Below are 142,012 nucleotides of genomic sequence, written 5' to 3' on the forward strand. Positions count from 1 at the left end.
ATCGCAGTAATCGAGGTTGACTTATTTATTTATTTATTTTATCTCCAAGCACCCTTCTATATTGATTTGTCATGAAAATTGCACACGTAAGTAACCCAATAAGTCTTTATGTATTTGTTTGAAGGCTGGATTAGGTGGTGCTCGTGATGCGACAAATATAATCTCTAGTTCGGATCTTGCAGCTTCTGTTATAACAACTATTAGTGAAGAACATTTAGCTGCACTAGGGGGATCCTTGGAAAGTATTGCAGTTGCAAAGTCAGGCATCATAAAACATGGCTGCCCAGTTAGGTGGTTCTCCTACGTTGATTATATCAATATATCTTCATTTAGGCATAGTTCACCTAACTATTTAGTTAAATTTGGTCATGTGCATCAGTGCATGCAAATCTGAGCTTGATAAGTTTAAAATATCAGGTGGTTCTAGGCGGGCCCTATCTTCCACACATCGAGCTCATTCTTCGCAATAAAGCATCTTCAATGTGTTCTCCAGTAATTTCTGCATCTGATTTTGGAAATAAAAGTATCATTAAGGGCTTTAGCAATGTCTCAGGCATTCCGTTCCAATTATCTGATATTATACTTGACATTGTGAAAGACTTTCAACTGGTATGCACCTAATTTTTACTTGTATTATAATACCCTTTTCCGTTATGATTGACACCAAAACACATGATCTTATTACTTATCAACCTTACGCAGATTCTTGTTAAATTGTGTAGTCTATTGAGCTCTGTGATGTAAAATTGCGTTTGCTGGGACTGCACCAACTTCAAAATGCTGCAACCGCCACATGTGCAGCACTCTGCCTTCGTCATCAAGGTTCTTCAACCGTAATCCCTGCTTTGTCCGACTGTACAGTACACCCATTCAATATCGCGAATAGAGATGGAAAAATGGTGGGTTGGGTAACAGGTTAAAACGGGTTCACGTCAAAACCAGTAACCTTTAACTGCAGTTTAAGATGGGTTGGTTGGGTTTTGCGGCCAGTACACTTTGTCGATCCTTTCTTTTTAAAATTTTATATATAGTTATGTGTTAAATATGGCTGCAAAACTTGTATCCTTGAAATGATACCTTTGTGGTTATTTTGTTAGTAAATTCCACTTGTGTTACAGGATGGAGAATATCAGATGAATCCATTCGTACCGGTCTAGAAAGTACACAACTGCTGGGAAGAAGTCAATTTTTAACTTCAGTAGAAGCTGAGTCATTAGGACTACCTGGTGCTACAATACTGCTAGATGGAGGTTTAACCAATTTATGCTTTCACAGATTCATGCATATGTGTTCTTAATTGTTGACCAAAAACACTGAGTTTTCACTTAATCATTTTGGTATCTTGCATTTCAGCTCATACCAAAGAATCTGCCAAGGCTTTGGCTGACATGATTCAGCTAACGTATCCAGATGCAAAACTAGTTTTTGTGGTTGCTATGGCAAGTGACAAAGACCATCAAGCATTTGCAAGAGAATTACTTGCAGGTGCGCTTCTTTATTATTTACACAGCCTTTTTTACACGCATAGGTGAATAATGGTCACGTTGTGTTATCTTATATTAAAGATGTATCCAATTTGTTATAATAGTTTTTACGATCATAGTTAATTAATTAATTATTTACTCTTGAGTGTTGATCCTCCCATTCTGCTACATTTACTTGATCAATAACCCATGACACTGAGTCACTGAAGCTAAACCATAATAAAATCAAAGTTTTACCTAGCTTAAAGATCTTGACTATCTGCTAAATATTCAACCCCTCAATAATGATAAGAAGGGATTACATGTAATATTATACTGTAACTACTTTTAACCTTGATGCCGATGTGTTATTGCAGTGAAGCAAGTGAATGCTATATTCTTGACAGAAGTTAGCATTGCTGGAGACCAGTTCAGGACGGCTTCTTTGTCCTTGTTAAGAGACCGTTGGATCCAAGCTTCTAACGAGTTGGGTGTTACATTTTCTAAGTATGGAGTTGAAGAATATAACGAGTTGCTCAAAAAACAATCAGGTCAATCTGCTGACCAAACTACTTTACTTTTCAGTAGTCATCAAGTGTTGGAGTCGATGAGGATTGGGGGCAAAATACTTGAATCAAATGGCACTGACCGACCTGGTCTTATTGTGGTTACGGGATCGTTGCATGCTGTTTCTTCGGTGTTATGCGCCATCTAATCTTATGTTCGAAACTTGAAAAATTTATGTGTTCTTTTTGAAATTTGTTCCTTCTTACTGCATGCAAGTTCATGGACATTCTGTTTTTTTTTTTTCTTTTTCTTTTTAATCTGATTTTCATAAAAGTAGTTGATATAAATTGTCAGTTATAAAAAAATAGGTGACGGAGAGAATAGGTGGAAAGATATTAGTTGTTAAAGTTTAAAACAGTCGGGGATGGTGGTGGAACAGTGGTGAGTAGGGTGCGGTGAGGATGCGGGGTGGTGGCTGTTAATAATTTACGACTTTGGTTTCGTTTATAAGTTCTCAGCATTCAGTTAATAAACATGTTTAGAAGCTACAATATTTATTAGATAGATTTGTTTTAAGGGAGAATTTACTAGGTGTGCTATACCCTTTTGGTCAGGTTAGAGTAATTTCACACATAATAATTCATTTTCTACTACATAGGTGTATGCAAGATTGGGATGAGCATTTGGTACCAGTACCGAACCGTACCGGGTATATTCGGTACCGGTACCAATTTTCCATGTTTTTCAGTACCAGTACGATTCCGATACCGAACCAGTATATTCGGTACTGGTACTTTCAGTACCAGGTCGGTACCGAACGGGTACCAAGCACTACACTAGGTTACTAGGATGTGATTCAACAGAATCAAATGATTTTCCTTGTAAGACTAAAGGGTATGGGGGCCGGCTTAGGCCCGGCGCCGGTCCGTCCCATCCGTCTCCCACAAGCCGGACTCGCCGTGCCTCCTTCTCTCACATATACTACATACATCTATACTATATAATAAAAGAAACCATTTTTGTGACACTTGTCATTATATTAGGCCATGTTTTATAGATAACTATTATTTTAGTTTAATCTTTTATAATTAATTATATATAATCCTCCTACTAAATTTTAAGGGTTAACTTTGTACAATAGTAACCAAGTTTCAAGAGTATTCTAATTAGGTCACTCATAATTTTTTTTGTCCTAATTAGGTCATTCAAGTTTCATTTGATGTTTCAATCCTAGATATTTTACCTAAATAGAAGGTCATCCATCCTACATGGCATTTATATAGGTTTTTTTATTTAAATAAAATTTGTTGACATGACACTTAAATGCCAAGTGGATTAGAAAAAAAATGCGAAATAGGTTTAATTGTTTTTTAAAAAAATTGTAGAAAAGTTAAAAAAATGCGAAAAAAATTAAAAAATGTGATTTTTTTTTTCAAAAAATCTAAAAAGTTATAAATGAAGATAAACAACTAACGATAAAATTTCAACGATTTGTAATATTTGATCCTTTTGGGTTTTGATTTTGTTTTGATTTATTATATTTCTGTTTTTTATTCCATGTCATCATGTTTTTTTAAGTTAAATAAATGTCATGTAGGATTATGACCTGCTATTCAGTTAAAATCTCTAGCATTAGAACATCAAAATAAAGTAGAATGATCTAATTGGAACAATAAATTTTATCAGTGACCTAATTGGAACACTCCTAAAACTTCATTACTATTCTGTGGCATATTCCCTTAGTTGAATCTCCTTCTCATTTATAATATTATTTATTTAACTAATAGAGTAAATTACGATTTTGGCCCATGTGGTTATATCACTTTTACTCTTTTAGCCCAAAAAGAATTTTTAACATCTGAACCCCCAACGTTTTTTTTCTAATCTTTTTGGCCCCTAACGTCTTTTTCTAACCCTTTTGCCCCTAACATTTAATTGATGGGTTAGTGTTAGGGGCCAAAAGGGTTAGAAAAAAAGACGTTGAAGGCTCAGATGTTAAAAAATTAATTTTTTTGGGCTAAAATGGTAAAAGTCATATAACCACAGGGGCCATAATCGTAATTTACTCTAACTAATATTATTTATCATTTATACATTTACAGAGTTTTAAATAATGGGTTAAATTTATTGAGACTTCGTTAACAAATTTTGCTACAACAAAATAATTTATTTATATCAATCTAAATTTTTATCTATACTATATTGTATAATAAGACATTAATGTGTGGCACATGTCGTTCATTGTAGTTATTATTTTATGATTTTCTCGCCTCACTTCCAAACTTATCTTATATTAATTAAATAAATAAATGAATGATGACCTAATATTAAATTTTATCATACTTTAAATTTCGAATACCATTTTTCTATTTTTCTAATAACCGAAATTGTAAATTGTTAATTTAAAACAGTTTAAATAAAACAAATTATTTATCACGAAAACCAAACTTTGTATTAATATATTAAATATTTTTATTTTCACTATACAAAATTACATTTACTAACTTTTTTTTTATTTGTTATATAAAATTACATTTATTTAACTCGTGTAATAAATGAGGTTTTTTACAGATGTATTATTTTATTATTTGGTAAACAATATTACATTTATTCAACCCGTGTAATACATGTGGTTTTAAAGATATAATTTTTTTATTTGGTATATAAAATTACATTAAATCAACCCGTACAATATGGTTCTTATATATATAACTTTTTATTATTTAATATATTAAATTATATTTATTCAACTCGTGCAATAAAGAAAGTGTTTAAAGATATAATGTTTTATTATTTAGTATATAAATTTATTTACTCAACCTGTGTAATACATGGGGTTATAACCTAGTATATATATAAAAGGGTTCATCCCCCACCCCTAGGTGCATCCCTTCAAGCCTCGCTTACGTGGCGATGACGTGGTGACCCATCCCCTTGGAGATGAGGCTCTCCATACCCTCCAGTCTAAAAAATCATATAGTGCTAAACTAAACTGAAAGATACACGTTAGTTGAGTGACTCAACGGGCATTCTTTACCTCTTTACTCAGGTAAAACGGGCAAGTCGGGTTGGTGGAGACTGTAACATAATAAATATATTTGTAATATACAGAAAATGTTTAATAAAACATGAATAATGTAAGGAAAAAAGTGAGAAAATTGTACCCAGCAACAACTTTATGAAGATTTAAAAGATCTAAAAACGAAAATGCATATACCAAGAGGTTAATCTTTGCCATATCACCGAAGAGATATGATATGAGGTGAGATTGTGTTTAACAATCTTATAATATATGGTGTTGGGTCGGAGTTAAGATTTAAGAAGTAGATTTAGCCATTTAGGTATGAGTAAAATATGATAATTGATAAGATTAAGGACGTTGCATAATCACATACAATTTTAAATCTTTAAAAAAAAAAAAAAAAAAAAAAAACCTTTGCAATATCTACTCAAAATAAATATAATAAAATTCAATATTCTTAGGTATATATATTCTTGAAATAATAGCATTAAAAAGTTATAGGATTTTGTTATTCTACCCATATTCTACATAAGATTAGGTATGGATGTTCTCACTATTTAATCTTAACCACCGATATTCTATATAGGAGGGATGTATCTAATACAAAGTTCTTATTTTTTGAGACATATCATAAAATATAAAATTTTATTATCTTTAATTTGAGTGTATAATATTGCTAATTTTTTTTTTGTGAGTTTTACTGTAAAATAGAAAATTTTATTATCTTTAATTTAAGTGTAAAATATTGCTAAACTTTTTTAGTTCTTTTAAAATGGCACGTGATTATATAACCTAGTAGGTAATTATATAACCATAGTATGTAATTACATATGGTCATTTATGTTCTTCACCTAAAATACACATGTCGCATTTTGATAGCTTCCTACACCTCTTACAAATAAAATCTTCGTATAATAACCGCCCCACATACATATACAAGCACACGCATGCACACTAGAGGGGTGCCCTCACATACATTGGTTGGTCTATATTAGTTTGAGTACAATCAAGATAAAAAAAATAATCAAAAGTATATTACAAAGTATGAACTATCTAACCGGTAGCAAAAGACTTGCTCGTTCACATATTACTTTAACATAGTCATTCACATTTCAATTTTGTTGTGAGCAGTACATGACTTAATGATTCATATAAATCCACTTTGCAGTTATAGTAGATATTACATATCTGATCACCCTTAACCTAAGCAAAAGAAATCTCTCTTTAATATCTCATTAAGTTTAAAATATACCATAGACCACAACAAACTTATAAAAGGATATGATGTGGTGTGCACCATGAACAAAACTAGACCACCTGCTATCTCTTATGTAATAATGAACGCTTTGTCAATTGCCAAGAAACGCTTTGGCGATTATTTGTAATCTGATCCTTTGGGGCATTAGCTCTGCCAGCACACATTTATCAGACTCACATTCATGTGTTTATATAATATGAGAACCATTATGAACAAAAAGAAGTATGTTTTGGTCTTTTGACCATGGAGGGAGACATTCATAATTCATGATATGAAAAAAACATAATAGACCTACACACCCTTTAAACCACTCGTGAATCTACACCACTGTCAATATGGGACTATAACCCTCAATCACTTGAGTTCGAAACGAGCCGAGCTTAGCCTAAAAACAAGTTCGTCTAGTAAACGAGCCTGAGCTGAGCTTATCGAGCTTGAGCCGGCTCGCGAGTCAAAACAAGCCCACTCTTTATTAATGTTTACCTCAACGCAATGTCATGCCTTCGGTCGAGTGTTCACGGGCTTCAGCCCTAGGTGAGTTTTCTCCCGTTCAGAAGCAAGTGTGTCCTGATGTAATGAATTTCGCCAGTAGCCTATTTGGAGGATTCGTCGACCGTTTAAAAAAGTATTTGAAGGCAAAATTATTATATTATTATTATTTTATTTATATGAAACAATGATCGCTTGCTCGTGGCAAAAGGTGTTGCAACTATTTACTTTTTTTTAAGTAAATTTCATTAAAACGCACCTCTGGTCCAAACGGCAAAAGGCCAAACAACATCTCCGACCCAAACAGGCAAAGGGCAGACAATTACAATATATACAATGAATACTTTACACCATTCCACCCAACTAATATATTTACAAGGAAATCTATTTTTAACCCAAGCAAAACCCCTCGACTTTGTCTCCCCTAAAATATCATGCGGACTTCGTATGATCTGCTTGAAAACCAATTCGTTTCTTCTTTTCCAAATACACCAACACGAAATAATCACCAAACCTTGAATTAAATTCTTTGCTTTCTTACCTAGATGCGTGAAATTATGTATCTTCATAATGTCTTTGAAATCGAAAGCATATATCTGGGGCAAGTTACACCTTGAAGGTTGATCACACCCTATTCGCCACAGATTTACTGTTGGCAATTGTTTCTTTCGCTTGGAGTTGCAACTATTTACTGTTGTTGATTGTTTCTTTCTGATACATATAAAATTAATGCATCCATAATCATTTGAGCACTATTTTTTTAAAAACCATTCAATTGTAGATATTTTTGAAAATATGATTTTGTTTTGTGGTGGTGTTTTTTATTTTTTTGTAGAGCACAGCACTATTTCTTCAAAACCATCCAATTGTAGATATTTTTGTAAATATGATTTTCTTTTGTGGTGGATTTTTTTTTTTTTTTTTTTTTTTTTTTTTTTTTTGTAGAGCACTATTTTTTCAAACACCATCCAATTGTAGATATTTTTGTAAATATGATTTTGTTTTGTGGTGTTTTTTTTTTTTTTTTTTTTTTGTAAATATTATTTAGAATGTTCTTGTACAAACAATATTCTAAATAAATTAACATATGCTCGCTCATTAACCTAATTAGCTAGAATCAAATAGCAAAAATCACCACCTTCATACAAAAACATGAAAGAGGGTCACACATGAAGTGACAAAGCCGCAACAAAATTCAAAGGTACATGTATTCTCTTCTTAGCACATCAAAATTAACCAAAACAATGGTTAAACATGGTCATTAACACGACCGCATTTATTATCATTGTTTGTCCTTGTCACCGATCAATATGTCTTTCCAAGCTTCATAAAACATCCATGTGATGCCGGATGATGGCATGACCTTCAAACAACTTGCACCCCATCCTCTATATAATCCCATCAAACCCTCTTCTCTAACAACTTCTGCTAATGCAGCCGCCATGTTCGGTGGGCACTTACCTTGCAGAGCCCCAACCATTAGCCGTTTTCTTGCCACCTCTAAAGGGAAACTTATTGTACTTGCAGTTAAACCTAACCACCAAACAAGTTAAAAGATGAGCAGCTCCTTCACTTTTCCATCTCGCAAAATCAATTCACTAAATAATTTAATGATTGGATTAAAAATAGGATAATCAAACCAAGTTGTTTGATTGTTTCACAAATTCTGATTAATTAAAGTAAAATGAGCAAATTGCACAAAAAAGTAGAAAACTGGTGACCTTAAAAAAAAAAAAAAAAAAAAAAAAAAAAAAAAACCACCACATAAAACATTAGCTATCCAAAATGGAAAATTTGCTAAAGATTGTTACCTTTCTGTGCAATGTGATTTTGACCCAAGAAAAGGACATTCTTTTGTATTATTCAAATGTAGATGATCACAACAGTTTGTTTTCAACCAACAACATAAATAAAATATTCCTGTATCCTGTACTACAATAATCTTGACTAGTTAATAGTAAGCATGAATAAACACACCTGAAAGAGCTCCGATCAGCAGCATCTCGGGACGACTTAAAGATTTCTTTTTTTGAGCAGTGCAGTAAGACTTTTTAATTGTATCGTACATGAAATAGTAACAAGTACTATATGGCAACATTCCCATCAACGTCGGAGAAAGACCGGAATAGAAAGAACCAATCCCGCCGTTTTTAAACATCTTCTGAACAGCAATACTCAAATTAGGATAAGTATCAGGACTGACAGTCAACCGATCCTGTAGAAAAACGAAACAAAACAAAATCAACATAACCCACAAAAATATCATCAATCTACAAGAGTTACGGGTTCAATTAGGGGTGAGCAGAAAACTGAAAAAGTGAACCGAAAAAACTGATTTAACCAACCCTAAGAAAACCAAACCGCACAAAAAACCGAACTGAACCGAATAACCCAAAAAATCATTTTTTAATGTTTTCATACATAGATTTAGGAATTATAAAACTTATTTCTTGAATGTTTAATATTTATAATAAGAACATTAACATGTTTATTTGTCTTTGAAATGATTTATCCATTGCCTATAAGAGACAACAAAATGTTACATAAAAAATAAATGATTTTTAATTATTTTAAGAAGAAAATGTCTTAAATAAAACTTTGGAGAAACATAAAAATAGATTATAATGTTAGGTTTATGAAAATAATATTAATCTAAAAGGTTAAATATATTAACATATAACCGAAACCAAATATCGAACGTTTTTAGAAAAAACAAAAACCATATTTTTGGTTTCGGTTTTGGCTTTGCCGGAAAACCAAACCGAACAGAACCGTGCGCACCCCTTAGTTTAGGCAATTACCTTAATAACTTCAAGAGGATGACATGCAAGGGTGCCAGCAATCCCTGCGGCTGCACCCCCAACGGCAACCGGTGAGAGCCATGAGAGAGAAAAAGTTAGTTTGACCGGACCGATTTGCACACTCGGACACTCTTCTTGACTCCATTTTTCTTTTGCTGATGTCATTACTCGTTTGACACATTCAAAAGTTCCAAGTTCAATTGCTTGTGTGGGAACAATTCGTATCATGTTGATTGCATTGCCGGCCCAAAGTCCTTGCCAACCCTGTTTTTCAATCACCTCTAGAAAACTACCGGATATCGTTTTTGACCCAACACCAACCACCATTCGAGTCCTGCGTAAATTAGCTTTAAATATTTAAAGTCAAAGCAAACATGGGACAAAATCAAGTCCTTTCGGAGATCCTTTATCTGTATCGAAATATCCATATAACTATAAATTTGTGAATTTCAGGAACCTTATGGTTTCTAGAGGAGCAAGAACAGCTTTCGTCATAGCTCCAGCCAAAGCACCACTAAGAAACTCTCCAGCTTCTCTTGTCTTTACAAATTTCTGAAACAAATTTCGCTTCAGTTTACACAAACAAAGAAGCAAAAAAACAATCAAATGGAAACTAGTATACATTATTCACTTTGTAACTCGTAATCTGAAAGCAATCAATATATATATATATATAAACACTTATGCATGATTGTATACACTAATACCAAGTTCAGTTATTCATCCAGCAACTTGAGCATAATTTAATTAATTAACACTTACAGCAATGGGTGGTCGAAAATCGGGAAGTTGAAACTCCATCGAAAAGGAATCATCTTTGGTCCGGTTTTGACCTAAAAAATTAAAGTGAAGATTCTTGTGTAATGGCACAGCGTCTATAATAGCTCCATATACATCATCCATTGCACAAACCAAACCAACTCTTTCTTTGCTGCTTGCTCCGTTAAACAAAATAACTTTTAGATTACATGACAAAAACCAAATATAACATACAGCAGAAAAAAAGGTTAGATTGAAGATTAACATCGACAAATTAACACCTGAGAGATTGGAGTGGTGGACGGCTGGAGCTGGAGGCTGGATTTTGTGAATGTGTGAGTGAATAGCTGAATACTGAATCGCCTGTAACCCTAATAAGTGTTTTACATTATAAAAACAGAGTTCTCAATAAAAAAAAAACATGGAGGAGGAATCGAAACCGGGACCGAAAGCTTAGAAAGAGGGCGCCTTACCAGCAGAACACCTCACACCTTCCAATATAATAAGTTGACTTCTCCTAGATATATAAATTTTGTTTATACAAGTGCACATGCTTTTTTTTCAAGAAATATTCCTTAATAGAATCATATACAAATAAGTATCTTTCTATAAACGGTAAGAATCAACAATTTAATAATACGTGTCTCAATTGAAAAATTGATTTAAGGGTATTTCAGACTTTTATACGCTTTTATTTATATCTAATTAAAAACAATGACTAACTCTTTTATAACTTTTTTTAAAAGTCACTTTTATAAATAAAAAAATATATATATATATCAATATAGTACTCATATTAAAAATAAAAAATTCTTGATTTGATGGTATAATTTTTCCCAGAAATAATCTATATTATATAATAAAAGAAACCAGTTAGTGAACACATGCCATTCATTTGAGCCATCTATTTTTTAATTTTCTCATCTCTATCTCCGACTTAATTATAACTAATATTAATTAATAGATAATTATAAAATAATTTTTAATATAACTTTAAACAATTCGTATAAGAGATAATATAGTCTCTTAAAAGAGTAAATTGTCATTTTAGTCCAAATAGTTTTTTTTCCTCCCCTGGGTCCCTGACTTTTCCATTTTCTTGTCATTTTGATCACATTGCCTAACTCAATCTAAAAATCTGTTTATAACCAGGGGTATTTTTGGCATAACTGTTGTGTAGTGATAACTAGGGTAGTTACAGCATAATTTATAAACCTCATAATAATTTAATACAAAAAATACCCATGATTATAACCTGGTTTTTTAGACTAAGTTAGGCAATGTGATCAAAATGGCAAGAAAAAGGAAAAGTCAGGGACACAGAGGAGAAAAAAAAATATTTGGACTAAAATGAATAATTTGGACAAAAACTCAGTGACTAAAACGACAATTTACTCCTTTTGAAATATATTTATTAGATTTCAAAATTATTTATCTTGAAATTAACAAAAGACGTACACTAAATATAAATTTATATAATGTAAAGAGTTAAATGTCATTTTACTCCCTGTGGTTTGGTCTATTTTGTCAGTTTAGTCCGAATGTTTATAATACACAAGGTTTATAAATATATAACAAGATATAACTTTTTTATTGATTGGTATATAAAGTTACATGTGCTCAACCGATACAATATATTATGTTCTTAACTTTTTAATTATTTAATATATAAAGTGAAACCACAAGGACTAAAATCGCAAATTTTAAACTAATGGACTGAAATAGTGATTTTTGACAAAACATAGAGACGAAAACAGTAATTAACTCTAATTTTTTATTATTTAATATATAAAATTACATTCATTCAACTCATGTAATAAACGAGATTTTTAAAGATATATTGTTTTTTTTGTTTGGTATATAAAATAACATTTATTCAACCCGTGTAATAAACGATGATATATAAAATTCCATTTATTCAACCCGTGTATTACACGGGGTTCTAACCTAGAAAAGTATATAAAAGTTATTTTAGTTCAAAGAACTTGGTGAAATTAGTATTTAATGGGAAATGGTTAAATGACTAAAATACCCCTAACTTGGTAGTATTAATTATCAATTATAGGAGTTTTATTTGTAATCAATACCAACCCTTGATTTAAACAATCAATGGCTCAGATCTATTCTTACAATTCTTACAGTTAGCACTGTTTGTACAATATCTCAACTCTATACTCGACCACTATTATATTTGCTAGACTCATTACAACCGATGTTGAGGAGAGAGAGGGAAGAACACATCCATGTGGACGAACATGAAGAGTCTTGAAAGGAAATAAATATCAAGACGGGTTATAGATAATTATGGTGAATTTTTTTCGTGTCTTGTATATTTAAATTCGAGTTAAATGGTTGGTTGGTCCCTGTGGTTTGCGAAAATTGTAGACTTGGTCCCAGTGGGTCACTAATTAAACGCGCGGTCCTAATAGTTGTAATTTTTGCACTTGGGTGGTCCTTGACACTAACCTAAATTAAATATCTCAGTTAAGTGTGTGTGAAATGTCTGTTTTACCCCGAAGATTAAAAAAATAGAAATAAGACACCCTTCTTCTTCCCCACTCCACCCTTTAAAACCACCCACCACCACCAACTCCCCAAACCACCATTACCCGGTCAGTCAGTCACACGCACACACCCTCCCTAGCCCATCACACACACCAATCACCCCACTCTCTCGGTTCCCTTTCTCTCTCGTGTTCACAGCAAGAAGCACGGTCGGTCACCGGTGAAACACCGGCGACGGCTGCCGGCGGCGGGTCCGCTTACAGGCGACACACAAACACACCTAGCCCTTCCTTCTCCGACAAACACCTGTATCACCTTTCTATTCATCTTCATCTTCTCGATTTACAACTGTTTGTTCTTCCTATGCATCTGAATCAACGATCTGTTCAACAGATCGTCACAGATTTCATACTTTACTCAAAAAGGTTGAATCGAATCATGTTGTTTTAGTATGTGATTGCAGACGACCTGTGTTCGGACTCGTGGATCTTGTTTTCTTTCTCAGTTATGAAGATGTGATTTACCGGAAACATCTTCGAAATCCGGTTGAATTCGGAATACACATCGGTTTCGTTAACGTGTTCGTGTGATGCATCTGGTTGCGTGTTGAGAGTGAAATTCAGGTTAGAATTTGTGTAATTTAGGTTAGGGTTTGTGTGAAACAAGGGGGATGGCAGGTGGTTGTTGGGGGTTTGTCGGAGGTGGGTGTGGTGCTACCGGAGAACGGAGATGCCGGAAAACCGGCCGGTCACCGGTGTGAGATCGAGAGAGAGCAAAGGGAAATGGGTATGATGATGGTGATGAAGATGATGCACAGGGTAATATAATTTTAGGTTTTTAATTGTTTATGGGTAATATAGTCATTTCACACATAGTTAACTTAGAAATTTAACTAATTTAGGGCTGGGGACCAAGAGAGTGCATTTTTTACAAGTTTTGGGACCAAGAGTGTAATTAGTGAACCACTAGAACCAAGAGTGAAATTTTTGAAAACCACAGGGACCAACCAAGCATTTAACTCTTTAAATTCGAGATAATTGTTGGTTTTATTAGATAGGTTTATCTAGGTAATATTTTATTATTTAAAATAGAATTTGACTCGGGTTAGGACTAAAACAAGTTTAGTATAAATAGTGTGCTTTTGTAGATAAATAATAAAAAGAGTCAAGCAGAGTTCGTTCAATTGTGTTTTTTTATGTTCAATCAAGGGTATGATTTCACACAAAATGCCTACATTGGAAAATGCGAGAGGGGAGCAGATTTCTGTTGGTGTTTGTGAAGTAGGATAGGAAGTTTTTACAAATAGCCAAGTACGGGCGAGGGTAGCGCTACATGAAAGAAACAAATAACATTTTGTGAAGGGATGGTCAATTGACAATAATGATGATGAGGAGATTTGCGAGGATGCTAGAAAACCACTTGTCATCAAGGTGTATCTATTGATTAAATAGTCTTTATAAGATTAAAGGGTATGGGGGCCGGCTTAGGCCTGGCCTGGCCTGGCCTGGCGTCGGTTCCCCATGTTAAAATAATGTATTGATCAAACGCATACATGTCTGGGCTTGTATATTCTCTGGGCTTGTTCTACACTGTATTGGGCTGAACATATGTTGGGCTAGTAGTTGGCCCAGTTGTGATTTCTAACGGATTTCATAGTTGTTGTGGTTGTTACAGGCAGTTCAATAGTTCAAGGGTGTTAAGTGTAATATTGTATATAAAAGGGAGTTGTGTGTTCAGATCCTTCTACACACTCAGATATTTTCTCTCACTTCTCTCACTTCTCTCTGGTTGGTTGAGGCGAAACTAGGGTTTCGTAGTTCTTGTACTTGTGCTGTTGAAGATCTGCTGCATATTGAAGATTTGTTACAGATCTTGATCTGTTGTTTGATTGTATCGTCAGATCCTGTGGATCATATTTCATTCTGGTTGTATTGTTTCATATAATCAACTGATTTTTCATCAGTTGATTACGTATTACTTGTATTGTTCATAGATCTTACATTTTGTAAGATCAAGGGAGGTTTGGGTGTTTTTCTAGGTTGGTTAAGTAATAAAAATTTTTGTCACCGTTTTGTCACTATTTCTGGTGTTGTGATTCTGTTTGTCTTGTTCTATTGACTGTTCATACCATTTTTACATGGTATCAGAGCTAATTGCTCCTGATCTGTTTCTTTTCGCTGTTTGTTACTGATTTGGTTGTTATTATTGTGTTTAGGTTTGCTATTGATATTCTCAACCTGTTGTGGTCTAGATCATCTTGATCTTGGGAGTATTTGTTCCGATCTGTGCTGAAACCCTAACTTAGGGTTTCCTGGTTCGTGTGGGGGCTTCATATTCTGCTGGATCTTCAAACTGCGTTGGTCTCTAAAACCCTTGAAGGTTTTAGGGCAAACTAACTAGTGGTTGTATTTGGTTTTCTGCATATCAGATCCTGTAGTTCTTGAAAACTACAGATCTGGTATTTGGTGGAAGATTGCACCCTCTGTAAGATCGTTCTGTTCTATCTTTTTCTTTCTGTTGTTGAATAGTTGAAGTCAGGGTAGTGAGGACCGGCACATATTTCTTGTTGTCTGTTCTTTGTGTTTGCTGATCTGTGTTCTTTTATTTGTTCATTGTTATTTGTGATAGTGTTTGTATTCTTGGTTTGCTTGTGCTTATCTTGATAGGGTGTACGGCTCCTGAGTAAAGGCTTGTCCAGGCACCTCTGAGTGACGAACCTGGAATCTGGTCTCTGACTCAGTTTCGCCTTAGATTGTGGTTGATCTGTTTGGTTCCTGTTTGTGGGTTGTCTGTGATCTTGTCTGTGTTTTTGGTTCTTGTTTGTTTGATTGTGTGTTCTTATTATGGGTGACGGACCTGGTCCTTCGGTTACTCTCATTAGTAAGCTAGACATAGGGTCACCTCTCTATTTGCATCCTAGTGATTCTAGTGCGTTGACTATTGTTAATCTAAAGCTTAAGGGTACTGAAAACTATACGGTTTGGGCTAGTGCAATGAAGCTGGCACTAGAAGCTAAAAATAAGTATGGTTTTATAGATGGTAAATGTGAAAAACCAAAGGATGATGATGTGTTGTCTGCCCAGTGGGATCGATGTAATTCAGTTGTGCTTACTTGGTTGTTGAATTCTATATCTGAGGAATTGTTTCTTGGTCAAGTTTTCTCTAAGCTAGCATCTGAGGTCTGGAATGATCTTAAAGAGTCATTTGATAAGGTAGATGGTTCTATTGTGTATGATTTGTATAAAAAGATCAATAATATTTCTCAAAATGGTAGTTCTGTGGCAGATTATTATAATAGGTTGACAACTATGTGGAAGCAGTTTGATGCAATGTTGCATCTGCCTTCATGTTCTTGTCAAGCTGCCAAGGACTACAATGATTTTTCAACTTTGATAAAATTAATGCAGTTTCCTATGGGTCTTGATGATGTTTATCAACCAGTAAGAACGAATCTTTTAACAAGAGAACCATTTCCTTCGGTTAAAGTGGCTTTTTCTATTATTTCTAGGGAAGAGTCACATAGGTTGTCTAGTGGTGGGTCTAAAACACAGAATGTTTCTTTTGTGTCTAAACCTAATCAAGCATTTGATCCTAAAAAAAGAAATAACAGAGGTCCTAATCCTAATTTGAAATGTACTCATTGCAATATGATAGGACATACTGTAGATAGGTGTTTTGAGATTGTTGGTTATCCTCCAGGGTTTAAAAGAAGAGGAAATAATAATCTGTCTAATAAAACCAACTCTAGTACTAATAATAATAATAGTAATAAATCAAATAATGTTGGTGGATCATCTGTTTCTACTGGTGTTCCTGCATTCCCTTTCACATCTGAACAGATTACGAAGCTGTTGAGTCTAGTTGGTGAAAAAAGTGGGTCAAGTGCTCAGAATGCTAATGTGGGAGGTGAGTGTTTTAATGTGTCTAATTTTGTGAGTTGTTCTAGTTCTGTCAGTTTTAGTAACAACTTTGTATGGATTGTTGACTCTGGTGCTAGTCAACATATGGTTAAATCAGATAAAAATATGTTAAATGTTGTTGATGTGTCTGAGTTTAATATTACGGTTGGTCATCCTAATGGAACTAGTGTGAAAGTCTTAAAAATTGGTGATCTAAAACTGACTGATGACATAGTATTGAGAGATGTTTTCTATGTTCCTGATTACTGTGTGAATCTTCTGTCTGTCTATAAGTTAGCTAAGGATAATCATGTTTCTGTTATCTTTAAAGAGAATAGTTGTATGTTACAGGATTCCAGTTCCAAGAAAATTCTGATGAATGGTAGTCAGGATAGTGGTCTGTACTTTGTTGGAAATTATGGTAATACTGTTAATGTTTGTCTGAATAGTTCTGTTAAGTCTTTTACATGGCATACTAGGTCAGGACACCCTTCAGATCAGGTCTTAGCTGTGTTAAAAAGAAGTTTAAATATTAATTCAAATGAACATGGTCCATGTGATGTGTGTCACAGGGCTAAACAAGTAAGAGTTCCATTTCCTTTGAGTGAACACAAGTCAAAGTTTGTTGGTGATTTAATACATTTAGACTTATGGGGTCCTTATAAAGTTGCAAGTTATGATGGTTTTAAATATTTTCTAACTGTTGTGGATGATTACTCTAGATCTGTATGGTGCTATTTCTTGTCAAATAAAACTGAGGTTTTTGATAATTTGAAAAACTTTTATGAACTTGTGATAACTCAATTTAAAAGGAGAATTAAAGTGTTTAGAAGTGATAATGGAACAGAATTTGTTAATAATCAAATGAATATGTTTTGTAAGTCTAAAGGCATTCTTCATCAAACGTCATGTTCCTATACTCCACAACAAAATGGAGTTGTGGAGAGAAAACATAGACATTTGTTAAACACAGCTAGGGCTTTGATGTTTCAGGGTGGTCTACCTTTAAGATACTGGTCTGATTGTGTGCTAACTGCTGTATATTTAATTAACAGGTTACCCTCTAGTGTGTTGAATGGTAGGAGTCCGTTTGAAATGATGTTTGGTTTTAGTCCCTCTTTGTCTCACTTAAGGAACTTCGGATGTTTGTGTTTTAGTACTATTTTAACTGAATCTGATAAGTTTGCATACCATGCAGACAAGTGTGTGTTTCTTGGTTATTCAAATTTTAAAAAAGGGTATAAGTTGTTAAGTTTGGATAATAAAAAAATATTCTTTTCTAGAGATGTAAAATTTTATGAGAATGTTTATCCATTCAAAGTTAAGTCTTTTGATAATCAAGAAACTGTTTGTGAAAAAAATTTAAACCATGTTAACTTTTTTGACGAATTTGCATCGGAAGTTCCTAATATGCCCGATGATGAAGAGGGTACAAATGGTGCAAATAATCCTGTTAGTGATGATCAGCAGCCATTGTCACCCTCTACATCAGCCCCTGATCCTAATGTTGATCATAGTCAACGGGTCGGACAGGAGAGCAGTAGTAGACAGGATGATAGTGGCGGGGCAGAGGACACTTTAGGCTTAAATGAAGACACCAACCTTTCTGAGGGTACATATAGTGTTAGGAAGTCATCCAGAGGTGTTGTATTTCCTAAAAAATTTAGTGATTATGTTGTTGAAGGGAGAGTCAAATATGGTATTGAAAAATCTGTTAACTACTCAAACTTATCTGTTGAAAATCTGTGTTTTGTGTCTAGTTTGAATAAGATGGTTGAACCATCTTCCTATTCAGAAGCCATTAAAGATCCTAGATGGATTGAGGCTATGAATAAGGAGATGGAAGCTTTGTATAAAAATGGAACTTGGGTTCTTGTTGACTTACCTAAGGATAGAAAACCTATAGGGTGTAGGTGGATTTATAAAATAAAGTACAAGGCTAATGGTGAGGTTGAACGGTTTAAAGCGAGACTTATGGCTAAGGGTTATAGCCAACGAGAAGGAGTGGATTTTGGAGAAACTTTTTCTCCGGTTGTAAAGATGGTTACTATTCGTTGTGTGTTAAGTCTAGCTGTTCAAAATAGTTGGCCTATTTTTCAACTTGACGTTAATAACACGTTTTTGTATGGTTCAATTTCAGAAGATGTTTATATGTCTTTACCTCCTGGATATTTTTCTGAAAATGAAACTAAAGTGTGTAAGCTTGTTAAGTCCTTGTATGGGCTTAAACAAGCACCTAGAAAGTGGAATGAAAAACTAACCCAAGTTTTAGTTACTATGGGTTTTGTGCGAAGTGTATGTGATCATTCTATGTTTACTCTGTCTAAAGATTCTGTGTTTATTGTTCTTTTGGTGTACGTTGATGATATAATTGTAACAGGAAATTCTGAATCTGAAGTGTTAAATGTGAAACAAACTCTAAGTGTAAACTTTCAAATTAAAGATTTAGGAATCTTGAAGTATTTTTTAGGTATAGAAGTGTTGTATTCTGATGATGGTTTGTGTTTAACCCAAAGGAAGTATTGTTTAGAGTTGTTAGATGAGTTTGGGTATTTGGGAGTTAAACCGGTTAACACACCAATTGAACAGAGTCATGTTTTAGCTGGTAAATTGGATAAAAATTTAGATCTTGTTAAAGATGTTACTGGGTTTCAAAAGTTAATTGGAAAGCTGATTTATTTGTCTATAACCCGACCTGATATTAGCTATGCTGTTCAGTTTCTAAGTCAGTTTATGCATGCTCCTAATTCTGGTCATTTGCAAATTGCATTACGTTTACTGAAGTACTTAAAGTTATCCCCAGGAAAAGGGGTTATGTTTAAAAAGGCAAGTGAGTTTAGTGTAAAGGGTTATGTTGATTCTGATTGGGCTAAGTGTTTAGCTACAAGGAAGTCTGTTACCGGGTTTTGTATATTTCTTGGAAACTGTTTAGTTTCCTGGAAAAGTAAAAAACAGAGTGTTGTGTCTCGATCCACAGCAGAGGCAGAGTATAGAGCTATGTGCTCTGCCACATGTGAAATAATGTGGATCTTGAACATTTTAAAGGAACTGAATGTTAGTTATGAATTGCCTGTTAAGTTATTTTGTGACAGCCAATCAGCTATTTCTATCGCCTTGAATCCAGTGTTTCATGAGCGAACTAAGCATTTTGAAATAGATCTTCATTTTTTGCGAGAAAAAATAGCTGATGGGATTGTTACACCTGAAAAAGTTGCCACTGATCTTCAGTTGGCTGACTTGTTTACGAAAGGTTTGAGTTGTGTTCAGCATGAATCATTGTGTTCTGATTTAAGGTTAGTTGACATGTTTGCTGTTTGAGTCAAGGGGGAGTGTTAAAATAATGTATTGATCAAACGCATACATGTCTGGGCTTGTATATTCTCCGGGCTTGTTCTACACTGTATTGGGCTGAACATATGTTGGGCTAGTAGTTGGCCCAGTTGTGATTTCTAACGGATTTCATAGTTGTTGTGGTTGTTACAGGCAGTTCAATAGTTCAAGGGTGTTAAGTGTAATATTGTATATAAAAGGGAGTTGTGTGTTCAGATCCTTCTACACACTCAGATATTTTCTCTCACTTCTCTCACTTCTCTCTGGTTGGTTGAGGCGAAACTAGGGTTTCGTAGTTCTTGTACTTGTGCTGTTGAAGATCTGCTGCATATTGAAGATTTGTTACAGATCTTGATCTGTTGTTTGATTGTATCGTCAGATCCTGTGGATCATATTTCATTCTGGTTGTATTGTTTCATATAATCAACTGATTTTTCATCAGTTGATTACGTATTACTTGTATTGTTCATAGATCTTACATTTTGTAAGATCAAGGGAGGTTTGGGTGTTTTTCTGGGTTGGTTAAGTAATAAAAATTTTTGTCACCGTTTTGTCACTATTTCTGGTGTTGTGATTCTGTTTGTCTTGTTCTATTGATTGTTCATACCATTTTTACACCCCACACCGCCCTCCTCAGGCCGGCTCGTCCCAACCGGCTCCCACACGACGATCTCGCCGTGCCTCCTTCTCTCACATATACCTATACATACATACATATATACATAAAGAGGCTCATCCCACACCCTCTTAGTCCATCCCCTTTAGGCCCATCCTCATTTCCGGTGACATGGCGGCCCATCCTCCGTCACCATAGTCTAACCATTTGTTCAGCTAAAAAAAACCAATGTTGACTAAAAAGTATAATATTGATTTTCGGACATGTTTTAATTTTTTTAGACACAATGTTATACAAAGACATCATACATAAAATTCAAAAGACCATGGAAGTTACAACACTAAGAATTTAAAACATTATGCCTAAAAGTATAAAATACCGTGCCTTAATTTCGTATTTACATTGTTTAGGCAAAATTGATTTTCTAACCTATCATTAGTGATGATAATACATTTTTTTCTTCCCTTTAAGGTATTTTGTTGTATATTTTCATATGTACCGTTCATTTTCGTATGTATCATTCACACTTTACCCTTTTTCACTTCACTTTACACCAATGAAATGTTTAACTTCTATTTAATTGAAATACATACATATAGCATGTTGTGTGTGTGTGCAAATTTCCTAATGTTTGATTCCCCCCCCCCCTCTCTCTCTCTCTCTCTCTTTCTCTCTCTCCTGGCTAACTCCTTAACACGTGAAGCTTTTAATGGCCTTAACACCCCCAAGAATGGTACGACGGGCATTAACAGATGTCAACTAGAATTAACGGCGTATACCAGACGACTTAGCAATAAACCTTTTAAACATGCACTTTACACATTACTTTTTACACTAAAACTATTGTGAGTGGGTGATCCCCACTCATTCCAAACCACACCTGTTCGCGGACCACCTCCTCCAATAAGGAGGTTTGTTTGAAGCTTGGTTTGTTGAGCGGAGCTTTGCAACGTAGAGATGCTTTTACCAACGGAAATCGGTTATATAAGTTAGATTTATTTTTATTTAAAATTTTGTAATTGTATTTAGAGTATAAAAATGATATGGAAGTGGAAATTCATTAGAAAAGTGGTGCTAAAGTGGTTGTTGAAATCACACCTCAGTCAGTCTACAAAACTAAAATAATAATTTCACAACACATAAGACAAGGCTGAAGCACCGTTGCAACTTGCTGAAACGAATCATGTTCTGATTGATATGACATGATTATCATATCGGAACATCCTAGAACCACCATCAATTCTTTTGTCCACATATGCCACTTCAGATATTATACCGACGCGAGTTTAAAATTTTCATCTTACGTCCAAAACACTTGATACATACCTAACTTTTAAATTCTTTTTACCTTATACCTAACTTTAAAAAAAAGTTACCTTTTTTTTCGACAAAATTGCAACAATTACAACTATGTCTTAGTAGAGATATATTAGTTGGCCAATTCAATTATGTCTCACTGTCTCAGTAGAGATATACCACTATGTCCCTAATGGGTCTGGTTGTAAAATAGTGTATTCATCAACCAATTGATTGTAGGTTCAAATGTTGATTTTAGTCGTTCAAATATATGATATAAATCACACCCTTATTTCTATAGAAACAAATATTTTATTGCATCTTATATATAACCTGGTAACAGTTAGATAAATAGTTTTTTTTTAAGTGGAAAGAAAAAGAAATTCATTTAAACCTAAAAAGGAAAGAAAATAATTTGAATGAGAATTATTGAGGTGTGGGGGCAGGCACGGAGAAATCATGGTCTGTCTAGGCATTGAAGCTTCTTTACATTCATATTCATTTCATATGCAGATTTGCTGTGACATCAGACAACAACATGCAGCACACAGTATATATGACCTCCACGTACTGTTACTTAACTTTTGAAATTTACTCTTACTTTCTTCCACTGAAACAAACACACGCACAGTACAAATTCATCACCATTCCAACCATTTATAATCAGATATCCAAATATATAGTAGAGAAAAGTTTGAATACAAAGGAGTTTTAACTAAAAAGCCTAAAAAAGAGTTTCCTTCATGTGTAATTTCGATAAATTTTCTTCATGCATAATTTCCATCCGTAATTTCCTCTCCTCCTTGTGTATTTTTGATGCGTTGTTTTGGTTTTGTTCATGCGTAATTTGGAGTCCCTCATGCGTAATTACCCTTTTTACACTTTGCACGTTAATTCGACTTTGTACATTAACCTACCCCATACAAAGTAATAACTTGTGACTGTCAAAACCTTCGTAAATGCTCTTAATATTTTCATCATCAAAATTACAACCGGATATTTTTGTGAGGGACCTGTGTTGCTACCATTTTTTTTTTGCACGATTGGATTGTTTTGTGACCAAAATTACAACACCCATATATATCAAACATTTTTGCGACCCGAATTGTTTTTTCGACCAAAATTGCAACCAAGATTTTTCAGCTACAGAAATTGTGACTGATGTAGTGCGGCTGAATTTTGGTCGCAAATCGGGTGCACCTTTACTACCCTTGAGGATTTAAGAAAAGCCCCCTTTTTCTGAATATTCAGTAATTTCCATTAAAATTTTGTCTTGAGATATATACAAATACGTAATCAAACCAGAAGTTATATAGATACTTAAAATTATACAGGTTGTCCAAATATTGACAAAAAGATATCCAGATATTGGTGTCCCACTGTCCCCAGTATGCAACCATTGTTTTTCTAGTTTTCATTCCACATAATAAAATCTCTCCAACCTAACACGTTAAATGTCACGTGCCCTTTGTGTTTATGAAGAGTAAACAAGATATAACAGGAATGTGCAAATTTATTTACACATGATAAGAGGACAACTTACTTAGGGGCTGTCTGGTTACATCTTAAGGCTATCTCTAAATCAATAAGTGGTAATTAAGAGTGTTTGGTTCACAAAAATAAACACCTTTTAATGATTCAGTTGACCTCTTAATAATTAAGTGATAAGATGATAATGTTAAATAGTTAAGTACTAAGTAATAGATTTACCCTTGCACTAATGAACTTTCTTCACCCTAAACCACCCGCCGCCACCACCACCCATGACAAACACAGCCAACTACCACCACCACCACCACATACTACCACCAACACCCATGACAAACACAGCCAACTACCACCACCACCACCACATACTACCACCAACACCCATGACAAACACTGCCAACCACCACCAACTACTACCACCAACACCCATGACAAACACTGCCAACCGCCACCACCACCTGCCTCCACAACCACCACCAGCACCACCTGTCACCGCCAACCACCACCACCACCCGCTACCATCCACCACCAACACCACCTACCATAACCCCCACCGCCCGCCACCACTGTTACCACCGACCACCATCGTCAACCATCACCACCACCCTTCCCCGCCAACCACCACCACGGTTACTATATATTTCTTTCAAAAAGATATATTAATGGATTGAAAAAAAAGTATATAACTTAGATGAGTGTATATCTGAAACAAGTTTATGATGCAAAATGAAATGATTAACCTAGCTTTTGAGTATAATAAAATTTGCTATGGAAAAAAATTACTTGATATAGAATGTACACACAAAGTCAATTTTTAGATGAATGATGGTATAGGAAACCTGAAATTTAATAAGAAGTCAACCCGCTAAAGCATCCAACGGTTAAAACATGATCCATTAAATGTCCGCATTTAAGTCTCAAGCAGTTAAGACAAAAAGAGAGAAATTTGTGATTCGATTCTCGTATCGATTATTGTTATAAAACATGTCAGTTAGTCATTCAATATCCCACAACTAACTGCAAGATTCGTCTTTTATTTTTGTTATTTTCTTGATCGTCATTCCTTCATTCTTTCGATCTCGATCCTCCCTACCTAAAGAAGTTGTTTTAACTGCATCATCATCCTTGTACCAACAAACTTGCTTGTTTTGTGTCAATATGGGTGGTGAATCATGTGTTTCTTTGACTGATTTCTTCGATAGTTACATGGAGGCAGAAGACACGAACTTAATTTCACCCCTAGGTGCTGAGGACATTTTCAGTACCCTTCAAGTTCTTGAGGATGAATTCACATCCATGGCCACCCCACAGTTTCATGCAAACAAGTCTAATTCCTCTTCTTCATGCATACAACAACAGCTTGTAGGGTCAGACATCAAGAGGAAGCGGCAGTCGGTGGAAGACGGTGGAGATGGACAGCAGAAGGTAGCACATATCTCGGTGGAACGGAACCGGAGGAAGCAGATGAACGAGCACCTAACTGTCCTCCGTTCCCTATTGCCTTGTTTCTATATCAAAAGGGTATATGTATATATATATGCTGTTTGAAAAAATAAATATTTTACAGTTGGATATCGATTCTTATAAATAACATGTTTTGTACGTGCAGGGTGATCAAGCATCAATAATAGGAGTAGTAGTCGACTATATCACTGAATTGCAACAAGTTGTTCAATCACTAGAGGCAAAGAAGCAAAGAAAAGTGTATGGAGATGTTTTGAGCCCAAGGCCTTCACCGCGCAGCCCCAGACCGGCCTTGCCAATTAGCCCAACAACCCCACAATCTGCAGTAAGCCCTTACAGACCCAGATTCCACCAACCTAATCCATCTTACTTGCAACCATCATCAGCAGCTTCACCTTCTACTTCTTCATCAAATTCTGACATTGTTTCAAAATCATCCATTGCCGACGTTGAGGTGAAATTTTCGGGCTCTAATCTTGTTCTAAAGACCGTCTCACCGCGCCTGCCAGGCCAAGCAACCAAAATAGTTTCGGTTCTTGAAGACCTCTCCTTTGAAATACTCCATGTTGGCATTAACATTGTTGATGAAACTATGGTCAATTCCTTCACCATTAAGGTCAGCCACCTTTTCCTTGAACCCTTGTTTGATCATCAAGAATTGCATGTCTATCTTGTTTGAATCTTGCCAAAAAGGCAGCAAGTATACTTCCCACTGCATCTTTAATTTCCACAACATTATTTTTTTACATCTAATTATCGGAAAAATACCACCTAACCTTCCACTTGTAAGTATTTGAACCCATACCACTTTTGTAGAGGCAAATACCATACCACTAAATCATGGATCACAACACAACATTTATTCACGGGAACATTTTAAAGTAAATTTTCCATCAATGAACACTTAAGTCTACTAAATTAAATAATCAAGTGTGTAATGTTTGCTTGGACCAATGAGCTAGTGGTATGGTGCTTGGCTCCCACAAAAGTGACGTCGATTCACATCCTTACAAGGTTAGATACAATTTTGGTGTATAAAATTGATGTTAAAAAAAGATTTGTTTGGACGTGCATTTAACCAAATTATTTTGATATTGAATTGCATATAAATCAGTTATTGTTGTATATGCATGATTCCTTTTTTTTATTTATTTAAAGTCCAGTTAGTTAAACTATAGATGTTATAAATTGTTCTAATACATACACTGACAATTATTACTTGGCTTTGCTTTATATATATGTGATAGATTGGAATTGAATGCCAGCTAAGTGTGGAAGACCTGGTTCAACATGTCCAACAGACATTCTGCTAGCTAGTTGTTGAAAACGGAAGCCTCGATCATATGCTTCCTTTTATTGCATTGGACATGATGTCAAAGCAACGACATATACCAGTTAAGAAACTAGTGAAAATAAAGGCAGTACTAGAGTCTAATGATTTATTATTACATGTTTATAAATCTAACTTCATTTCCTCTCTATAATTAGCAGCTGTAATAATTTTGATGCATTCTAAGTTTAATGGAGTTGTTAATTGTATATCAGACTTGATTAGTTTAACTCTTGTATCTGTCATAATTTGTCTTTATGCTCTATTCGTTATATACTTGACGACGGGGGTAGCCCAAGGTTAAATAAAATGACTAATATGCAAGAGCTTAAAAGGTTGAAAGGTTCATCGGATGAAAAGCTGCAAAGTGAGAAAAGCGAGGAGCAGTAATCAGTCACATCTAAGAACTCGCCTCACCAACTCACGCCCACAAACTCAGAGCAGGTCTGCACAAGTACACTCTATTAACCAGGAGTCCAAAGCCTTCAACCCCAAAAGGGGAAACCCTCCATTGCAAACAGGTTTCGCTAGTCTTGTATATGCCATTTCAGGAGATGTCTTCCCCTATAAGAAGACAACTCATTTTCACTCCTGGGACATTCCGAAACACAGAGATTCCTTAATCTCTGGTCATTCAAAGAGTACTTGATCACTTCCAAGTTACTCTTCATCACATTCACCACACACTCATTCTATTTGCTTTCTTTTCTGGATTCGAGCTTGCCTCGGAGAAGGAACTTCAAAGCAAATAACAATTACATACTAGTGAACCTCCTTCCACGTTTTGCAAACGTGGAGGGACCCCGCGACCTGCGTTAGGCAAAATTGAACCCTTCAGCCCTTTTGCCTAACCAACTTAGCTACCATCCTTGGTCCCGTGTTTGTTGCATCAACAAGTTGGCGCCCACCGTGGGGCTACGCCGCTGTTTCTTCTCAAAAAAAAGACCTAGTAGTGTAGCTCCTTTCACTCAAAACCACCATGTTAGAAAGTGGATCACCGGGAGAGGTGAACCAGATCCCTAACACCTCCACCCCGGGTAGTGGCCTAGCTCACACAACTATAACAACACCGTTTTCAACTCCGGGGAGTACACCCGAGTTCCTTACCTTCAACACACCAACCCCATCCAGATCTGGGGCTCCGTCTCCCAACGTTGGTGTGTCGGACACCCCGGCACGTGTTGAACTTACCCCCGAGGGGGTCGCTAATAACTTTCTCGAGTTAAGGTCACTTCTTAACCAGCATGTGAGTAGAGAAAGGGAAAAGGGGGTAAGGATTCGTCTAGATTACGATGAACCTGAGCCAACGTTGTCTCCTGGGCCACCCCTACCACCCTTTGTTACAAGAGGTGAGGCTGGTCCAAGCAACCCTTCAAACCCTCATCCTTATCTATCCACTATGACAAATCCAACTGTTCATCCCATTCTCTCTTCCCAACCATTTGCTAGTGGCACTCCTCTGGGACACGAGTTAACGCTTGACCAACTCCTACAGTCCCCAGTGACCAGCTGTCCTGCTTCTCTAGCTACCACATGGGAGCAAGCTCTGTCCGTGCTCCCTTTAGCACGGAGTGCTGTTACTAGCACCCCTCTCGGGGTAAACTGCTCAGTTGGTCCAGGAAGCCTTCAGGGTTTCAATCTCGTACCCAACATGATGTCTCAGATGATGGCCAACTTCCCATGGCAACACTTCATCAATCAAGTGCTAGCCACCCAGGGGAACCATGGCAATAGCAACAATGTAGGTACAAGACCTGAAGAAGACTTGGCTAAACCTTACAAGCCAAGTAACCTTTCCTGCTTCTCAAGGCAGATAGCTGATTATGATTTTCAGTCAAAGATCAAGATGCCAGCCCACATCAGAACGTATGATGGGACCGAAGATCCCGAAGATCATCTCCAGATCTTCACTGGTGCTGCTCGAATAGAAAAATGGTCAAATGCTGAATGTTGCCTAATGTCCATGCAGACTCTTGTTGGATCTGCCAGAATCTGGTTCAATGACCTACCTGCTCAAAGCATTAGAAGCTTTGACGATCTCAGCAGAGGTTTTCTGGCAAACTTCTCCCAACAAAGGCGATACGTTAAGGACGCAACAGTAATCTTCCAGATAAAACAACGCGACGATGAAAGCCTTCGGGCATTCATTGAACGGTACAAGAAAGAAGGGCTAACCTATGTAGGGGCTGACGAGAAAATGAGAGTGGCCGGTTTTATGAACGCCATAACCTCCAAATATCTCACACGAGATTTCAACAGATCTCTACCCAAAACCTTGGAGGAAGCCCTTAAAAGGGCCGAAGCTCACATTCGGGGAGAGGAAGCTGTGGATATCAAAGAACAAAGGAAAAGGGGGTCTGGCTGGCGAAGCAGTAGCCCAGCCAGAAAGAGAGGAAACTTTAACTCTTACGACAGACGCCCAAAGGGTTCAGACCCTCGAAGGGTTGAAGGACGAAACCCTTCAGGCAGAGATAAAGGCATGAGTTTCACTCCCTTCACCAAAACCCCTCAAGAAATCCTGGCAACGGAAGAAGTCAAGCAAAACTTTAGACCTCCCAGGCCTCTCCCCGAGAGTCGAAAAAATGAGAACTCCACGCAGTTCTGTGAGTTCCATGAAGAAAAGGGACATCACACCAATGATTGCTTCCAACTGAAAAAGAGAATTGAAGAGGCCGTTAAGTCAGGAGAGCTCGCTCATTTGGTAAAAGGGGTTCGAGACAAAATGGCTGAAGGCAAAGGAAAGGAAGTAAACCTGGTGTATTCTGATGAAAAGGTGCCTTACAAGAAGCGGCGGTTGGAAGATTGAGAGCTTCAGTATGTCTGCTTCCCCCCAACAAGGAAGGACCCACTTCCTGGTCCCCTTGTGGTTGAAGCCACCGTGGGCACATTACAAACATGCAAAGCATACATAGACACGGGAGCAGCCACTGAAATCATGTTTGAGAAATTTTTCAACCAATTAAGCGATGAGGAACGTTCAAGGCTTCAACCCTCTGGAACCTCCATAAAAGGTATCGCCGATATAACCTTGAAGCCTTTGGGGCAGATAACCCTTGATGTTTGTTTTAAGGAGGGATCAAAAGAAAGAACCCGATCACTGACCTTTGTGGTTATCAACATCCCTTCCCGCTATGACGTAATCATAGGGAGGCCTGGACAATGTGCATTTTACATGGCAGTGTCTGTCGTCCATGGCACAGTCAAATTTCCTACTGAAAGAGGGATAGCAACCCTTCAACCCACTCAGGAAGCTTACCTGATCGAGGATGAAAGCTCAAATGGTGAGAAAGACAAGCAAGGGTTAGTCATAAACCCTAAATACCCTGAGCAACGAGTAAGGGTCAACCCCAACCTTTCCCAAGAGACTCTTTCATACCTTGAAAAGCTGCTGAAGCATCACAGTGATGTGTTTGCCTGGTCTCCTGAAGATATGACTGGGATCCCCCGAAGCATTGCTGAACACGAGTTAAGAATACCACCGGATGTCAAGCCGGTGGTTCAAAAGAAAAGAAGCCTGGCACCCGAGAGAAGCCTGGCAGCTTGCCAGGAGGTTGAAAAGCTTGTATCAGCTGGTATCCTCCGAGAGGTCAAGTACCAATCATGGATTGCAAATCCTGTTATGGTCAGAAAACCCGACAACTCTTGGAGAATGTGTATAGATTTCAAAGATCTTAACAAGGCTTGTCCCAAAGATTGCTACCCGCTCCCGGAAATTGATCTCAAGGTTGATTCCCTCACGGGGTATCCGTTTAAATGTTTTCTTAATGCATACAAAGGTTATCACCAAATCCTCATGAAGAAAGAGGATGAAGAAAAAACAGCTTTCCACACAGACAAAGGCATTTTTTGTTACCAAAAGATGCCTTTTGGCCTCAAAAATGCAGGTTCCACCTATCAGCGCCTCGTCGATAAAGCCTTTGAAGACCAAATCGGTAGAAACATGGAGGCATATGTCGATAACTTGGTGATTAAGAGCAAAACGGAATACCAAATGCTTGATGATATCCAAGAAACTTTCAAAAACCTTAGAAAGATCAACATGAAGCTCAACCCGGAAAAATGCTCGTTTGGATTCGATGAAGGAAAATTCCTGGGTCACATCGTCGGAAAGCAAAGTATCAAGGCCAACCCTAATAAAGTAAAAGCATTCCTTGAAGCTAAACCACCGAGAACCAAGAAGGAGGTTGAAAGCTTAAATGGGAAGCTTGCAGCCTTGAAGCGTTTTACCTCAAAACTAGCCGAAAGGTCTCTACCGTTCTACAAAACGCTCAAGAACTGCTCAGATAAAAAAGATTTCAGATGGACCGATGAAGCTGAAGAAGCTTTCAACCAAATGAAGCAGCACTTAGCTTTGATGTGTGTAAAATGCAACATATAAATCACATCAATTAAGGCATAAAACTAACCCTTTTTAAGTGCTAATGTTGGAAAAAGAGTGTTTTTGTCTTCCTTTTGTATTTTCAGGATGAAATGAGCTCAAAATCACAAAAGAAGCAGAAAGACAACTAATTCTACCATAAATACAAGAAAAGGAACAAAAGTAGACTGCCCGGACCCTCAACGGCACCTCCCAAAGCAAAGGAGAAGAAACAGAGTCTGAACACGCCCCGTGTCCAGCGAACACGGGGGCGTGCCCAGGAAGCAGCAGAAAAGACAAACCAGTAGAAGCTTCCATTGCCCACCACGGGGCCGTGTCCAGCGGGCACGGGGGCGTGGTGAAAGTACAGCAGGCGCATTAATTGTAATTCGCAATTACAATTAATGAAGTGAGAGAATGTCAGACGGGCACGGGGCCGTGTCCAGCGGACACGGGGCCGTGTCCAGCCTTCTGTTCAGCCTATAAATAGAGGAGCTTGGCTTCATTCTCTCTCATCCCTTGGCACACCACCTCTCTCACACCTCATCCACCACCCACCACCACCATAACACCATCATCCATTGTCCATCGTAGAGTGTGTGAGTCGTCTCGGGATCCAAGATTGATCGTAAGAGTTCTTGACAATCAAGGCCATGTTTGCCTAAGTCTCTTACATCACTTGGTGAAGACAAGTGTTTAGTATAATACTTTTTATTTTTAATCTTTTGCACTTTTTATTTGGTTTTGTATTAATGACTTTAATAACTAGTTACTTATGTTGAAGGTGATCTTTCCTTATCGTTTGTCCGTGGTGTCTTGGCATTATTTTACTGTATATATAAAATAAAAGATTTTCACCATTCATATCTCCACGGTCTATATGGAGGTATGTTGGCTACCTGGTCGGGGGTTAAGGGAACGGTTTGGTAAGGGTCTTGCCCTTGTTCAGCGTTTAGAGGTCCTGCTTGGGACCTGGGTCAAATTTAGTAGGATCTCCTTCAATGCCCATAGGTATTGGATGGCGGGGATCCAAACTCTTTGACCCCCTCATAAGTTAACTACTATTAATACTATAACCCGGCTATTTAGGACTGTATCCCTGCTGACTCAGACTACTTAGCCGAGGGTAACGTCACCGCCAAAAGCGGGGCCTACCACAATTTGCATTAATAACTTAATTCATTATCTTTCAATAATCCGACCCTTTAGGATTGTATCCTTGCTGACTCAAACTACTGGGTTGAGGGTAACGTCACCTTCAAAAGAGGGGCCTACTACAATAACTAAGATAATCTCTTAAACAAGTGCAAAAGTGCAAAAATAATCAAAGGTTATACTAATACACATGTCGGATCCAAGTGATTCATCTTGTCTATCTGTTTTTATTTTATTTTTATTTTTCAGCATTTAGTTAGTTTTTATTTTCTTAGTTTAAAAACATTTCTCTAACCTTTTTGATTTGATTAGACGTTGAGGATAAACCGGTATTAAAAGCTCTTGTGTCCTTGGACGACCTCGGTATCTTACCAACACTATACTACGTCCACGATGGGTGCACTTGCCCATATGTGTGTTTAGTGTTAGTGAATATCGTGTTTTATAAATTTAAAACTTGGCTAAAAGTGTAAAAAGGGGCTTAAATACTCATCAAAATAATATTACACCTAACGCACATCAAGTTTTTGGCGCCGCTGCCGGGGACACAAGGATTTTAAGAAAGTTAGGAATCAGCGGCCTAATCATATTTTTATTTTTCTTTAATTTTTTAGGATTTTTTTTTAGTTTTTCAGCTTCTGCAGAGCTCAGCACGGGGCCGTGCCTGGTCGGACACGGGCCGTGCTCAGCATCATTACTGGCAGTTTTTGTTTTTCAAGTTACAGAAGGCTGACCACGGGGCCGTGCCGGTGCAACACGGGGCCGTGTCCAACTTCCAGTAACTGGGATCTGAAAAACAATCACTGTAATTCCGACCACGGGGCCGTGTTCGCTCAACACGGGGCCGTGGTGAACCTTCTGACCAACATTTTTTTCTGTTTTTATTGCAGGACTTGGAACCCGACACCAACCTCACATAGTGTATGAGCTCCAGTTCCAATAAAGACATAAAAGAACCATTAGAAGAACCCGAACGCTTTCTCAGAAAAAGGTTAAAAGCCAAAAATCAAGAGAAGGTTTCGGGTGATCCACCTTCAATGGCGGACCAACGCACCCTTATGGATTATCTACGGCCCACCGTAGGTAATCTAGGCGCCGCTATCAATGCTCCGAATGTCGAAGCCAATAACTTCGAGCTTCGACCGCATTTGATACAAATGCTCCAAAACTCCGCAACCTTCCACGGGCTTGCGGACGAGGATCCCCATCTACATATAACTAATTTCTTAGAAATATGTGATACCTTTCGGATCAATGGAGCATCAAACGACGCCATCCGCCTCCGTATGTTTCCATTCTCACTAAAAGACCGAGCGAAAGCTTGGCTCAACGCCCTCCCAGCTGGTTCGGTAAACACCTGGGATGAACTAGCCCAAAAATTTCTATATAAGTATTTCCCTCCTACTAAAACTGCTAAATTAATGGCTGAAATTAATACATACTCACAAGAGGACGGGGAATCCTTATATGAAACATGGGAAAGGTTCAAGGAGCTATTACGCAAGTGTCCCCATCACGGCCTCGCAATATGGCAACAAGTGTCCACTTTCTACAATGGATTGTTGCCACACACTAGGCAGACACTTGATTCTAGCTCCGGGGGACTTCTAGGTAACCGACGCCCACATGAAATATATAATCAGATTGAGGAAATTGCTCAAACCAATTTTCAATGGCATACCCCCCGGGGAAATAAATCTATCGCCCCGGGTGCCCATAAAGTCGACGAAAGCACTTCTTTACAAGCCCAAATCGAGGCCCTTTCTTCGAAAATAAAAAAATTAGAAATGACAAAAACAGTCTCGGTTATGGCTTGTGAAGAATGTGGTGGGTCACATGAAAATTGGAGTTGCATGAAAGAAACGGACGATCAACAAGAAATGGTAAACTACATTGATAATAGACCTAGGCCGTCGGGTCCTCCAACGGGAACTTACAACCAAGGATGGCGAAACCACCCAAACCTTGGTTGGAGGGAACCCGGCAATAGTAGTAACCAACAAACCCAACGAACAAACTTTCAGCAATCAAGAAATGAGTCACAAAATTTCACTCAACAACAAGGTGGACGAGAAAGGCTCGAAGATACTATATCTCGCCTTGTCTCTGACGCTGATAAGAAAAACTCGGAAAGATTTCTACAATTAGAGTCTAATTTTAGGAATCAACAAGCTAGCATTCAAAACATAGAAAAACAAATAAATCAAATAGCTCAAAACTTTTCCGAGAGACCGCAAGGCGCATTACCTAGCAATACCGAAACAAACCCAAAGGCGCAAGTTCACCTCATCACACTACGAAACCGCACCGTAGGGCCTGCAGAAGTACCGCCACCTACGGAAGAAACAATGCCAACACCTCTGCAGGAAAAGAACTCTCCTCCATCACCAGAGCCTACCAAGGCTCCTCGAGTTCCGTACCCCGGTAGGTTAATTCGTCAAAAGACCAATGAGCAATTCGCAAAATTCGAAAGTCTGTTAAAACAATTGCATGTCAATATTCCTTTTATCGAAGTCCTAACCCAAATGCCCAAATACTCTAAATTTATGAGGGACTTCCTTACACATAAAAAGAAAATTGAAAATTTGCAATTAGTTAATTTAGGCGAAGAATGCTCTGCCCTCGTACTCAATAAACTACCCCAAAAGAAAATCGATCCCGGAAGTTTCACGATTCCATGCTCAATAGGGGAATCGCCCGTTCGCAATGCCTTGGCCGACCTAGGGGCTAGCATTAACCTCATGCCCTCATCAATGTTCAAAAGGCTTGGCTTGGGAACCACGAGCCCTACAAAGATAAGCATACAACTCGCTGATCGATCCGTCAAGTTCCCACAAGGTGTCATCGAGAATGTCTTGGTAAGGGTAAGCAGATTCGTTTATCCAGTTGACTTTGTCATACTCGATATGGAGGAAGACACCGAGGTCCCCCTTATACTAGGGAGACCCTTCCTTGCCACAGCACAAGCGGTGGTAGACATGAATGACGGGACACTCACTTTGAGGTATGGGGATGATGAAGTGAAGTTCGGAGTTGGGAAAAGAATAGAGGACGACGACCCAGTAAACTACATGAAGGTTATTGATTCAAGCTTGGATGCTGCTCTCCGACGGTGTAACATGGGAAGCAAGGCATCCCACTCAGAAGATATATAGCCTCAAATCGGGTCTAGCCAAGGACCCTTATAAACGTGGCGCACCACGGAGGCATTCCGCGGAACTATCCTTAATTTAGTTTAATCTTTTAGTTTTTGCAGAATAAAACACACTCATGGTGGTAATGGATGAAAAAGGGAACGAGAAAAATAGAACCATGCACGAAGAACAGGGCAACCCGACAAAAATCTCCATCACAGAAGGCTCAACACGGGCCGTGCCCAACCAACACGGCCCCGTGCTGAGCCCCCTGCAGAAAATCACCCAGTTCAGGTAACTGGACACGGGCCGTGTTCAGCGGACACACCCCCGTGTCCAGGCTTCTGTTTCAATTCTGTAATTTTTGTTACTGGCACTTGACCACGGGGCCGTGCCCGGTCAACACGGGGCCGTGTCCAGGATGCCAGTAACATAAATCTTTGCTTTTTAACCCACTTTTACACATTCTAATCAACCAAAAACTTTATTTTTGGACACATTGAGGACAATGTGTAATTTAAGTGTGGGGGGGATGCTAAAACCTTGAAATTTTGCAAAATCCTAAACACAAGCCTTACACAAAACTCTATTGGAACCGCTAAACACCCCAAATTTTTTCAAAAACTTTTTCATTTTTTTATTTACTTGTCTTAGTTTAAGTTGGGAATAACAAGTTCTAAAAAGGTTATATTTTTACAAGTTTACAACCGATAGCGTTGTGATAAAAAGAACCAACATAAGAAAATTATGAAACGGCATGACAAGTTTAGTTAAAAATTCGATTATATATACTTGGTCACATTAAAAACCCATTCCCACAAAAGTGAGTTTTGAGCCTTTATTGAGCATAAAAATACACATATTTAGATTAAATGCTCATTTTTCGTTTCTTGTGTGAATAGCCGCTCGGTTCTTACAAATCTAGAACTTGCCACGACGATACATTCCCGGTCCTTACCAACTTAAACCCAAGTAAGTAAATGATGGAGGCATTAGGACTAACCATTTTTCTTTCAAAACCATTATTTTTCATTTTTTTTACCTACCCAAAATCCCCTTAGATAGCCCCTTTGAGCCTAAACCTTTCATTTCATTACCCCAAAACCCTTTTTACCCACCAAAAACCTTTTTATTTTTTTTTCACCATTTATTTTAGTAACAAGCTCGCTTTTTCGTAAACTCACCTTTTTATGTGACGATGAAAAAAAAAATGATGATGAAGTCAAAAACAAACAAAAGCTATAAAAGCTTGTTTGGAGAAATACTTCAAAATAAAAAAGTCACTAAAAACAAGGTACTTCACGAAAACCGACGCTTGTTACAATTTTCGCCCTTTTTACTAACCAACCACCCACCTTTAACCCAAGCCTAACCCTTCACCCCAAAAGTCCTCTTGATATTTACAAAGGTAAAAAGTTAAAAAGGAGGAGGATTGATTGCTTGGCAAGCCTATGGAAGGCGTAAGTTCCATGCCGCTCTCGAGTGATTCACTAAAAATATACACCTTCGGCCGAGTGTTGAGTGATCTCCCGTGAGGTATGTGAACTTGTATATAAATGGAATTTTAATAAGGCATGCTATGCCCAAATAAGTAATTCATCTTATGAAAAGTTCAAAATAAATCATAACGAATAGGATTGTAAATAAATAAAAATAAAACTTATAAAGACCTTGGATTCCCGACACTCTAGGACAAGCTAAAAACTTCTCTTCTACCTATTCCATTTGGGAGTGTAAGCCACATTTAAAGAGTTTTGCTTGAGGACAAGCAAAAGTTCAAGTGTGGGGGTATTTGATGTGTGTAAAATGCAACATATAAATCACATCAATTAAGGCATAAAACTAACCCTTTTTAAGTGCTAATGTTGGAAAAGGAGTGTTTTTGTCTTCCTTTTGTATTTTCAGGATGAAATGAGCTCAAAATCACAAAAGAAGCAGAAAGACAACTAATTCTACCATAAATACAAGAAAAGGAACAAAAGTAGACTGCCCGGACCCTCAACGGCACCTCCCAAAGCAAAGGAGAAGAAACAGAGTCTGAACACGCCCCGTGTCCAGCGAACACGGGGGCGTGCCCAGGAAGCAGCAGAAAAGACAAACCAGTAGAAGCTTCCATTGCCCACCACGGGGCCGTGTCCAGCGGGCACGGGGGCGTGGTGAAAGTACAGCAGGCGCATTAATTGTAATTCGCAATTACAATTAATGAAGTGAGAGAATGTCAGACGGGCACGGGGCCGTGTCCAGCGGACACGGGGCCGTGTCCAGCCTTCTGTTCGGCCTATAAATAGAGGAGCTTGGCTTCATTCTCTCTCATCCCTTGGCACACCACCTCTCTCACACCTCATCCACCACCCACCACCACCATAACACCATCATCCACCACCATCATCCATTGTCCATCGTAGAGTGTGTGAGTCGTCTCGGGATCCAAGATTGATCGTAAGAGTTCTTGACAATCAAGGCCATGTTTGCCTAAGTCTCTTACATCACTTGGTGAAGACAAGTGTTTAGTATAATACTTTTTATTTTTAATCTTTTGCACTTTTTATTTGGTTTTGTATTAATGACTTTAATAACTAGTTACTTATGTTGAAGGTGATCTTTCCTTATCGTTTGTCCGTGGTGTCTTGGCATTATTTTACTGTCTATATAAAATAAAAGATTTTCACCATTCATATCTCCACGGTCTATATGGAGGTATGTTGGCTACCTGGTCGGGGGTTAAGGGAACGGTTTGGTAAGGGTCTTGCCCTTGTTCAGCGTTTAGAGGTCCTGCTTGGGACCTGGGTCAAATTTAGTAGGATCTCCTTCAATGCCCATAGGTATTGGATGGCGGGGATCCAAACTCTTTGACCCCCTCATAAGTTAACTACTATTAATACTATAACCCGGCTATTTAGGACTGTATCCCTGCTGACTCAGACTACTTAGCCGAGGGTAACGTCACCGCCAAAAGCGGGGCCTACCACAATTTGCATTAATAACTTAATTCATTATCTTTCAATAATCCGACCCTTTAGGATTGTATCCTTGCTGACTCAAACTACTGGGTTGAGGGTAACGTCGCCTTCAAAAGAGGGGCCTACTACAATAACTAAGATAATCTCTTAAACAAGTGCAAAAGTGCAAAAATAATCAAAGGTTATACTAATACACATGTCGGATCCAAGTGATTCATCTTGTCTATCTGTTTTTATTTTATTTTTATTTTTCAGCATTTAGTTAGTTTTTATTTTCTTAGTTTAAAAACATTTCTCTAACCTTTTTGATTTGATTAGACGTTGAGGATAAACCGGTATTAAAAGCTCTTGTGTCCTTGGACGACCTCGGTATCTTACCAACACTATACTACGTCCACGATGGGTGCACTTGCCCATATGTGTGTTTAGTGTTAGTGAATATCGTGTTTTATAAATTTAAAACTTGGCTAAAAGTGTAAAAAGGGGCTTAAATACTCATCAAAATAATATTATACCTAACGCACATCAAGCTTCCCTACCAGATATTGCAGCACCAGAAACTGGGGAGCTTATATCGGTGTACCTTTCAGTTGCCGACGAAGCCATCAGTGCAGTTCTCACTATTGAAAGAGACAAGGCTCAGGTACCCGTTTATTTTTTCAGCAAAACTCTAAAACTAGCTGAAACCAAATATCCTCCCCTCGAAAAACTCGCTCTAGCCCTGGTTCAAACAACCAGAAGGCTTAGAAGATACTTCCAAGCACATCCTATACAAGTGGTCACTGACCAATCTGTCAAGAATGTGCTTGAAAAACCTGAGAACTCAGGAAGGCTAGCAAAATGGGCAGTGGAACTAGGTGAACATAACATCACCTACGTCCCACGAAAAGCCATTAAAGCTCAAGTCCTGGCTGACTTCCTAGTTGAAGTCCCAAACCAAACAATTGAAGAAGTAAACACCACAACCGCTGAACCCTCCAACCCTGAAGCCTGGAAATTATTCACTGATGAGGCTTCAAGCGTTGAAGGGTCAGGAGCTGGTTTAGTCCTAATCAACCCTGAGGGGCTAGAATTCACATATGCTCTCCATTTTAATTTTCAGACCACCAATAACGAGGCTGAATATGAAGCATTGATCGCTGGCCTACGACTGGCCAAAGAAATGAAAGTCAAAAAGCTTGAAGTGTTCACTGATTCACTACTAGTATCAAGCCAAGTTAATGACAGCTATGTCGCCAAGGAGCCCAACATGAGAAGGTACAAAGAAAAATCCAAGGAGTTAATGAACACCTTCCAGACATGCAACATCAAACAGATTCCAAGGTCCCAAAACAAAAAGGCCGATGCCTTGAGCAAATTGGCATCCCTCACGTTCGCCCACCTCACGAAAAAGGTGTTGGTTGAAGTGTTAAAGGCCCGGTCGATTGATGAATTGAAAGTGCAAGATGTAGTCACCGAGGAAGATCCAAATTGGATGACTCCTATCAAAAAATTCCTTCAAGACAATGAACTACCTAATGATCAAACAGAAGCCGAAAGGGTAAAGATCAAAGCAAGACAATATGTGTTGCAAGGAGAAACCCTCTATAAAAAAGGTTACCTTGCACCCTTGCTAAGATGTGTGGGCCCTGAACAAAGCAAGTATTTGGTTAAGGAAGTGCATGAAGGAATATGTGGAGCTCATTTTGGAGCTAGGTCGGTGGTTGCAAAGCTCATGAACCTTGGATACTTCTGGCCATCAATGCATCGTGACACCGTTGAGCAGCTGAAGAAATGTGATGCCTGTCAAATCCATTCCCCAATACCAAAAAGTCCCAAACATGACCTGGTTCCCATAACCTCGGCATGGCCATTCCATAAATGGGGAATGGACATTGTCGAGCCATTCCCTCCAAGCAAAGGGGGAGTAAAATTCCTATTGGTAGCAATTGACTACTTCAGCAAGTGGCCAGAGGTTAAACCCCTTGCCAAGATCACAGGAAAGCAAGTCATAGACTTTGTTTGGGAAAATATCATCGGCCGCTATGGGTTGCCAGGGGTAATTGTCACCGATAATGGGAAACAATTTGCCGAGAAACCCTTCAGCCTTTGGTGCAAGGAATACAGGATCAACCAAATCTTCAGCTCAGTGGCTTACCCGCAGTCAAACGGCCAGGTTGAAAGGACCCACAGAAGCATAGTGGAAGGCATCAAAACAAGATTGGGGAGGTATGAAAGTAATTGGCTTGAAGAATTGCCTAGCGTTTTATGGGCAATTAGAACAACAGAAAAAACAAGTCACAAGAAAACACCTTACAACTTGGTATTTGGATCCGAGGCCGTAATCCCCGCTGAAATAGGAGTTGTAACCCAACGAATTGTCAACATGGATCCCGAAGTAAACCAGCAAGAGACCATGTTGAACTTACAACTCCTAGAGGAGGCCCGAGATCAAGCGGCAATACAAGAAGCCAAATACAAGCAAAAGATGGAAGCCTACTACAACAAGAAGGTCAAGAACGAACGATTCAGGCCAGGGGATCTAGTCCTCAGAAACAACGAAGCTAGCAAAAAAGAAAATCAAGGGAAGTTAGGCCCAAAATGGGAAGGTCCATACACCATCCTCGAAGCACACAAGGGCGGATCCTATAAGCTGGGAGATTCAGAAGGCAAAAGGCTTCCAAGGCATTGGAACGGAAAAACCCTGAGAAAGTTCTATGTTTAGAAAAGTTTGGTTTGTATAAAACAAAAACCTTTTGTAAAAGCAGATACTGCTTGAATGAATGAAGTCATTTTATCAAACTTGTCTTTCTATCCTAATATCAGGTTGAGAACCTAGCAAAAAACTCCATGGCAAGGGCCATGTAAGGGGATGAGCTCCCAGGCCATATCGCTCAGTAGGTTCAAGGGTTGAATGGACCTATATAAGGGGTGAGTTCCTAGATCAATACAACTCCATGAGATTTATTAAGAAAAAACAATAATGTCTCATAGACAGGTTTGAACAGCCTACACCAATCGTTCCTTAAGTCTTAGAAACATAATCAACAAATAGACTTACGAAATCAAGCAAACTAAAAAGAAATAAGAAAAAGGATAGATACTACGTCTTGATGTTAATAAGCACTAAGGTAAAGTGTCTGCAGCACGGAACCCTTTAAAGTGTAAAAAACATAAAGACAAAGTAAACTCAACAAAGACAAGGCAAGAAAATAAAAATAACTGACAAAAATAAACAAACTTATCAATTAAACATGCAAACCAAACCAGAAGCTACCAAGGTTTCAAGCCAACAGAAAATAAGCTCGAAAGGTTAAAGGCTTCAACCCATTAACAACTGCACAAAAAGGCTTGAAGGGTTGAAAACCCACAAAACAAACCAAGCAAAATAAGTAAACAAACATAACACAAACAACATAGCAACCATCATACCATAATTAGGAAGGCCATAAAAGACCTTCAGAAGGAAGTCAAAGCAAGTTCTAGTAACTTGCAAATAAAACTAGTGTTCAAAAGGCCATACAGGCCCAACCAACCACAGGAACCTTAAGGGTTCCTAAAAACCTAATATTGTTTAAAACATTACAGACATAAAGTGTTTGCTAAGAAAGCTACGAATAAACATCAGGTAGCAGAAGGCTTGGAACCTTCAACCTTAGACTTCTTGGCTTTCTTAGTCTTCTTCGCCTTAGCACCCTCATCACCACCAACCGCAGAGGTCTCTAAACCAGCATCTTTTGAAGCATCAGGCAAACTTGAGAGGGTATCATCACTATCCCCAGAGTAAGACCTCTTCCTTGACAGGGAACCCAAAACCTCAGCACACACTTTCTCATTCAACCCCTCAGGCTTCAAATCCTGTAAAACAGATAAAGGCTTACCAAAACAGGAAGAAACTTCATGAATGTAGGGGTAGGTTAGCCTCTCCATCTGCTCAACAGAGGCTTTGAAGATATCAGAAGCCTCGGGGCGAAACATAGGTGATTTCTCTAAGGGTTGTCCAGACTCATGAAGCTTGTAACCAGCAGTAAGGCCTTGATGTTTCCCCAGGTTCAAAAGCTTAGTGTAAACATCACCAAGGGCAGAGTTAAACTCCTTGGAATGTAAAAGGTAAGTGACAACCTGCTGGAAACCATGCTCAATCAACCACTGATTGTCCGCAGTAACTTGGCCAACCGAAGCTTTCAACCCTTCTTTTTCTTCACGAAAAGCTTGTTGCTGAACAGCCAAGGCCTCTCGGTCAGCCTTTAGCTTCAGCAAGTTAGCCTCAAAGCTCTTCCTCAGATCACCCATCTCAATATCATGCATCTTTTTCAAATCACTAACCTCCTTCCGCCACGCTGCTTCCTTCTCTGCAAACCCAGCTATTTCCTTCTTCATTGATGCTAGGGAGGATTTCATCTTATCCTTCTTCTTGGAGAAGTCCTCATATTCCTGCATCCTTTGGCGAAAGCGAGTAATCCCTTGAGGAAGCATAGCAGCAAGGTTACAGGTGGTTAAAACCATGCGAGACAACATCAAGTCATCATCCATCTCAGCAATGGTTTTGTGCACAGAAGGAGGAGCAAGATGACTAAGAGCATCCTCACAAACAGCAGCATCCTTGAAGGTGTCATCATTCTTTACTAACCAAGCAGGCACATAAGTACCTTCAGGGTTCAACCCTTCAACGTCCCTGCTTGAAGATTCCTGAACAGGGGTAGAGACAACCTTCTTGCCTTGAACCTTCTTACCATGAACAACCAACTCCTTGTCCTTCTCAACACCCGCTTCAACTTGACCCTCCGAAACCTCAATATCATCACTCAAATCCACCGGCTCAGTAGAAGTGGATTGAGGACCAACTTTCAACAAACGACGAGAAGATCGGCGAGTTGAAGACTTGGGAGCATTAGACTTGGTAAAACCCTTAACGTTGGCAACACTAGCATAACCCGTGCCCTCAAACCTTTGCTCGGAAGTCCTAACCACAACATTCTCACCCGGAATAGACGGGGCATCCTCAAACACAACATCGGACGTGTCGTCACTCTTGATAAAGTCCAAAGCAGACATAACTGGTAAAAACAAACAAAAGAAAATAAGTCATAAGCAAAGTAAAATAAGAAAAGGCATAAGGGGGAAAATGCATACCAATGCCATTTCTCATTAACACCGGATCCCGATCGGCTTTTCCCCAAATATTACTAACCCCTAAAAGCACTAACAAATGTTCGGGAAAGGGACGAACCCTCGAAGGGCACCCCCGAATGGCTGAAAGAAAAGCATCGTTCAACTCAGATTCAGAAGGCTCCGGATCATTAAGAACAGCATCCGGATGCCTCCACACCATTTTGAAAGGAACGATAGATTCAGAAACCCAGAAAAAGCGATCCTTCCAGGACCCAAGCGTTGTAACCATGGATGAAATAAGACAAGTATCAACCTTTGATGTCTCAAAGGTGAACCAGTCACCATTTTTGGCTAAACGAAAAAACCTCCGAAAGAGCAACAAAGAGGGATCATACCCAAGAGCACGACACAACACTTCAAAATGCAAAACCCTAGCCATCCCCTTCGGATGAACTTGCCCAAAAGAAACGCGATAATACTCAAGCAAGTTCAAAACGAAAAACGAAAAAGGGTAACGAAGATTAGACCACTGAAAATGACGACAATACAAGGCAATCGAACCAGAGTTTGGTTTGTCAACAGGAACATCGCAAGCAGGGCAGTTAGGTTAAATTTTTTATCAATACCATATTCCAAACAAAACAAGTCTACTTCCTCTTGTGTCATTCGAGAGAATGACTTTGCTAAATCTTTAAGGGCACCCATTTTTGAAGAAAGTAAAAACGAAAATGGAAGAGAAAACTAACCTGAAGGAAGAAACTTGGAATGATTGTGAGTAAAATGAAAAAGTTTTACAAGTATAAAATAAATATGATTTTAAAACAGGGGTAATAAAGGTAAATAAATGGCTCCTGCAAAACCGCCGTCTGACACACATCAATCAAATCAACTGTCAATCGTTTAAAATTCAAAATTCAAAAAGTAACTGCCTCAAGCCTTTCAAGCCTCCAAGCAACGAACCCTTGAAACCTTTAAAAGATATGCATAAAAGTCAGAAGTCTTTGAGCATACTACCCCAAAAACCTCTGACTTGGGGGGCTGACGACGGGGGTAGCCCAAGGTTAAATAAAACGACTAATATGCAAGAGCTTAAAAGGTTGAAAGGTTCATCGGATGAAAAGCTGCAAAGTGAGAAAAGCGAGGAACAGTAATCAGTCACATCTGAGAACTCGCCTCACCAACTCACGCCCACAAACTCAGAGCAGGTCTGCACAAGTACACTCTATTAACCAGGGGTCCAAAGCCTTCAACCCCAAAAGGGGAAACCCTCCATTGCAAACAGGTTTCGCTAGTCTTGTATATGCCATTTCAGGAGATGTCTTCCCCTATAAGAAGACAACTCATTTTCACTCCTGGGACATTCCGAAACACAGAGATTCCTTAATCTCTGGTCATTCAAAGAGTACTTGATCACTTCCAAGTTACTCTTCATCACATTCACCACACACTCATTCTATTTGCTTTCTTTTCTGGATTCGAGCTTGCCTCAGAGAAGGAACTTCAAAGCAAATAACAATTACATACTAGTGAACCTCCTTCCACGTTTTGCAAATGTGGAGGGACCCCGCGACCTGCGTTAGGCAAAACTGAACCCTTCAGCCCTTTTGCCTAACCAACTTAGCTACCATCCTTGGTCCCGTGTTTGTTGCATCAACAATACTCAAGTTTCATAAAATTCTTGATGAATGGTGTTTATACAAATACACACTGGCAACGAAATTCCGGTTCTGCAAGGAGAAAACAAACAAACAAACATGGTTTCATATTTCTAAAAGGTCCTTGATAGCCTTTTGAATCTTGTGTGATTAACATTCAAATTAAAGTATTTTGTTGCGTAGGAATCATTAATTGAATATAACAGAAAGATAGTAACTATCAGACCATGTGTAGTGGTAACAATTTATAATGCCCTCACCATGGGGCATTATCTGACATGTGGCATCCTAGTGACACTTGGGCATTATAGCAAAAGTGGTGTAGTGGGCATAATGCCCTATAATGCCCCTACCAATCATTAAAAAAAAAAAAAAAACATAGTATTTTCTCATTGGCTAGTCAAACCCATTCAAACCTTCCACAATTGATATTAAGCGTTTTCATTAAAACGCCAAAGCATTTTTTTTCCTCTATAATGCCCTATAATGCCCTATGTAATGGTGAAGGGGGCGTTTTTTTGCCCTATAATGCCCCATAATGCCCCACTACAATGGTCTCATAGTGCAATAGTAATAATTTAACACATGACTTATTTCTCATTTACTACCATGGTGCAAAAGTCGCTAGGAGGTCGACCGGGGAGTTGAGAGTACTCGAGGAGTACTCGGACATGTTATATTATAAAGAAATTAGTTTTCGGATATTAAATATGTGTCAAAGAATATAAATTTACTAATATTTATAACAAAATATGTGAAAATGATATTCTGATAGACAAAGAAATTATGTTTTTTAAAGTCAAACTTGGCCCGAGTTGACCTACTAGATCCGATTCTGACCAAGATTGACCATGTTTGATCGTTTCCGAGTAATTAGGCGGAGTTGAAGAAAGTCGTCTCGGCAGGCTACCTTGTAGCACTTACTCGGGGAGTACTCGGCATTGGACACCTTGTTTTACAACCATGTTTACTACTAATCTCATTTGCCATTGATGCATAGTTGCTACTGATGATCGGTTGCGGCTGATGATTAGTTCCCACATATGGTCAGCTCCACCTCCTGACCATCATTTTCCATCCAACTATTCACCAATCATTCAAATCCGAAAAAATAATACACATGTGATCAATAAGACTTGCGTAGTTTACGTTTTGTTCATTTATTATTTGTTGATCAGTTCTGTTTAAACATAATGGGAAACATGAATAACATACCTGATGCAGCAGACAGGCTAGAAGAGAATCAAGATGGAGACGCAGCAATAGAGTTTGACATGATTGTCAGCTTGATATGGTTACTCCTTAGGGTGCAAAGGTATGATGGTGATGAAGAACCGAAAAAAGGTTATTCGGTTATGGAGAGAGGCGATGATGATGTTGTTGAGTAATCAAGATGTCTCTAACCTTGTAACCTCTATAATGATCTCCATATATATACACCCAAGAGGAAACCTAATTAGTTATAGTGTGAGCACGAGATTGCCAGAAGAAGGATCGAATCATTGCTCAATCAAAGAAAGTTCAACCTGAGTTAAAAAAGAAGGCGATGTCAGAAGCTCAAAAGGTTCATGCTTTAACTTCATAGGTTCGGGGACTACGTATTGACACTGAATTTGTGTCACATGTCCAGGAGAGGTACCAAGCACTTATAAGTTACATGGTAGATACTCAGGCAAGATATCAACAAGCCCGCCAGGACTACAATAACCTACTAGAGTGAAACACTCGTCTGCAACATGACCTGGATTTGAAAAACTCACGCTTCGGCGAGGCCGATAGTGCCGCTAATCAAGCGCTAGCCGAGGTGGAGGAACTGACTAGTCAAGAAACTACGCTACGAAATGATAGGAATTGGTTAGCATCTCGCGGTCTTGTTGCGGCGTTTGAATTCTTCAGGAGGTCACCTCACTATAGTGTCCTTCTGAATGGCTTCTCAGTGGTGGCATATGATACTGGACGATGTGATGGTATGCATGAAGCTTGCCTGGATTGTGATTGACAAGACCGCTTACCTGAAGATTTTCACGCGGCCAGTGCTGCCGCCTCCGCCTGAAGAACTGAAGCCCTCGCCTCTGTGACCAATGACGTTTTACCCAAATTCCAACAAGTGGCTCATGAGGCAGCGAATGAAAACTTGGACGCACTCAGCCATATTCTCGAACCCCTGCCCGCCGATAGTCTGGACGCCTAGTTTTCTCTTAGCATGTGTCGCCTTTCTATGGTGTGTATTTTGCAAACTCCGAGTCATTACGGCTACGGGGCATGATACCCACGATTATATACAACTGAAAAAGCAGATCAAGTATTATGTTAAATCGGGGAAGTTGGCTCACTTGGTCAAAGATATCAAATAGGGCCCTCCGCCCGTTAAGGATAAAGACAATAAAGCAGGAAGAGACGGCGTGGCATGAACATGGTTTATGTTGACAGTGGAAGAGGAATGAAACGTCGTACCGAGATATTAGAGTCTTCGTTGCTCGTTGACATGCGGATTGGACCACGACAACAAGACACTAATCTCACCACGGATCCTCTCATTATCACAGTTGTAGTTGGCGATTATAATATGAGAAGGATCTTGTTAGATACAGGAAGCTCGAAAGATATCATTTATGAACATTGCTACAATCACATGTAGGAGGAAGACTAAAGTTTGCTGAAGTCGATTCATGCTCCCATCTAGGGGTTCATCGTGGAAAGGGTGGACCCAATTGGCCAAATAACTTTCCCAGTAACTTTTGGAAAAGCGCCTTATGAAAGGACTATCGTGGTCCCCTTCCTAGTGGTCCGTGCAGATTCCCATCACAATGTTATTATTAGACGTTACACTTTGAGGAAATTAGACGCAGTGGTCTCGACAGCCTAGGGCTTCATGAAGTTCCCAATCCCAAGAGGGGTGGCGACGGAGCAAAAGGATAGAGTGGGTGAAGTATTGGATACAAAGAGATGCAGATAGGGTCCGACGGTAGTCATAGGACTAAAAAGATGGATCTTGAGTATCGAATATCCTGATCAGATGGTCACCATTGGTGATACCCTTTCACCGGAGACTAAAGACAACCTTAAAACATTGCTTAGCAGTAACATAGACATTTTTGCATTCGAGCACAGTGATATGACCGGGATTCCCCGGGACAGGGAGGAACATCGCTTGTCTACACTCTCAGGGGCCAAACCCATAGCCTAGAAGAAACGAAGCATGGCGTCAGACAGGAAATGGCCTGAACTACGATATGTAAAAGAGAACACCGTTAGGGCTCGTTACAGGTAGGGCTGCAAACAAACAAACGTTTGGCGAACAGTACGTGAACCGTTCGGCGAGAAGTTCGTTTGTGTTCGTTTCTTTATTAAACAAACGAACACGAACAAGAACTTCCGTTCGTTTAGTTAAATGAACAAACATGAACAGAGGTCGTGTTCGTTCGTTTATGTTCGTGAACGTGCCCGTTTGTGTTCGATAGTTTATTAGTGTTTTTAGTTTTTATATCTATTTAAATACTTCAAAATTCCGACAAATTAAATATCTAATAAGTGTCAGTGTATTATATATTCTGTTCATGAAACGATTGTTTGTGTTCGTTTGTTTCCATTTGTGTTGATGAACATTAGTTTGTGCTCATTTGTGTTCGTCAACGTTCGTTTTTGTTCGACCTAAAATTAACAAACAAACACAAACGAAGACGAACTAGTTCATTTCCTTAACAAACGAACACAAACATAAAATCGCGTTCGATAAGTGTTCGTGAACGGTTTGTGAACACATATATTTCTTAACAAACGAACACGAACAAGGTCTCGTTCGTGTTCGTTCGGTTCGTTTGCAGCCCTAGTTACAGGAATGGGTTATTCTTGTAACCACTCTCCAACGTGAGAATAAGTATAGGTTGACGGAAAGTATGTGAGGGAGAGAAAGGGAGTATTTTGTGAATGAATCCTTACCTTGAGTTTGTCTTCTATTTATAGTTTTTGGTGGTTTAGGGTTTCCCCTTTTCTCATAAAGTTAGTTATATAGGGATATTCCTTTTTTAAGAGATTTGACAGATACTTTACCTGAATAGAAATATTTCCAACATATTATTATATCTATGTTGTATTTGTTATATATTTGACCGACTCGAAATGACCAAACCGGGTCATTCATCTACACTGGCATGATCTATGTTTTGGTTGTTTCACTCCGTTTCCGAATTCTTTTCGGTAAAATCTAGACTTTGATTTTTTTTTTTTATTTCAGACTTAAAATATTGCTAACCAAGTTAATATTAAAATCCCACATACCTAGAAACTTAGTTACATTGTAAAATATACCAAGATATCAAACGAATAGATTTGCTACTATGGTTTTATTAAAACATATATGTTGGTATGATTTAAGCACGTAATTGGAGTGGTTAGTGTAGTGCCACGAAAGACGCAAGTTACAAGTAGTTAAACCGACGTGTCATTTCTTGACCACTCAAAAATCGCCATGACAACCCAACCCTGTTGCCACGTCAAGTGTTGCTTGTGGCCACCATCATTCATTTCCTCCTGTTGCTTGCTGCTTCAGTCAATTAGTATCTGGAAAATTCTACACGGCGCGATCATCCAATTTCGATCGATCTCTGTCTGTGAGGTGAGGTAGGTTTTCAAATCTTATGTTTGCTTGTAATAATATTATCGACTCATGAATTATTATTATATATGCAAGCAAGTTGGATTGGATTCACTCAACGAGGAGATGATTTTGTTTATGTTGAAAGAAATCTTCTATATATAATGTCCTTCGATGTTCCAGAATATCACTTCCATCCACGTACTTTGATCTTTGTTTTGTTTATTTTATATAGTTGTGTTTGGCCTTGAATCTGTATGTTTTGTTTTGTTTAATAAGATACCTCTTTCTTTGTTCACCACTTTCTCTTCACTGGCTCTAGAACCATCAACTAGATTCACTGTATTTGGTACAATTTCCCCATTGTGTCTAGGTTCAATTAAAGATATGAATCTTGTATCACAACTTCTTTTTTATCAGACAAGTGTGCAAACTCGTCAAGGATACGAATAAGGGTGCCAAAACTCAAGAAATCATCTCCGTCCGGAGGAGTTAAATTCTTTGCCAATTGATCATGCACATACCTTATTAAATTTACTTGGCATACAAAAGGTGGGATTCAAACTCATTTTGAGGAGGTCCCAACCACTTGGACAATCCCAATTTCTTTAAACCCTTTTCGCTTGTGTTCATTTCTCAAGTGATCAGCAGCACCCAAACTGATTTTGTATATCTGTATTCCAACTGTAACTAGACAAGTATAAATTTGTCACCAAGGGATTTGTCCAGTATGATATGGAGTTTGATTTATTTCATTTTCTGTTTAATATGAAGTCTCCTATTGGTTTTTTGCAGGAATAAAAGCTCTTCCATTGCTCAAGTTTCTGGTTAGATACTTCTTGGCATGGGAGTTGTGTCCGTATCTAGCACTGCTGCAAGGACCCCATTTGGATTAAGTGCAAGATTTTCAACTCATACGTCTCCAACTAAGAGAATAACAATATTCGCATTCAAAACCAACAACACAGCCTTGGTTAAATCTACAAACTTATCTGTTGTTGACTCATCAAAAGAAAACCCAAAGAGACTTAGACGGAGTAAACAACCTTCAGAAAGAGTTCATGCTTTATCAACTGCCTAAGCTCCTTATTGCTCATTAGATTTGGATTACCATGAAGCTGTAGCTGAACTGGATAACTTATACAAGCTCAGTCCCGCTACTACTGAGAACCATGATCATCGACTTAAAAGGGGGAGGAAAAGGATTTCTGATGAAGTCAAAAAGTTGATATTGTGAGGGGTCAACGTAAAAAGTTCCGCAGGTTGACCCTTGAAAACAGGATTCATCTGAAAAATAAGAAAGATGTCGCAGTTATTACTTCAAATCAGAAGAGAAAGCCTGTGAAGGAGAACGAAGATGAAAAGATTAACAGGCTGGTTAGCGACTACTCGACTTCTACAGATTTAGGTAGCTTAGATTGGAAAAAAATGAAGATCCCGCCAGTTCTTCCTTCTTCAGAACATACCCGGCTATTCAAGTTGTTACAAACTATGAAGGTGAAAATTTCATGTGTTCCCCAAATTTGTTTCTTTTATATTCAAGTTCTTAATAGTTTTGTTTTTATATTACAAGCTACCCTTAAAGTAAAAGAGGATTTGTGGGAAGTTTTAGAAAGAGAACCAACAGATGGTGAGTTGGCAGAGGCAACAAACATGAGCACATCACAATTAAGGAAACTAATTGCACATGGCCAAGCAGCCAGAAACAAATTGATTAAGGTGTGACAAGTTAGGTGTTTATCTCTTCAATTTGCCGTTTATGAAAAACCAAAAAGTCAATTTTTTTCTTTTTCCGACTTTCAGATTGCTTCACACGTATAATATGGCTTTGCTGATCAGAATAGATAATAACCAGTAGTTTTTTTCCTAAAAGAATATTGCAGCAGTAGTCGTAGGCATTATGAGTCTAACCAAGAAATTGTTATGATGATATGTATATGCAGCATAATCTTCGACTGGTGCTATTTGTCATGAACAAATACTTTCAGGAGTTTGCAAATGGGCGAAACTTCCAAGACTTATGCCAGGCTGGAGTAAAGGGTCTGATCACAGCCATTGATCGCTTTGAACCTGGAAGAAAGCTACAACTCTCAACATACGCTTTATTCTGGATTCGACACGCCATCATACGGTCCATGACCCTCTCAAGTTTCTTTAAAGTCCCATTTGGCCTTGAATCTGTATGTTTTCTTCCTACACCTGTAGTTCACAGCTTATGGCATTAAACTAATGATGCCAAAACAAAACCATTGACACATGAATGCAGGTTAGAATAGAAATACAAAAGGCGAAAAAGAAGCTATGGTTTGAGAATATGAGACCTCCAACTGAAGAAGAGATAGCAAAGAAAGCTGGAATTTCCCTTGAGAGATACCGTGAAGTGACAAAGGCGTCAAGACCCATTCTTTCTCTGAACAGAAAAAATCCAGTGACACAGGAAGAATTTATCAACACAATTGCAGATAATGATGATGATGGCAATGAGAGACGGCAGCCTGCTCTTCTGAGGCTTGCACTCGATGATGTGGTATTTATTGAACAAATTCAGCTGTTACACAATGAAGTATCAAATGAATGAATTGAAACTACTGTGCATGCAGCTTGATTCATTGAAACCAAAGGAGAGCTTGGTGATGAGACAAAGATATGGACTCACGCATTAGCTGTCCGCTCTCAGGTTGGGCAGTAAGGGTCGGAGAAGGGCAATCACTCATTCTTAAAACCAGCGTTCTTAAGGCCAAAGAGTCGGCGGAAAAGGGGGGAAAGCTCTCCGTTCCTGGTTCTCCTATAGTTGGATCCTCCGGAACCACAAGAATCCTTAGTTAGAATTAGAATGCGATTCCAACTCGGCGCCTTTTGAGTGAGATTTTGAGAAGAGTTGCTCTTTGGAGAGCACAGTACGATGAAAGTTGTAAGCTGTGTTCGGGGGGAGTTATTGTCTATCGTTGGCCTCTATGGTAGAATCAGTCGGGGGACCTGAGAGGCGGTGGTTTACCCTGCGGCGGATGTCAGCGGTTCGAGTCCGCTTATCTCCAACTCGTGAACTTAGCCGATACAAAGCTATATGATAGCGGTAAAGGGAATAGAACACTGGGAGAGATTGCAGGGAATTTGAATATATCAAGAGAAATGGTTAGGAAGCATGAAGTGAAGGCTCTCATGAAGCTCAAACATCCAACTCGAGTTGAGTATCTCCGCCACTATCTCTTGTGAACCAATCAATCAATCAGCTACATTTATCATGGATATATAAAAATTGTGTGTATAGGCGCTACCTATATCATAGCTAGTCATGAGCTAAATCGAAACATAATCAACGGCCTACAATATTATTGTAGTTCCAGGTTACACAACATTTGTGTCGTGAATATGTTTCTTGTTGTTTATGGTTGGTAGATCTACGATTATGCTTTCGACTACCTATAAAACTGATATTGAAATATATATTACATGGGGTGTCTAATTCTTATTCTTAACTGAATACATTTATCAAGAACTATCATTTAATAACTAAAATGAAATAAAAGTTTAGTAGAGATAGTTAGGGGATAAGGAGTGGGGGCGGCAAAGATAGTTCACCGAATCGGCAATGGGTGGCAAACCAATGCTAACCCATTTGCCGCATGCAATGTTGACGAAATGGAGGTGAAATCGGTAAGGCTTTACCGATGCGGGAAAGGAGAAAGGAAAGAGAGAGGGGGGTTTGGGGTGGGGTCCATTCCAATCTCAACCAATCACATTTTTTTCCTTTTTTTTATTTAAAAAGTTTACCACTTCACCAAATGTTTAAACCATTACCAACACTTTTTAGCAAAGTTTAAACATTTTTGACTGATTGACATGGCGCGCTCTAATTAGTCGGTTTTTTGGTTTACCACTCCAAAATGTTTAACCACTCCTTACACCCTTAGAAAGTTAATAGTACTGTTACTGTTCTCCCGTAAAAAAATGTGCAAGAGCCACGTGTCAGAAGGCTGGGTTGTTGGGAAATGTTCATGCAGGACGCCACGTAACCCTCCACTCTTGACTGTTTCACCATCTCGATCAGTGTCTGCGTGCTTCAGATGGATGATCTGTTCTGTTCTGGTGGTAAAAAACAACAATAATAATAATTCCAATTCCAATGGTGAAGCTGGCGACGGCGCGAGAGAGCAGGGTGTACGGATCACGGCGGAGTAGGGAGAGGTGGGAGTATACCAACGCAGGAGTTTACGTCTTCTCCACGATTGTTTTCTTGTGTGGGTTTGTGGCGCAGTTGTCCAGGGAGGCCAAATCTGGACTGGTGGTGCTGTTGATAGGGTTAGGGTTGATAGTAGTGGTGAACATACATGATCTGGTGGCACATCTAGCCGCCATTAATTACCGCTTCCGTCTCATGGAGCTGGATTCTCAGCTTCTGTTTGTAGAGGTTGCCGTCCCCGCTCTTCAGGCATTGGGCGCACTCTTATTTTTCATGGCCCTTCTTCTTCTCGTCCTTCAGGTAGGTTGTTGGTTAATCAATCCTGTTATATTATATTGTTTATTTATCATCACCAATTAATTCTTATTATTAGGTAGACAGAGGGTTTGGTTATGATAAGATCGAGGCTCATGTTCTAAACTTGCTTATTGCCGGCACTTCATTATGGGTGGTGGGCTCCATCCACAATTCATGTCAAATCTACGAGCGGGCAGACGCCAGTCTTCAGATCTTGCAACATGCTGTCCAGATCCCCTTCTTAATGGCCAGTTTCTTGTTTTTGGCCGGAGCCATTGTTAATTTCCTAGAGCAACTCGGCCACACTCATCACGGTTTAAATTTGTTGGTACGTACGTACGTACCTCTTATAATAAATGTATGTTTTAATTTTTGATATGCCATGTTATGTTATGTGCAGAGCTATAGATGGGTGTGGACAGGCATCATCGGCAGTTTGTTGTTAATCATTGGGGGGTTAGCAAATGTTGTTAAAGTGGTGAAGATGTTACAAATGGAAGGTGAAATAAAGTTGGAAATATTCCGAGGTGGAGCACAAGACCAGCTCCTCCAGCAACAAGATGATGATTTCTTCTAGTCTAGAACAAGATGACAAAGGAGAAGACCTATCTCATCTATAATTAGCAAACCATTCTTTGCCTTGTCCATCAACATTATCTCATCATATAACTCTCACTTTAAAAAAAATAAAATACACACCTCTCATTCTTTCAAAATACCAAACAAAACATCCCTCACTCTTTACTAGTATAAGACATGAAAGTTGCACAAACTAACATATATGTGTGTGCTAGAATGTTGTCATATTTAAGGGAAAATAGCAAACCATGAGTATTTTTATTTTTTAGGACAATGATTTAAGACATGAGCAACCAATGTGTAATTGTACACCTCAAAAACCAATTCCAAAGAAAACGATACAACATGCATGCATGCATTCGGAGTTTACAATATTGGGACAAAAAGTATAATGTGACAAGATATCCAATTAGCTTAGGTGAAGAAAACCAAAACAAATAAAATGATAAACAGGGCGAGCAAAAACAAGATCATCATAAACTGACCCTTGGCACTCGCCTTCTTCATAACTACAGCCACTTTTTTCTGTACACATTCAAATATCGGAATCCAACTGTTAAAAAAATGCGGCAATCTTAATGAAACCAATGTTTCTGAATAACAGAAAACTCGCCTGAACAAAATCGAGGCGATTGGTTGTGCTATCCATCTCTGAACCTAATTCTTCTATAATTTTATCCTGCAATGTTACCATTTTTTTTTTTTAATTTTGACGGGTTGTGTAAATGAGTAATTCATTATGTAAATGCTTACAAAGATACAGATGTAAACCATCTCTATTACCTGTGCAATGAGTTCATCATGTATGGTAAGCCCCACAGATCCGATCCTTTCCACACTTGCACTTAGCTCATCAAGCTCTTCGTCTTGTTGCCTGAAGGTTGACAATTACAAAACAAGGGTAAAGTTACTGTACAAATAAACTTAACGTACTAAACATACGAATTGCATGAAAAGGAGAAACGGAGGCGGTGGCAAATTTGTAATTATCAGTAACTATAAAATTACTCTTGTAGAGTAATTTTGATCTTTTGTAGAGTAATTTTGTAAAATGTTCATGTAGAGTAATTTTGGTCTTGTAGGGTAATTATCAAAATTACACTAACCCCCCCCCCCCCCCCTCTCCTCTACTGCCTTTCATATGAGTTGAATCGGCCCCCCCACTACTGCCTTTCATATGTGTTTGTTCAAAAGGATCTATACAAAGAACAGGGAAACAGAATGTTACTTGATGAGAAGCATCTGCCTATCTGATTCAGAAGATATGAAATCATCATTATCTATAGCAACATATGGTGCGCTCCTATCCTGCTGATGACTCTTTGGCATTCGCATTAGTTCTTGACGCATCCCACCAAAGTTTGAAGTGCTCACTGTCCTCTTAATATTAGCCACCTAATTATATGGTATTATATCAATTGCATAATAAAACGCATGCATTTATCAAAGAAAGAAAGCATAGAAAAAAAGTGTCTTACTTGAACCCGAGCAGTGCTGGTCCACTTTCTTCGCTTTTCAAGCTCAAGTTCATTAATGCCGTATAAAGAAGGGTCTCTAGCTGCTACAGATATAGCCTTTTCCAGCTCATCCACCTTCCCTATCACAAAACCGATTTTCAGAACCGACCAAAAAAAATATCCACCCGGCATGATTTTATAGATAAAAATACAAATATACATACTTTCAAGAGTATATTTTTCTACCAAGATGCTCAGTTCAATATTCAAAAACAATAATCAAAATCAAATCAAGCGTGCCAACTATCCACCACTATTCTCCTATATACATAGCTAACTGTTTATAGTTTTTGCTATTTATTTTGTGGGAAGATTACCATATAGATTTTCAAAAATGTAAATACTAAAGTTTCACTGTCAACTAATTAACCTAAAGGTCAAATGGCACCCGCATAACAACTTTTTACAGAATTGGTCAGTTGATTTCCCAACAGCTAGTGTGCAAAAGAGATGAAAAGGGAACATTATAACTTGATGAAGAAACGAAAAAACAACAGAGCTTTCATGCAATCGAGATACTGAGATAGAAACCTCGATTGATTTTCAGAAAACAACAAACATGATTTGTTAATAGCATTTCAGATACATACCTGCCATTCAATACTCTCACAGTTGGAAAGAAGTTCTTTTGTGAGTCGGGACTGCTCCCCACTGGCTACAGGGATGTGTTCCCATTGATGAAAGGTAGCCTGCAGCTTATCAATCTAACAAAAGGTAGATAATCAGATCGCCAATAAACTTGATAGTAGTCCATCCCACAAAGACGAAAGTCAACAGATTCTAGGACTAGAATAAAATATTGAGACTATAGAATGAATGGGGCTAATAACAATTTAACATAAAATAAATAATTATTAGCAGTGCTAGAAAGAATTAAGGAACCCCTCTTTCTTTAATCCTAAAATTGCATGCAAGTTCAGTTCCAACCTATATTAATATGCTCACCAAACTGCATAAAGAGAAAACAAACATGTAGCAGGAGGAACAATTTGATTATATACATATACACTACTACTAATTTAGCATAACTTCCTCCAGCTATAAATGGCAAAGAGTCATGTGTGAGAAAAAGACAGATTGGTGTTGGCATGCAAATCACAAAAGAGGGATCCATTATCAGGAGTTGTCACACAAAAATGTGAAAGAATACATTCAGATCATCCTTACAATGTAAAAGGTAACTTACAGAATCTTGAATCTCGTCCTTTACAATGTAAAATGGATCTTGGGCTGAAGACATCTTTAAAGCAACTACAGTGATATCATCAATTTTGTTGTTCGGTTGTAGATATGATCATACCATAGATCTGAAACACAGTTTCAAATTTTAATACAGCTCAAACTTATAATAGAAATACATGATTTACAAATCGGCAATTTCAAAATGATTAAATCCTTCCACGGGCACTAGCTTTACCGAAATTAAGTATATACAAATTGCATATCATATTGAATGTCCCAGAAGCACATCAAATTAATCATTTTCTTCATTACTTTAATACTGGACCATTGATTATCATTTGAAACCGTTGTGTTTCGTATATTCACTCAGAGACTAGTGCACATTTTAGAGCTAATGAATAGTGAATACAATCTGGCTTGCTGTTAAACTTATGTACCTCTTCATTACATCAAGCTTAAACCAGATAGGCGGGTACATACATAATTCTAAAGGCTAACATAGACACTTCGTTATGTGTAGCCATCAACATAGTATATCAATGTGTACCCTGGGGACTTTCTATGTGTGAGTTGTGTTTCACTGATAGGAATGTAATCAAAACACAGAACATTTTACCATATGATTGGTTGGTGACACAATGAAAAGAGCATTTCAACGCGCTGACAAGTAAAGTAATGAAGTCCACAATACCTGGCAATCATATGAGTTGCTGGCATATGCCTTTGCTGCTTATGTCCCCAATTAATAGCCGTGCAGACTGATCAATGTGACTGTAACAGTTTCAAGTGCATACAAACAATTAGACAGCCCATCTATGATGAAACTCAACAATAGCTGTATATGATGTTGGTTGTATGCGTATATTTAAATCTCTGATGCACTTCATACACGGGGTGAGAGAGATAAATGACATGAATTTGAAGATATCATAACAAAGTAGTCACCATTTCTCATCTAATTCTTAATGTCTCCGGACAGTTTTAAATAAATTTCAGGATCTACATCATTTACAAAATTGAATAGCAACATGTTTTTGTTTAGTAGAGTGTTTTGAAAGTACTGGAGGGAGAATTTGCATCCATGTCTATGACAGTCGGATCTAACTGACAACTTGTATATGATCTTACAGGTTGAAGCAAGCAACATGATGTTTCTAGAACTTGTTGTATATGCGATCTAAAAGAGGATTGATGAAAGACTGGTTTCTTTAGCAATTGATAAACTGGAGATTGAAACAATTACAAAAACCTAATTATTAAACAGCAAAGAAAAGAATGAAGAATTGGGATCTATACCGATCTATTTTGATTTATGAAGCCTGACTTCTCCTCCGATCTACTTCTTTCTGACCAGTTTACCGACGAACAATACCCAATCGATCACTGGACCCTCCCTCATCCTCACGCTTTTTATGATGACATTACAAACAGGCCCTAAGATTTTGGGCCTTAGATCCAGTAACAACGTATGTGGACCTAGCTGGAGTATTTTTAATAACTTTGTTTGTAGTAATCACTAGCCCCTATGTGAGTTGCGTTTATGACTTTGTTACGCTTGTAAAGATGATGACATTAACGTGGAGTGTGCGTACGTAGCATTACATATTTTTTACTTTGTTACACACGTTATGTTCATGACATTAATGTCATTAGACAAATTAAAAAAGATTATGTCTCGGACGTTGCAGTGTAAAGTCGTAAAAGTAATTTATACATTGACGTAGTTAGGCGTTGATAAGAAAGTATAATAATTTGTTGCACGTTGCGGTGTAAAGTCGTATAACTAATTTAAACAAAAAGAGGTGTCAAGTTATTAAAGTAGAAAATGTTGGAGTGTCCAAGTTGTCAATTACCAAAAGTTAAAAGTGAATGTATAAATTACTTAAATACAAGGGTTAACAGTGTCTCATGTCAAAAGTTAAAGGGTGTAAAGTAAAACAACTTGAAAGTGTAGGGTGTTTTTGGTCGGTGGCATAAGCCACGACCTTTGCTTTTAAGGTATTATAAATAAGGGATTCCCTTGAGCTCGAGGTGCACATAAAACTCGGACCCGGAACCAACCCAGAGTACCTGACCCGAAATTGGTTCCCACCTAAACCAGAAACCAGTTCCATCTCTACCCCATCAAAACCTGGACCCCAGCTGGCCGAAACCCGAAAAAACTGTCAAGCTAGTCAAAAGCCGGTAAAAACTATACAAAAGGAATAACGATTCTTATAATATCGATACTTATACCGATGTTCTATGACAAATTGAACCGATTTTGACACAAGAACATCAGGGCCAACCCAAGGGCACAATCTGAGTCTCATATTTAACTGTAAAACTATGTTTCATACCCAATCTAATAGATTTATTTAAAATACTCAATTCCTCATTGAATTTTCAAGTACATTTATTTTTCTTAACATTCTAATTTTGATATAACCAGGGGCGGAACCAATGTAGACTTAGCCGTAGCACGGACTACGGCTCAACCCCGTATTCGCAGTGTAATTATTTTTGAAAAAATCCCAAAACATCATGTACAACACATATATGCATAAGTAACTTGCTAATTTATAGTATTTAAATTAAATTTAAATATATAAATCTTAAAAGATAAGTTTATACTGTATATAGTAAAAAAGGTAAATAAAAAGAATTATAAAACACAAGAGAAATTCACCTTTCATATTATTAGCTAGTAGAATAGAATGAAACAATTAATTGAAAATGGTCATCGAAAAACCATAAATTTTAATTAAATTAAATATAATTATTTGGGTATATAATTTAAATAAACAATTGGGTAATCACGTTTTTTTTTATCATCGTATCATATGACCAAAATTTCATGGTAAGGAAGGAGGAGATTTGTAAAGAAGAGGCAGCAGGCAGGGCACGTATTCGTTTCCAAGTAACGAATCAATCGAAAAATACATACATAAAAAGGAAGGGAAAAAAAGAGGATAAAAACAGAAGAAAGAAAGCGCCAAACTTGAATCATCGTCAGGGAGGAGATCAGATAGATAAGGTTTGAGTTCTGTTCCTTCACTTGTGTTGTGTGTGTGTGGCTGGCTCCCCTCCCTCTCCTCCACCAACACCGACTCATAAACCCTAATTCAATGTCTGCTCTTCAAGCTTTTCTCCTCTCTAAACCCCCGATAACCCCCCCTCTCCCACGACGCCTACAAATTCGCCCTTTCAATCTACCTCTTTCTTGCTCAACAAGTCACCGCCCAAAGTACCCTCCTTTCTTCGCACTGAGCCAAGATAATGTTGATTCGCAATCGTCTTTTTCTTCATCCACTAATAATAATCCACTTCCAGAACCGGAGGAGGCTGACTTTCCAAATCAACAGCCTTTGAATGCTGCTGCAACAGTTGAAACCGAGGGGAAATTTCCCTTATTTGTATTTTTGATGGGATTATTTGCAAGGTTCAAGGCGAAAATGCTCTTGTCAGATGGGTTTAGTTGGTGGCCTTTTTGGCGCCAAGAGAAGAGGTTAGAGCTCCTCATTTCTGAAGCTGACTTGAATCCAATGGACGCTGCCAAGCAGACTGCTTTGCTGCTTGAGCTCAATAAACACAGGTAGGTAATTCTTCAATAACTGCTCCTCAGTTACTTGCTGTTTTTTTTTGTGTCTACTGTTTGAAAGTGATTATTGCTAATTACAACTGGTTGATTACTGTCAGGGACAATCAGGTAATTTGCATTTTTCTTCACAGTTAGTTTTCAAATAATCACAACTATACTCATTTTTACGGGCGTAGGATAATAGGGGCGGGAGGGGCCGGCCTACCCCCGAACTTTTCGTTCAGTATTGGGGAGTACGTAGTTTTCGTATAGATTTTTTTGGGTATATACGTTTTTGACCCCCTGGTTTTATAGAAATATTTTGATATATACGTTTTCGACCCCCCGGTCGGAAATCTCAAGCTTCGCCACTTTTACCCAAACACCTCCATAGTAATACTTTAAACAAGGTTGGTGACTTGGAACCTAGTGATTTTCTTAGATATGGATACCCTTGAATTTTAAGAAATATCTTACATATATATCAACTTTACAAGAAGATCCCTAGCTTTTGAAGATTTTATGCGATGTTGGGGTTTTACGCGTACACCGTTTTTTACTGTTGGTGACACCTTTTAAGTGCTTTCATTTGCATCCCTAAATATACAGTCGTGGAACAAGGTATACGGAGCAATGTAGCCTTTTCTTTTATTTTTGGTGACACCTTTTGAGTGCTTTCATCTGTGTCTCTAAATGAAAGAAGCTATACGAAGCAATGTGACCTTTTCTTTTATTGTTGGTGACATCTTTTGATTGCTTTCATTCACATCCCTAGATATAGTGTCATGTAAGTGATTTTGATGTTTGTTATTGTTACCACCATCATCATTGTTATTTTCAGCCCGGAGTCTGTCATAAGGCGTTTTGAGCAAAGGCAGTATGCAGTAGACAGTAGAGGAGTTGCAGAATACATCCGAGCTCTGGTAGCCACGAATGCCATTGCTGAATATCTTCCTGATGAGCAATCTGGAAAGCCTTCCAGTCTTCCTGCTCTTGTAAGTAATTATTTTTGTATAGCATTCCATTGTAATGATATTATGATGTTGTAAGTGGTATCCAATAATATGTGCTTTACAATCTACTTTCAGTTACAAGAACTTAAGCAACGGGCATCAGGAAAGTTAGATGAGTCCTTTTTAAATCCTGGCATATCTGAGAGGCAGCCATTGCATGTTATGATGGTGAGAGTTCATCTAAAAATGAATTTAGTCCTTTTTTCTGTAGGACAATCATGTCTGCATATCTTTGGTTGCGGACCAGTATCCTTGTATATCTTTGCAAAAAGGGGGGCTGTTGTTTGACTTTAGGGTTTCTTGTTGTAGGTTGATCCAAAAGTGTCAAATAGATCATCACGTTTTGCACAGGAGCTCATCTCAACAATCTTATTCACTGTTGCGATTGGCTTAATGTGGTATGAATTTCTCATCAATTCTTTATGCCTTGTATATTGGTTTGCCTAAAGTTATAAAGGTTTAATAGAATGAATTAAATGCCAGAAGAGGTTAGAGACTCATGCTGCTTCTCTCCAAGTGATGTCACACCTCTCGTTATTGGCGGCAATTTTAACCCATTTATATGAAAGGGGACGGATCACGAGAAAACTAGTTTAAATGAGAAAACCAAAAAAGTAACTAAAAAAACATACCAATTTTTTTTACACTTTTTTATAAAAAAACCGCTATTTTTTATATATAAAAAAATCAAAAAAAAAAAAAATCAAAAAAAAATATTTATACTGCACACTAATACAGAAAGCCTAAACCACTTAACCCACCCCCACCGACACCCCCCAAAAACCTAAATCCCCCCACCCTCACCCTCCAAAAACCTAAATTCACCCTCTCACCAAAAGCCTGCCCCCCCCCCCCCCTCCCCCTCTCCCAAAAACCTAAAACTAAACCCTAATAATCGAAATAGAACACAAAAAAGTGTTGTCGGGTCAACCTCTTTTGTTTTGACTAGTCTTTGGCCTGCACCTGTTTGATCCATTACCAAACCTGCTCATTTTGCCACCTAAACTCTTAACACACAGACAGCATGCTGCATCTTAGTTTTTTCCATTTTCTGTTGAAGTAAAATTGTTTTTTTTTCCTTCGTCAGGGTAATGGGTGCTGCTGCACTTCAAAAGTATATTGGTGGTTTAGGTGGTATAGGAGCTTCTGGTGTTGGTTCGAGTTCTTCTTACTCCCCAAAAGAATCACATAAAGAAATAGCACCCGAGAAGGTAAACCTACATCTTCACTTCTCTTATGCTTCATGTTTTCTTTCTTACATCCCCCTCATGCCTCTTTTTTGTTACCTGCTGCTGTGAATGTTTGACCTTTTTGTCAGTGAACTAAGAATAGGTGTTCCTTGCATATGTATCTATTAAGCTAACAGGTGTATTATGTAATGTTTCTGTGCAGAACGTAAAAACATTTAAGGATGTCAAAGGTTGTGATGATGCCAAACAAGAGCTTGAGGAAGTTGTGGAATACCTAAAAAACCCTGGGAAGTTTACTCGACTTGGGGGAAAGTTACCAAAGGTTTGTACTTTTAGTACATATGATGTAAACTTGATATTTATGTTAAAAAGTATGTTTTTTTTTTTTTGGTAAAATGTGTCTTTTGTTGATGTATTTTTAGTGATAAGAAGCCTACTGGATCATTTTGCAGGGGATACTTTTGACTGGTGCACCTGGAACAGGGAAAACTCTACTTGCCAAGGTCAGTTCTGACACAATGTTCATTTTGCAGCACTCCATGAGTGTTTGAATTTTTTTTAATCGTTTGGTAATTCCACTACATGTAACCGTATTTGTAAATTATGTTCTTCTCTCTTTTGGAATTGGACTTCTAGAATTTAATGTACTCATTTGATACAATCGCATCATTCTCCATATACTTCCAATAGTTACGCATGTTGTCATTAGATTGGCTTCTTTTTTTTCAAGGAGTTTGCTTTACCAAAATTGTATGTTCTGATTGTAACAATATTTTTGAAGGCAATTGCTGGAGAAGCTGGAGTTCCTTTTTTCTACAGAGCAGGTTCTGAGTTTGAGGAAATGTAAGTATTACTTTGCTTTTGTAATTTTTGGCATATTCTTGAGAATTTAGAATATGATGTCTAGCAACACAAGTTTGATGAGCACTTGTATCAAAATCATAAACAGTAAATTTCTTTTACAAATGGTGAAAGGCTATTTGCTAAATACTGTATATATTCATGTTTCTTTACTTGTGCTAGGTTTGTTGGAGTAGGTGCTCGGAGAGTGAGATCCTTGTTTCAAGCAGCAAAGAAAAAGGTTCGTGTTTCTTGAATCTATTATTCTACTTCAGGATGGTTGCTTTAAAGGTTCTAATCATTACTGGATAATGTTTTGCCGACACTTTCAGGCTCCATGCATAATTTTTATTGATGAAATAGATGCCGTCGGATCGACTCGGAAGCAGTGGGAAGGCCACACAAAGAAAACACTGCATCAACTGCTTGTGGAAATGGACGGGTTTGAACAAAATGAGGTGCGTACAAGAACCTCAATAAGTATTTCTTTATATGCTTTAGCCTATTCGTCTATGTTACAAAAACTTGTTTCTGTTCAGGGCATAATTCTGATGGCTGCAACAAATTTGCCTGATATTCTTGATCCTGCTTTAACAAGACCTGGTAGATTTGATAGGCATGTAAGTTTGCTAACAGTCTATAATAAAAGCTTTTGTTTATTTTTCTTGTAATTCATGTACCTTTTCTTTATCTGATTTGATGGATGATAATTTTTCAGATTGTTGTTCAAAATCCAGATGTGAGGGGTCGTCAAGAGATTCTCGATTTGTATTTACAGGACAAACCACTTGCTGAGGATGTTGATGTGAAGGCAATTGCACGTGGTACACCAGGGTTCAATGGGGCAGGTACGTTTTTTACATAATAAATAACTGACTCACAATGCCACACACTATCAAACTTTTCATGCTTGCTTTTTTTTCGAGCTTGGTTAGTTAGTGCTTAATTGAACATCTTAATTGTAACTGTTTTTTCCCTGCGATAGACTTGGCAAATTTGGTGAACGTTGCTGCCATAAAAGCTGCTGTTGAAGGCGCTGAGAAATTAAATGCAGCACAGTTGGAGTTTGCAAAGGATAGGATAATTATGGGTACAGAACGCAAAACTATGTTCATATCCGAAGATTCAAAAAAGGTACCTCCTTTTTTTTTCTTTTAACTTTGGTTCCAGTGTACTTATTATGAGGTACATGTGCGTATATGTGCTACAGCTGACTGCTTATCACGAGAGTGGTCATGCAATAGTTGCGTTGAATACGGATGGTGCACATCCGATTCATAAGGCAACAATCATGCCCCGTGGGTCCGCTTTGGGAATGGTGACTCAGCTCCCTTCAAATGATGAAACGTCCATAAGCAAAAGACAATTATTGGCACGTCTTGATGTTTGCATGGGTGGGCGGGTTGCAGAAGAGCTTATCTTTGGCCGTGACCATATTACTACTGGTGCTAGTAGTGATCTTCAGTCTGCTACAGAACTTGCTCAATATATGGTATTTCACTCATCTCATGTGATCCCAGTTTTTTTTTCTTCGTGTTATGCTAATTATGTATGTATATTGTACTCTCTGAAAGGTATCATCTTGTGGTATGAGTGATGTTATTGGTCCAGTTCATATAAAAGAGAGACCAGGGTCTGAGATGCAGTCACGTATCGATGCAGAAGTATGTTTCTAAAGCTTTTAATTTGCACAGTTAAGGATCATTACTCAAGTTTTCATGTTTTGTAGGTCGTCAAACTTCTAAAAGATGCTTACGAACGCGTGAAATCGTTACTTAAAAAGGTTTGTGTATCAAGTTTCCATCAGTTTACATAGATAAATTAGTTTTAGCCCAATAATCTGGTTTTGTTTTACAGCATGAGAAGTCATTGCACACTTTGGCAAACGCACTGCTGGAATACGAGACGCTAAATGCAGAAGAAATAAAGCGGATTCTTGAACAAGGGCAAGGAGGAGCGATATCTGATGAAGTAGTGCAACAAGATGAAGGAGAACTTGTATTGGCATAATAGAAACTTGTGATTTTTTTTTTTTATCAATGGGGACTATGTACAGTGTTTGTATACGAAAGCCAATTATTTATTCATAGATGCTGCAATTCTTTCCATGTGACGGGTTGAAATGAGAAGAAATTTTTTGTAAGAATAAAAATGAAGAAATTTCAACCAATAAGAATTTTTTTCTTCTCAATCTAATTTTCTTCTCAAATGAATCTCCCCTTCTTTCCATATCACCATTCACCACTCTGAAGGTTGGTTGTTGCAGAATAGGAGTTTCCAAGACCATCTTCTTTTAATCCAATTCTAAATTTTATACATGTATATCATGTGTAATCGTAAGTAAATGTAATAACATATAAACCGATAACATAGATGGTCTAATGGTTTAAGTAGTTGTCGACAATCTCATACGTTAAAAGAAACATATATTACTTAATTTGACGGCCAAAATAATTTATAAGACCATGTGTAGTGGTGATACACTATAATGCCCCCACCATGGGGCGTTTTGCGCCATGTGGCGTCCTAGTCAGCATGAGGGCATTATAGAAAAAGTGGTGTAGTGGTATAATGCCCCATAATGCCCCATTCAATCATTTCCCAATTATTTTTTTAAATTTAAAACATAAAAAAACTTCATTAATTTAAAAATAAAATTACATACCATGAAAAAAAATAAAAAAAAAACTAAAAAAAAAACCGAAAATAAAAAAAAACAGAAAAAAAAAACCGAAAATAAAAAAAAAACAGAAAAAAAAAAATACAATACTAGAAAAAAAAAACTAGTTTTCGTCTTCGCTTTCGTCACCCTCGCCAACTTCGTCTTCCTCGTCCTCCGTTTCTTCCTCTCCCTCAGGTGGTACGTAACGAACCGACCATGCGTGGTGTACCAAATCAACCATTAACTGGGAATGGTACGGTTCGTAACGCAACTCTCGCGCGTTACTCACTCTTTCTTCCATTGACGCCTGCGGATGCTCCTGGTGAACGGCTTCTGGCACATAATTCTGGCATATCGCCTTTCCTTCGTCTTCCAAAATCATGTTGTGCATGATTATACAAGCGTACATAGCATTATGTACCTCGTAGATCTTTTGAAGGTCCTCCCATGTAGGCGTTCTAAGATAACGCGCACCGTACACATCAATTATACCTTTATAAAAAAAAATATAGACAAACATAAGATTCAAAAAAAAAAAAAAAATTCTAAGCATACGCGTCGTTTAAAAAAAATAAAACTAAAAAAAAACATTGTACCGCGACAAAAATGTTCCAAGCTATCTCGTGTTGTTTTCTCCGCCATTTTTAGATACTCGTCGTTGATGTCGGTAGTGTTACCATAAGCAAGGATTCGTAATGCCGACGTACACTTTTGGATACCGGTGAATCCAAGGTACCCTCTCGCATCCGGTTTTTGTTTAAAATAATCGTAGTTGGCTTCCAAGTCGTTGACTATGCGTAGAAACAACCGTTTACTCATCCGGAAACGACGCCTAAAAACTTCGTTTGAAAATGTCGGCGCCTCGTCAAAATAGTCTTTCATCAAACGCTCGTGTGCCGCGCGTCGGTCTCGTTCAACATAGCCTCTTTTATTTTTTGGGGCTTCGGGCCGACGAGAATGGTTGACATATCGAACCGCTAGTTGACATGCACTCGTAACCGCCTCTTGCTCAAGCTCCTCATCGGTCGAACCATCGCCATCCGCAAAAAACTCGTTGTAGTAAAAATTCATCATGGATGAAGAACTAGGAGAATCCATCAAGTTTTTTTATAAAATGTGGGATTTTTTAGAGAGGTTTTGAGAGTGTTTTTGTTGAAAATGGATGAGTTTTGATTGTTTATATATATATATATATAATAGATTTTAAAAAAAATAAAAAATGGTCAAACTAGCCGTTGGAGATATTACCGTTGATTGGTGGATTAATGGATTGTTTGGCGTTTTAATTTAAACGCCGGCCTCAATTTTTTTGAATTATAACGCCCCAAAACGCCGCCCGTAATGGGGATGAGGGCGTTATAGGGCGTTTTGGGGCAAAAAAACTTATGGAAAACGCCCCATTACGCTTGGTCTAATGTGTATATTAAACACAAGCAAATTCCAAATTATGTGTTAAATTGCTAGGCTAAAGCCTAGAATCAGATTCAATAATACCACCTAAAGTATTTAGAGATCCACTATTGTGCTTCTTTCTTAGGCCTGATATGTCTAGTGCCACAATTAGGTTTAACCCACTGACAAATCATCTTTTTTTGGGTGCTCGGCAACTGGAAGAAACGTTTTCTTGATATTAAATTACTAAGTGATTTTATTTGTAACTAGTTCATCTTTTTTTTTTTTTTGAAGAGCAATTTTCCACATGTGATTGCAAGCCAACTAAGAGTAAACCCACTATAAAGCTGGTTTGTAACTTCTAACCTAATATAGAAGTACATTTTTTTTAACGAGAATAAAAAATACATTAAAATGTAGATATTAATAATGTCTAATATATAAAATACAATAAATAAAATAATTAATAAAGTTCAACACCAAAATGTACAGTAGAATAATTAATAAAGTTAACACCAAATTCCTCTTTCTGCCACTTTGTTTCTCTATGTAATATGTATGTCCCACCAAGACGTGAAGGGGTAAGGTTGCTCTCCTCGTTTTAGATGCATAACAATACTACACGTGCTTTTGTTTTACATGTCAAGATCAGCATAACTCACAGAGTTACACATGGTTCTAAAATTCGTTAGTCACTTCCTAATCAGTCGATCAGGGAGTTGAGAGTAGGACGCCTAGGCGGAGAGTATTCGACCAGTATGGACATGTTAGTTTTCAGAAATTAAATATATGTCAGATAACATAAATTTACTGATATTTAAAACAAGATACGTGAAAATGATATGATAGGCATAGAAATTATGTTTTATTTTTTTTTTAAGTCAAACTCAGCCCGAGTTGACCTACTAATTCCGATTCTGGCCGAGGTTGACCATGTTTGATCGATTCCGAGTAATTAGGCGGAGGTGAAGAAAGTCGTCTCGGCAGCCTACCTTGTAGCGATTACTCGGAAAGTATTCGGCCTTGGAGACCTTGTTTTACAACCATGGCATTACATTTCAAATATGGTGACTTTTTAGAAGGATCGGTCGTCCAAAAAATAAAAAAATATATGAAAAATCCATTTGCATTCCTCAACCTGGTCGTGGCTGCAACCTAGGTTGCAACCAGTTTACATGCCATGTGTCACTCAACAAGTGGTTTCTATTTTGTTTTATTTTTCTTCTTTCTCTTTCTCCCAATAATTTTATTACTTAAATAATTTGTATTTTTAAACAAATATAAATAAATAAATATACGAGTATTTCTTAGTTTTATTAACATCCCAAATATAAATTTTGTTGACTGGAAGGATCCGTCGTCCAAAAAATAAAAAAAATATATATATGAAAAATTCATTTGCATTCCTCAACTTGGTCGTGGCTGCAACCTAGGTTGCAACCAATTTACATATCACGTGTCACTCAACAAGTGGTTCCTATTTTGTTTTATTTTTTTCTTCTTTCTTTTTCTTCCAATAATTTTATTACTTAAATAATTTGTATATTTAAACAAAGATAAATAAATAAATATACGGGTATCTCTTTGTTTTATTAACATCCCAATATAAATTTTGTTGAAAACAGAGTTCGTTAGAAAAACTGTATTCTTTAATATAAATTAATGTTAATCATTTGAAGAATGTTATTTTTTCTTTGTTCTTAATTTTTTGTATTTAAAGTAACAAACGGGTTGTTTCAAAATATAAAAAATATTTTAATAGTTTTAATGAAATTAAAAGTATTCATAAGTTATATTTTCTTTATGCAACGCCCCAAAATCCCTTTATTGACCCAAGTGGGTGTTTAAATAATTTAACATGATGTTGGATAATTAGGAACAAATAACCTAGTTAAATGCAATGTTAACTTTTAAGAGTAAGGAAGAAAGTTATGGAAGAAGAGATAAGATGGCAAACTAGAGAGACTAAATTGTAACATGGGAAAACCCATGTTTTATAAAACATGAATTTAACACACAATACACACATCGTGTGTGTGTGTGGAATGTTTAGAAGAACACAAGGGGAGTCAAACCCTAGTTATTAAAGATCTTCAAATTGAAGGGTGAATCGAAGGTCAAACCTATAAATGAACATGAATTAATGATCACCTACACAAGGGGATCATGAGGTATGTCTTGAAACTTAGATTGGTGATCTTGTATGAAGTGGGTTATGTTTAATCCGCAAATTAGTATGAAATTGATCATGTATAGGTGTTAGAATCACCATATAGAACATGAATTATGCATGATTTTGCTTAATTTGATGTTTTAAGGTGAAACCCAATTGTTATGGTGAAGATGGTGACATGGATATATCATCCATGTCCAATTCTTGTTCAATATTGATGTATCATATTATGTATGATGGATTCTTGTTAGATGAATTGAAAGAAATGTGGTGTTTGATATGTTTGATGTCTATGTGTGAATGATACTTGTTGATTAGTAAGAAGATTTGATGAACTAAGTAAGAGCTTAGAAGATGATGCATGAATTAGTTGTACATTGTGCTTAGAAAGTAGTATGCACACCAGGTGTATGATGAAATGTCTAAGTGAAGTTAGGATGCGAAATTGTATGAAACGGCTTGATATATATATATATATATATATATATATATATATATATATATATATATATATATATATATATATAGAGTAAGGTTAACATACAAAAAGCCTTATCATACATCACGTAGGAGACAATGGTAACCGTTGGATCAGGGGTATAATCACGCATGGGACCACATAATCACGCATGGGACCACATGAGACCACATAATCACGCATGGGACTATAATCACGCACGTTCTATGATAATAACGCACGTTATATTTTTTGTCATGTATGTTAATGTAGGTTAAGCCTTGAAGTACATTATACTTTCTATATATATATATATATATATATATATGTATGAATGAAATATGATAATGATGCTGAGATTATGTTAAATTACTAGTTTGAATGTGGTTGTAAGCACATTTGCGTCGTGAATATGAAATGTATATAGCGTCATTTCTATAGCCTATTATGATGTCACGGATGTATGAGGTTAAGTCGAAAATTCATATGATAAACTGTTGACTTCTGAAAGTCAACTGCGCATAAGAAGCATGGTTGGACTTGTTGTCACAATTGTAAGATTATAGAAAATTATATGGTACGTGTTATATCAATGTGTGTTATATGTGACGACGTGATGAATTATATGAGTTGAAAAGATATGATTGTAGGAATATACCTTATGTTTGTTAGAATTGACTAGTGAAGGTCAAATGTGGAATATGAATTTGATATGATCATTAATATATACAATCATGTATACTAACAAGAATGTGAATGCAATGACATGAAATTATAGGGATCATGTCAAGATGGATGGAAGCATGGAAGGCTAAAGGGTCAAAAGGAAGCAAGGAAACGGATACGAATACAAACGTTTAAGGTAAGTGATTTCTGGAATCACTTCTTCTTTAATAAATGAAGTTTGGTGTGTTGAATATAAGGAACCATGTAAGAAGATTATGGGTAAGAGTAAGTACCAAAGTAAGAAGTGTTATGGTAAGTCGAAGATAGTTGTTTATGTCAAAACTACACAGTAGAAACGAACGGGTCAAAATGTAGAAAGAAGTATGGCGTGATGTAGTAGTTGGTTTGATCACGAGATTAAGATTTAATCAGGTCGCATATAATATGCAATGCAACTATATGTTACATTGAGTTCAATTAAATACGTCAAAACGTGCGTTTACATATGATTAACGTGTCATATAACCCAAGCCTACTTGAAATCCGTGTTGTATGAAGTGGAATCCTTACGACAACAAAAGCCCACTTTGCTTTTTATTAGTAGATGAACACGTAAGCTTAGATTTTCTTAAAATATGTATCATAATTCCCCTTTATCTTTATACTTTGTTGTTGCTTACTGACTAAGGGGACACAATAGAAGCAAATGTTGACGCTAAAAAGGACACGTACTTTGCCTCATTGTTATTCAATGACCAAACGGTAGCCCACAATAGCAGTTAATCTAAGTTTTCGAGTTTGTAAGATTTAAGTTTTCAACTGCTTTAGGCAGGTATGACTTGGATTCTTTTCTCTCATGAAAACTGATTCACGTTGGTGAGGCGAGTATTTTGAATAGTGAAATCATTTCTCTTTGCTAAGAAATTTAACTTGTTTGAAAGAAAATGTGACGTGTATATTGCATTGCATACTCACATGAGAAGTCATTTGTTCTTGAGGTATGTCGTTTCAAAACACACATAACTATACCATAGACAAAATAATAATTTTAACACACTAGGGGTATTTTGGTAATTTCTTGAAAGATATAGTTCTAATCCGAGACATATGCTACTCTCTATACGCCAGAAACAGGATATGAGCAGCTCATAATAGTATGAAGAAAGTTGCACCAGCACTTGCAGCCAAACATGATATTGCAGTGGCTGGAACAAATATCGGGGAGCCTGAGAGGAAGTGATTTCTGATGTCTCTAATATATTCCTATATGCTATATTTTTTACCAAATTTTTCGCGTACCATGGTACATGCAAAGTTATTAAAACCAAGTTTTTTTAAATATTTTTTAAGTGTTCATTTGGGACGGACCAATGGGTGGGGGGTGGGGGTATCCGGACTTTTAATGCATGTGGAGTGCATTTTCGCATGAAACATATGGTCGACTTCAAACCAGTTTTACACATGTAAAGTGGTTGAGGCATCCATGGTAACTTTTTTTAGAGTAACTTTTTCTTATGAAAAGTCAAAGTTTACTAGTTATTTTGTTCGGGTATATGAAAAGTCAAAGTTTATTTAGAGTAACTTTTTTTTATCATGTGTTCATATTGGGAATTTCCATAAGGAAAATCCTATTTAGTGAAATCTTTTCAAGCTCCTTCTTATAAGAATTCATCTTTGAATAATACAAATGAAGATAAAAGCACTGCAATAAAGTCACAAAACACCAACAAGAAGTTATCAAGATAACTTGCATAATACCTAGATAACAAGCTCTCTAACACCAATGAAATTAAGTTGTAGCCAGAAACGCGACTATAATAAACGCCCTTCTGGCTTATGACCTGTTTCTTTTCCACCTTGGTAACTATAATAATGAGCCAATTATATACACAGGTATATCATCAGGAGCCAATTTCTAGCCTTGGTTGCTGTTAGAACCCCCCCATCTACCTAAGCGAATCAAGAAAGAGAGTACTTCAGATGGGTCGTGAAGCGAGTGGAAAGCCATTGTCTTGGTGGGTTTGGAAGAAACAACAATCGGGTATCCTTCGCCCCTTTCCCTTAAAACCTGCACATGTGACATGACTAGTTAGTTATTTGAAACCTACATAATAATATATCGGTTTATTATAATGAAGATGTTACCCTAAAAGCATCCTCATCGGTTGTATCATCTCCAATATATATTGGTAGGAGGGTTTTGGAGTTATCAAAGCCTAAGTTATTGATTAAATACTCAAGGGCGTGACCTTTGTTCCACTCGATGGAAGGTCGAATTTCCAACACCTTTTTGCCACTCGTCAAGTGAAATTCTGGATAATTTACTAACATCGACTTGACTTCCTGTTCTAGTCTCTCATAATCCTCGTCGTCTTTAACGTGTCGATAATGAACAGAAAGGCAGAACATGTTATCCTCAATCACCACTCCTCGTATGTTTTTGGTTCTCTCCATCATTTCGACCAACATCTGTCATGTCATGTCATGCATATATATCTCAGTCAGTCAGTCAGTCACTTCATTTGATTTAGTTACATGAACACATCATCGTAAATTAATTATGAAAGACATGTTTCATTTGTAAATTCATCCTTTTCATGATGCTTTAAACTAACAACTAATTAAGAGGTTAGATCGATCAAAGGTATATATACTACATACCTTTTTAATTGCGGGTAGAAAGTCTTTAGCCGGTTGGAAGACGATAAATTCGTTTCCCTGCAGAGCCATCAAAAGTAGTTAATGACTGCGTGCATGCTCTTTAAAACGTACAAAAGCTAGGTTAATGACAATAATATATAATTACCTCTTCATCCACGGTTTTATAGTGATATTTGTCATCGTATGAATGATTTTTTTGGGCTGGTCCCATGGTGTCCATCCCATGACTCCCTGAATAGTACACTTCATTTAATTTTACAAAGCTATAAACCTGAAGGGCAGACATATAAATAATTTAAGAGTTGATCATTGATTATTGTATAACATAAACTAATAGCTTTCCAAATGTATAATTAACTATGTATTAATAATAATACCTTTTCGCGACTCCTGCCGCTGATGATAGCCGTGGGAAAGTGCTTAGAAACATCTTGAACAGCTGCACGCATCTGGTTGATAAACCAACCATTATTAGAAAAGAGATCAACTGAATACATACATACATATACATGCATGTGTTTTTTTGAATAGAAGAGTTCGTTGAATCAAAGTATATATATGAGGTAGGTACCTGATCAGACATGAAGGCACGATCAGGATCACAGACGATGGGTGACAAGGTTCCATCATAATCCAAGAAAACAACAATCTGTTTTCCCTTTGATGCATTAATCATCTGTTGGAAGGAGCTTATAGCGGAAGGATGTTCTTTCTGTCAAATTCAATTCAAGACAAATCAGTTATTATGGGTACATCCATCTCTTAATTAATTATATGGTAGAAGAATTGAAGGTAAATGTAAATAATGACGTACGTACGTACCAACCAAGATATATAGTTTTCATCTCCAACGGTTGGGCTAGTAGCATCGTGTCAAGCTTTGAACATGGGTTCGGAATCAGATTTCCTGGATATCCATCTTTGCATTCCCATTACCACCTCGTAGAGCTTAGCCGCAATGCCTACAAGTACCATCAAACAAGTTAAAAGGACCATCGATCAGGTGGACATAATAAAAAAAGACAGACTGCTAATAAGTGTATCATATATATATATAGATTACAACAAACTTACCTAACAATCTAATATGAGTTTTGAAGTAAAGTGTAAATGGCAAACAAGTCCATGTCTAAATATATATATAGGAGGGGGCCGGGCCCCGGATGGGAAGTTTAGGTAGGGGATTGATTAAACTAAAATTGATGTATGTATAATATATATGTTTACAAGTGTATGGATGTGATTAGCTTCAAAAGTCAGTCTGATCTAGCTAGCTAGCTTATAACCCAAAACTAAAAGGCTAGCATCCGGACCCCACCCTCATGTTAGTTAGTATGTGATTGTGTAACAAAGATGGAGTTGGTCATGCATGTGCCGTTAGTGTCTTCATTATTATTATTATGTAGCTGCCGCCCATCATTTCGTTTGATCATGATATTTGATATAAATAATATATATATATATATATATATATATATAATTCATTAAGTATTCATTTTAAAGCTACTGATGTTTCAACGAGAAGAAATATATATATATATATATATATATATATATATATAGAGAGAGAGAGAGAGAGAGAGAGAAAGAAAGTATAACGTACAAAACGCCTTATCGTACTTCACGTACGTGACGAAATTACGCTAGTGCATTTGAAAATCACGCAGGTTATGAAGTTAAAACCCTAATAACGTTTTGTACATAATCACGCATGGCAAAAGTGTTCAAAATATAATAACGCACGTTGTAAACTTAATCACGCACGTTGTAATTTCGTCGCGTACGTAATGTACGTTAAGCAGTTTTGTACGTTAACCTTTCTCAATATATATATATGTTTACATAACCAAAAGCTAGCATTGAAAATAAGTTGAAATGAATTGGGTCATTGTCTTGGATTGTGCAAATATTCTTCGAATATAATCTGTTGCTATATATTTTAAAATCAACAGGACGAAGTAATATTTAAACTGGATAAATTAGATGATTAATTATTATTTAAACTGATTTAATGTGAACACGTAGGGTGTTGAGTGGCAAATTGTAAAATACTCTTGTAATTAAAATTACAGGTCTAGCTGGAATATTTGTCCTATTTTGGTTGTATATTCACCAAACACGGACATGATAATATGTTTTTAGTTGTCAACATCAGTTTGACAACTTGAAATGGCTACCCACCCTACGTACGCTCAATATTCAATAATTGTGTGGTAGGGGACCAAGTTACTCAATTAATTCATTTCTCAAAGCGTCACGTTATAACAATACAACTTCTAATCTAAATACGTTTACGTACGCTCCAAATACATAATTTAGGTATTGCTCTATATATAGATTAATTTCGTGAGACTCAAGCCATATATATATGTTTCGGGCAAATTCATCCTATTTAATTTCAACTAGCTAGTACATACATTAATTATTAAACATCATTTGCAGTTTTGAGTTAAGTACAAACCTTAATTTGCAACATAAAAAGGTGAATAATATCATATAATATTTAATGATTTATTATTATGCTACAAACGGCGCCAAATACCATATGCAGACCATGGTTACATGCCACGTCCATTATTGGTGTCCAAATGAAACCAATAATAAAATAGATTCCCTGACTTACCTCGATTATCCAACTCTATTTCTTCGATAGATTCCTTAAAAATTTAATAGTTTTTTATGGAATAAGCTTTTACCAAATTAAACCGTCATATAACAAATCATCAAGATAATATGGGGCGGATCCAGTCCACATTTATGGATTCCTAAGAACCCAATGTGTTTTGAAAAAACGGACAAAATTAGTGAGAACTTTGTAGAATTTAGAAAAAAAAAATAGTGAGAATTAAAGAGAATTTACCAAAAGAAACCTATTAGAATAAAATCCTGCATCCGTCACTGATCACGTATCATATTAAAATTCTAGTAAATTTTATCTAACGAGGTGTTTAAGATTTTATATACAGTTAAACAGAAAAAGATGTCTCGCTCGGTCAGCTGATGTTGTTCTAAAATCGCATTTTCTTATTTGCACGAAAACATAAGCAATCATTTTTTTAAGTATTTGCCAAACATTAATTTCAAATTAAATTCAATCTCAAAAGTAATATTGTCTGAGTGAATTGAAATATTGTAACAATAAAATATATTTCATTGATTAAATACTAAAAGCTGCCTTTTCAAAAATCAAAATAACTTAGAAAGAGGACACGTGCTAAGATATGAGTTGTAAAGTGAGAAAGATCCTAGGACTTTGTTTTATGGAAGAAGTACATCTGAACTCTGGTTTTATAATTCGAAGGTGGTGCTAAGGTCGGTGATCAAGATCTTTCACTATATTTTCTCAGTCTCCTATGTTTCATTTTTATATATAGGCTTCTTTAACTTAATGACATGTTTCTAAATAACTAAATTACATTTGGAAAATAAATAGAGTATATTATTGTAAAAGAATTAGTTTTTTTTTAAAAGATCATATTTCATAAAACACCACAGCACCCTATTCCAAGATGGAATAAGAAGCCGAAAAACAAGCAATACAGTTACATTATATCAAAATTACACCATTTCTCTCAATCCATCGATCCCCATCTCACCCTATTATTATACCAAAGGAACCCCAAGACTTTGACATCAGAAACAATATTCACCACTTTAGGAGCTTTAGTCGAAAAAATCCTCTCATTCCTAGCTTTCCACAATCTCCAACTCGTTATAATGATAATATCTTGAATCACATTCTTCATAATTCCGGAGAGGCCACATTGCTCGAAAACGTGGACTAGGTCTTTAGTAGAGAACGCATACAAAGGCGGAATTGGACACCATGTGGAAATCCTGTTCCAAACCCCTGTCGCTATACCACAACCCGTTTTTTAAAGAATTAATCATGGTTGTAAAAGTCCCGACTAGGCTCCGAGTACTCCCCGAGTACTCGCTACAAGGTAGGTTGCCGAGGCACGAGTACTCTTCTCCCAGGCCAATTACTCCCCGAGTACTCCCGAATACTCCCGAGTACCTCCCGAGTACTCCCGAATCCGACTAGGGAGCGCCTAGCGACTTTTGCAACCATGGAATTAATGTCTAACAAGGTTTTTTTAGTGTGTGATAAAAAAAAGTCTATTAATATGGTACGACCTCATGCTTACCATTTTTTTAATTGCATTTAAGCTGTTTATATATATATATATATATATATATATATATATATATATATATATATATATATATATATATATATATATATATATATATATATATATATATATATATATAGGATGAGGATCATTACAGAACACTAACTATTGTGAGAACAAAAAGAACAACTCTAAAACACTAAATATTGGGAGTTAAGTTTCATGTTGTTTTAAATTTTATGTTTCTTACATTCATATATGTATTATATATACATAAAAAACCTTATTTTTTTTAACCTACACGTAGCTTACATACATGTTGGTAATTTAACCTACACATAACCTACATATGTGTAGGTTATACAAAAAGTAAAAATTTTCTATATTTTGTTTTGAATTCTAGTGTAAGAAACAATAAGTCTTACATTTGTAACATTTTCATTTACTTTTTAGGGTTTTAGGATTGAAAGAATAGGTGATCCATTGTGTTTTGCGTGTTCTCGCAATATTTTGTGTTCTGCATAGAACCTTCCCCTATATATATATATATATATATATGATTTAACTATGTTTAGTAGCTCATGAGCACCTCAACTTATTTATATTCTTAGGTTTCAATAGATTTTTTACATCATTTTTTTTATAAAAGTTTAGAGTTAATTACAAAGATATCTGGTTTATTGAAAGTAACGCCTTTGAGTACTAATTTATTTTTTTAACAGGTTCAGGTTCTATGGTTTTGATTTTGTAACACCTTTGAGTATTAAGGCTAACTTCCGTTGGTCTTTTTGTTAAATCAACATAAAATGACTAAAATACCCTTATATAACTTTTTGTTAGTACTAAAAAATATTACTTTTAATAAACCACAAGGACTTTCTGGGTAATTAACTCTAAAAAAGTATAAAAACTCATTATATTTGTAAAAAGCATATTATAAAATATGCTACATAAAATATTGAAAAATTATATTCCTAAAATTAATATATTACCAAATGTCTATTAGAATACGTTGTCAAAAATGACCCTTACTTCAAATATAATCTAATTGTATTTATGTTTATATAAGTTATGGACCCGTGTCTTACACGAGCTTTATGATTATTCAACACTAATACATAAGATTAGAAAGAGAGTTATTTTTTTGCTCTGTTAATACTATATTATACGAGGTTATAGACTCGTGTATTAAACGAGTTTAATGATAATTTGACATAAATAAATAAGATCAGAAACAAAATTATTTTTTGGATTCCATTGATATTTTGGAAAAATAAATAAAAATTAATGAATAAGTAGCTGATATTAGAAAAATATTGATGTTTTATTTTTTGATTAAACAGTTTGTGCAATATATGTTAAATATTATTGAATAATTTTAATCGCATATGCTTACTTTCTATTTAATGTCAAATGTGTAATAAACGTTTTTTATATAAGAAGTTACAAATGAATAGTAACTAATATTTTGAAAAACATTTACTTTTTATATAATGGTTAAATAAGGTTGTGTAACCTACGTTAAACATTTTTCATCATTAAAAAGTAACTTTTATATCTAATGTCAAATATATATTAAACATATTCTTTTTACACAAAACCATTATAAAGTTTAGTTTATAAATAATATAAACTTAACCTATTTGTAACATAAGCTAAACATAACATTATTTGATATGTAAATCTAAACATTTTATATTAAAAAAATTCACTGAATATTTACAAAATTGAAAAAGCTTTTTTATAAAGAAGTTAAAAAAGTAAGGATAACTTATCTAAAGATAAATACAATTAGGTTATATTTAAAGTAAGGGTCATTTTTTGATAATGTAATTCTAATAGACATTTGGTAATATATATTACTTTTAGGTATATAATTATTAAATATTTTTATGTAGCATGTGTTATAATATGTTTTTTTTACAAATATAATAAGTTTTTATATTTTTAGAGTTAATTACACTGATAGTCCTTGTGGTTTATTGAAAGTAACATCTTTAAGTACTAACAAAAAGTTTTATAAGGGTATTTTAGTCATTTTATACTTATTTACAAAAAATAAGTTAGCCTTAATACTCAAAGGTGTTACAAAATCGAAACTGTAGAACCTGAACCTGTTAAAAAATAAGTTAGTACTCAAAGGCATTACTTTTAATAAATCACAAGGACTATCTGTGTAATTAACTCAAAAATTTATTAAAGATTATTTTTTGGTTTCAAATGTAGTAAAAAAATCAATAAAATTCGTTGTAATCGCAGAAAAACTATAGAAAATATTGGAAATCAACTAAAAAGTTGTTTTAAATTGATAAAACCTTATGAAATTTGCAGTTAAAAAACAAAAAGAATAGTAATAAGTTGAGTTAAAATACGGGTAAAATGAAAAGTTTTTAATTTTGAGAAAAAACAAGACTAAATAGATCATATTGTGAGTTAATTTTTGGTAAAATTATTAGAGTTAGTGTATATATATGTGTGTGGGGTGAAGTTCCTGTAAAAAAGACCTTTTTCGTGAGAAGTGTGAGAAGTTATAAAAATTGACATGTAGGCATCATGTTTTGGACTTAGACATGGTTTTTGGGTTATTTTGGCAAGAAAAACACCAAACATAACCATTTAAAACAGAGTAAACTGCCATTTTGGTCCCTATGGTTTTGGCACTTTTGCCATTTTAGTCCAAATCTCAAACTTTTTACATCTGGGTCCCTGTGGTTTGCATTTTGTTGCCATTTTAGTCCAAAATCCAAAAACCCCCTTTTTTGACTGTTGAAAGCTACCTATTTTGTCCTATAGTGTAGGGGCATTTTGGTCATTTTTTAAATTGAAAACTGATTATTTTTTTAGCTCTCTCTCTCTTATTAAAACCCAGAGCTCTCTCTCTCTCTCTATAGCACCACCACCACCACCGCCACCTCCTCCCTCTCTCTCTCTAGAAAGAAACTCAGCAGCACACCGATTTGGGGAAGGAACTCTGATGACGGATCTGAGATTTGGGGGAAAAAAGATGTGTGGATCTGAGATTGTTCTTAGAGAGTGTGAGATAGTTTAGAGAGAGTGATGATCGGAGCTAATAGTTGCAGCGACTGGAACTTAAAGAATTTGGGGAAGAAAGATGTGTGGATTTGAGGTTATTCTTAGAGAGTGGGAGAGGGTTTAGAGAGAGTGATGGTTGGGCCTAATAGTTGCGGTGGCTGGAACTTGAAGATGAACAGACAAGGGTGGTAGTGGATGCAGTGGTCGTTGTGGAAGACAATGGTGGAGGGTGTGATGCACTTTTTTTATGGTCAACTCATCCGTTGACTCCGGTGGTGGGTGTACGGTGGATGTGGAAGTCTCCGCCGCCATCATAGTAGTAAAAAGATTTGATTTTTGTTAAAGATTTGTTATTTCTTGATGTGGGTATGGATAAAGATTGAAGCTTTTGGTTGCCATGGTTGTTTTTTTGATGTGGGTTTTGTTGATTACTGCAGGTTTGATTATTGCAGGTTTTGTTGATTATTGCAGGTTTTGTTGATGCTGATGAAGGAGGTTCGAAGTTTCCCCAATTAAATCATCATCATCCCCAAATAATCCCCAAAAACAGCTGATTGATTGTTAACAGCTGATTGATTTTGTAGATTGTGTTGCTTAATTACATGTGTGTACAGGTTTTAGAGAAGAGAGAGAGAGAGAGCTGAAGTTGTCGATGATGCGGTGGTGGAGGTGGTGCGGTGGTGGGGGTGGTGGTGTGGTGGTAGTTCAGAGAAAAGAGAGAGAGCTGAAGTTGTCGATGAAGATGAACTGCAGAATATGTATGTGTGTATATATATATATATGTATATATATATATATATATATATATATATATAGGGTAAGGATAGTGTAAAAAGGGCCTAAAGTGTGAGAAGTGTGAGAAGTGTATTATAACACTATATATAATACTATATAACACCATATAAACACCGTATAACAATATGTAACACCATATAATATCATATAACACTATGTAACACTATAAATCATTATATAACAAATATAACACTATACATCTATCATAGACATGCTATCAGACACCCTATAGTGTTATATTTGTTATATAATGATATATAGTGTTACATAGTGTTATATGGTATTATATGGTGTTACATATTGTTATACGGTGTTTATATGGTGTTATATAGTATTATATATAGTGTTATAATACACTTCTCACACTTCTCACACTTTGAGCACTTTTTACAGGATCCTCTACCTATATATATATATATATTAATTTTTGAATTAAGAAAATGTTGAATGAAAAGCAAAATGACCAAAATGCCCCTGAACTAAAAGACAAAATAGGAGGTTGCAACAGTAAAAAAAATAGGGTTTTTAGATTTTGCACTAATATGGCAACAAAATGCAAACCACAGGGACCCAGATGTAAAAAGTTTGAGATTTGGACTAAAATGGCAAAAGTACCCAAACCACAGGGACCAAAATGGCAATTTACTCTTTAAAACACAATGTAATATATTACGGGCATGAAATTTAAAAAACAACAAAAACACACTGCTTAACACTTAAAACACACTACTTAACATTCTTGGCATAGTGTTTTAATTTTTAAGCCTAGAATTCATTGCATTGTGTCTTAAATTGTTATGTTTGGTGTTTTTCTTGCCAAAACAACCCAAAACATTATACCCAAGTCCAAAACATGACGCCTACATGTCAATTCTTATGCCTTCTCACACTTCTCATGAAAGGTGTCCTTTTTACAGGATCCTAAGACTCTGTGTGTGTGTGTGTATATATATATATATATATGATATCTTAATAATTATACTAGTAGTTAACCCGTGCGTTACGGCGGGTCGTAAATTTTGTAATAGTATGTGCCTTCGATAATAATAAAGTCTAAGTTTCAACGACTCGATACACACACCACAATATCCTTAACAATTAACATGCTTTTGATGCTTAGATCAAAGTTGTACTCTATCAAATATAAGTCATATCCTTAACAAAAACAATGGGGTCACTTGACCCCTTCGACTCATTCAATGGAAATTACCCATTTGACCCATGATATTATTTATATACACGCACACATGTGCACGAAAATTTACCATACAGTAGTCGTTTTCAGTTAGTTTAGAAAATTATACGGACACATTCAAATAAATTGAAAGTTGCATATGATTATTTTACAAAAGAAACTAAAGTTGCATGGAAGTCTACCGGCATGAATGGTCGAGTTGAGCCCACGTTATCACTTCGAGCAGCTCTTCAAGAGTAGAGGAGCACAAATCGGGGTTTTTTCAAATACCCGTTTCCGGGGTATGATTGGTATTAGAAAATCGGATATTGAGAGAAAGCGGATAGGGTTCAGGTACAAGTATTGAGAAGAAAAACTATACCCTATGTACCCGGGTAGAGTATGATCGGGTTCGGGTATAAACAGATATTGGAACCGAGTATTAATACCATGTTTTAAAAATTAAGTATATCTTTATTAGATTTGGTTTGTAATTTGTAAAAAATAATTAAAAAAAGTTATAATAACATAAATTCACTCAAGTACAAATTATTTGTAATATAATATACATTTCTAGAAAACATAAATATAAAGTTGTGAAGTAAACATAAAAATATACTTTAAATATTAAGGTATTCTATGGGGTATTTAAAAAAACCGGTACGGTATAGGATATAACTGGGTTCGGGAATAGGGTTCAACCGGTTCTAGGCATTTTAGGGTAGAAATTGGGTACTATTTTGGGTAAAAAATACCTGGGTAAAAAATAATTGGCTCGACGAGATACGGATTTTTTTTGCACCTCTATTCAAGAGTGCCATATACACCTTCGTTTCATCCTACAAATTATAATTCCTTTCCAAGTTAATTTTACTAAAATTCTCGTTGAAATTTTATATCATAAATTTTTTTTTTATCAAGTATAATGAATTTTATAGGATATTGATAAATTAATTATGTAACTTGAAGATTACGTTATCAATCCATCCATTATAAATAGAAATCTCTTCTGTATTTCAATTGTACTTTATGATTCTAGTTAGTATGAAATCTCTTCTGAACCAAAATCTTTAATTATATACGTTATATATTGTATGTACATAATATTATCAAAACAGTTGATAATTTGGTTTGAAGCAAGGGTAATACACCCCTTGGTAGACGAAGTATAAATAGAATCTATAATCAACCCAATTCCTCTTGAAATAAAAACCAAATGGGGCATCTTCTGAAATTGGGGGCAACTTTGAATTATTTAATATGTAATGCAAATTCTCAACAATTTTTACCAAGATTTAAAATTTAATACTTAAAACCAGTTGCAATGCAGACAAAATCCTGCTCTTAAATATGTAGCAAAAAAACTACAATTCCAGAAAAGTGACATCTTTGACCTTGAAAGTCAATTGTGTAACTTTTATTCTACATTCGGACTCTAGGGATCCTTTGGTAATAATAAAGTCTAAGTTTCAACAACGCCACACCATAACATTCTTAACATGATTTTGATGCAGTTTGTCTTCTTATGACGCCGTAAATTGAGAAAGAACACATACTTGTATGTTGCGGCAAATCAAGATACTTCTTGAAAATCTTATGCGGATCAACTTGCGAGGAACGAAGGATGCATACCTGTAGGTTGCGGCAAATCAAGATACTTCTTGAAGCACATCATCCGCCTCACTTCTGAACATCTTGAATACTTTTCAACATCTATAAAAGGTTAATGTTATACTGCTTGAGCCCGACTCACAGATGATGATCCCCTTCCATTGGTATGATACTTTACAAGTAGTTACAGTTAGACCCGTCTCTTGTCACAGGTAAGTACTCCGCAGAAGATGTTTGGTCCAACTTTTGGGTCAAACAAGCCTCTAAATCTGTGATCCATGATTTCTTTATGTTAAAGACCGACCTTCTGGTCAAGATTATAGATTTGAAGCTTCTGTAACAGAATAAAAACAAACAATATTAGTAAAGAATCGAGTAATCATCTCGAAAATGTCTTAAAAATTAACAAATTATTGTTTACAATCCACTTGAGGCACCCAAAAAAATAGAAAAACAAGATATACAAAATAATGTATTATATCCAGCCAAAAACAAAAGAAAGATGTAGACATAAATGATGAAACTCAAGTGCTCACGAATTTCTTCTGGTCTGAGGTGATCTATTCATGTGATTTGAAAATCCCAAATAGAGGAGACTTTCTTCTAAGGCTAAAAATGTAACTAGTGTATTAGAGGCCTAATTAAACACAAAAATTACTACGAATGCTCAATTAAACCTAATTTAAAGCCCCAAAAAAGCATCGTAAAGTCAAAACTCTTTGCTTAAAGCCAAGTTATGACGAAGCACTACATACATAACATCCAAATATAAGTTTTCCCTACAAATAGGCTGGACATCACAGTCGGCCATTTAGGTAAATGCATAAAGTTTCCAAAGTAAGCCCGGTTAGTTTTCACCGAAACATGTTCCCACTTGATTGCAGTTTTTGACGCACACCCCAGTTAGTTCACACATTCTTTCAAACACTAATTAAATACTTGCTCAACAACTAAGGCTACGTTTGAAGTGCTTTATTAAAAGAATTTAACAGGTAATGAAAAACATTGTTATACATGCACCTTGGCCTGCCTGTTTAGACTATGGTTATATGGAGGGACGGGTTGCAGAACAGGGAGGCAGACAAAAACTATCTGAAGTGGGGAAGTCTTAACCTTGATGACGAGAGAATGTGTAGGAGGGGTTGGGATTTGTATAGAGGATATAAGAACTGATGATGTTCTACCCCCTTGTTTTGCCCAATTGGGGTATATAATTTTCCATATCAAAACTCACAGTTCATCAAACGGGTCATGTGCATTTAACAATATAAAGCAAAGAACCCGTATCCTTCATTGAGCTTACCTTGTGTTCTTCTAGGGTGCACATTACAACGGGATAATTCTCCTTAGATCCAGCCATTGCACAATCTATATAAATTCAAATGCCCAAAAGTAAAAATTTCATTCAATACTCATCGAAAGATATCATAATAAAAACAATCACTATCAGTTTTCTTGAAAATAACAATAAGATTAATATGTTGAACTTGACCAGATTCATGTCATATTTGTGCCCTTTTCGCCTAACTCTGCCAACGTGTGATGGCTTATGTTGTCAAATTAACTCACAACCACCAGTGTTACAGGTGGCACGGCCATCAATTCATAATCGCCTTCTTCACCACCACTGCTGGAATGTCGAGTAGAACCAGAGAGAAAACTACTTAACTACTTGTTCCAGTGTCAAACAAATTACTCATAATGATAAAAACTAAAGTGAACCGTTAAACAGACCCATGAAAGCAATCAAGTTATAACCTTGAACCAATCTTTGATCATAACAAAATCTCAACAGAATCAAATCCTGAATTTAGTTTCTAGTGAAAAAGAAGGCACGTTGATTGGTACAAATTCCAATATGGAGAATCTTATATCGTCAGTCAATTAAAAGAAGACACTATACCTCTTCTTTATCAAAAACTAGAGATCAATTATTAATTGAAATTGTTCCTCATCGGAACGAAACAAAAATCATTAAATTAGAAGAGCACCAACAAAGGAAAGGGAAGGAAACTCACCGAAGGAGGTGAGGTAGAAACGAAAAAAGAAACAAAAAGGTGACATCCTCATCTTCATCAAATCGATTCTGATTTTGAACCTCTGTTCCTCCCTGTCGCATAGTCTTCGCATCCAGTGGATCTGAAACTCACTTTCAATGGGGGATTTTGCAGTGAATTATGATGGCATTTGGTGGTCGCTTTCTTTGTTCGCTCGCTCGCGTGGGTTCTAAATCTGAAAAGTTTGTTGCTTTCCATCGAACAGTTGGTTTTTTAGGTTTGTGTCACATTCTACCTCTTTCAGTTGTTTATTTTTACTTTGTTATCATGTATGCTTTCACAAACATACTCACATGTTGCTCAATTAATTTTGCATTCTTTGGTTTAGGTTGAGTTTTTCCAAATTTTTTTGGGGTCTCTTTGAATGTAGTTACTTGATGAGTTTCATTAAACTTGGATCAGTCATATGTGGTTGTTATTAAGGGCATGTTTGGTTAGGCTTTTTTAAACAACTTATTGACTTATTAGCTTTTTGAAACAACTTATTGACTTGCTTTTTGGAAAAGTCAGTATAGTATAGAGTGACTTATTGGCTTTTTCCCCTCACATACACACTCATTGCCAAACATCATATTTGAGCTTATGACTTTTCAGAAAGCCAATAAATTAATAAGTTGTTTCAAAAAATTTAGACCAATTGCATATTTCATTTTCCTTTGAATTCTTTAGTCTACTTTCATATTATGTCATATTGTAATGAGTCCTTGAAACCATTTGAAATTGAATACACGTCAACCATGTGGTTTTTTTTTGAAAATTTAAAACCCCAATTTTGCTTTGAACTTTTAAATTTTTATGTCTTTATCGATTACGCAGAGTTTGTGGTATTCGAACAATTTGTTGATTGCAAATATGAATTGTGAGTCAATATAGTTTACTTTCAACTTATCGTTTTGTTTGGTTTCATGATCAATTAAAGAAGTGGTTTTTACTATAATTTACGTTTCGAGTCTTATACTGCAGTTACATAGAAACAAGCAAATGATGGTGAAGGGGTATGGTCCCAAAAAGTCGCGCAAACCTCAGATCAGGTTGCGCGTGAGACCATACTCCTTAACACAACAAGGTGTTAACAACAACCTTGCGCGGCCTACATCGCTCTACGATTATCCCGCGCGAGGGAATGCACACAACAAACCCAGATATCAGCACTTAACATAAAAACAATGGAAGAAATGAGCCACTCGGTAGGGAAGCGCGCGGCTACCTACAGTGGTACACAAGGTACAAGTGGCAGTAAAAGGAGCCAATGAGCGTCTAGCAGGCTCTGGTCAATCGTGCGCCACGATCGCCTGACGAGAAGTACACAAGGACGCCTACATGGCACCAATCAGAGGACGGAGACAACTGTCCCACGATCTCCACTCGTCTGCTGATGACAGAAGGACAACAAGGCCGACAACAATGACACGTGGCTCCAATCAAGGTGCGCCAGCACCAACGAGCATCTAGAAGCCACTAAGCGGTCGACGCCAGTGAGACAAAGAGCATATCCGTTTTGTTGTCCGCTTCTGGCCCAAGGCCCATCAGCCCATAACCCCTCACACCTCTCCGGCTATAAATAGAGACCTTACTTCACAGGTTAAACATTCTATTCTCTCGGCTCTTACTCTTTACACTTAATCACTCTCAAGGCAGTCGCTTATTCTCACGCCGGAGCCTGGTTAAGAGGGAAACCCCCACATTCCCCTCTTAACGAGTAACGGTGTTCTGTTTTGCAGGTTAGATCACCAAGTCGGAGCTTAAATATCTTGAAGAAGATTAACCAACATGAAAGGAACATAAACCAATCTAATTAACTCTCTAATTAGATCACTGTTTCTTCATTGGCGCCCACCGATTTTTTCTATAACCACCCTCATCTTCTTTTATTTGAGCTTTTGACATCCTTTCCTTCCTTCGACTATGACTGGTCAAGGAATCATCCCAGAGAGTTCGGTTTCGGAACCAACTCTAACACGGCGTTGGGTGAAGGAGTCCAAACCTTCCAAGCCCAACAAATCGAAGAAATCGGCGAAGTTGAAATCAACAATACTGGGGGTCCGCGCGGGAGCTTCACCCGCATCACACAAGTGGTCACCCCAGGAAACGGAGAAGGACCTTCGAACACAGCGCCACCTCAAAATGTATCTGCATTACTTGGCTTACCAGAAGGCGAAACCCCAGCCTCGTGGTATGCCAAGAACATCGCCACTATCAATGCAGCATACCAATCTCTCATCGCGCAGCAAGCAGTTTTGACGGCAGAACCGTCCTTGGTCACCCCTCCGAGTCAGGGGGTGCGCCAAATGCCACCACCAGCCAATATACAAGGCAGAACCAACAGGCCTCCCCCTACAAGACGTTTAAGCGTACAAGACACGCGCGATACAAGAGGGGAAACGGATAGTTACTATGAATATCCGTCGAACCTTCAACGAGGCCCTGTTCACAGCCGGCTCACGCCGCGCAACATGAACAATGAATGGGAAGAAACCGACCCATATGATCCTACATGGGAAGGTGACGAAGAATCATCAGTCTTTAATCGTTTACCAAAAAACCATGAGTACTATAAGCCAAGACAACACATTGGCTACACAGAAGAAGCTGAACGAGATTTCCGCCTGGCATACAGACCAGCGGAAGCTGCGGAGCACTCCAAGTTTATCCCAAAAATCGCACTCGCACCGCTCTCACGAGAGAAGCTACCCCCAACCGTTGGGAAATTCAATGGGTTGACTGACCCAGACGATCACGTCAGAACATTCACGAGTGTGGGCTGCATGGGAGGTTGGAACATGCCCATGTGGTGCCACCTGTTCATTCAAACTCTTACCGGAGCGGCTCGCGCCTGGTTTGACAGCCTTCCGCCCGGAAAGATTAAGTCATGGACAGATTTCAAGACGCAATTCTTAAGCTACTTTAGCCAACAACGTCGCTACCAACGCGACACAGCCGAAGTAGAAGATATTTGGAGAAGAGATGGTGAAGGTCTGGAGGACTTCATCACGCGTTTTAACAAAGAGTGCCTGGAAATAGGCGGCGTCAGTGAGCAACTCATGCGCTGTCACTTCAAAAAGGCTATACGCTGCGATAGTCTCATTAGAACCATCACAGGCAAAGATGGAATGCCGAAGGAGTGGGATAAACTGATGGAAGCCGCAAAAATCGTCGCGCAAACTGAGGAGTCCCTTGCTGGTGGAAAGGGCTACTATCCAGAAGATCGATTTTCAAGAGGAAGTACGCGCGACAACAACAACAAGCGCAACAAATACAAGAGTCATGACTGGAAGTCTGAGAGACCAAGAGGCCGTGACGACAGGCCACGTTATAGAGAAGATGCGCGAGAAACGATTGACCGAATCGGTTACAAGAAAGCAGTCAGAGACGACAATCGTGACAAACACTGGACTCCGCTCACAAAAACTCCAAAGGAGGTATTGATGACGGAGAATGTCGATTTCAAGGCGCCAAGGCCAATGACAAACAAGAAAGGGCAAGACCCTAACTTGTACTGCGATTTTCACAAAGATTCAGGGCACCTAACCGACGACTGTTACAGCTTGCGCCAAGAAATCGAGAGAGCGCTCAAAAGCGGCAAACTAAGCCATTTAGTGAAGAATGTACGCAAGGAAACCCGTCAACTCCAGCGCCATGATGAAGGTAACCACAAAAAGGTCCGACGACTAGAGACTCACATGGTCAACGGACCCAGGTACAGCGCGAAAGAGAAAGGCAAACGCCCTTATGAACCTTCGTGGCAAGAGCAGCAAGTTGTATTTCCAGTAGTGCGTGGCGGACCTCGCGCCACACGTCCTGTGGTCATCACCGGCATAATCGGGCATTATGAAACTGACTACATATTCATAGACCCGGGAAGTACTGCCGACATCATTTATGAACAATGTTTCAATCAGCTGGATGAAGAGGATAAAGCGCGACTCGAACCTGTCGATTATCCTTTGTCTGGATTTTGCAACGAGATGGTTTTTCCTCTCGGGCAGATCAGTTTCCCCGTCACGCTCTCTGACGGGAAACACTCGAGAACAACAAATGTGAACTTCATGGTAATGCCAGTGAAATCGAGGCATGATGTGCTTATTGGGAGGGAAACACAAGGCGAGCTAAACATGGTGACTTCAACGCCTCATTCTGCAATAGGTTTCCCAACCAAGACAGGAGTAGCAATCATATATGCCAAGAAAGAAGTAATGTCAACCGAAGAGCTGCGCCCAACAAAGGCGGCAAAGGTCTCCACGACCGAGCCGGAGAAATGGGTTTTAAACCGAAAATACCCCGAGCAGACCGTGACAATTGGCCACGCCATTTCGTCAGACATCAGAACACGTCTAAAGCAACTGCTGTTTCGAAACATGGATATATTTGCCTGGACGCCGGCAGACATGACCGGTGTCCCGCGCAACATCACCGAGCATTGCTTAAACACGTACCCATCTGTCGAGCCAAAGGTCCAAAGAAGGCGCAGCCTAGGGGCAGACAAGACAAAAGCAATGAACGAGCAGGTATGTGAGTTGCTCAAAGCCGGGATCCTGCGAGAGGTAAGATATCAGAGTTGGGTGGCGAACCCTGTGATGGTCGAAAAATCAAATGGCGGATGGCGCATGTGCGTAGACTACACTGATCTCAACAAGGCGTGCCCAAAGGATTGCTATTCCTTGCCTGAGATCGATAAAAAAATAGATTCTCTCGCGCCATACCGATGGAAGTGCTTTTTGGATTGCTATAAAGGATACCATCAAGTGCAGATGAAGCTAGAAGATGAAGACAAGACAGCATTCAGAACAGATCTTGGAATCTTCTGCTACACAAAGATGCCTTTTGGTCTGAAGAACGCAGGCGCGACATATCAACGCTTGATGGACAAAACCTTCGCAGGCGACATCGGAAAGCATATTGAGGTTTATATCGATGATCTAGTGGTGAAAAGTCCCGAGGAGGACCAAATGTTGAAAGACATCGAAAAAACGTTCAACTCATTGCGCAGCGTAAATATGAAGCTAAATTCAGCCAAGTGTTCCTTCGGCATGGAAGAAGGGAAGTTTCTGGGTTTCATTGTCACAAACGGCGGTTTCAAGGTGAATCCAGAGAAGGTACAAGCTATAGAACGAATGCCCTCACCGAGAAACATCAAGGAAATGCAACGACTAGCCGGCCGGCTGGCCGCGCTAAATCGTTTTCTCTCCAATCACGCCGCAAAGTCATATCCCTTCATTAGCACGTTGCGCAATTGTGTAAAGAAGCAAGAGTTCAAATGGACCCCGGAAGCCGAAACAGCTTTTCAACAAATGAAAGCGTGTCTGATCGAACTCCCTACCCTGACGGCACCATTTGAAAAAGAGCCCCTTGTGCTGTACTTGTCCTCCTCGGATAAGGCAGTAGGGTCAGTATTGTTGGTAGACAGGAACAGTGTGCAAACCCCGATCTATTACGTCAGCAGGGTACTCACAGACCCAGAAACAAGATATTCCACAATGGAAAAGCTGGTCCTTGCGCTATTACACGCCTCCCGAAGGCTGCGCCGATACTTCACGGGCCATGTGATAACTGTGCTTACAAACTTCCACATTGGCACTATACTACAGAAGCCTGAGACATCAGGCAGGTTGGCAAAATGGGCCATTGAACTGGGCGGCCATAACATCTTTTATAGGCCGCGCCCAGCCATTAAGGGGCAGGTCCTCGCCGACTTCATCACAGAAGTGCCGGCTGATAAAATCAAGGAATGCGAGATGATAGAGACTCCCAAGGAAAATACAACAGAGGAGACTTGGATGCTTTACACTGACGGGGCATCAAATGAAGATGGCGCGGGAGCAGGTTTACGTCTAGTGAGCCCAGAAAAGCACGAGTTTACTTACGCCATTAAGCTCGACTTCAAAAACACCAACAATGAAGCTGAGTACGAGGCTTTTCTGGCAGGCTTACGCCTCGCCATCAAGATGGGAGCAAAAAACTCGCGCGCACATGTTGATTCACTCCTGATAGCCAGTCAAGTAAATGGCATATACGACGCGAAGGGAGAAGTCATGGCTTTATATCTGGAACAAGCGAAAGAATTGCTCCAACAATTCAAAACCCACAAAGTCATACATATCAATCGCTCAGAAAACAAGCCCGCAGATGCCCTGAGCAAACTCGCCTCGACTTCCTTTCAACATCTCGCCAAGGATGTAAGGATAGAGGTACTCAAGAACCCATCAGTATTGCTGCGACAGGTGAATGTGATCGAAACAGGGCAAACATCGTGGATGACCCCCATCATCCAATACTTGCAAGAAGGGGTGCTTCCCGAAAACAAAGCGGAAGCAAGAAAGATCCAAAACAAAGCCCTACAGTACGAAATGAACAGCGGTATCTTGTACCGAAAATCCTTCCTGGGACCACTACTGCGCTGTGTGGACCCCCAGGATGCGAATTATCTGATAAGGGAAATCCATGAGGGGATTTGCGGCATCCACTCCAGGCCACGGATGGTAGTCGTGAAGATCATGAGCGCCGGTTACTACTGGCCGGGTATGCATGTTGACGCAATGAAGGAGATCCGCAAGTGTGACTCTTGCCAGAGGCACTCTCCAAAACCGCTGCGCCCTAAAAATGATCTTATCCCCGTGTCCACCGCATGGCCCTTTCAACAATGGGGAATTGACATGGTGGGACCCTTCCCGGATGCTCCCGGCGCCGTAAAGTTCATCATAGTAGCTGTCGACTACTTCACAAAGTGGGTAGAAGCCAAAGCCCTTGCATCCACCACAGCTATGATTGTGCACAAGTTCATATGGGAGCACATCATATGCAGATTTGGCCTCCCGCTCAAGATCGTGACAGACAATGGCACCAACTTTGCTTCGGACGATCTTAAGAGCTGGATGAAGGAGATGAACATTGAACACACTTTCACCTCCGTTGCGCACCCACAAGGCAACGGACAAGTGGAAAGTGTGAACAAATGCATCGTCGAAGGGATAAAGGCCAGATTAGGAACAAGGCGGCGCGGATGGGTTGATGAGCTTCCAAGCATTTTATGGGCTCATCGGACCATGCCAAAGACGAGTACCGGCGAGACCCCTTTCAGCCTGGTCTATGGCTCAGAGGCGGTAATCCCGGCGGAGATTGGCCTGCCCTCGCCACGCATGACAGCGGTCAACGCAGTTGACAATGAAGCGGAAAGGCGTCTAGACTTGGACCTGTTAGAAGAAAGACGCGAAATCGCAAGAATCAGAGAGGCCAAATACAAAACCCAGCTGGAAAGGTACTACAACACAAGGGTTCGCATTTGTACCTTCAACCCAGGGGAATACGTCTTTCGCGACAATGAAGCATCAAATGCGGAACGTCCAGGGAAATTGGCACCTAAATGGGAAGGCCCATATCTGATTCATGAGGTCCTGGGCAAAGGGGCCTACAAATTGCGCACCCTAGATGGCCACATCTTACCAAGAACTTGGAATGCGCAACAACTGCGCAAATGTTACATGTAATCTATTTCGGCCCTGCGCCATCTTTCAATTCACTAAGCCGGCTACAAGCCATTAGCAATTATGTATGAAGGCCTAAGCGCCCATTTCTGACTTGAATGAAAACATACGACATGTTTTTCTATTACATTTTTTCGTTACAAATGCATGCTAAACTTATGATTAGCGCGAAAACACTCCAGCATTTCAGGGTTGTTCAAACCACCTCCAAGGTCCTCCGCGAACAATAGCGCGAGACCGGGTGGATACCTTAATACTTAAAAAACGCTTCCATTTATTCGAGCCAATTTAACATAAAGTTTTTATAGCAATGCAATAATTGCAACGGAAAAAATCAAAATGTTTCATGTCATTTAAAACTTGCGCAAATGCGCAGCATTGTACATAGAGTATCCGAAGAAATTACAAAGGCGCAAATCCCTATCAACCACCTATTCAACAAACTATCCTATTCATCGCGGCGATCATCACCATCATCTCCGTCATCCTCACCATCATCATCGTTGCCATCATCATCACCAGCTGGCTCTTCGTCGGACAACTCGACGGTAACCGGTGGATCGAGGACTGCCTTAAGACGCTGGCACCAGTCGTCTTTCTTCAACGATTCAACAACCAACTCCATGATAGGCAAGGAAAGGTTGTCATAGGAGTTTTCAGCACTAGCCAATGCAGCATCAGCATGTTCCGTCACTGAGCAATGACTTATGTCAAATTCCTGCCCAAGCATCTGCTCAACGTGATCGGCACACTCCAGGTAGCCTCCCCGATGACCCACCGCACGCGCCGCATCTGTCAGAGCCGCTACGGCGCGGTCTAGCTCGCTCGCATTCAAGATGGAGTTGGCAACCTTCACAACAAACAAAAAGCATTAAAGATAAAACTCTCAACAAGAAAAAGCATAAGTCAAAGGCACTTACCAGCACTACTCCTCGAGTGCGCATCCATTCAGCCTCCGAGACAAGCGTATCAACGATGCCTTGGGTCTCGGAGTAGTTTGTCTGGGCCACATTAAGCGCAGCAGTGCTGACAGCACGCGCCTCCTCAGCATCAGCAGCCTTGACCTTCTCAGCCTCAAGGTCAATCTCCAAAGACTCGCATCTGTCGATTTGCTCATTCAAGCGACGTTTGAGTTCCGCAATCTCAACGTCCTTGGCGTGGAGATCCTTGTCCTTGTTGGTCAATTGCACCTTGGCTTCAGTCAGCTCAACCTAAACATTGGCAAACGCCTTGAGAATTGACTTAGAGAAATCTCATAAACAAAAAAGGGAAGAGCGAGAGTCAGTAGAACTAACCTCCATCTGCTGCTTGGCAGCTCTTTCACCCTGCGCTTCCTCCACCTTTGAGGTCAAGTCCGCAACTTTAGCCTCAAGATCAACGATCTTCTGTCGTAGCGCATAAGCACGATCGTTGTCTTGGGCGCATATACGCTTAAACCCGGCCTTCTCCTTGGCCAGTTGCTCCTCAACATTGTGGAGTTTTTTCTGCAGCCCCTCACGGCCCCACTCTTCAGCCTTCTTGTCAGCCTCAAACTTGGCTCTCTCCTCACCAAACGCGGTTTTCGACTTTTCGAATTCAGCAATACGTTTCAGCATACGCTCGCGATAAGCCTCCCAGTCGGCGCGCTCCCTAACCATCGTTCGCCATTCGCGAACTATTTGATGGTTGGCAGCACGAGCGTTGGCCTCACCAAGAATATAAGTACGATACAACATTTCGTGAGGTTTCGCCCTTTGCCGATGGACTTCAGCAGGTGTAAAGGAGTTCAGGAACCACTCGCGCGCAGGGCTGAACTCGACGAAAGTATCTTTCTGTTTTAAACTCCAGGGGGCTTGATGAGGAGCGTCCCCACGCTCTTCTTCAGTGTAAGTCTTGTAGTAAATATCCCCAACGGTGTCCTTCGCACCTATCACATTGGGGTTATAACCCCCAGCTCCACCAGAGCTCGCGCCGCTTGAGGAGAAGCGGCTGGAACCCTTGGAAGTAGTAACAGGACCGGTGTTGGTTGGTTTGGTGACCTCAAGACCTGGAGGTTTAAGAGGCTGATCCATAGCCTTTTTCGCCGATAGCTCCTTCTCCAAGGCCTGTTTCCTCGCCACTTCAGCCAACCTCTCCTGCTCCGCCCTCTGCTTCCTCTCCTCCTCCTCCTCCTTTTTCTTTCTCTCCTCTTCTACCTTCTTCCTCTCTTCTTCTTTCTTTCTCTTCTCCTCCGCAACTCTCTTCTTCTCCTCCTCTCTCTTCCGGTCCTCCTCCACCTTTCGCTGCGCCTCAGCAGCCTTCGCGGCATCCTGAGCCGCAGTGTCAGTGGACTTGACGGTAATCTTGGGCCTCTTTACCCCGGCCTCACTAAACGTGACACCCTTCTCAGGGGTCTTCTTCTTGATTTCTGAAAAATAAAGCAAAAGCATTTGAGTAAAGAGAAAAGTATTAAGAAGAGAAGCGAAAAACTTACCAGGAGAAAATCTGTATAACGAGCGCAGCTTGCTCGTTTTCCCAACCACGGGAATCACAGCAGATGTAGGGGCGGAAGCCACACCAGTCGTGGCTTCGCTCCTACCCCTCTTCCGCCCAATAAGCCGGGCACCAGCATCTTCCTCTTCTACTTCTTCATCCTCTGGGAAAGACGGAGTCGCGCCAGCTTCAGGGTTGCGAGAACCCGCGCTCCCAGAACTCTTCGACCCACCAGCACCAGTTTTCCCCTTAGCTGCATGTGATAAACCTTCATATGAGTCACTGATTATCACATAGTCGTCTAAATCACGTTGACGAAGGCGAAGAGTACCTTTGACAGCAGCAGATGTTGCGCGACTAGGGCCGGTGCCCTTACTGGTCACCTCAGGCTCCACCTTTTTCTTCTTCTTCACCGGTTTTTTCTTCTTCTCCTCGGGGTCAATCCCCAGGTCGCGCAACACACCTGCAAAGATTTCAGACCAAGAGCTTAGCTCGCCGTTGGAAGAACCTACAGACTCCTCGCTGGAAAGATAGAAAGTTTCTTTCCCAGCGAGAGTCACAGAGCGCAATGGACGAGGTTTAGGGTATTGCGCACCTTCAGTAGCGGTTGGCGGCGAAGCGAAAGCATCAGCAGCTGGAAACATGAAGTTTCCTTTAATCTGGTCATACCAGCTTTCTTCATCATCGCGCACTGGGTGAACGCCCATGGAGCCAACAAACGTGGAGAAGGCAGCTTGATAGAGTTGCGCTTCTACACACAAAAATAAGTAAGTAACAAGGTAAAGCGAATACACTTAAAAAAGGAACAAAGAAAAGTCTAACCTTGATCACCGATCTTCAAGACCGGAACCTCCTTGCTGCTAGGTGACCACTGGTCACTCATCTTAGCAGCAACCAAAACACTTTCCCCAAACACCCGGTTAGGGGTTGGGGTTAGCTGCTGGTACCACCGAGCAGTCTTCGGGATCGGGAGATCTTCCTTGGGTATGACCTCAGTCCATTCCCTAAAAGGCATAGCGATTGGCAAAACTTCTTCCCTGATGAAGAAGAACTTGGGTTTCCAATCGTGGAAACTCTTACGAGGATTCAGCAGAATCTTCTTCGCCGCACCTCGGCTCGCAAATGAGAAGAACCCCATCGTTCTCTGCAACTGGTAGAAAGCACGAAACTTATCTACCGATGGCTCAATGCCATGAGACCGGCACAGGAATTCGAAGTGCCGCACCCTCACCATCCCGGGTGGGCTCATCTGGGATATATGGAAGTTATAGTAAGAAAGAATACTGCCCAGGAAATTGGTCGCCGGCAGTCGGAAATTCCCTTGAAGGAAAAAGTCTTCATAAAGGGTGATATAACCGGGTGGTGCATCAGCCGCGGTCTGGCCCTGAGCCGGATACCGGGCATCCCACTCCGGTGGGAATCTAAAACTACGAACAATCTGTTCGAACAGACCTAAGTCCCATCTAAGGACAGGAACCGGTCCTTCCTCACTAACAGGAGCCTCTGGGTGTTCTTCACTCATCTTTGAAGAAGGATCTGGAAAAAAGGCTTGAAGAAAATTTGAAGATTTGAAGAAATCTTGAAGAAGACGAAGAACACTTTGAAGATTCAAAGAGTTTTGAGAGAAAAGTGGAGAAGCAACGAAGAGAAGTGAGAATCTCTCACCTTCTCTTCGGATATATATACCCATCGCATTTAATGCGATGGGTAACCGTGCCGCGTTCGCCGCTAGGCTAACCAACAGGAGGTTGCCACGTCAAGCGGAAAACCAGGGGTGACGGTTACCACGCGCGCGTGGGCCTCACTCTCCTGACATGAAGTGCAACCGCCGCAGGCGGCATGATGACACCCGTGCCAGGGGTCAACTCACACGTCGCCCTCAGCGACTTATCTCACCAACCTGTCAGAAGTTCAAATTTCGAAGTTTCCCGCCATAAAACGTGCAAGTAACTTCATGCAGAAGTCACATGAGTCGCGCCAGATATACGTAAACTACTATAACCTAGCGCGCCTAAAAGGCCAAACAAGAAATCACTCGACACCTGCCTAGTACCTGCGCATTGAAAACGACAGTTTTCAACGTCCGCCATACAAGTCAGGATCAAAAGAACCATTTCCCCTTCTCTTATTTTTTTATTAAGTCCAAAGCTCCAACCACTTGCGTTGCGCATGGTGCAGCACTGGACTGAGGGGACTTGAAGGGGTATGGTCCCAAAAAGTCGCGCAAACCTCAGATCAGGTTGCGCGTGAGACCATACTCCTTAACACAACAAGGTGTTAACAACAACCTTGCGCGGCCTACATCGCTCTACGATTATCCCGCGCGAGGGAATGCACACAACAAACCCAGATATCAGCACTTAACATAAAAACAATGGAAGAAATGAGCCACTCGGTAGGGAAGCGCGCGGCTACCTACAGTGGTACACAAGGTACAAGTGGCAGTAAAAGGAGCCAATGAGCGTCTAGCAGGCCCTGGTCAATCGTGCGCCACGATCGCCTGACGAGAAGTACACAAGGACGCCTACATGGCACCAATCAGAGGACGGAGACAACTGTCCCACGATCTCCACTCGTCTGCTGATGACAGAAGGACAACAAGGCCGACAACAATGACACGTGGCTCCAATCAAGGTGCGCCAGCACCAACGAGCATCTAGAAGCCACTAAGCGGTCGACGCCAGTGAGACAAAGAGCATATCCGTTTTGTTGTCCGCTTCTGGCCCAAGGCCCATCAGCCCATAACCCCTCACACCTCTCCGGCTATAAATAGAGACCTTACTTCACAGGTTAAACATTCTATTCTCTCGGCTCTTACTCTTTACACTTAATCACTCTCAATACCCGGCCAGTAGTTACAGAACAAGATATGTGGTTTTTAACTATTATTATGCATCAGTATTGAATAAGATCTCTTCATTTATTCTGAATGTCCATAAACTACTTTGTTCATCTTTCAGGCATCATATGGTGACAAGAGAGTATTAATATCTGAATCATAATCATCTAAGTTGATATTCATGCGATTGAACGTATCATGATTATATTAATTTTGGTGAAAGGTGCAATTACCTACATTTTTTAGCATATAGGTTGTCAATACTGGGTTCCCGCCGCAACACGCGGGTTAGGTAAAATCCCAGTTTAAACAGACAATTAAATTAAGACGTCTAAAATTAAAATTAATACATAAATAATTAACATTTAAACACATAATTACATAAATAATAATTTAAAACTTTAAACACAAAACTCCATAAATTAATAACCAAAGAGGGAGTCGGGCGACAAGCAGTCACAGTCATTATCACGCCCGCCCAACCTCTTGTATCGATAACCAGAGCTTTTGGATGATGGATAAACCATTTCTTCATCCGACCTTGGTACGTATTCCGCCTCGGCGTCAATTCCGTACCCATTGGCCCAAATTGGTACTTCTTATGTCGAAATGGAGCTTATGAATGTACAAGGGTTTGCCACTGGAGGATGATGCCCCTCCCCAGTTCTTATTACAGCTAAGTTTAGTTTACTAAAGGTATTATTGTATACCCAGTTCAACTCTTTCATAATCGAATCGTTAGAATGTTGTGGACGGTAGACTTAAAAATTGGGAGAGGGGGGGGGGGTTGAAGGTTAAGGATTTGCTCGACGACGGGATGCTTGTCGAAGGTTTGAAGGCGGCGGGTTTGAAGCTGGAGAGTTTGCACGGCGACAGAATGATCGTCGAGGGTTTGAAGGTCCCGCTGGTTCGATCGGAAATGGATAACCATCCCCATGAAGATCAAGTGTGGTGAAATTGATTGAAAATGAAGCTGGTGAAATGGTTGTAAAAAAAATTTATGGTGAAATGGTTTAAATAGAGATGGTGTAATGGTTTAAATGTGATGTTCGTATGATTTAAATTGATTTTAATCACATATATATTTTTTATTAAACCAACCGGTCAAGTGACCTTGAAACACAAAACAACAGCTTTCTATACTCGTTGATCTTACCCAAAACGCACTACCCAATTGACCGGCGATGGTGTTGTTGGTCGGGTAGTGGGAACCTAAACCCATTTCGGCTTGTGCCGCTAGCCTCAGTATCACCTAACATACACTCACTAACCATTTGTCGAAAAACAAATCCCTAGCTAATTAGTGATCAAATATGCCATCACAAAATGTAACTCATAAAGTTTATTTTTTTCAATACTTGTTGGCGTCGACTCTTTTTTTTCCTCATGTTTAAATCTATCTTAAAGATCCTTTAGTGATGTTTTTAGCGTCACAAGTCCATATTGTAGTAAGCATTGACTTGAATATGACACACATAAAGTAAAGTCTAAATGAGTTTCACCTTTATATTCCATATATGGCACACACAACACGTTTAAAAAATGGGTTAACATGTCATACGGACCCATTTAGAATAGATTATTGAGATGACACTTTATAATCGTATAAATATACCAGTTTTTCTATGCACCTAAATTGATTGTTTGCTTTAAAGAATTTTATCTGCCTTAATAACTACTATTCATTAACCATCTTAAATGTGATATGTCATTGAACGTGTTAAGGGGTGCGATGTAACACATTCAACTAAATAATTCATATTTAACTTTAGCCAAATACCCTAATTATATACTTGATACAATCCATAATATATATCTGGCCGTCCCTAGGGTTTCTTTATACACAAACTCATAACATTGGTTTATTGGCCAATTATTTTAAAATCAATACATGTGTTTATTAATAGATTAGTTAAAATCATGACATGTTACATTAATGAATTAGTTCGAAATCATGACATGCGTAATTAATGATTAATAGTTAGTTCCTATCCCTCAATAACCCGTGTCTTTAGTTATATATAACTAGCTTATCAACGCTCGTAGCAAATCATCATTTCTATGTAAAGTTAATTGATTAATACAACTCTTTTGAATTTGATGCATAGCAATATAAGTTTGTGAGGTTAGCAGCTCTTGTGTTCAGATTTTGATAAGAGTAACCTGAGCACTGCAGGTATGAGGACCGGAAATCAGAGAAAGGTAGCAATGGAGGTTGTGCACAAAGTAAAAACATCCTTTGGTTCTGTTTCAAATAGGTTCCTGGAACATGGTTCTGGAGGGATTGAAAGCTTCAAACGATCCATGAAATCTCATTCCCGTTCATTAAATAGGATTATGAGTAGAGGAGGCGATGGTTCTGGGAAGAAAGTGTTTAACCCACAAGGGAAATTCCTCCAAAAGTGGAACAAAATCTTTGTCTTGTCATGTGTGATTGCTGTTTCAGTGGACCCGTTGTTCTTCTATATTCCAATAGTGAAAAATGGCAAGTGCCTTGATCTCGACCGATCCTTGCAGATCACAGCTAGTGTTTTGCGCTCATTCATGGATGTTTTCTATATACTTCATATCATATTTCGATTTCGTACTGGTTTTATAGCTCCTTCTTCCAGGGTATTTGGTAGGGGTGTTCTGGTTGAGGATGCTTGGGTGATTGCAAAGAGATATATGTCCTCATATTTTCTTGTTGACATTCTTGCTGTGCTTCCATTGCCACAGGTCCGAACCGAATATTAGTTAACTCTTCATTCCAAAATACTTATTGGCCTCAACTATAGGTCACAATTTTTGACCATCTACGTATGAATGGGTTAATTTGGGTTGTCTTCTTATGTTAAATAGGTCAAACCGAAAACTTATCTCAAAAGGTAACGCGTCTAATGGGACCTTTTATTTAAAGATTTTGATTATTATTGTAATAATGTTGTGTGGTAACCAACAAATTAATTAGTATGGAAAGCTAAAAATTGTTTGTGTCAACCCGTATAAGAAGACCTTGCCACCTCTAGCTCTAACATAATCAGAGTGTTTTGGAGGGAGTTATTGGGTAAAAATGATTATGATTATAAACAAAGTAATGGTTTATATATGCTGATTGTAAACAACGCAAGTCTGTTTAGGACTAAATATTTGCACATCTCAGGTTGTGATTTTGATCATTATACCGAGGATGCATGGCTCAAAATCTCTGAACACCAAAAACTTGTTGAAGTTTGTTGTACTTTTCCAGTATATCCCGAGGATGCTTCGAATCTATCCTCTGTATAACGAGGTCACAAGAACTTCTGGCATACTTACTGAAACTGCATGGGCTGGAGCTGCTTTTAATCTCTTGCTTTACATGTTGGCTAGTCATGTAAGATTGTATTATATCTAACCAGTCTTTTTCTACCCCTTTAATTTTTCTTTTATCATCTTTAGGTGCTAGGTGCCTTTTGGTACTTGTTTTCTATCGAACGTGCAACAACCTGTTGGCGAGAGGCATGTGGGAATTTGTTAAATGAATCAGAATATGCGTGTTATTCATTTTATTGTAAAGATAATGATACATTGGCATATTTGAATTTAAGCTGCCCTTTTGTGGATACGGAGACTCCTATTTTTGATTTTGGAATCTTTCTTCCTGCCCTCCGTTCCGGCGTTGCCAACTCAACTGATTTTCCACAAAAGTTTTTTTACTGTTTTTGGTGGGGTCTGCAAAATCTGAGGTAACAACACTGAAATCCGTCCATCCGTAGGTAATACTAATACTAATACTAATATTGGTCCATTTGCAGTTCACTAGGTCAAAACCTAAAAACAAGCACCTATGTGTGGGAAATTTGCTTTGCAGTCTTCATATCTATATTTGGATTGGTTCTATTCTCATTTCTCATTGGAAATATGCAGGTTGGTTGGATATTTATATATAATCTATGATACTGAAACTTTTGAAGGCCTGATGGTGTGTGTGTGTGTGTGTCACATAGACTTACCTGCAGTCCACAACCATAAGATTGGAGGAAATGAGGGTGAAAAGACGAGATGCAGAGCAGTGGATGTCCCACCGTATGCTTCCGGAATTTCTTAAGGAGCGTATTAGAAGGTATGAACAATATAAATGGCAGGAAACACAAGGTGTTGATGAGGATAATTTGATCCGAAACCTTCCTAAGGACCTCAGAAGGGATATAAAACGCCATCTTTGTTTGAAACTTCTAAAAAGGGTCAGTTTTTATCATTCCTTAATTTGTTGTTTGTAATCAAAAGGTAACACCAAAAATATATATTGGTTGTTTCAGGTGCCCATGTTTGAAAAGATGGATGCTCAACTAATGGATGCAATGTGTGACCGTTTGAAACCAGTTCTTTATACAGAGAAGAGCTACATCGTGAGGGAAGGGGACCCGGTTGAAGAAATGATTTTTGTAATGCGAGGCAAGTTACTAACCGCGACAACTAATGGTGGACGAACGGGCTTCTTTAACTCTGACTATCTTAAACCCGGTGATTTTTGTGGTGAAGAGCTTCTTACATGGGCCTTGGACCCACATACATCATCCAACCTCCCTAACTCCACAAGAACTGTTAAAGCACTCGAAGAAGTTGAGGCATTTGCATTGACGCCGGATGACCTCAAATTTGTAGCATCTCAGTTCAGAAGGCTTCACAGTAAGCAATTACGCCACACTTTCAGGTTCTACTCACATCAGTGGAGGACATGGGCGGCGTGTTTCATACAGGCCGCATGGCGACGACATCGTAGGAAGAGATTGGAAGATTCACTTCGGGAAGAAGAAGGCAGGCTGCAAAACGCTTTGACTGGATCTGATGGGAGTTCACCTAGTTTGGGTGCTGCAATGTACGCATCACGGTTTGCAGCTAATTTGCTTGCTATGTTGAGGCGAAATGGTGCAAGGAAAAAAAGAATTCCTGAGAAATTACCGCCATTGATGATGCTCCAGAAGCCTGCAGAGCCTGATTTTATTGCTGAAGAAGATTGATATCGTTCATCTTAATTATATATAGTTACGTGGAATGGAATGTTGTAAAAATATTTATCATTAACAATATAATTGTAATTGTAGAAAAACCTAATGTATCTTAAACATAAGTCAAGAACACATATATACCACATCACATGCTGATCAATATAGTTTTCATCATCAAAAGAAACACATTCTTTGGATGGTTTAATAATTAAAATATATATGTTTATGTTACATTGGCCAGTTCTTCATTAGCTAACATTTAGGGTCTGTTTGGCATGGGTTAATGGAATAGATGAGAGAATGGAATGGACGAGGTAATGGAATGGACAACGGAATGAAATGGATCATTCCATTCCATTGTGATGTTTGGTTACTCATATGTGAATATAATGAATCATTATTTTGTATAATTTGATAAACAAAAAAAGATGAAGTAACGAAACACAATTGTATTAAAAACGACAAAACTATAATTGCCTCAATAATAATAATAATAATAATAATAATAATAATAATAATAATAATAATAATAATAATAATAATAATAACAACAACAACAACAACAACAACAATAACAATAACAATAACAATAAGGAGGAGGAGGAGGATTATTACACGGATGACAACTTTTACAACGATGGTTATAAAAGCTCAAGCAAAGACTCATTCCATATCATGTAAACCCTTCATCCTTGAACTTGCTTACTTTTGGAGTTTATTACTTCTGGTTTCTCAAGTTACTTATTTGATACATGAACAAGATGCAAGACTTATAGGAGAGTTGAATGAGACACCTCAAGATGTAAGACTTCTGAAGCAGCTAGTGTTCAGAGTGACTAGGACCACCTGACATCATCTCTAGTAAGGCCTTGGGAATCATGAACAGTTTCATCAACAATATTTTATTCATTTTCCATTTTAGTTATATTTTGATTGTTTTGTTTAATGAAGCAGTGGAATGTTTTTATTCATGCATGCAAGTAGTGGGAAGTAGTAGTGCATAGCAGTTAGTTTCCATTTTGAATTTCGTACGTATGTGTGTAAGGCTGTATATATAATTAGCCAGGACTTTATTTGAGTTCTATGAATGAAAAATATTAAAAAGAGATCTCAAGTTTTGCTTCTTCCTAATTTCTGATGCAGTTTCGCGTGCAATCAAATGGCTCAAGAACGATTGATTAATGAAAGACGATAAATTGAATCAATGGTTCAAGAACAAATGTAACATCCCAAAACCCGAATGTTTATAATTGCCATGTGTTCTTATATGACTTAGCACGAAATGAATAACTAGGTTATTTAACTTAGTTAAGTATGTTTGTGGTTAGAGGTACTAAATGACTAAAATTATACCCATTTATGTTCTAGTGACTAAAACAAGGGACTAAAGGTGGGATTATAAGAAAGTTGAGCTATTATATGTAAAATGAACACACAAATACACACACACGTACATGTGTTCGAGAAGGAGCCAGGAACTCCTTGAAGGTTCCTAAACCCTAATCATGAAGATCACCAAATTGAGGGGTTAATTGTAGCTCAAATTCAAGAAGGAACATGGATTAATGATCACCTAAGTATTTCCTACAACAAGTAAGTCGAATTTTGCAATTTGGTGATGCTTGATTTAGTGGGTTTAGTGTAATTTGTGAATGTAATGTTAAATCTAGTATGAATGATGGTTACTATGGCTATGTAGACATCAAGATATGTTAAATTTCGAATATGAACATGGATTTAAGCAAAACCCACTTGCATGACAAGAATGGCTAGAAATTTTGAGGTTTCTACTTGTAAATTTGTTGTTGTTGATGATCTTGTTATGAATAATTGATGTCACAACCATATGTTCCTAGTTAGGATGAAATATTGTTATGAACTTGATTGATTGTGAATGAGTTATGTGAAGAATTAGTAGGAACCACGCTTTAAAAGCTTGTACATAATGTTTTGTTAATAGTACACCCGCCAAGTGTTCGATGAAATGCCCAAGAGAGCAAAATTTGTGAAATTGTATGAAGGTTATGGGTAATTGTGTATAGAAGGTGCTTATGGTGTAGCCGTTAACAAAATAATAAGTTGAGTATGCTTATGGTGGAGTCGTTATGAGAATTCGGATTTGAATGTATGGTTTGGTAAAATTATGCATTAGGAACTTGTACCTTAAGTTCCAATAATGTAATGCTCGCCATGTACTTTATGTGTTTGATTTATGATGATTAAGTGCAAATGTGTACGAATGTGAGATGCGTAATTTATTGATAAGTGATAATGTTGGAATTATGTCATGTACATAGGTAAGATGATAATTTGATTGTGCGAATGTTGAACAATGGAGTTGTTGAATGTAGAGTTATGAAAGCATAAGTATGTGTATATTGTGTATGTGACTAGGTGATCGTATGTTCGTATGTATCTTACTATATGGGTATGAAATGTTTATGGTGTCATTGGTATAACGACCACATCGGAATGGATATATGTTCCTAAGTTGGAAGTTTGCATACTCAACCGTTAACCTTATGAAAAGTAAATAAATATTAGAATAGCATGGATAGATTATATTATATAATTGTAAGACTAGGAGGATTGAATGATGCATGATGAATCATTATGTTTCATACTTGATGGTATGTTAAAGTGCGTAAATTGGAATGATGCATTGTTATATTTATGCCTTGTGCTTGTTGAAATTGACTATTGAAAGTCAAATGCGAGATATGAACTAGACATGATTAGTGATATGTAGATCTCGAATGCTAACAAGAATGTGAATGTAGTGAGGTGTTGATGATAAGCATCATGTCAAGAGGACGCAAGCACGAATGGCAATCGGGTCAAGAGGAGACAAGGAAATGGTCACGAATACGGACACTTAAGGTAAGTGACTTCCGACTCACTTCTTAGTATACATGAGGATTTTCTTGTTTGTAAATGAAGGGAAGCTATGTATAGTATGAAATAAGTGAAAGTATTAAGATAAGTATTGATATAGATAGTTGAAGGTAGTTTGTGGGACCAAACGGGTCGAATAAATAAGAATAAGTAAGCTAACGGTGATGATACGGGTAATGATTAGGGACCCGGGAAAGAAATTTTAGTCTAATACGTAAGGAATCATTTTACGGACGTTTAGGAACAGGTTTCATGTGAAACGGATGCATAACGAACGAGTTACGCGAGTTTTAATATTTAAAATGAGGGCTGAACTGGGCATCACCGTAGCTTACGGTGCCCACCGTAAGCTACGGTGGGTGCTGGGAATGTTGTTTCTGCCGTAAGGCAGGTTAAGGCTGCCGTATGGATTTGGGGGCCACCGTAAGCTACGGTAGCCACAGTAGCTTACGGTGGAGGTCTGATGTAATTGTTTTGTTTGTGTAGTTTCTTCGTTTTACCTCGAACGTGGACCCCATGAACCCATTCCAAGCCTTGTTAAGTCTTTATGATGTTCCTTAACCCTACCAAATGGCTTGGTTAGTCACGGATAAGTATGAAACTCATCTTTAAGATCCGAAACATATCTGAAAGATATTTTAGAAGCGTTTGTGACATGTGAATCAGTTCGGAATGTGCGAGTGTGTACGCGGGGTAATGAATTAAGTAAGTGAGTAGGTATGCTTGTAGGGATTAGTGTATGTACGTATGTATGAATACATGTATGTATGTATGTATGTATGTATGTAATCACCTAATTAGGCAAGTCGTATGCCGTATGTATGCATGTATGTAAGTATGTGAGTAGGTAAGTTTATATGTAGTAATGCGTGTATGCATGTATGTAAGTGTGTGAGCAGGTATTTTTGTATGAAGTAATATATATGCATGAATGTGTGTAGGTATGTATGTACGTAGTTATGTATGTAATGCATACGTGGTTTCAATACTCTTAAGTATTGACGATATTAACAGTGTGCCTCGAGAATGAAATGTGGTGCAGGTTCTCCATCGAGGTTCGCTAAGGATTAGGCACCCGGAGGGGCAGACTACATCTAGAAAGTTAACGGATGGAGAGAATATGTGGATAAAACAAATCAAGATCACACAATTAGAATCTTGTTTGTATATAATGTATGCTAATGTTTCGATTGTATGTGATGGGTGCAGGTAGTACGAATCACAGATTTTCATTCCAAGGAGTAGCGATCAAAGACCGAGTCACAAGTCAGATTGTACGGGAATACTTGACTATGTAAATTGATAGTTATAAGTTATACTTTCGTTATGTAAATTAAGTATAAAAGATGCATGTAATGTAAGAAAGTGTTTTATAGTGAACTTGCTAGTAGGTCAAAACGTTCTTAACGAAAGAAATTTTTATGGAACGACTTTTCCGCTGCGTCTTTTCAGTTATAACGTGTTAGGGTGTTACAAGTTGGTATCAGAGCCCTGGTTTGAGAGAATCAAGTAGAAGGAGGTAAATACTTGAACTCAAACCGGTGTGCTCTCGTGACTAAGGACCCGTACAATCTAAGACTCGATCAAGATTTAAGGAAAGAAGCCGAGGTAAGTATGTGTTTAAGTATGTATTCGAAGATAACTAACAGTATGTTATGTGTAAGGACAGCATGACTGCTTGCAAAGGAAGATTTGTAAATGCGGTCTAGCGCCGGCACCAAGGTATGTAATATGACATATTGATCGAGGTACGTAGAATTAGCTTATGGGAGCATGAAATGGTATAATTAAGCAAGAGAAAGAATATTTTAAATGAAATATCATAATAATATGGTAAGGAAGTTTTGAAAATGTTACACGTGCCGAAACTTAAATCTGCGGACATAAGGTGGCGATTACGCGAAGGCACGAAACTAGTATGTGGATTGCGTACCTGGCCAGTACACAAGAAACATATGATGTTCGTGAGACCGTGATAATTGTTACAGGTACGTCCGTTAGAATTAGGTAGTAGGTGGACGTGGGGGGGATGGATGAAAAGAAATGTAAGACTTTCAGGAATGAAAGTATGAACGATATGCTGGAATCCGCGAGACGGACTCGAAGCATGAAAGGAATGAAGTATGAATGATCTGTTGAATCCGCGAGACGGATTCAACACGTGTAAGGAATGAAAAATATGAATGGAATGTTTGAATCCGCGAGACGGATTCAAGGAATGAAAGGCTCGAAGGGAATGTTTGAATCCACAAGACGGATTTAAAATATATAAAAGGTAAAATTTGCCCATATTAGTATTGTGTCGATAATTGACCATAGTTATGTCAAACGAGTTCTATGAATAAATGTAAAGTAAATGAACAAAAGGATGATCATAATGGGCTCGCAAAGCTAAATTTAAAAATGAAAGAAAGAAGTTTTAAACCCGTTAGATGTTAAATGTGTTAGTAATCGATCCGTAAGAGTCGTAATGTAGGGCGGACTATGACCCAGACAATGATATAAGTATGAATAAAAAGGGTAAGCTGGTCATGAGTATCGAAATAACGTAATGAATGATTTTGTAAGTAAGTATGAATGGAAGGAAGTACGAACATATACCTCGATGCATATACTACAAATAAGAAATGTTAGTTGGCCTCGAAAGATTAAATTATGAAGGTTGGTGAACTAAGTAACCAGAATGAAAAAGTTTTGTGTGAGAAATGAAAAGTACTAACTGTTAAATTTCTTGAAGGTAATGTTAGAATCCTTGGTGTGATGAAACCAACAGAATTGGTGAAGGGATGTGTTCGAATGGAGGCACATTACATGGATGAATGGAATCTAGCCTGGTCTGGCTAGTACTCGTGAAGAAGGTGGACAGATCTGATTTACAGATCGTTGTAGTATGGAATAAAAACGAGGTAAGTAAAGTGTTTTAATTTATGACGGATAAGTATAAAATGGTAAATTGAAATCGCCCAGCAAATTGAATGGTGAAAGGAGTATGGTATAGTATGTAATGGTTGATTCCTTTATAGTTAACATAAGGAGAGAACCATGTCATTAAGAATTACGTTTTATAAGTTATGAGCGAAACTTTTGGGTATGGGTTAAACTCGCGTATGAAGAACCTGTATCATGCGCTTGTGTGGGTAACTTTAGCGATGCCTGAATTGAGAAGGATAGTAAAGTAGGACAAATGAGGTAAGTTGAAGGTAAAGTATGAGAAATATGGACATATTAGTAAAGAATGGTGTTGAGATTATGTCAAATTTCTAGTTTTTGAACATAACTGTCAACTATAATCTGTTGTATATGTTAGTATGAGTGAATTGACGATACATGTGCATATAAGTAATTAGTTGATCATGTACTTAGGTACATGCGTGTCTTTCGCCATGATTATGAAATGAAAGTGGCATCATTAGTATGGCCGACTAGGTTTAGATGAGTATATGATCATATGTCGGAAGTATGTGGGTAAGATGGTTGACTACTAACCTTGATGCTCGACATGTTGGCCATGTTCATTTGAGCAAGACATTGTAGAAAGGATACACATGGCATAAATAACAATAGTGACCATGAAAGTAATGCTTAGTCTTCATGTAAGTATGACAAGCGAGTTTTAAGGGAGTGATTTTGATTGTAAAAATAAGTCATCGGATGATTATAATACGCTCATAATAATGTATCAACCCCTCTTGAAGAGCTTAAAGGTAAACATCAATAATGATAGCAATGGAAATGTTTAGGATGGCTCTTAGTGAACAAATTGAAAGATAACATATGATGTATGAGAAGTATGAAATGAAACGAATTATCACGGATAGTAAATGTATGAATGTAATATGGCTAAGTAGGAAGCTAGAAACGAGTTATGACCTTAGGTCTATACGAGTGATAATTGTATACATTTGGAAAAAGGTTCACCGAATGAAATGTTAAATTGATAGTATGTACTAGAAAATGGCAATGTAAAATGGAAGACACTAATAAGAGCTCTGGATCAGACCCTGATTTTCGTGTGATTATGGAAGTTAATTACTAATCTAAGAAGATCACAATGCGTACGATCATAATTATTCATGGTTAAGACTTTTGCCAGAACCCCGAATGAATTATGTTGTAATGTGCCCATTAAATGAGAACGTTAGAAAGGTAAGAGAAGGAACGAGAAAGGTTTCGGGGACGAAACCTTCTTTAAGGGGGGTAGATTTGTAACATCCTAAAACCCGAATGTTTATAATTGCCATGTGTTCTTATATGACTTAGCACGAAATGAATAACTAGGTTATTTAACTTAGTTAAGTATGTTTGTGGTTAGAGGTACTAAATGACTAAAATTATACCCATTTATGTTCTAGTGACTAAAACAAGGGACTAAAGGTGGGATTATAAGAAAGTTGAGCTATTATATGTAAAATGAACACACAAATACACACACACGTACATGTGTTCGAGAAGGAGCCAGGAACTCCTTGAAGGTTCCTAAACCCTAATCATGAAGATCACCAAATTGAGGGGTTAATTGTAGCTCAAATTCAAGAAGGAACATGGATTAATGATCACCTAAGTATTTCCTACAACAAGTAAGTCGAATTTTGCAATTTGGTGATGCTTGATTTAGTGGGTTTAGTGTAATTTGTGAATGTAATGTTAAATCTAGTATGAATGATGGTTACTATGGCTATGTAGACATCAAGATATGTTAAATTTCGAATATGAACATGGATTTAAGCAAAACCCACTTGCATGACAAGAATGGCTAGAAATTTTGAGGTTTCTACTTGTAAATTTGTTGTTGTTGATGATCTTGTTATGAATAATTGATGTCACAACCATATGTTCCTAGTTAGGATGAAATATTGTTATGAACTTGATTGATTGTGAATGAGTTATGTGAAGAATTAGTAGGAACCACGCTTTAAAAGCTTGTACATAATGTTTTGTTAATAGTACACCCGCCAAGTGTTCGATGAAATGCCCAAGAGAGCAAAATTTGTGAAATTGTATGAAGGTTATGGGTAATTGTGTATAGAAGGTGCTTATGGTGTAGCCGTTAACAAAATAATAAGTTGAGTATGCTTATGGTGGAGTCGTTATGAGAATTCGGATTTGAATGTATGGTTTGGTAAAATTATGCATTAGGAACTTGTACCTTAAGTTCCAATAATGTAATGCTCGCCATGTACTTTATGTGTTTGATTTATGATGATTAAGTGCAAATGTGTACGAATGTGAGATGCGTAATTTATTGATAAGTGATAATGTTGGAATTATGTCATGTACATAGGTAAGATGATAATTTGATTGTGCGAATGTTGAACAATGGAGTTGTTGAATGTAGAGTTATGAAAGCATAAGTATGTGTATATTGTGTATGTGACTAGGTGATCGTATGTTCGTATGTATCTTACTATATGGGTATGAAATGTTTATGGTGTCATTGGTATAACGACCACATCGGAATGGATATATGTTCCTAAGTTGGAAGTTTGCATACTCAACCGTTAACCTTATGAAAAGTAAATAAATATTAGAATAGCATGGATAGATTATATTATATAATTGTAAGACTAGGAGGATTGAATGATGCATGATGAATCATTATGTTTCATACTTGATGGTATGTTAAAGTGCGTAAATTGGAATGATGCATTGTTATATTTATGCCTTGTGCTTGTTGAAATTGACTATTGAAAGTCAAATGCGAGATATGAACTAGACATGATTAGTGATATGTAGATCTCGAATGCTAACAAGAATGTGAATGTAGTGAGGTGTTGATGATAAGCATCATGTCAAGAGGACGCAAGCACGAATGGCAATCGGGTCAAGAGGAGACAAGGAAATGGTCACGAATACGGACACTTAAGGTAAGTGACTTCCGACTCACTTCTTAGTATACATGAGGATTTTCTTGTTTGTAAATGAAGGGAAGCTATGTATAGTATGAAATAAGTGAAAGTATTAAGATAAGTATTGATATAGATAGTTGAAGGTAGTTTGTGGGACCAAACGGGTCGAATAAATAAGAATAAGTAAGCTAACGGTGATGATACGGGTAATGATTAGGGACCCGGGAAAGAAATTTTAGTCTAATACGTAAGGAATCATTTTACGGACGTTTAGGAACAGGTTTCATGTGAAACGGATGCATAACGAACGAGTTACGCGAGTTTTAATATTTAAAATGAGGGCTGAACTGGGCATCACCGTAGCTTACGGTGCCCACCGTAAGCTACGGTGGGTGCTGGGAATGTTGTTTCTGCCGTAAGGCAGGTTAAGGCTGCCGTATGGATTTGGGGGCCACCGTAAGCTACGGTAGCCACAGTAGCTTACGGTGGAGGTCTGATGTAATTGTTTTGTTTGTGTAGTTTCTTCGTTTTACCTCGAACGTGGACCCCGTGAACCCATTCCAAGCCTTGTTAAGTCTTTATGATGTTCCTTAACCCTACCAAATGGCTTGGTTAGTCACGGATAAGTATGAAACTCATCTTTAAGATCCGAAACATATCTGAAAGATATTTTAGAAGCGTTTGTGACATGTGAATCAGTTCGGAATGTGCGAGTGTGTACGCGGGGTAATGAATTAAGTAAGTGAGTAGGTATGCTTGTAGGGATTAGTGTATGTACGTATGTATGAATACATGTATGTATGTATGTATGTATGTATGTAATCACCTAATTAGGCAAGTCGTATGCCGTATGTATGCATGTATGTAAGTATGTGAGTAGGTAAGTTTATATGTAGTAATGCGTGTATGCATGTATGTAAGTGTGTGAGCAGGTATTTTTGTATGAAGTAATATATATGCATGAATGTGTGTAGGTATGTATGTACGTAGTTATGTATGTAATGCATACGTGGTTTCAATACTCTTAAGTATTGACGATATTAACAGTGTGCCTCGAGAATGAAATGTGGTGCAGGTTCTCCATCGAGGTTCGCTAAGGATTAGGCACCCGGAGGGGCAGACTACATCTAGAAAGTTAACGGATGGAGAGAATATGTGGATAAAACAAATCAAGATCACACAATTAGAATCTTGTTTGTATATAATGTATGCTAATGTTTCGATTGTATGTGATGGGTGCAGGTAGTACGAATCACAGATTTTCATTCCAAGGAGTAGCGATCAAAGACCGAGTCACAAGTCAGATTGTACGGGAATACTTGACTATGTAAATTGATAGTTATAAGTTATACTTTCGTTATGTAAATTAAGTATAAAAGATGCATGTAATGTAAGAAAGTGTTTTATAGTGAACTTGCTAGTAGGTCAAAACGTTCTTAACGAAAGAAATTTTTATGGAACGACTTTTCCGCTGCGTCTTTTCAGTTATAACGTGTTAGGGTGTTACAAGTTGGTATCAGAGCCCTGGTTTGAGAGAATCAAGTAGAAGGAGGTAAATACTTGAACTCAAACCGGTGTGCTCTCGTGACTAAGGACCCGTACAATCTAAGACTCGATCAAGATTTAAGGAAAGAAGCCGAGGTAAGTATGTGTTTAAGTATGTATTCGAAGATAACTAACAGTATGTTATGTGTAAGGACAGCATGACTGCTTGCAAAGGAAGATTTGTAAATGCGGTCTAGCGCCGGCACCAAGGTATGTAATATGACATATTGATCGAGGTACGTAGAATTAGCTTATGGGAGCATGAAATGGTATAATTAAGCAAGAGAAAGAATATTTTAAATGAAATATCATAATAATATGGTAAGGAAGTTTTGAAAATGTTACACGTGCCGAAACTTAAATCTGCGGACATAAGGTGGCGATTACGCGAAGGCACGAAACTAGTATGTGGATTGCGTACCTGGCCAGTACACAAGAAACATATGATGTTCGTGAGACCGTGATAATTGTTACAGGTACGTCCGTTAGAATTAGGTAGTAGGTGGACGTGGGGGGGATGGATGAAAAGAAATGTAAGACTTTCAGGAATGAAAGTATGAACGATATGCTGGAATCCGCGAGACGGACTCGAAGCATGAAAGGAATGAAGTATGAATGATCTGTTGAATCCGCGAGACGGATTCAACACGTGTAAGGAATGAAAAATATGAATGGAATGTTTGAATCCGCGAGACGGATTCAAGGAATGAAAGGCTCGAAGGGAATGTTTGAATCCACAAGACGGATTTAAAATATATAAAAGGTAAAATTTGCCCATATTAGTATTGTGTCGATAATTGACCATAGTTATGTCAAACGAGTTCTATGAATAAATGTAAAGTAAATGAACAAAAGGATGATCATAATGGGCTCGCAAAGCTAAATTTAAAAATGAAAGAAAGAAGTTTTAAACCCGTTAGATGTTAAATGTGTTAGTAATCGATCCGTAAGAGTCGTAATGTAGGGCGGACTATGACCCAGACAATAATATAAGTATGAATAAAAAGGGTAAGCTGGTCATGAGTATCGAAATAACGTAATGAATGATTTTGTAAGTAAGTATGAATGGAAGGAAGTACGAACATATACCTCGATGCATATACTACAAATAAGAAATGTTAGTTGGCCTCGAAAGATTAAATTATGAAGGTTGGTGAACTAAGTAACCAGAATGAAAAAGTTTTGTGTGAGAAATGAAAAGTACTAACTGTTAAATTTCTTGAAGGTAATGTTAGAATCCTTGGTGTGATGAAACCAACAGAATTGGTGAAGGGATGTGTTCGAATGGAGGCACATTACATGGATGAATGGAATCTAGCCTGGTCTGGCTAGTACTCGTGAAGAAGGTGGACAGATCTGATTTACAGATCGTTGTAGTATGGAATAAAAACGAGGTAAGTAAAGTGTTTTAATTTATGACGGATAAGTATAAAATGGTAAATTGAAATCGCCCAGCAAATTGAATGGTGAAAGGAGTATGGTATAGTATGTAATGGTTGATTCCTTTATAGTTAACATAAGGAGAGAACCATGTCATTAAGAATTACGTTTTATAAGTTATGAGCGAAACTTTTGGGTATGGGTTAAACTCGCGTATGAAGAACCTGTATCATGCGCTTGTGTGGGTAACTTTAGCGATGCCTGAATTGAGAAGGATAGTAAAGTAGGACAAATGAGGTAAGTTGAAGGTAAAGTATGAGAAATATGGACATATTAGTAAAGAATGGTGTTGAGATTATGTCAAATTTCTAGTTTTTGAACATAACTGTCAACTATAATCTGTTGTATATGTTAGTATGAGTGAATTGACGATACATGTGCATATAAGTAATTAGTTGATCATGTACTTAGGTACATGCGTGTCTTTCGCCATGATTATGAAATGAAAGTGGCATCATTAGTATGGCCGACTAGGTTTAGATGAGTATATGATCATATGTCGGAAGTATGTGGGTAAGATGGTTGACTACTAACCTTGATGCTCGACATGTTGGCCATGTTCATTTGAGCAAGACATTGTAGAAAGGATACACATGGCATAAATAACAATAGTGACCATGAAAGTAATGCTTAGTCTTCATGTAAGTATGACAAGCGAGTTTTAAGGGAGTGATTTTGATTGTAAAAATAAGTCATCGGATGATTATAATACGCTCATAATAATGTATCAACCCCTCTTGAAGAGCTTAAAGGTAAACATCAATAATGATAGCAATGGAAATGTTTAGGATGGCTCTTAGTGAACAAATTGAAAGATAACATATGATGTATGAGAAGTATGAAATGAAACGAATTATCACGGATAGTAAATGTATGAATGTAATATGGCTAAGTAGGAAGCTAGAAACGAGTTATGACCTTAGGTCTATACGAGTGATAATTGTATACATTTGGAAAAAGGTTCACCGAATGAAATGTTAAATTGATAGTATGTACTAGAAAATGGCAATGTAAAATGGAAGACACTAATAAGAGCTCTGGATCAGACCCTGATTTTCGTGTGATTATGGAAGTTAATTACTAATCTAAGAAGATCACAATGCGTACGATCATAATTATTCATGGTTAAGACTTTTGCCAGAACCCCGAATGAATTATGTTGTAATGTGCCCATTAAATGAGAACGTTAGAAAGGTAAGAGAAGGAACGAGAAAGGTTTCGGGGACGAAACCTTCTTTAAGGGGGGTAGATTTGTAACATCCTAAAACCCGAATGTTTATAATTGCCATGTGTTCTTATATGACTTAGCACGAAATGAATAACTAGGTTATTTAACTTAGTTAAGTATGTTTGTGGTTAGAGGTACTAAATGACTAAAATTATACCCATTTATGTTCTAGTGACTAAAACAAGGGACTAAAGGTGGGATTATAAGAAAGTTGAGCTATTATATGTAAAATGAACACACAAATACACACACACGTACATGTGTTCGAGAAGGAGCCAGGAACTCCTTGAAGGTTCCTAAACCCTAATCATGAAGATCACCAAATTGAGGGGTTAATTGTAGCTCAAATTCAAGAAGGAACATGGATTAATGATCACCTAAGTATTTCCTACAACAAGTAAGTCGAATTTTGCAATTTGGTGATGCTTGATTTAGTGGGTTTAGTGTAATTTGTGAATGTAATGTTAAATCTAGTATGAATGATGGTTACTATGGCTATGTAGACATCAAGATATGTTAAATTTCGAATATGAACATGGATTTAAGCAAAACCCACTTGCATGACAAGAATGGCTAGAAATTTTGAGGTTTCTACTTGTAAATTTGTTGTTGTTGATGATCTTGTTATGAATAATTGATGTCACAACCATATGTTCCTAGTTAGGATGAAATATTGTTATGAACTTGATTGATTGTGAATGAGTTATGTGAAGAATTAGTAGGAACCACGCTTTAAAAGCTTGTACATAATGTTTTGTTAATAGTACACCCGCCAAGTGTTCGATGAAATGCCCAAGAGAGCAAAATTTGTGAAATTGTATGAAGGTTATGGGTAATTGTGTATAGAAGGTGCTTATGGTGTAGCCGTTAACAAAATAATAAGTTGAGTATGCTTATGGTGGAGTCGTTATGAGAATTCGGATTTGAATGTATGGTTTGGTAAAATTATGCATTAGGAACTTGTACCTTAAGTTCCAATAATGTAATGCTCGCCATGTACTTTATGTGTTTGATTTATGATGATTAAGTGCAAATGTGTACGAATGTGAGATGCGTAATTTATTGATAAGTGATAATGTTGGAATTATGTCATGTACATAGGTAAGATGATAATTTGATTGTGCGAATGTTGAACAATGGAGTTGTTGAATGTAGAGTTATGAAAGCATAAGTATGTGTATATTGTGTATGTGACTAGGTGATCGTATGTTCGTATGTATCTTACTATATGGGTATGAAATGTTTATGGTGTCATTGGTATAACGACCACATCGGAATGGATATATGTTCCTAAGTTGGAAGTTTGCATACTCAACCGTTAACCTTATGAAAAGTAAATAAATATTAGAATAGCATGGATAGATTATATTATATAATTGTAAGACTAGGAGGATTGAATGATGCATGATGAATCATTATGTTTCATACTTGATGGTATGTTAAAGTGCGTAAATTGGAATGATGCATTGTTATATTTATGCCTTGTGCTTGTTGAAATTGACTATTGAAAGTCAAATGCGAGATATGAACTAGACATGATTAGTGATATGTAGATCTCGAATGCTAACAAGAATGTGAATGTAGTGAGGTGTTGATGATAAGCATCATGTCAAGAGGACGCAAGCACGAATGGCAATCGGGTCAAGAGGAGACAAGGAAATGGTCACGAATACGGACACTTAAGGTAAGTGACTTCCGACTCACTTCTTAGTATACATGAGGATTTTCTTGTTTGTAAATGAAGGGAAGCTATGTATAGTATGAAATAAGTGAAAGTATTAAGATAAGTATTGATATAGATAGTTGAAGGTAGTTTGTGGGACCAAACGGGTCGAATAAATAAGAATAAGTAAGCTAACGGTGATGATACGGGTAATGATTAGGGACCCGGGAAAGAAATTTTAGTCTAATACGTAAGGAATCATTTTACGGACGTTTAGGAACAGGTTTCATGTGAAACGGATGCATAACGAACGAGTTACGCGAGTTTTAATATTTAAAATGAGGGCTGAACTGGGCATCACCGTAGCTTACGGTGCCCACCGTAAGCTACGGTGGGTGCTGGGAATGTTGTTTCTGCCGTAAGGCAGGTTAAGGCTGCCGTATGGATTTGGGGGCCACCGTAAGCTACGGTAGCCACCGTAGCTTACGGTGGAGGTCTGATGTAATTGTTTTGTTTGTGTAGTTTCTTCGTTTTACCTCGAACGCGGACCCCGTGAACCCATTCCAAGCCTTGTTAAGTCTTTATGATGTTCCTTAACCCTACCAAATGGCTTGGTTAGTCACGGATAAGTATGAAACTCATCTTTAAGATCCGAAACATATCTGAAAGATATTTTAGAAGCGTTTGTGACATGTGAATCAGTTCGGAATGTGCGAGTGTGTACGCGGGGTAATGAATTAAGTAAGTGAGTAGGTATGCTTGTAGGGATTAGTGTATGTACGTATGTATGAATACATGTATGTATGTATGTATGTATGTATGTAATCACCTAATTAGGCAAGTCGTATGCCGTATGTATGCATGTATGTAAGTATGTGAGTAGGTAAGTTTATATGTAGTAATGCGTGTATGCATGTATGTAAGTGTGTGAGCAGGTATTTTTGTATGAAGTAATATATATGCATGAATGTGTGTAGGTATGTATGTACGTAGTTATGTATGTAATGCATACGTGGTTTCAATACTCTTAAGTATTGACGATATTAACAGTGTGCCTCGAGAATGAAATGTGGTGCAGGTTCTCCATCGAGGTTCGCTAAGGATTAGGCACCCGGAGGGGCAGACTACATCTAGAAAGTTAACGGATGGAGAGAATATGTGGATAAAACAAATCAAGATCACACAATTAGAATCTTGTTTGTATATAATGTATGCTAATGTTTCGATTGTATGTGATGGGTGCAGGTAGTACGAATCACAGATTTTCATTCCAAGGAGTAGCGATCAAAGACCGAGTCACAAGTCAGATTGTACGGGAATACTTGACTATGTAAATTGATAGTTATAAGCTATACTTTCGTTATGTAAATTAAGTATAAAAGATGCATGTAATGTAAGAAAGTGTTTTATAGTGAACTTGCTAGTAGGTCAAAACGTTCTTAACGAAAGAAATTTTTATGGAACGACTTTTCCGCTGCGTCTTTTCAGTTATAACGTGTTAGGGTGTTACAACAAAGTTCTTTATATTAATAATCAACCAAAAACTAAGTAAACAATAAACCCTAGCTCCTAATTTATAATAAACAAACATAAATTAGGAAATTCAAATCCCCACAAAATAGGCAACTAAATAAAAACATTAAAATTCAAATAATAAATAATAAATTTTGATTCTTTCCAAAGAAGTCCCCCACGGGTTTGGTTCAAGATATTGGGCAGGATAATCCTGCATCATACTCCCCGTCTTCAAAAAAAACTCGTCCCCGAGTTTGCCTTTGGACCAAAGCCACCCGGATCATAAGGAACATCAACCCGATTCTGAATTATTATCACACTCCACCCAAAGAATTCTACTTCATGATTTGTCTGGCCTAGTTCTTGACCTAAACCACCTGGGTCGAATGGGGCATCGGGTCGTGTCTTGCTCAGAAGAAGAAGAAGAAGAAGAAGAAGAAGAAGAAGAAGAAGAAGAAGGAGAAGAAGAAGGAGAAGAAGAAGAAGAAGAAGAAGAAGGAGAAGAAGAAGGAGAAGAAGGAGAAGAAGAAGGAGAAGAAGAAGGAGAAGAAGAAGAAGAAGAAGAAGAAGAAAGAGGAGGAGGAGGAGAAGAAGAAGAAGAAGAATAGCAGCCATATCGCTTCCCTATACATATATTCATCCAACACTGTTTAGATTAATATCACCTGGTACCTCACTACCCCTAATTACTAGCAAATGGCTAGGTGGTTGGATCTTAATGAAGATCTCAAACCCAACGATTGGCTCAGCATTCGGCCTCCGTCTCAATGCATAGGATCAACCTTAATGAACCACCAGGCGATAATGATGGTGGTGAAGATGATGGTGAAGATGATGGTGAAGATGATGGTGAAGATGATGGTGAAGATAATGATGAAGATGATGATGAAGATGAAGACGAAGATGATGGTGACGAAGATGATGGTGACGAAGATGATGGTGGTGAAGATGATGGTGAAGATGATGATGAAGATGAAGACGAAGATGATGATGAAGATGATGGTGGTGAAGATGATGGTGAAGATGATGATGAAGATGATGGTGAAGATGATGATGAAGATGACGGTGAAGATAATGGTGAAGATGATGGTGAAGATGATGATGAAGATGAAGACGAATATGATGATGGTGGTGAAGATGATGGTGAAGATGATGGTGAAGATGATGATGAAGATGAAGACGAAGATGATGGTGACGAAGATGATGACGAAGATGATGGTGGTAAAGATGATGGTGAAGATGATGATGAAGATGAAGACGAAGAGGATGATGAAGAAGAACAAGATTATTACACGGATGACAGCTTTTACAACGATGGTTATAAAAGCTCAAGCAAAGACTGATTCCATATCATGTAAACCCTTCATCCTTGAACTTGCTTACTTTTGGAGTTTATCACTTCTGGTTTCTCAAGTTACTTATTTGATACATGAACAAGATGCAAGACTTAAAGTAGAGTTGAATGAGACACCTCAAGATGTAAGACTTCTGAAGCAGCTGGTGTTCAGAGTGACTAGGTCCACCTTAGGAGTGTTCAAAAAAATACGGATCCGAAACCGAATGCGAAATATCCGAAAATCCGTATCCGAAATATCCAAAATTTCGGATATCCGAAAATTCGGGTCGTGTCTTGCTCAGAAGAAGAAGAAGAAGAAGAAGAAGAAGAAGGAGAAGAAGAAGAAGGAGAAGCAGAAGAAGAAGCAGAAGAAGAAGGAGAAGAAGAAGGAGAAGAAGAAAAAGCAGGAGAAGAAGGAGAAGAAGAAGGAGAAGAAGAAGAAGAAGAAGAAGAAGAAGAAGACGAAGAAGAAGAAGAAGAAGAAGAAGAAGAAGGAGAAGGAGGAGGAGGAGGAGGAGGGGAGGAGGAGAAGAAGAAGAAGAATAGCAGCCATATAGCTTCCCTATACATATATTTATCAAGCACTATTTAGATTAATATCACCCGGTACCTCGCCACCCCTAATTACTAGCAAATGGCTAGGTGGTTGGATCTTAATGAAGATCCCATACCCAACGATTGGCTCAGCGTTCGGCCTCCGTCTTCAATGCAGAGGATTAACCTTAATAAACCACCAGGCGATGATGATGGTGGTGAAGATGATGGTGAAGATGATGGTGGTGAAGATGATGGTGAAGAGGATGTTGAAGATGATGATGAAGATGAAGACGAAGATGATGAAGATGAAGACAAAGATGATGATGAAGAAGAACAAGATTATTACACGGATGACAGCTTTTACAACGATGGTTATAAAAGCTCAAGCAAAGACATTCCATATCATCATGATATGGAATGAGTCCTTCATCCTTGAACTTGCTTACTTTTGGAGTTTATTACTTCTGGTTTCTCAAGTTACTTATTTGATACATGAACAAGATGCAAGACTTAAAGGAGAGTTGAATGAGACACCTCAAGATGTAAGACTTCTGAAGCAGCTGGTGTTCAGAGTGACTAGGTCCACCTTAGGGGTGTTCAAAAAAATCTGGATCCGAAACCGAATCCGAAATATCCGAAAATCCATATCTGAAATATCCAAAATTTCGGATATCCGAAAATTCGGGTCGTGTCTTGCTCAGAAGAAGAAGGAGAAGAAGAAGGAGAAGCAGAAGAAGCAGAAGAAGAAGCAGAAGAAGAAGCAGAAGAAGAAGGAGAAGCAAAAGAAGAAGCAGGAGAAGAAGGAGATAAAGAAGAAGAAGATGAAGAAGTAGAAGGAGGAGGAGGAGGAGGAGGAGGAGGAGAAGAAGAAGAAAAATAGCAGCCATATCGCTTCCCTATACATATATTTATCCAGCACTGCTTAGATTAATATCACCCGGTACCTCGCCACCCCTAATTACTAGCAAATGGCTAGGTGGTTGGATCTTAATGAAGATCCCATACCCAACGATTGGCTCAGCATTCGGCCTCCGTCTTCAATGCAGAGGATTAACCTTAATAAACCACCAGGCGATGATGATGGTGGTGAAGATGATGGTGAAGATGATGACGAAGATGATGGTGGTGAAGATGGTGGTGAAGATGATGGTAAAGATGATGATGAAGATGAAGACGAAGATAATGATGAAGAAGAACAAGATTATTACACGGATGACAGCTTTTTCAACGATGGTTATAAAAGCTCAAGCAAAGACTCATTCCATATCATGTAAACCCTTCATCCTCGAACTTGCTTACTTTTGGAGTTTATTACTTCTGGTTTCTCAAGTTACTTATTTGATACATGAACAAGATGCATGTAACATCCGCCAAAATCGGATATCCAAAATCCGACCCATTTTAAATTTTGGATCCTAACCTTTGAACCAACGGACATTTTTCGCGAATTGAATAATCGTTACAAGATTTTTATCCTAATTTATTTTGGCTATAAATATGGTTAATTATTTATTTGTTTAAATAATTAAACTAAATAATTTTACCATTAAAAAGTTATTTATTTCTTTAATTAATTTATAGATTTATATATATACTAACCAAGTTATTTTATTTGATATTAGAAATGATTTTTTTTAACAAGGTTCTAAGTTAAATAAGTCTTTATAGTTAAGGGTGTAAATTGTAAAACCTCAAAATAAAAATAAAAAGGAACAAAAACGGGCCTTGCCCAGAATCGAACTCGGGTCCCTACACTCACAAATGCACGCTTTAACCACTCTGCTACATCTTGAAATCAAATTAATTAAGGAAAGTTTGATATATGTAAATTCGATACGTTTGAACTTCTTTTACCTTTGCCGCCACTGTTGACAGCGAAGAACCAGCTAACAAACTTTCCTTTTCTGCTTGATCGCTGATTTCACGGGATTATGATCGAAACCACGTTTCCAAAGTTATAGCTCAATCATTCCATGTTTCCATTTTGATTAGCAATCAAGAACATGGTGGCGATTCCGACTCGATACGCTCTCACGAATACTATATAAGCGACACCCTCATAGCCATCTCGACACCTCCCTCATCTCAATCTGTTTCGACAACACCGCAACACCCTCTTAAACTCTATTATTTTTCTATCACTCACACACTCGTTGGAGGCCGGAGTCCTCGCCGGAAAAGAACCTGTAACACCAGAGGTCGCCGGAAGAACCCGAAAATCGCCGGAGTTTAAGTCATCACTGTTGAGAGACGAAGACGTGTGCCGAACTCGTACATTCGCCGGAGATCGGAGCCAACCGAAGTCACGATGAGGACCACCTCTGTCGCGACGGTATCACGTCATCCTCCGTTCGGTATAATTTCTTGTCTTTTCTTTGTTTTCGTTAACCCCGGTTGATACGTTTTCATTTCTGGCTCTATGTAATGTTCACTCAATTAAATCTATGTGTATAGACATAAACAGTCTACTTTTCTATGAAAATGAATGAAGATGACAATGCTGTTTGTATTCTAATAAAATAAAATCAACTAAAGCTACACAAAAATCATCACAGGTTCGTAACCAACCGGACGCCACGGGTTCGTAACCCGCTCCGACAAACTCGCTGCATATTAATTTTTGGGTAACTCTTTATGTAAATTCATATTTTTTATTAAAGCCTTTAATTCGCTTATTAATTAACAGTTTTAATTTTTAATTCTTTCCCTTTTATAACTTAAAACTTGATGATACTATAAATAATTAATAATTTGTTATTTTTTGTAACAACTGTCACTAAAATCCATAATTAGGACAATAATTAGTCAATAAGAAAACCCTAATTGAGACACCCAATTAATTCTGCACTAGCCCTAAAATTTTCAGAATGATCGGAATCAGGATCAGGGCCCCTAAAACTCGAGGGGGGCAAACCCTAGTTGATAATTATCTAAATTCAAACGTTGCAAACTTCTGATTGGTTGAAAATTTGATTCACCAAGGCTAGTCCCGAGCTAGGCAGCCTATGAATTAGACTGCTTAGCTTACGGACCGTAAAGGGTCTGGCTTACGGTCCGTAAGGGAGCCCCAAAAATTACTATAAATAGCCGACCTTGGGACTTGCACAGAGGTATCAAAACGTTGCACAAACCTTCTGTGAACGTTGAGTTATTTCGAAATCAGTCTAAACACACACACACGATCACGAGGTGCTGCCGCAATCAGGGTAATAACTCGATCGCTATTACGATTCAACGTCCGATCGATTATAACTATCCAACGATTGTCCGAGTGCTGCTCAAATTGAGCTTATACTTTGTTATTCATTGTGATTTCGACTTGAATGTTTGAGTGCTGTTCGAATTCGGACTATGCTCTGTCATTCGTTGTGAATCCATTGAATTGTTAAGTATCGCACTTGATAATAGTTGTGAAGGTTTAATCTCGTGAATTGACGTAACTGCTGAATTAGTTACTAATCCTGTTTGTGTGTGTGCATTGTTATTAAAATTAGGTTAGAAGGCTAATCAGTAAAGCTTATACTCTGCTCGTAAATCTGCAATGTGAGTCATTCTCTTTTTATCAACTGTTTTACAAAACTCCAAGTTATTTCAAAGTTATAATTACAGGGATTAAGTCTATGTAATCACCAAATTACAGCCGGTATGTGGGGTTTTGTATACATTACTTATTTCCCGTCACACTTGGACAAACGGGTGGCCAAGGGGTGATCTGACCACAGTCACAGACACCATTGGACAAATGGGCTAGCCAATGGATGGTCGAGTGACAAATACTGTGGGTAGTTGGTTTGATATCAGAAACATTGTAATTCCCCTTAATACTGTAGATTATAACAAATGTGTCGTTTTCAGCAAAATGAATGATTCACTCAGTATTTCCCCGCTGACAAAACCTTTTTCAAACATGTTTCAGGTGATCTGGTATGAGCAAAGAAAAGTGCCGTGGAGCACTCCCAGCTTTGAAAAGTGGCTCAATGTAAATAAATAAATGAACATGTTTTGAAAATAAAGATTTCCCTGAGAAATCACATTATTGTAAATTAAAGGGAATTTATCCCTATGTTATAAAACGAGCAGTTTAAATTATTGAAAGATCCTGTTTTAAAAAGACTTCCGCTGTCGCCTAAATTAAATACCACGGGATTCCTGTCCCGCGGCTCCTGAAACGGGTCAAACCGGGTCGGGGGCCGTGACATTTTTCTTTTATAACACAAATATGTAAAAGATAGGAAATTATAATAACTAAATAATTAAATTATAAACTTTAAATATTAGGTGTGTTATTTAAAATGATCGTATGTGGTATTTCAATATCTAGGATAATCGCTTTGGTCGTTCTCTTGGATATTCTCCATCTTTACGCGTGCGTTTTTACAACAAATCGCAACGCAACCAATGTGAGTATACTCGATCCCATTTTCGTTTTAAACACTTTGGGTGCAACATGTATTCCATATTCAAATTACACAACACTTGAAACTTGTTATATTCACACTCTATCCACATTTAAACACGAAACATTTTGCTGTTTGTTAATCTCATATGCTATGCAAGTTGATCGTATAAAACAAGTTGATCGTATAAAACAAGTTGATCGTATAAAACAAGTTGATCGTATTGAACACGTTGATCGTATAAAACAAGTTGATCGTATAAAACAAGTTGATCGTATTGAACACGTTGATCGTATAAAACAAGTTGATCGTATAAAACAAGTTGATCGTATAAAACAAGTTGATCGTATTGAACACGTTGATCGTATAAAACAAGTTGATCGTATTGAACACGTTGATCGTATAAAACAAGTTGATCGTATAAAACAAGTTGATCGTATAAAACAAGTTGATCGTATAAAACAAGTTGATCGTATAAAACAAGTTGATCGTATTGAACACGTTGATCGTATAAAACAAGTTGATCGTATTGAACACGTTGATCGTATAAAACAAGTTGATCGTATAAAACAAGTTGATCGTATAAAACAAGTTGATCGTATAAAACAAGTTGATCGTATTGAACAAGTTGGACGTGTTAACCTCCCGCTAGTCTATTGGGAAAGGCAAAGTGGATCATGTTATTCGTGTTGGATATGAGTATTTAATCTTTTATTCTACTTTATGCTATGTATTAAACTTGTATACTCGCTAACATATTTTGTTGATGTTATTGTAATACATGTTGCAGGTTGATAGATGAAGAATTCAAGAATCAAGTTAGGGTGGATTAGAAACACACCTAGAAATAAACTATGTTGGAATCTTGTTTTGTTTATTTGAACAATGTATGACATTTTTAGCATTTATGAAATTCAGTTTAATCAATATTGTCACAAATAGTGTTATGTTGTTTTGAGCAATTTGTTCGTCTCATCCCGATGTTTCCGCCATCGGTTGGGGTGTGACAGATTGGTATCAGAGCCATAACTATAGGGAATTAGGTAGGATTGCCTTACTTTTGCCTAGCCTATAGTAGGAGTACTCTGATACCAGATTGGTATCAGAGCCATAACTATAAGGAATTAGGAATGCTTGCCTAGTCTATAGTTTAAGACCTTATTCACTATGTGTTGCTTAAAACAACTTCCTTTCTATCTTCTTTGCTTCCCTCTACTTTCTTGGAATCTTAATATACATGCCTTTCCTAAGGCTAACACAATACACACTTGGAGGCTTTGAAGACACTCATGTAACACAATCGAAACGATTCATCAAGATAGGGGTGATTCCCACACTTGGTGATGACTTTCACTCAGCTATACTTTGATTTTTGCACGAAATCTACCCTCAAGTTAGGAGTGATATCCAAACCTTGATGGGAGTTTTCCATTTCATATTCTAGTGGACCCCTATCTTATGATAAGTACCAACCACATTAGGGTACGATGTTGTCAAGTTAGAGGTGATACTCGCACCTTGTTAACTAGTCCCACTCCTCGATTTTCGCTCTCGCCAAAGTTTCGATTTCCCAATCGATTAAGGACGTGTAGTAACTGGAAGGACAAATATCGTTAGTCGCTCCTCGATGAGAGTATTTGTCTATTAGGCCAAAGCACGTTTCCTTAATTCGAAAAGGGCTTCGATTTACTTTGGAATAGTCTTATGTTACGTTCCGTGACAATCCAATTTTTATGTTAAATCTTTTTATGCTATCTCAATTTTCATGTGTTTTACATTTGTACGATATATCATTTCAATCTAATACATGCATGCTAGTATACTTGATTCGTGATTACTGGGTTATTCTTATGTGATGAACTTGTCCTTTAACCCACACCTTAACATGTATAGCACTATGCGTAGTGCTATAGGAGTAGCGCCCGCCCGTATTCTAGTGGTCATGTTGATTTAACAACATTACACCCTCTTCGTTGCGACGATGTTGGGTAGTCAACATTGCGGTACACGATGGGTTGACCTGTTTATTCACATGCCAGTGATACATTAATCTTGTTAACTAAGTATGTGATGTGGATTGTTCTAAATTTTTATGCTAATACTCATATTTCCCAAAAATGGAAGCTTATCATCAAGATAGGAGTGATTTCCTTACCTTGACGATTAGCTTCGCTCAATTTTCAACTTCACCAATGAGCTAGGGGTGATTTCCTTACCTCAGAGGTAGTTACCAACATTTATTCGTTCTCAATGAAATTTTATATTTGAACGTCACTTTCATTTCAAGTTTGGAGACACGAATTGCACTATCTTCGCAATCTAAAACAAATAATAATAAGCTCTCATGAACGAACTAAATTTACGATGCTTTCATTATCTATGTTACACTACGTGAAATTCATAATTATGCTATTTGAAACTAGTTGAACCGTTTATATGTTATGTGACACATTCATGAAAACAAGTTTCTCCTAAACAAACATTATGATCAAGGTCTCATCTATTCTCGTTTAAAAAAAAAATTCATCTTTTCTAAAGTCCTTTTTCTTAGATTTCGAGGACGAAATCTCCTAAAGTAGGGGAGACTGTAACATCCGCCAAAATCGGATATCCAAAATCCGACCCGTTTTAAATTTTGGATCCTAACCTTTGAACCAACGGACATTTTTCGCGAATTGAATAATCGTTACAAGATTTTTATCCTAATTTATTTCGGCTATAAATATGGTTAATTATTTATTTGTTTAAATAATTAAACTAAATAATTTTACCATTAAAAAGTTATTTATTTCTTTAATTAATTTAAAGATTTATATATATACTAACCAAGTTATTTTATTTGATATTAGAAATGATTTTTTTAACAAGGTTCTAAGTTAAATAAGTCTTTATAGTTAAGGGTGTAAATTGTAAAACCTCAAAATAAAAATAAAAAGGAACAAAAACGGGCCTTGCCCAGAATCGAACTCGGGTCCCTACACTCACAAATGCACGCTTTAACCACTCTGCTACATCTTGAAATCAAATTAATTAAGGAAAGTTTGATATATGTAAATTCGATACGTTTGAACTTCTTTTACCTTTGCCGCCACTGTTGACAGCGAAGAACCAGCTAACAAACTTTCCTTTTCTGCTTGATCGCTGATTTCACGGGATTATGATCGAAACCGCGTTTCCAAAGTTATAGCTCAATCATTCCATGTTTCCATTTTGATTAGCAATCAAGAACATGGTGGCGATTCCGACTCGATACGCTCTCACAAATACTATATAAGCGACACCCTCATAGCCATCTCGACACCTCCCCAATCTCAATCTGTTTCGACAACACCGCAACACCCTCTTAAACTCTATTATTTTTGTATCACTCACACACTCGTTGGAGGCCGGAGTCCTCGCCGGAGAAGAACCTGTAACACCAGAGGTCGCCGGAAGAACCCGAAAATCGCCGGAGTTTAAGTCATCACTGTTGAGAGACGAAGACGTGTGCCGAACTCGTACATTCGCCGGAGATCGGAGCCAACCGAAGTCACGATGAGGACCACCTCTGTCGCGACGGTATCACGTCATCCTCCGTTCGGTATAATTTCTTGTCTTTTCTTTGTTTTCGTTAACCCCGGTTGATACGTTTTCATTTCTGGCTCTATGCAATGTTCACTCAATTAAATCTATGTGTATAGACATAAACAGTCTACTTTTCTATGAAAATGAATGAAGATGACAATGCTGTTTGTATTCTAATAAAATAAAATCAACTAAAGCTACACAAAAATCATCACAGGTTCGTAACCAACCGGACGCCACGGGTTCGTAACCCGCTCCGACAAACTCGCTGCATATTAATTTTTGGGTAACTCTTTATGTAAATTCATATTTTTTATTAAAGCCTTTAATTCGCTTATTAATTAACAGTTTTAATTTTTAATTCTTTCCCTTTTATAACTTAAAACTTGATGATCTATAAATAATTAATAATTTGTTATTTTTCTTTTATAACACAAATATGTAAAAGATAGGAAATTATAATAACTAAATAATTAAATTATAAACTTTAAATATTAGGTGTGTTATTTAACATGATCGTATGTGGTAGTTCAATATCTAGGATAATCGCTTTGCTCGTTCTCTTGGATATTCTCCATCTTTACTCGTGGGTTTTTACAACAAATCGCAACGCAACCAATGTGAGTATACTCGATCCCATTTTCGTTTTAAACACTTTGGGTGCAACATGTATTCCATATTCAAATTACACAACACTTGAAACATGTTATATTCACACTCTATCCACATTTAAACACGAAACATTTTGCTGTTTGTTAATCTCATATGCTATGCAAGTTGATCGTATAAAACAAGTTGATCGTATAAAACAAGTTGATCGTATTGAACACGTTGATCGTATAAAACAAGTTGATCGTATAAAACATGTTGATCGTATTGAACACGTTGATCGTATAAAACAAGTTGATCGTATAAAACAAGTTGATCGTATAAAACAAGTTGATCGTATTGAACACGTTGATCGTATAAAACAAGTTGAATGAGACACCTCAAGATGTAAGACTTCTGAAGCAGCTGGTGTTCAGAGTGACTAGGTCCACCTTAGGGGTGTTCAAAAAAATACGGACCCGAAACCGAATCCGAAATATCCGAAACTCCGTATCCGAAATATCTAAAATTTCGAATATCCGAAAATTCGGGTCGTGTCTTGCTCAGAAGAAGAAGAAGAAGGAGAAGAAGGAGAAGAAGAAGGAGAAGCAGAAGAAGAAGAAGAAGAAGAAGAAGAAGAAGAAGAAGAAGGAGAAGAAGAAGAAGAAGAAGCAGGAGAAGAAGGAGAGGAAGAAGAAGAAGAAGAAGAAGAAGGAGGAGGAGGAGGAAGAGGAGGAGGAGAAGAAGAAGAAGTAGAATAGCAGCCATATCGCTTCCCTATACATATATTTATCCAGCACTGTTTACATTAATATCACCCGGTACCTCGCCACTCCTAATTACTAGGAAATGGCTAGGTGGTTGGGTCTTAATGAAGATCCCATACCCAACGATTGGCTCAGCATTCGGCCTCCGTCTTCAATGCAGAGGATTAACCTTAATAAACCACCAGGCGATGATGATGGTGGTGAAGATGATGGTGAAGATGATGGTGGTGAAGATGATAGTGAAGATGATGATGAAGATGAAGACGAAGATGATAGTGAAGATGATGGTGAAGATGATGGTGAAGATGATGATGAAGATGAAGACGAAGATGATGATGAAGATGAAGACGAAGATGATGATGAAGAAGAACAAGATTATTACACGGATGACAGCTTTTACAACGATGGTTATAAAAGCTCAAGCAAAGACTCATTCCATATCGTGTAAACCCTTCATCCTTGAACTTGCTTACTTTTGGAGTTTATTACTTCTGGTTTCTTAAGTTACTTATTTGATACATGACCAAGATGCAAGACTTAAAGGAGAGTTGAATGAGACACCTCAAGATATAAGACTTCTGAAGCAGCTGGTGTTCAGAGTGACTAGGTCCACCTTAGGGGTGTTCAAAAAAATCCGGATCCGAATCCGAATCCGAAATATCCGAAAATCCGAATCCGAAATATCCGAAAATCCGTATCCGAAATATCCAAAATTTCGGATATCCGAAAATTCGGGTCGTGTATTGCTCAGAAGAAGAAGAAGGAGAAGGAGAAGAAGAAGGAGAAGAAGAAGGAGAAGAAGAAAAAGCAGGAGAAGAAGGAGAAGAAGAAGGAGAAGAAGAAGGAGAAGGAGTAGGAGGAGGAGGAGGAGAAGAAGAAGAAGAAGAAGAATAGCAGCCATATCGCTTCCCTATACGTATATTTATCCAGCACTGTTTAGATTAATATCACCCGGTACCTCGCCACCCCTAATTACTAGCAAATGGCTAGGTGGTTGGATCTTAATGAAGATCCCATACCCAACGATTGGCTCAGCATTCGGCCTCCGTCTTCAATGTAGAGGATTAACCTTAATAAACCACCAGGCGATGATGATGGTGGTGAAGATGATGGTGAAGATGATGGTGGTGAAGATGATGGTGAAGATGATGGTGAAGATGATGACGAAGATGATGGTGGTGAAGATGATGGTGGTGAAGATGATGATGAAGATGAAGACGACGATGATGATGAAGAAGAACAAGATTATTACACGTATGACAACTTTTACAACGATGGTTATAAAAGCTCAAGCAAAGACTGATTCCATATCATGTAAACCCTTCATCCTTGAACTTGCTTACTTTTGGAGTTTATTACTTCTGGTTTCTCAAGTTACTTATTTGATACATGAACAAGATGCAAGACTTAAAGGAGATTTGAATGAGACACCTCAAGATGTAAGACTTCTGAAGTAGCTGGTGTTCAGAGTGACTAGGTCCACCTTAGGGGTGTTCAAAAAAAATCTGGATCCGAAACCGAATCTGAAATATCCGAAAATCCGTATCCGAAATATCCAAAATTTCGGATATCCGAAAATTCGGGTCGTGTCTTGCTCAGAAGAAGGAGAAGAAGAAGGAGAAGCAAAAGAAGAAGCAGAAGAAGAAAGAGAAGAAGAAGGAGAAGAAGAAGAAGAAGGAGGAGGAGGAGCAGGAGGAGGAGAAGAAGGAGAATAGCAGCCATATCGCTTCCCTATACATATATTTATCTAGCACTATTTAGATTAATATCACCCGGTACCTCGCCACCCCTAATTACTAGCAAATGGCTAGGTGGTTGGATCTTAATGAAGATCCCATACCCAAAGATTGGCTGAGCATTCTGCCTCCGTCTTCAATGCAGAGGATTAACCTTAATGAACCACCAGGCGATGATGTTGATGGTGGTGAAGATGATGGTGGTGAAGATGATGGTGAAGATGATGATGAAGATGAAGACGAAGATGATGATGAAGATGATGGTGGTGAAGATGATGGTGAAGATGATGATGAAGATGAAGACGAAGATGATGATGAAGAAGAACAAGATTATTACACGGATGACAGCTTTTACAACGATGGTTATAAAAGCTCAAGTAAAGACTCATTCCATATCATGTAAATCCTTCATCCTTGAACTTGCTTACTTTTGGAGTTTATTACTTCTGGTTTCTCAAGTTACTTATTTGATACATGAACAAGATGCAAGACTTAAAGGAGAGTTGAATGAGACACCTCAAGATGTAAGACTTCTGAAGCAACTGGTGTTCAGAGTGACTAGGTCCACCCCACCTGACATCATCTCCAGTAAGGCCTTGGGAATCATGAACAGTTTCATCAACAATATTTTATTTATTTTCCTTTTTAGTTATATTTTGCTTGTTTTGTTTAATGAAGCAGTGGAATGTTTTTATTCATGCATGCAAGTAGTGAGAAGTAGTAGTGGATAGCAGTTAGTTTCCATTTTGAATTTCGTACGTATGTGTGTAAGGCTGTATATATAATTAGCCAGGACTTTATTTGAGTTCTATGAATGAAAAATATTAAAAAGAGATCTCAAGTTTTGCTTCTTCCTAATTTCTGATGCAGTTTCGCGTGCAATTAAATGGCTCAAGAACGATTGATTAATCAAAGACGATAAATTGAACCAATGGTTCAAGAACAAAGTTCTTTATATTAATAATCAACCAAAAACTAAGTAAACAATAAACCCTAGCTCCTAATTTATAATAAACAAACATAAATCAGGAAATTCAAATCCCCACAAAATAGGCAACTAAATAAAAACATTAAAATTCAAATAATAAATAATAAGTTTTGATTCTTTCCAAAGAAGTCCCCCACGGGTTTGGTTCAAGATATTGGGCCGGATGATCCTGTATCATACTCCCCGTCTTCAAAAAAAACTCGTCCCCGAGTTTGCCTTTTGGGCCAAAGCCACCCAGATTATAAGGAACATCAACCCGATTCTGAATTATTATCACACTCCACCCAAAGAATTCTACTTCATGATTTGTCTGGCCTAGTTCTTGACTTGAACCACCTGGGTTGAATAGGGCATCGGGTCGTGTCTTGCTCAGAAGAAGAAGAAGAAGAAGAAGAAGGAGAAGAAGAAGAAGGAGAAGCAGAAGAAGAAGGAGAAGAAGAAGGAGAAGATGAAGAAGAAGAAGCAGGAGAAGAAGGAGAAGAAGAAGGAGAAGAAGAAGAAGGAGAAGAAGAAAAAGAAGAAGGAGGAGGAGGAGGAGGAGGAGGATGAGAAGAAGAAGAAGAATAGCGCCATATCGCTTCCCTATACATATATTTATCCAGCACTGTTTAGATTAATATCACACGTTACCTTGCCACCCCTAATTACTAGCAAATGGCTAGGTGGTTGGATCTTAATGAAGATCCCATACCCAATGATTAGCTCAGCATTCGGCCTCTGTCTTCAATGCAGAGGATCAACCTTAATGAACCACCAGGCGATGATGATGGTGGTGAAGATGATGGTGGTGAAGATGATGGTGAAGATGATGGTGAAGATGATGATGAAGATGATGATGGTGACGAAGATGATGGTGGTGAAGATGGTGGTGAAGATGATGGTGAAGATGATGATAAAGATGAAGACGAAGATGATGATGAAGAAGAACAAGATTATTACACGGATGCCAGCTTTTACAACGATGGTTATAAAAGCTCACGCAAAGACTGATTCCATATCATGTAAACCCTTCATCCTTGAACTTGCTTACTTTTGGAGTTTATTACTTCTGGTTTCTCAAGTTACTTATTTGATACATGAACAAGATGCAAGACTTATAGGAGAGTTGAATGAGACACCTCAAGATGTAAGACTTCTGAAGCAGCTGGTGTTCAGAGTGACTAGGTCCACCTGACATCATCTCCAGTAAGGCCTTGGGAGTCATGAATAGTTTCATCAACAATATTTTATTCATTTTCCATTTTAGTTATATTTTGCTTGTTTTGTTTAATGAAGCAGTGGAATGTTTTTATTCATGCATGCAAGTGGTGGGAAGTAGTAGTGCATAGCAGTTAGTTTCCATTTTGAATTTCGTACGTATGTGTGTATGGCTGTATATATAATTAGCCAGGACTTTATTTGAGTTTTATGAATGAAAAATATTAAAAAGAGATCTCAAGTCTTGCTTCTTCCTAATTTCGGATGCAGTTTCGCGTGCAATCAAATGGCTCAAGAACGATTGATTAATCAAAGACGATAAATTGAACCAATGGTTCAAGAACAAAGTTCTTTATATTAATAATCAACCAAAAACTAAGTAAACAATAAACCCTAGCTCCTAATTTATTATAAACAAACATAAATCAGGAAATTCAAATCCCCACAAAATAGGCAACTAAATAAAAACATTAAAATTCAAATAATAAAAAATAAGTTTTGATTCTTTCCAAAGAAGTCCCTCACAGGTTTGGTTCAAGATATTGGGCTGGATGATCCTGCATCATACTCCCCGTCTTCAAAAAAAAAACTCGTCCTCGAGTTTGCCTTTGGACCAAAGCCACCCGGATCATAAGGAACATCAACCCGATTCTGAATTATTATCACACTCCACCCAAAGTATTCTACTTCATGATTTGTCTGGCCTAGTTCTTGACCTGAACCACCTGGGTCGAATGGGGCATCGGGTCGTGTCTTGCTCATCAGAAGAAGATATTTCTTTTTATTCTTTGAAGAAATGGAAAAAAAACACCTACATACCAAGGAATGGAAATTATTATATTTGGAAGGAGTTACATTACTTAGGAATGATCCATTCCATTACCACATTATAACCAAACATGTTTTTTTCATTCCATCAGAATGATCCATTCCATTTCACCTTCCATTCCTTCTTACCAAACGCTACCTTATATCCAGGTTTTAAAATCAACAAAATCAACTTCGGTAATAATATGGTGTTAGGTTCTCTTAATTGAACCACTAAATTTTTCTCATAAACCCTTATACTTTGAGATTTTGTGTTTACCCTCATACACTTCATTTTCCCTTTTAACTTTTTTTAATAAATTTTCACTTCAAATCTAACGAATAGTTTTTCACTTTTTAAATCTAACAAAATTTGGTACTTATTTTTTCACCAATCCAGTGCTTTGCTTATTTTCATTTACGTATTTAACCTGCAGAGAGTGTATGTAATTACTCACTACTAATTTACTTTGTTATCTTTAAACTTTAATGAACTTACCATAAGATCCGTGAGTTATCCTTATCACTACGCGTTTCACACATGCTGGTTTCTGGGTGCATCGCGCAGGTGAAAACCAACTAGTATATAAAATGCCAAAATGGTCACTAAGTTTAGGTCACTTTTGCCAATTCAGTCCAAAAATGAAACTTTTTTGTATTTCGATCTCTGAGGTTTCATTTTTGTTGTCATTTTCATCCATATGGCAAACTGGGTTATAATTTGTGAAGTTCACCTGTCAAAAAAAAAAAAAAAACAGAAAGTTTTAACCCAGTTTGCCAATTGAATGAAAATTACAACAAAAATGAAACATTAGGGACAGTTTTATTTTTTAACTGAAGTGGCAAAGTTGCCTAAACTCAGGGACCATTTTGGCATTTTACTAAAAAATTAATACTAATAATAATGATATTAATTATTAATTTTATAAGAGAACATCTAAATTAAAAGAAAAGAAAAGAAAAATGTAGAAGTGGGTAAAAGAAAAAAAGAAAGTTGTAGGGTATTTGTGTTTGTAATAAAATAAAAAAGGAAAGGGCAATTAGGGTGTGGCTCGTGGTGGCCACACTCCTCTTCATCCATCCATCCATCTTCAACCTCCAAAAAAAGAAAAGAAGAATAGGTGAAATCTCTGAATTCGTTTAATTAATTAATTTCAGGTTCTGTTCTTGAATCCCTTTGGCTCTGATGTTATTGTTTAGATTGGATTCCAATTTCCTAGTGTGAATTCATTCAGAATTTTCAAAACATATAAAGCAAACGTTTGTTTAGGGCTAACTCATTTATTTACATCAACATAACAACAATTAAAATCATTCTATATGTTATGTTGGATTGGAGGGAGTCTATTATATATATCAAGTGACTCCTTTCTTTCAATGTTTTATATTATGCTATGCTATTCTGTTTTCCTTAAGGTAGCGTTCGTTTCATGGAATGGAATGGAATGAAATTAGGAAGTTTTTCTTTGTAAAATTGATCTTGGTTTGGGGAGGGAGGAATTTGAAATCCAATGAATTTCTTTAATCAATGAAATTTGTGACTATTTCAACATTCCATTCCATTCCTTCATTAGAGTGAAGGATTTCTAAGGAATGTTGAAATAGTCACAAATTTCATTAGAGTGAAGGATTTCAAATTCCTCCCTCCCCCAACCAAGATCAATTTTACAAAGAAAAACTTTCTAATTCCATTCCATTCCATGACATGAAACGAACGCTACCTAAAATCACGCAGTTTGTTGGAAGATGATTGGAATGGAATAATTTATTAAAAGTAAATAAATTAAAAGGAAATTACTTGTTCTTGAGATGGATGTCTGCTACCTTCCTTCAACATTTTGTGCTTTAAAAAACAGGAATCCTTCTGGTTTTCGGTGTTTAATGCTAAGTATCCCCTTTGGTGTGTGTAAGGATGAATATGCTAAACCTATATATATTCTTAAATTTCCTATGGTACTACTAACAACACTCTTTGGGAACGCCTTGTGATTTTTTTTCAACATTTAAACTATAGGTGTTTACATGTCCTACACTGACCACCATTTCTTCTTCCTTCCTTTCTCTACTGCATATCATTGCTACTGCTGTTCTGTACAATCATTTGAAGGTCGAATCTGTGTATACTAACCAACCTCATTCACTGTTATGAGCAGGTTGGATATTCGTCTTTTGCTGAATCCTTATCTTGTAGATGAAGTTCGGGGCGGCTTCACTCGGCCCAATAACCAACCATGCCTCATATTGTGTAAGCAGACAGACACTCAAACTTAATGCTCAAATTTATGTTTAAATTCCTGATCTAGAAATTGCCAATTAACTTACATTTCTTCTCTTCTAACTACAACCTACTCATTGTGTATAAAACTATTACCATTCACAAATGTTAGTCTATTGTGTTTTATTGTTTCATCGAATTGTACTTATCTTTCTTTGTGATTGATGATTTTCATCATATGCAGATGGCAACAAAAATTTCCTTTCGTTCTTAAGTAGATAGACTTCACATATATTCTGTTTTCGCCAATCTTTTTTATCTGGAAATTAACACACCTCTTTTTTTGGGACAATATTTGCAGGGCACTAACCCAACTGAAGCATTGCTGTTACGTGACAAACCTCTGCACTTGTCCTGTGGACTTGATGCTAAAATACTAGTTTCAAGGGGTAAAATGTTCCAGGGTTTAAGGAGACACAAACAGGCATTTTCGTTGACGTTTATCGTATCTGCTATTCGAAATGGAAAGGATGAACATGAAAGCATCATAGGTGCTTACTCTGATGATCAGTCACTTACCATCTCAAAAAGTAGTCACAAGGCTAATGATACAACAAAGGAAAGCGTTGCTTCCTCATTATACCTGAGTGAAGATCACTCACAACATGCTAAAATTCTGGAAAACCATGGAAATCTTCTAGATAAACTAAAGGCTATTCACATGCATGCTTTAGCAATGGAACAGTGGAATGCTTCTCGACTTAAACAGTGTCACAGGTAGGCATTTATTTATTTTGCTTTGTCACGCTGTTCCATCCTATTTAGTATACTTGATTATGTCACACGGAATCCAAAATACATACAGTAATTAAGATTTAACGGTAACTATTAACTTGCAACCATTGGTTTTCTAAACTTTGACATGCATAAACACACATGTGGTAAATATTCTTGCTGATTAACTAGTTCCTGTATCTACAGACGGCATGCCATGAGTGCTGCAAACCTGATACACTATTTGGCTCTCAGAAGCCTTGATGTTGACCAGATAAAAGATGACCTATCTTCAGTGGGACTTTTGAACTTGGAGACAATCAATCCATATGTAATTGCAAGCCTTTCTGCAGGAATCCAGATGTTAGAAAACCTAAAGTCCACCTCTTTAGATGGTAACGACAAAGGTATAACCAGTGACAAAAGTGAGTTCACAAGAAGTATGATGATAGACAAGGCAAATTCTAATCGGGACTTTCTCATTGGTCCACTTCAAGATGAAAGAACTCATATCATGGTCACAGTTGGTAGAGAAGCCATATCCAATGAAACATTTATTAATGATGTTCTTAAAACAGGCGCCACGATCATTCGTATCAACTGTGCTCATGGTGATCCAAGTGTTTGGAGTGAGATCATCAGAAGAGTGAAGATGAACTCTCAGATGCTGGAGAAGCCATGCCGGATTCTCATGGATTTGGCTGGACCAAAGCTGCGAACTGGTAAGATGAAACCTGGTCCATGTGTCCTGAAAATATCTCCAAAGAAGAATGCGCATGGAAACATGATCAACCCGGCCCATGTTTGGATTGCCCCAAAAGGAGCAGGCCCACCACCGTCTCATGTATCTCCTGATGCGGTCCTATACGTGGACGCCCAAGATTTTCTCACAAAGCTCGAAATTGGTGATACCATTAAGTTCAGTGACGCGAGAGGAAAAAAAAGGTCGCTTAAGATTTCAAAGAAATTCCCTGTTTTCAATGGTGTTGGGTTCATGGCGGATTGTACAAAGACTTGCTATGTTGAAAACGGAATGGAATTATATATCAAAGCGAACAAAAAAAGGGCTTCATTTGGATGTGTGGTGGATGTTCCTCCTACAGAGACATTTGTTAGGCTAAGAGTCGGAGATTTGCTAGTGATAACACGAGATAGCTCAAACGAAGAACTGACTTCTTCAAAGGCTGGCACTCCTAGAGTGACTTGTTCATCTGGGTATCTGTTTGACTCAGTCAAACCAGGAGAGCCTATTGCTTTTGATGATGGAAAAATATGGGGAGTTATCAAAGGGACTAGTATATCAGAAATAGTTGTTTCCATCACTCGTGCTGGTCCGCGTGGTACTAAACTTGGTCCAGAGAAATCTATTAACATCCCGGAGAGCAAAATCCAGTACGAGGGTTTAACTTCAAAAGATATTGTTGATCTGGAGTTTGTAGGCAGTCATGCAGACATTGTTGGAATTTCATTCGTCCGAAATGTGAATGACATTGTTGTGCTTGAGCAAGAGCTTAAGAAGAGGAAGCTTGAGCACTTGGGAATTGTTTTGAAGATTGAAACAAAAGACGGGCTTAAAAACTTGGCTGTCATGATTTTAGAGGCAATGAAGCTACCAAATCCTTTGGGGATTATGATTGCTAGAGGCGATCTTGCAGTTGAGTGTGGGTGGGAGCAAATGGCAGACATTCAAGAACAAATTCTGTCGATATGCAGTGCAGCGCACGTCCCTGTTATTTGGGCAACACAAGTACTGGAGTCGTTAGTGAAGACTGGTGTGCCTACTAGAGCTGAGATAACAGATGTGGCGTGCGGAAGAAGGTTATTATTATTATTTTTTTTAATCATAGCATCTGGTTTAGAAGCAATGATTGAAGGGAAGGGCTAAGCCATATTTTGTGTTTGTTGCAGGGCAAGTTGCATAATGTTGAACAAAGGAAAACATATTCTGGAAGCAATTGCCACTTTAGATACCATATTGAAAAGCAGCAGCTCCACAAAGGTGAAAGCAGAAGTGAAACCTCTTGTATTATCCAACCGCCTCTCTTGATTCTAGTGTTTGTACATAAACTTCATCTGGATTTTGGACCATTCAATACTAGTAATTACTATAGCTATCATATTTTTTTGCACTTTTCCAAAGTTTCAAGCCTAAATCGATGGTTCAAAGTTGTAGTTTCAAGACTACAAGTTCATCTACAATTACGAATGTTAGGGGTATATATTACGCCATGCAACTCTCTAGACACGATTTTTCTATCAAATCCTCTTTAACCATTTTACGACATTGTAGACCTCTTTTTAAAGATTGCTGAATTTTTTAGATCACTTCCTTTCACGCATAACATCTGAACCAGTAAAGGATGCATCCGTTTGCAGAAGTCGCGATTATTGAGAAAATAATAAATACTATTTGAAACTGAAAAGCAAGTGGACAACTTTTACCAGCAATGAACGCATAACATTAGTTTTAGCACCTGCCAAACCATACTGCCACAGCCACAAGAGGGCATTAGCCCCAAACTCGTTAGCCCTTAACGAGCTGCACATGAAAGGGTGTGCGGGTCGACTTCTCTCCGCCAATCACATTCAAACACACACATTTGTATTTTTTTTTTCTTTTATTTAAATATTAATTAAACCACTACATGATAGTTAAATGGTGAATTAGTTAAAGCCCCTATGCCTATGTGGTAGTGACATGGCGCTTTAACGCCCCCTTCCATGTAAAAGCACAACGCCCAGTCTAAGAACTGAACCTCATAACACACTACCAGACTCAGCCACCCGCTTAATTCCATATAAATAGACTACGTTCACCAGTTTAACAATATGGAAAGCTAATCAAAATGAAAACACAAGTTGCTTAGTTATTAAAACTAACCTCACCGG

At 37.8% G+C, this 142,012-nt stretch overlaps 11 protein-coding genes, 5 long non-coding RNA genes, 1 other non-coding gene and 1 pseudogene across 24 annotated transcripts in view; 12 read left to right on the top strand and 6 right to left on the bottom strand.

Annotated features, from left to right (window-relative positions):
• The window catches only part of LOC110905160 (dihydrofolate synthetase), a 4,222-nt gene extending 1,950 nt beyond the window's left edge, over positions 1-2,272 (top strand). For all 3 annotated transcript variants that reach the window (XM_022151049.2, XM_022151050.2, XM_035983601.1), the window contains exons 5-11: positions 1-15; positions 125-286; positions 418-609; positions 723-822; positions 1,119-1,250; positions 1,354-1,485; positions 1,841-2,272. The exon at positions 1-15 is cut by the window's left edge and continues 48 nt beyond it. In XM_022151049.2, the coding sequence (XP_022006741.1) occupies positions 1-15; positions 125-286; positions 418-609; positions 723-822; positions 1,119-1,250; positions 1,354-1,485; positions 1,841-2,178 (1,071 nt within the window). In that variant the 3' untranslated portion in view covers positions 2,179-2,272. The remainder of the gene's footprint in view (positions 16-124; positions 287-417; positions 610-722; positions 823-1,118; positions 1,251-1,353; positions 1,486-1,840) is intronic.
• A 5,589-nt stretch (positions 2,273-7,861) lies between these two features.
• Positions 7,862-10,737, bottom strand: LOC110905161 (probable mitochondrial adenine nucleotide transporter BTL1). The gene is made up of 6 exons (XM_022151051.2): positions 10,581-10,737; positions 10,303-10,471; positions 9,998-10,092; positions 9,541-9,874; positions 8,717-8,954; positions 7,862-8,272 (listed from the first exon to the last, which is right to left on the bottom strand). Exons 2-6 carry the CDS (start codon positions 10,441-10,443, stop codon positions 8,022-8,024), a joined length of 1,059 nt encoding a protein of 352 aa, XP_022006743.1. The 5' UTR covers positions 10,444-10,471; positions 10,581-10,737; the 3' UTR covers positions 7,862-8,021.
• Positions 10,738-23,665: 12,928 nt separating this feature from the next.
• Positions 23,666-23,980, top strand: LOC110907906 (velvet complex subunit B-like). Its single transcript, XM_022152823.1, has one exon. The coding sequence runs from the start codon at positions 23,666-23,668 to the stop codon at positions 23,978-23,980; it is 315 nt and encodes a 104-aa protein (XP_022008515.1).
• A 463-nt stretch (positions 23,981-24,443) lies between these two features.
• On the top strand, positions 24,444-26,392 carry LOC110906317 (transcription factor SPEECHLESS). Its single transcript, XM_022151475.2, has 3 exons — positions 24,444-24,954; positions 25,043-25,513; positions 26,145-26,392. Exons 1-3 carry the CDS (start codon positions 24,592-24,594, stop codon positions 26,208-26,210), a joined length of 900 nt encoding a protein of 299 aa, XP_022007167.1. The 5' UTR covers positions 24,444-24,591; the 3' UTR covers positions 26,211-26,392.
• A 6,762-nt stretch (positions 26,393-33,154) lies between these two features.
• LOC118486959 lies at positions 33,155-33,261 on the bottom strand. The gene has a single exon (XR_004880126.1). It is a non-coding gene; the product is annotated as a small nucleolar RNA R71 (small nucleolar RNA).
• Positions 33,262-50,017: 16,756 nt separating this feature from the next.
• Positions 50,018-52,386, top strand: LOC110906318 (annotated as a pseudogene).
• A 713-nt stretch (positions 52,387-53,099) lies between these two features.
• Positions 53,100-54,354, top strand: LOC110906319. The gene is made up of 3 exons (XM_022151476.2): positions 53,100-53,653; positions 53,727-53,978; positions 54,051-54,354. Exons 1-3 carry the CDS (start codon positions 53,297-53,299, stop codon positions 54,225-54,227), a joined length of 786 nt encoding a protein of 261 aa, XP_022007168.1. The 5' UTR covers positions 53,100-53,296; the 3' UTR covers positions 54,228-54,354.
• A 114-nt stretch (positions 54,355-54,468) lies between these two features.
• On the bottom strand, positions 54,469-58,347 carry LOC110905162 (syntaxin-61). 4 transcript variants are annotated; one of them, XM_035983603.1, is made up of 10 exons: positions 58,225-58,321; positions 58,057-58,151; positions 57,620-57,699; positions 56,933-57,053; positions 56,337-56,450; positions 55,708-55,826; positions 55,458-55,624; positions 55,013-55,103; positions 54,843-54,908; positions 54,483-54,754 (listed from the first exon to the last, which is right to left on the bottom strand). In XM_035983603.1, exons 5-10 carry the CDS (start codon positions 56,341-56,343, stop codon positions 54,644-54,646), a joined length of 561 nt encoding a protein of 186 aa, XP_035839496.1. In that variant the 5' UTR covers positions 56,344-56,450; positions 56,933-57,053; positions 57,620-57,699; positions 58,057-58,151; positions 58,225-58,321; the 3' UTR covers positions 54,483-54,643. The 4 variants fall into 4 exon arrangements, with proteins under 4 accessions (XP_022006744.1, XP_035839496.1, XP_022006745.1 ...); XM_022151053.2 differs by having other exon boundaries at positions 55,708-55,821; positions 58,225-58,317; XM_022151052.2 differs by lacking the exon at positions 58,057-58,151 and having other exon boundaries at positions 54,469-54,754; positions 55,708-55,821; positions 58,225-58,347.
• A 1,424-nt stretch (positions 58,348-59,771) lies between these two features.
• Positions 59,772-65,638, top strand: LOC110905163 (ATP-dependent zinc metalloprotease FTSH 11, chloroplastic/mitochondrial). Its single transcript, XM_022151055.2, has 17 exons — positions 59,772-60,502; positions 61,329-61,482; positions 61,576-61,668; positions 61,810-61,898; positions 62,588-62,711; positions 62,893-63,012; positions 63,143-63,193; positions 63,472-63,533; positions 63,714-63,771; positions 63,863-63,988; positions 64,070-64,150; positions 64,249-64,378; positions 64,516-64,664; positions 64,741-65,022; positions 65,105-65,194; positions 65,260-65,313; positions 65,388-65,638. The coding sequence occupies exons 1-17, from the start codon at positions 60,036-60,038 to the stop codon at positions 65,538-65,540; spliced, it is 2,283 nt and encodes a 760-aa protein (XP_022006747.1). The 5' UTR covers positions 59,772-60,035; the 3' UTR covers positions 65,541-65,638.
• A 123-nt stretch (positions 65,639-65,761) lies between these two features.
• Positions 65,762-67,236, bottom strand: LOC110907907. Its single transcript, XM_022152824.2, has 3 exons — positions 66,789-67,236; positions 66,600-66,684; positions 65,762-65,834 (listed from the first exon to the last, which is right to left on the bottom strand). Exons 1-3 carry the CDS (start codon positions 67,072-67,074, stop codon positions 65,762-65,764), a joined length of 444 nt encoding a protein of 147 aa, XP_022008516.1. The 5' UTR covers positions 67,075-67,236.
• A 2,376-nt stretch (positions 67,237-69,612) lies between these two features.
• Positions 69,613-74,195, top strand: LOC110905166. Its single transcript, XR_002572942.2, has 5 exons — positions 69,613-69,755; positions 70,993-71,076; positions 72,009-72,116; positions 72,774-72,921; positions 74,109-74,195. It is a non-coding gene; the product is annotated as an uncharacterized LOC110905166 (long non-coding RNA).
• On the bottom strand, positions 72,524-74,607 carry LOC110905165 (probable trehalose-phosphate phosphatase G). Of its 2 annotated transcripts, none has more exons than XM_022151056.2 (7): positions 74,364-74,607; positions 74,113-74,253; positions 73,919-73,990; positions 73,687-73,812; positions 73,542-73,598; positions 73,026-73,349; positions 72,524-72,948 (listed from the first exon to the last, which is right to left on the bottom strand). In XM_022151056.2, the coding sequence occupies exons 2-7, from the start codon at positions 74,215-74,217 to the stop codon at positions 72,796-72,798; spliced, it is 837 nt and encodes a 278-aa protein (XP_022006748.1). In that variant the 5' UTR covers positions 74,218-74,253; positions 74,364-74,607; the 3' UTR covers positions 72,524-72,795. The 2 variants fall into 2 exon arrangements, with proteins under 2 accessions (XP_022006748.1, XP_035839497.1); XM_035983604.1 differs by having other exon boundaries at positions 73,130-73,349; positions 74,364-74,502.
• Positions 74,608-83,917: 9,310 nt separating this feature from the next.
• On the bottom strand, positions 83,918-86,535 carry LOC110905167. The gene is made up of 3 exons (XR_002572943.2): positions 86,309-86,535; positions 85,594-85,658; positions 83,918-84,624 (listed from the first exon to the last, which is right to left on the bottom strand). It is a non-coding gene; the product is annotated as an uncharacterized LOC110905167 (long non-coding RNA).
• On the top strand, positions 86,457-104,123 carry LOC110905168 (cyclic nucleotide-gated ion channel 1). The gene is made up of 7 exons (XM_022151058.2): positions 86,457-86,564; positions 101,292-101,833; positions 102,258-102,470; positions 102,536-102,822; positions 102,892-103,003; positions 103,084-103,320; positions 103,396-104,123. The coding sequence occupies exons 1-7, from the start codon at positions 86,468-86,470 to the stop codon at positions 104,095-104,097; spliced, it is 2,190 nt and encodes a 729-aa protein (XP_022006750.2). The 5' UTR covers positions 86,457-86,467; the 3' UTR covers positions 104,098-104,123.
• Positions 104,124-105,428: 1,305 nt separating this feature from the next.
• On the top strand, positions 105,429-108,336 carry LOC110906320. Its single transcript, XR_002573823.2, has 3 exons — positions 105,429-105,678; positions 106,866-106,965; positions 108,190-108,336. It is a non-coding gene; the product is annotated as an uncharacterized LOC110906320 (long non-coding RNA).
• A 2,911-nt stretch (positions 108,337-111,247) lies between these two features.
• On the top strand, positions 111,248-114,215 carry LOC110906322. Its single transcript, XR_002573824.2, has 3 exons — positions 111,248-111,557; positions 112,745-112,844; positions 114,069-114,215. It is a non-coding gene; the product is annotated as an uncharacterized LOC110906322 (long non-coding RNA).
• A 2,911-nt stretch (positions 114,216-117,126) lies between these two features.
• On the top strand, positions 117,127-120,099 carry LOC110906323. Its single transcript, XR_002573825.1, has 3 exons — positions 117,127-117,436; positions 118,624-118,723; positions 119,948-120,099. It is a non-coding gene; the product is annotated as an uncharacterized LOC110906323 (long non-coding RNA).
• A 17,034-nt stretch (positions 120,100-137,133) lies between these two features.
• LOC110905169 (plastidial pyruvate kinase 4, chloroplastic) lies at positions 137,134-141,276 on the top strand. Of its 2 annotated transcripts, none has more exons than XM_022151059.2 (5): positions 137,134-137,255; positions 138,288-138,379; positions 138,711-139,126; positions 139,331-140,941; positions 141,032-141,276. In XM_022151059.2, exons 2-5 carry the CDS (start codon positions 138,326-138,328, stop codon positions 141,168-141,170), a joined length of 2,220 nt encoding a protein of 739 aa, XP_022006751.1. In that variant the 5' UTR covers positions 137,134-137,255; positions 138,288-138,325; the 3' UTR covers positions 141,171-141,276. The 2 variants fall into 2 exon arrangements, with proteins under 2 accessions (XP_022006751.1, XP_022006752.1); XM_022151060.2 differs by having other exon boundaries at positions 137,169-137,292.
• The last annotated feature ends 736 nt before the right edge of the window (positions 141,277-142,012 follow it).

This window comes from Helianthus annuus, chromosome 14 (genome assembly GCF_002127325.2).
Source record: "Helianthus annuus cultivar XRQ/B chromosome 14, HanXRQr2.0-SUNRISE, whole genome shotgun sequence".
In the NCBI taxonomy this organism is placed as follows: domain Eukaryota; kingdom Viridiplantae; phylum Streptophyta; class Magnoliopsida; order Asterales; family Asteraceae; genus Helianthus; species Helianthus annuus.

Excerpts from the sequence above, each read along its gene's own strand:
- LOC110905163 (XM_022151055.2), top strand. The coding sequence starts at position 60,036 with ATGTCTGCTCTTCAAGCTTTTCTCCTCTCTAAACCCCCGATAACCCCC. Across the intron at positions 64,151-64,248 it reads CTGGTAGATTTGATAGGCAT|ATTGTTGTTCAAAATCCAGA; the intron begins GTAAGTTTGCTA and ends ATAATTTTTCAG. Across the intron at positions 65,023-65,104 it reads CAGAACTTGCTCAATATATG|GTATCATCTTGTGGTATGAG; the intron begins GTATTTCACTCA and ends ACTCTCTGAAAG.
- LOC110906317 (XM_022151475.2), top strand. The coding sequence starts at position 24,592 with ATGGGTGGTGAATCATGTGTTTCTTTGACTGATTTCTTCGATAGTTAC. Across the intron at positions 24,955-25,042 it reads CTTGTTTCTATATCAAAAGG|GGTGATCAAGCATCAATAAT; the intron begins GTATATGTATAT and ends TTGTACGTGCAG. Across the intron at positions 25,514-26,144 it reads TCAATTCCTTCACCATTAAG|ATTGGAATTGAATGCCAGCT; the intron begins GTCAGCCACCTT and ends TATATGTGATAG.
- LOC110907906 (XM_022152823.1), top strand. The coding sequence starts at position 23,666 with ATGAACTTTCTTCACCCTAAACCACCCGCCGCCACCACCACCCATGAC.
- LOC110905161 (XM_022151051.2), bottom strand. The coding sequence starts at position 10,443 with ATGGATGATGTATATGGAGCTATTATAGACGCTGTGCCATTACACAAG. Across the intron at positions 10,093-10,302 it reads ATTTTCGACCACCCATTGCT|AAATTTGTAAAGACAAGAGA; the intron begins GTAAGTGTTAAT and ends AATTTGTTTCAG. Across the intron at positions 8,273-8,716 it reads GCTGATCGGAGCTCTTTCAG|GTTTAACTGCAAGTACAATA; the intron begins GTGTGTTTATTC and ends TTTGGTGGTTAG.
- LOC110906319 (XM_022151476.2), top strand. The coding sequence starts at position 53,297 with ATGGTGAAGCTGGCGACGGCGCGAGAGAGCAGGGTGTACGGATCACGG. Across the intron at positions 53,654-53,726 it reads TTCTTCTTCTCGTCCTTCAG|GTAGACAGAGGGTTTGGTTA; the intron begins GTAGGTTGTTGG and ends TCTTATTATTAG. Across the intron at positions 53,979-54,050 it reads ATCACGGTTTAAATTTGTTG|AGCTATAGATGGGTGTGGAC; the intron begins GTACGTACGTAC and ends TGTTATGTGCAG.
- LOC110905169 (XM_022151059.2), top strand. The coding sequence starts at position 138,326 with ATGAAGTTCGGGGCGGCTTCACTCGGCCCAATAACCAACCATGCCTCA. Across the intron at positions 138,380-138,710 it reads CCAACCATGCCTCATATTGT|GGCACTAACCCAACTGAAGC; the intron begins GTAAGCAGACAG and ends CAATATTTGCAG. Across the intron at positions 140,942-141,031 it reads GATGTGGCGTGCGGAAGAAG|GGCAAGTTGCATAATGTTGA; the intron begins GTTATTATTATT and ends TGTTTGTTGCAG.
- LOC110907907 (XM_022152824.2), bottom strand. The coding sequence starts at position 67,074 with ATGAAAGACTATTTTGACGAGGCGCCGACATTTTCAAACGAAGTTTTT. Across the intron at positions 66,685-66,788 it reads CTTGGAACATTTTTGTCGCG|GTATAATTGATGTGTACGGT; the intron begins GTACAATGTTTT and ends TTTTTTATAAAG. Across the intron at positions 65,835-66,599 it reads TACGAGGTACATAATGCTAT|AATTGGATTAAAAGAAGATG; the intron begins GTACGCTTGTAT and ends TATAAAATTTAG.
- LOC110905162 (XM_022151052.2), bottom strand. The coding sequence starts at position 56,986 with ATGTCTTCAGCCCAAGATCCATTTTACATTGTAAAGGACGAGATTCAA. Across the intron at positions 55,104-55,457 it reads AGGCAGATGCTTCTCATCAA|GCAACAAGACGAAGAGCTTG; the intron begins GTAACATTCTGT and ends GTCAACCTTCAG. Across the intron at positions 54,755-54,842 it reads ATCGCCTCGATTTTGTTCAG|AAAAAAGTGGCTGTAGTTAT; the intron begins GCGAGTTTTCTG and ends GAATGTGTACAG.
- LOC110905168 (XM_022151058.2), top strand. The coding sequence starts at position 86,468 with ATGATGGCATTTGGTGGTCGCTTTCTTTGTTCGCTCGCTCGCGTGGGT. Across the intron at positions 102,823-102,891 it reads TGGGGTCTGCAAAATCTGAG|TTCACTAGGTCAAAACCTAA; the intron begins GTAACAACACTG and ends GTCCATTTGCAG. Across the intron at positions 103,321-103,395 it reads GTTTGAAACTTCTAAAAAGG|GTGCCCATGTTTGAAAAGAT; the intron begins GTCAGTTTTTAT and ends TGGTTGTTTCAG.
- LOC110905165 (XM_022151056.2), bottom strand. The coding sequence starts at position 74,217 with ATGATTAATGCATCAAAGGGAAAACAGATTGTTGTTTTCTTGGATTAT. Across the intron at positions 73,813-73,918 it reads GCGGCAGGAGTCGCGAAAAG|GTTTATAGCTTTGTAAAATT; the intron begins GTATTATTATTA and ends TCTGCCCTTCAG. Across the intron at positions 73,350-73,541 it reads TTCTACCCGCAATTAAAAAG|ATGTTGGTCGAAATGATGGA; the intron begins GTATGTAGTATA and ends ATGACATGACAG.